The sequence below is a fragment of the Brienomyrus brachyistius genome, chromosome 2, assembly GCF_023856365.1.
Source record: "Brienomyrus brachyistius isolate T26 chromosome 2, BBRACH_0.4, whole genome shotgun sequence".
Lineage (NCBI taxonomy): Eukaryota > Metazoa > Chordata > Actinopteri > Osteoglossiformes > Mormyridae > Brienomyrus > Brienomyrus brachyistius.
In genome coordinates this window covers 26,483,400-26,627,578 of record NC_064534.1, presented here as the reverse complement: position 1 = coordinate 26,627,578, position 144,179 = coordinate 26,483,400, and the positions used below count along the sequence as shown (strand labels likewise).

At 40.4% G+C, this 144,179-nt stretch overlaps 5 protein-coding genes across 7 annotated transcripts; 1 reads left to right on the top strand and 4 right to left on the bottom strand.

The window, feature by feature from the left end:
- Positions 1-20,545: 20,545 nt before the first annotated feature.
- otpb (orthopedia homeobox b) lies at positions 20,546-24,579 on the top strand. Its single transcript, XM_048998909.1, has 3 exons — positions 20,546-20,582; positions 20,976-21,376; positions 23,144-24,579. Exons 1-3 carry the CDS (start codon positions 20,546-20,548, stop codon positions 23,666-23,668), a joined length of 963 nt encoding a protein of 320 aa, XP_048854866.1. The 3' UTR covers positions 23,669-24,579.
- An 18,636-nt stretch (positions 24,580-43,215) lies between these two features.
- On the bottom strand, positions 43,216-46,316 carry LOC125722837 (proteinase-activated receptor 2-like). Its single transcript, XM_048999025.1, has 2 exons — positions 46,131-46,316; positions 43,216-45,755 (listed from the first exon to the last, which is right to left on the bottom strand). Exons 1-2 carry the CDS (start codon positions 46,198-46,200, stop codon positions 44,659-44,661), a joined length of 1,167 nt encoding a protein of 388 aa, XP_048854982.1. The 5' UTR covers positions 46,201-46,316; the 3' UTR covers positions 43,216-44,658.
- A 434-nt stretch (positions 46,317-46,750) lies between these two features.
- Positions 46,751-49,395, bottom strand: f2r (coagulation factor II (thrombin) receptor). Its single transcript, XM_048999017.1, has 2 exons — positions 49,113-49,395; positions 46,751-48,636 (listed from the first exon to the last, which is right to left on the bottom strand). The coding sequence occupies exons 1-2, from the start codon at positions 49,186-49,188 to the stop codon at positions 47,480-47,482; spliced, it is 1,233 nt and encodes a 410-aa protein (XP_048854974.1). The 5' UTR covers positions 49,189-49,395; the 3' UTR covers positions 46,751-47,479.
- A 389-nt stretch (positions 49,396-49,784) lies between these two features.
- On the bottom strand, positions 49,785-100,511 carry iqgap2 (IQ motif containing GTPase activating protein 2). Its single transcript, XM_048998935.1, has 38 exons — positions 100,220-100,511; positions 92,519-92,618; positions 77,552-77,708; positions 76,519-76,596; positions 75,068-75,144; positions 73,043-73,110; positions 71,875-71,988; positions 71,482-71,660; positions 71,131-71,218; positions 70,454-70,617; positions 70,226-70,313; positions 69,442-69,605; positions 68,935-69,095; positions 68,381-68,505; positions 67,272-67,435; positions 66,563-66,653; positions 66,155-66,322; positions 65,754-65,896; positions 65,338-65,508; positions 64,596-64,679; positions 64,434-64,505; positions 64,236-64,305; positions 63,645-63,853; positions 62,057-62,209; positions 61,676-61,839; positions 61,085-61,309; positions 60,609-60,749; positions 59,532-59,616; positions 58,519-58,751; positions 57,059-57,191; positions 56,196-56,298; positions 55,774-55,915; positions 53,224-53,311; positions 52,636-52,848; positions 52,237-52,397; positions 51,842-51,985; positions 51,030-51,138; positions 49,785-50,595 (listed from the first exon to the last, which is right to left on the bottom strand). The coding sequence occupies exons 1-38, from the start codon at positions 100,263-100,265 to the stop codon at positions 50,482-50,484; spliced, it is 4,989 nt and encodes a 1,662-aa protein (XP_048854892.1). The 5' UTR covers positions 100,266-100,511; the 3' UTR covers positions 49,785-50,481.
- A 1,951-nt stretch (positions 100,512-102,462) lies between these two features.
- sv2ca (synaptic vesicle glycoprotein 2Ca) lies at positions 102,463-142,653 on the bottom strand. Of its 3 annotated transcripts, XM_048998947.1 has the most exons (13): positions 142,443-142,653; positions 133,649-134,325; positions 125,316-125,496; positions 122,885-123,036; positions 118,640-118,773; positions 118,283-118,372; positions 116,833-116,943; positions 116,538-116,626; positions 110,563-110,727; positions 109,680-109,813; positions 109,194-109,397; positions 106,708-106,867; positions 102,463-105,955 (listed from the first exon to the last, which is right to left on the bottom strand). In XM_048998947.1, exons 2-13 carry the CDS (start codon positions 134,232-134,234, stop codon positions 105,772-105,774), a joined length of 2,190 nt encoding a protein of 729 aa, XP_048854904.1. In that variant the 5' UTR covers positions 134,235-134,325; positions 142,443-142,653; the 3' UTR covers positions 102,463-105,771. The 3 variants fall into 3 exon arrangements, with proteins under 3 accessions (XP_048854904.1, XP_048854913.1, XP_048854921.1); XM_048998956.1 differs by lacking the exon at positions 142,443-142,653 and having other exon boundaries at positions 125,316-125,492; positions 133,649-134,078; XM_048998964.1 differs by lacking the exons at positions 122,885-123,036; positions 125,316-125,496; positions 133,649-134,325; positions 142,443-142,653 and having other exon boundaries at positions 116,833-116,963; positions 118,640-118,679.
- Between the last annotated feature and the right edge of the window lie 1,526 nt (positions 142,654-144,179).

Below are 144,179 nucleotides of genomic sequence, written 5' to 3'. Positions count from 1 at the left end.
ATTGAGTGACTCTATAAAACATCCTGGACACAATGGCATGATTGATGGGGGACAAAGCCGGAACACTACGACAGGGAGTCCTGGGAGAGGCTGCAATGTCACTACGAGAAACCATCTCAGACAACGAGCCAATCCTGCTGGAGTCTGCAGTCTATTTGTATGAATAATTAGCGCTCCCCTCCCTCGCGCCTTTCTCGCAGTCGTGTTTACTCACCGATTTTCTCAACAAGACAGCCATCGACACTGGATGGATGAGGCTAATCTGGAAAAGAAACCACTGGGTTTTGCAAAGGTTACAGGTCTTAAATGGAGACCCATACTGTGATACTCCACCTAATGAAATCTACCTGCAGACTTTCGATGCTATAAATATCAAATTTTTAAATCTATTTTGTCGTGTACATGCAGCTGGAAATAATTTAAGTAGCCTATATAATTCAATATGCTTTTTTTACACAAAGTTATCGGTAAAAATTATTCAGTACATCGGACTTTTATATATATAAAATGGGAAGAAAACCAAACTGTGTGCTTATTCCGAATCTTGAACTTTTACGTGTTCTAGATGCAGCCGCTCGGTGCTGCAATAATAATAATAATAATAATAATAATAATAATAATAATAATAATAAAAACCTACAGTCATCTTTTCTATAATCATAAGAAATAAAGAGATTCGGGACTGAAGTGGAACCAGTCGCTCCTCCTTCAGTAAGCGGGCAGGCGCCCCTTCTGCCGGTTGCAGTCGTGGCTTCCCTAGATCAGTTCCTTATAATATCTCACTAATTACCCTTCAGTGTTCATATACACATTTTCCCTAATTTTACATTTTCTATTCTAGTGGTGACCGAGGCACATCACAAAGAATACATCACACCGTTGTACGTGTAGCACAAAAAGCTTATGCTGTCCATCATCTTCTCTGTAAAGTTAATTTCTAGGTAAATTAGTAAATCCATGTGATAACCAGAACCCTAAATTCGGATTCACGCTGCACCCAGTACTTAATTAATATTTAATGAAATATCCGTCACATGATTTTACTGGGTCATATGTAGAATGTAAACGTGTTCGCGATATTTGTATTTTTCGAATTTATGCTTTTATAAGCCCTATAGCAAACAAATGACAGTCCAACCATCTAGACTTGCAGTTCATCGCTACAATTAGTCTTGAATTATTGCCGAACTCTGACAGACGTTGTTGTAACTCTTTTTCATTCTAAACAGCCCTAATCAGCAGTTCTCATTACAAACGCTGATTAAACTGCAAATTATCCAGCGGTGGCCCTGCTCTCCCGGACCATCCGCTCGTTCAATATCAATTAAGGGTAGCAGCATGTCTGCAGCCTCTCAGTGATTCCAAATGCCTGATACTGGTAGCCTACTTATTGGTTTGGAAAACTAGGAAAATACCAATAACCAAGGGTCAGAAAAAGGGGGGACATCGAACGATTTTTTAATTTTTGCCCATTCGCATACCATCCAGCCAGCCACCTATTCTACAACTTCACTGTGCGATGTTCAGAAAACTAAAGGGGTTCAGAAATCGTGGATTGTGAGGTGTGTCTATTCTTTATGTCAGAAGATCTTGCTGATCAATGTTGGTTTCAGACATCATATTACAATCTTGTAAAATGTAATAATTATGGCTTTACTCATGTTAATTGTAAGTAAGCATTTAAGTAATTGACATAATGAACACCAAAGTCAGACGTAACATTTGAACGTTTCCCAGAATAAGCCATGGGACATTCGTTTGAACATAGGTGTAGATATTTAATCATTTAAAAATATATTACGTCTACCAGTTAACAGTATAAATAAATAAATAGATAAATAGATAAATAGATAAATAAATAAATAAGTTAATTAAAAACGAAAAATTAAACGTCAGTGTAAAATTGTTGTGAGTAAACTTTGTGCTGTGCTTTTCATACTCTGCATTATATATATATATATATATATATATATATATATATATATACATATCAGTAGGTCTAATGTTTAATTTGGTGAACTGTATGGAGGTCTACAATAATAATTGCATGGCATTTAACATAAATATTTCATAAACTGACAAGAATTAAAAAAAAATGTATCATATACATACATTAACCATAAATCACTGAGAAATTTTAAGAAGCCACTGAAATGATTGTTTTCTTTTATAGATAATGGAATAAAGCACTTGCTAGTTTCTTCATTTGAAGCAGATAGTTTACAGCAATCCAAATGAACAATGGCCAGGATAATTTTGTGCAATGAAATTAGTTAATCTCCTTAATATTTATCAGAATTGAGGGTTTGTTATTCAGTGTTCAATTTCATTTTGATTATGGTGATGGAAAAGCAATTAATCAAATCAGCTGGAACCCTTTTGTACAATGCATTAGTGTTGCGTTTGCATTAGTCTGGACTGAAGTATTACTATTCTCATGCATGAAATATTAAACTAATTTTTAATTATGGGATTCATTTTATTCAGAAACTCTATGTTGTAATCAGTGGAAAGAGAGGGGTACCTACAGTATGATCATCTCTAATTATATTACTTAGTCATCATTATATTAATTGTGCTTATATTTCTGAAGATTGTTACAGTCTTGTGTATTTAGTATTACAGCTATTTATTCCCCTAATATAAAAATGATCACGCTTACCGTTTTAAACCTCGTTTCATGTCTCATAAACATAATTGCAATAAATAGCTATGAGAATTTTGTGGATTGGAAGCATTTCCAATATTACAAAGTGTTTAATGCTTTTTATATATTCAAAAAATCACAAGCAAAGGTTTTATTATTCAGTTATTTTTATGTATGTTTGTCTCTTTTATTTTTAATAGTGTTACCAACTATCACTAAGATGAAGTATCTAATGTTAATTACCATTAACTAGTTAATTCTGATGTAACTGGATTTGTTTTTGCACAATAGCAACGTTGAAATTAACGTTGCTTGGTTTACATACTGTACTATGTAATTAATACAATAATGTTTTGTTTTATAATAAATATTTCAAAGTATGCCTCATATACTGCTGATTACTAAAGTCCAATGGATCATCAGTACTAGAAAATCATATGTCAGGCATCAAAATAAAACCGGTGTAATTTCGTTATAGGTTCTTCAGAAAACTACATATAAGTACCTCTTGCCTAATACAGTAATTTGAGGGGCCCTGGAGTAATTCTTGAGAGCTGAGATTATCGAATGCAAAGGCACTCTGCTGCCACCAGACCATAGTGATTTAATTGCAAATGAAATAAAATCATCTGTGAATCTCTTCAGGATAAACGTTGAGCAGATGAGTCTCTTCAGAGTTTGCATTCAGACAGCTATCGCATGTGGTACCGTGGATATAGCATAATTCTTACGCTAAATTACAGCAGAAATCGATCTTGATTGTAAATAAATGCAAATCAAATAAAATAATTATGTATACGGCCCCATAGGCCTACCAGCCTTAGATGCATGTTCGGGGCTGTTTACACATGCATTTTCTGTTGGCATAGGCCTTGAAAAGGTCAGCTATTCCGACACACATTTCGTATCCTTTGGATAACATGGAAGACCAGTTAATGGCTTCAAGGTGGAAAGTGTTAGTTAATGGGTGAGCAATGTTTAAACAACCCATTTGATTTAGCAGGGTACATTTTCTTGTTTTCTGTAGGCGATGAAAGCTTTTTGAAAACCTGATTCATTTACAGTGAAATTTTGTGTAAAAACCATAATTTTCTTCAAAGCGAGTCAGTGTAATACGTGCCCATGCTTTGAATGAACTCAAATGACTGAAATAAGTTAAAATGCAAAAGGAGCCGTAAGATCTTTTGTAAGGAGCCACAGCAGTGTTGAAGAACCCAGACGCTTGGTGCATTTCCATTTGTCTTGTTTTAACAATATACACCAAGTAACTTCATACTAACCAAATGCCTGGTAATGGACTGGCAGCATACATCACGACTCTTCCCAGGCTCAGGATTTACTGCAGCCCTGTACTTGATAACTGATCATAGATGGATGAACATGATTAAACAACGTGGAAACAAGTAAAGAGCGACATAAAAAATTACGCAAAAAAAATTACGCCATCTGACGCTCAAAAAAGTTATTATATTTAAAGGAACATTTCCTTTGTTTTAGCATCTGTAAATACAGTGAAATTTTACCATGGTATATTTTAAAAAAATATGCATTGGCCTATCAACTTAATGATATTCTAAGCCTCGTGGTACGTGAAATCTTCTCTAGGATAAGCAGATAGCATTTTAAGTAGTGAAACACTGCAGCACTGGGGATGTACAGTATTATGCCGTTATGCAGTTAAATGATACTAGTTGGTGTGCCGGCCAAGAGCAGCTTCGGAACCGGGGGTCCAGCTGCGGAATAAGTGATCACCATCCCAGCGCGAAGTAAAACGAACCATTGTCGTCGTACGTCTGATTTCCTCAGAAAGTTGGAGATGCAGTGCGCAGCTCACTCGCCATTTTGCACTCCCCGGACTCGCGCCTGGCGGAGTAGATGCCCCGTAATAAGATGACAACAATAATTTAGTTTCCTCGTTCCAGCTGGCAACAGCTACAAGGCTCAAAACCACAATATTAAAGCAGCCCGAATGTGTGTCGTGTCTAATTATTTTTTTTCTCTTTTTTTTCCCAGGCAGCTGCTTTTCCATTAACGCTGGGAAAACACAGTGGCAGCCCATTTAAAATGTGCTGAGCTTGGCGATCCCTGTTGACACCACGGTCCAGAAGGAGAAAAAACTTGTTCCAGGCACATTTTTGTCTCACTGACTAGTCATTCTTACAAACTCTGCCACACTAAGAATCTTTTTTTCTCATTCCAGTAACAGATCAGACTATGAGCCATTTTCATGTGCAATAAATGTGAATATTTATACGTATACTTGTACCACTACTGTATTTATTACTATTCAGCTACACTTTAAATAGCTTGTAACTTTCTTTTTCCTAGAAGTGATTTTTTGTTTTAAACTACAGTGCTGTTCACAGGACCACGGTACCTAATTCCTTTCCCTAACATGCTACCCCCATATTCTCGGAATGAAAATAAACCATGTTGAATCTTTAGATAATCTTGAATTCTGTAATTCCAGCCCCTCTGCCCACCTCCCTTAAATGGCCCGTGTGCAAAATTCTAGACAGAATGCAGGTCCAAGGTGTGTATGCATAAACAGCTACAATTCACGTCGGTCCATTCAGTAACCCAGGCAAAGTGGTACCCTTTGCTGAGGGTCGGCCTTTAACAGAACTGATTAATGATGGAGGGCTAAAGTACATGTAGCTGACAAGCAAGCAATTCCAACAAGGGAAAAAGAAACCGTTAGCTAAAATCATTATCAGTAGTGATATTTTCAAACTCCATTATGGCAATCAGGCTGGAATTTATTCAATACATTTAGCTCATTTGGTAGTAATTGATAAATAATCTAAATTTATCAACGTACGTGAGCACATTTCACTAACAATCAAGTAAAAGTGGTCCATTTACCACCTGAGTTGGTCCAAATTAGACCTAAATTGATGATCAATTAATCTTAGTAGGAGTTGTGCTTGTATTTGGTGAGGAAGTACAAGTGGCAATGAAACAGAGCAAGGAGGGAGACGTTGGTGGAACCTGCAGAGATGTGCTCAACGGCTGCCTTTTGCAGGTAATGAGCAGTCGGCCAGCTTGCAAATTGACAGATTTATCGCATCAGGATGAAAGACGGAAGTCGGAAGTGTTAAGGGGCACAGCTGAAGCGTCCGTTTTGTCCTTTAAATGCCCAGAACAGGAGAGCAGGTAGGATTAGTTGACTAGCAGGAATTCAGGATCAGGCTGGCGTTCAGTCATTTAGGGATCTGTGAAGGTCACGTATGACAAAATCTTTTAAAACAATCTTGCGACAAAAGTCTACAATTTGAGCACGTCTCACCTGTACAATGAAACTGATCCTCCAAGCCATCATCAGCATGCATGCAGATAACGGTCTACGCCGCTATCCAAAGGTAGAGAATTCCTGTGAAACCTACTGTAAGCCGAAATGACATAAAGGGCAGAAGCAATTACCATTCCCAGACTGACGAAACAAACCTACCAAATCATACCAGATAACACGTAAAACCTGAAATAACACAATAAAAGACTGTATTATATGATAAATACACCTCCTATACATGGTGGGGCAGAATTTTCCAGATTCCTGCATAAATATGACTTAAAAAATCATCAGATCTTTGCACAAAAGTCCCAAAAGTAGGTGAAGAGAACACAGTTGAACAAATGAAACAAAGATATCAGACTTTATCATTTATTTATTGAGGAAAATGACCCAGTGTCACTGAGAGTGGCAAAAATATATGAATCAAGCAGGTAATTTGAAGGTGAGATTAGAGTCAGGTCTTGTCAATCAATGTCATGACAATCAGGTGTGAATGGGCATCTTGTTTATATTAGAAGAACAGGGTTCTGTCTTCATCTGTAAACACTTTTGTGCAATATCAGTGTATCACGCCACAGACAAAGGACATTTCAGAGGACCTCAGAACTGTTGATGCTCATCATGGTGGAATTGGCTAAAAACTGAACTACACCAGACAGATTGTGTTAAAAACGGAAGTTTAAGACTATTGCTACTCTCCCCAGGAGTGGTCGAATCACAAAGATCACTCCAAGGGCAAGGTGTGTGATTGTCCCCAAGGTCACAGAAGAACTAAGGGTAACTTCTAAACAACTGAAAGCCTCTCTCACACTGGTTAATGTTAATGTTCATGAGTCCACCATGAGTAGAACATTGTAGAACATAGTGCGCATGGTAGAGTTGCAAGGAGAAATCTACTGCTTTCCAAGAAAAACACTACTTCCCATCTAGAATTGGCTGAGTTTGTTGAGCAAACATTGCTTGCACTCCTGGGTGTTATGTTTGGAGAAAGGAAATCACTGCATTTCAGCACGAGACCTTCATCCCATCTGTGAACCATGATGGTGGCAGTGTCATTCTTTGAGCCTGTTTTGCTGCATCTGGGCCAGGACAGCTTGCCATTGTGGACAGGACAATGAATTCTGAATTATACCAGCAAATTCTAAAGGAATATATCAGGACATCTGTCTGTGGACTACATCTCAAGAGAAACTGGATCATTCAGCAAGACAATGACTGGAGGCTTACAAGTTGATCTATGAAAGACTGGTTGAAAAGGAATAAAATAAAGGTTTTGGAACGGCCAAGTCAAAGTCCTGACCTTAACCCAATATAATTGTTGTGGAAGGATAGCTTGTAGTTCATTTGAGAAAACTGAGGAATATCCCTGAGTTGAGTCAATTCTGCATGGAGGAATGAACTAAAATTCCTCCAAGCTAATCTGCAGGACTGATCAAGACTTACCGGAAACACCAGTTTAGTTGTAGTTATTGCTGCAAAAGGGAGTCACACCAAATACTAAAAGTAAATGTTCACATACTTTTGCCACTCACATATTTTTGACATTGGATCATTGTAACACTACTTACAGGCAAACACAGCTATCCAAGTGAACAATTGTGATGTCCATTAACAAACCGTTCTTTTGAACCAATATTTGTCAGTGAATCAGTTTCCCCAGTTTTCAGATCTAAAAGAATCAAACTTTTTGTACATCCATGAATTGCACAGGTCAAAGTCTTAAATTCTTAAAATCTAAAAATATTTGAGAAATTAACCTACAACACCGAAAAAGTTGTGATGCTGTGTAGGGACAATCATCATATATGCAGTCTGTCGTTGACCAAACGTCGCTTTATGTAAAGAAAAACAGAATGCAATGAGTGGCGAATCATATAAACCCATTTTTAATAGAAAATTAAACATAGACAACATATCAAATGTTGAAAATTAAAAATGTAATTGTTTTATTACTAATGTATGTTCAATTTGAATTTGATGCCAGCAACATGATTTAAAAAATTTGGGACAGGAGCATGTTGACCACTGTGTTACATCACCTCTTCTTTTAAAAACACTCTGTAAACGTTTGGGAACGGTTGAAAGTGAAATGTTGTTTCATTTTTGGCTGATAAAGCATTTCAACTGCCAAACACTTCAGGGTCACCTTTGTTGTGTTTTTGTTTCATGGTGCACCAAATGTTTTCAATGGGTGACAGGTCTGGACTGCAGACAGGTCAGTCTACCACCCAGCCTCTTCTACTACGAAGCCATGCTGTGGTAGTACATGCAGAATATGCTTTGGCGTTGTCTTGCTAAAATATACAAGGTACCATGTAAAGACCCTAAAATAAATCTCCGTCTCTCAGGACACATGCGTTCAATAAGTCAATCAAATGTGTGTTTCATTTTCTTTAATTGACAAGGTGATTATGACACATGTTGAATAGATATCAGAGTTTAATGTTTAAGGTTTATGAAATTATAATAGAAAAGTGAACAAGTCATTTTGAAAGGGACAGATTCAGAATGCTGAGTAGCTGGAAGGACCAGCAAATGATAACTTGCTCTTCCCAGTTCCTCTTGTGTAAAAAACCAGAATGCATGGTTAAAACACAGGTGAGTTTCCTGTAGTCTCCAGTTTGAAAGTACATCAGTTCTGTTTTGGAAATATCTCAGAAATTCCTGTCTGCTTTTTTACTTTTCCATTTCCAACCCACCTAAAGCCCAGGTGGCCCCTCCCACTGTATCCACTAGGGTGCTTCCTCTTTCACTTGGTTTTCTCCACCTGCTGGCCTGATGGATGTCTCAGTCTCACCCCATTGACTGTGGGCACTGTAATGATTTGTGTACTGGTGTAAAGTCCCAGAAGAGACTGCGCCATGGAATCCTTTAGACCAAAAACACTGAAAAATAACCACTAAGGAAAAATTTCAGTCGATATTCTTTGTCTGTAAATGACTTAGAATAAACGCCGGTGTTATGAGAACGTGTATGAACTCAGTCTTTCATTTGCAATTATTTGAATTTGCCTAACGATGTGTTTTGGACTTCAGATGGAAATCCACTTCAGGGGCAGGACACAACCCAACCAAGAAGGCATGGGGCAGTGGGGCTACCCATTGAACCTCCACATTACCCACTTGCAAAACTTCTCTTCTTTTATCGATAGTAGGAAGTGTCTTAGAGTATTTGGATTTTTATGTTATTATACCACTGTAAGTTATAATTTTCAATAAAAATACTGAGCATAATTCTTCTAAGAATAGAAGAATTTTCCTTGATTTGAGTGATTATCACTAGACTGACAGTGAATCCCCAGTTTTAAGGGTAGGGCACTGGAGCAGTGATGGAGTAATGCGGGGATGCTGGGTGTAGCTGCCAAAGTGTCTGTAAGGTACACATACTGCTTAGGCCAATAGTATGAACTTTATGAATAGTATGTAAGTGTTTATTAAGATATAGAACATCTTAAAAAAACATATTTCATTCCAGTAGATGCTCTTTAGACTTACCTGTAAAGATTAACTTGGGAAACAGGAAAAAGTGAAGAATATCACAGGACACATAATTGGCCCATCAGATATTTAATTAACCATTTCAAATGAGGTTAATTTAAAAGAAAAACCTTTCTTCAAGGGTTAGTTTTAACGTTGTGTTACCTTGGCTACAGGTTGCTGGAGAAGTTATTGTCAATTTGCCATTAATATGATTTTCATGAACCTGCTCTACCCAATGCCACTGCCCTTGTGCCCTTAGAATTAAGGCTTTATTCAATTCCACAGAGATGTGTTTTTCTCTGTGTCTCAGTAGAGAATGTCAGGACAAAATCTTCCCACACAAGGTCCAGAGTATTTAAAGAAATCTTGTGACTCAAAAATTATTTTCCTGGGGCTGTGTGTGTGATAAGATGTCAAGATAGAGAAATTTTACTTGATTTTATTTTAAGTTTCTCTTAACTCACTAAAGGTTAAAACATTTGACAATACAGCATCATAAATTACATTCATTATAGCAACTGGTTGAAGTTTTACCTGAGAGCAGAAGACACAAGTTGCCAAGGAATTTTTTTTACCGTCAGTCTGCCACAGGCACATTTTCTCCACAACTAATAAACCACATGAGCTAAAGGTAAGGATCTGCAGCACTGGGCCCAGCACTGCAATAGCAAGTAAAGCACAAGGTCAACAAATTCAATCATACTCGCTTTTCAATATGCGGGTCATTAAATTACATTGTGTAATTGCAGAAGAGTTTTCTAATTAACAGCACATGTTGCCAATTTAGTGCCACTCAGAGTCATCGCTGACCCAAGTCCTCCTGTCTGCTGAGTTGTCAGTCTCCCTCCCTCCTGAATGAATGACGTGCGGGGGAGGGGGAGGTTGAGCTGTCTCTGCCCTTCGCCTTTGCGTGTCACCTCCCTGCTAACATCTCATTTCATTCTTTTCCCTTCTTCTCTGACAAAAATGATAATTCAAGAACATTCACATGGAGGCACAAAATGTCTCTGTCAAGGAACTAATAAGGACCCTTCCTTTGTCTACAGAACAACATCAATCCTTCTTGGGTGAATCTTCAAGAAGAAAAGTTTCCAGTTCTGTGAGGGATGAAACGGGTGGATATCTTCTTGAAGGTTTAATAATTTTGGGTCTAGTCACTGGGGAGTCTGTGGCAGGTGTTTGATTTCATCCTGGTGTTCATTCATGAATTCTTGAATTTGTCAATGTTTACAGTTGCTTCTTGGAACATAGGAACATTATAAGAGAACAGTGTTTGTGCCAGAAAGTGATGTAAAACATTCCTTTATCAATATATAGCCATGCCAGCATTGGACTTAAAGACTACCATAAGAAGGCCATCCATACTAAGAGCATTTTCACACCTATAGTTCAGTTTCTCTGGTCTGAATCAGTTGATTAGTTTGTAAACTTGTAGTTTTTTCCCCTCTTTTGGTTTCACAGAGAAAAATCCAAGCGAAGCAACAGTGCACCACTACAAACCATGTGAGGACATTTATTATGCTTATTGGTGAGATTTGCCAGTGGCTGGAGCAACAAAGTAAATACAGGAAGAAGGTTCTGTGTCCAGGGTTATGCAGTAAATACAGGAAGAAGGTCCGACGTCATGGGCTATGCAGTAAATACAGGAAGAAGGTCCAGTGCCCTGGGCTATGCAGTAAATACAGGAAGAAGGTCCTGTGTCCTGGACTATGCAGTAAATACAGGAAGAAGGTCCTGTGTCCTGGGCTATGCAGTAAATACAGGAAGAAGGTCCGGCGTCATGGGTTATGCAGTAAATACAGGAAGAAGGTCCAGTGCCCTTGCTATGCAGTAAATACAGGAAGAAGGTTTGGCGTCATGGGCTATGCAGTAAGTACAGGAAGAAGGTCCTGTGTCCTGGGCTATGCAGTAAATACAGGAAGAAGGTCCGGCGTCATGGGTTATGCAGTAAATACAGGAAGAAGGTCCAGTGCCCTTGCTATGCAGTAAATACAGGAAGAAGTTCCTGTGTCCTGGGCTATGCAGTAAATACAGGAAGAAGGTCCTGTGTCCTGGGCTATGTAGTAAAGACAGGAAGAAGGTCCTGTGTCCTGAGCTATGCAGTAAATATAGGAAGAAGGTCCAGTGCCCTTGCTACGCAATAAATACAGGAAGAAGGTTCTGTGTACTGGGCTATGCAGTAAATACAGGAAGAAGGTCCTGTGTCCTGGGCTATGCAGTAAATACAGGAAGAAGGTTCGGCGTCATGGGCTATGCAGTAAGTACAGGAAGAAGGTCCTGTGTCCTGGGCTATGCAGTAAATACAGGAAGAAGGTCCGGCGTCATGGGTTATGCCGTAAATACAGGAAGAAGGTCCAGTGCCCTTGCTATGCAGTAAATACAGGAAGAAGTTCCTGTGTCCTGGGCTGTGCAGTAAATACAGGAAGAAGGTCCTGTGTCCTGGGCTATGTAGTAAAGACAGGGAGAAGGTCCTGTGTCCTGAGCTATGCAGTAAATATAGGAAGAAGGTCCAGTGCCCTTGCTACGCAATAAATACAGGAAGAAGGTTCTGTGTACTGGGCTATGCAGTAAATACAGGAAGAAGGTCCTGTGTCCTGGGCTATGCAGTAAATACAGGAAGAAGGTCCAGTGTCCTGGGCTATGTATTTGAACATCCATCACTTTGTGTATTGTTGCCTCAGTTTTTTTATTTTCACATGGCACTGTTCATTTGACCGGTCAAATCCTCTCTCCTTCAACCTTTGACTGAACATTTTTAAAACTTCAGCGTTTTCATGGGTTGTTTTTAGAAGCTGACAGATGTAGTCATCTGCCCAGATTTCAAGAAGACAATGTACCTCACTGCTAGACCAAGTAAGACCTTGGTTCATTGCTCCTTCTCCGCCTAGCTGCCACTACTGGTTTATGTGCTCTGCCTTTTCCCAGAATGCAAAGCATGCCTAGCTACGGGAGCCATTTAGCTTAAACTTGTGAAGTACACCTGGAAGTTGGGTTCGGATTGGGTCACTGTTTCTATTTGCTGTAAGACTTGTCACCAGTGTTCCTCTTTGCTGATGCAGATTATCCATGTTTGGAATGTCATGACTGGTATATGCTTTTTACTATGAGTTTTGAAACTGTTTCTCTTGACACATGCATTTTTTTTTCAGTTTTATACAGTAAATGATGCACCTGACGTTCAGGCACAAACTTAAATTGCCTCCAGTTGTTTTGAAAAAATCAAATATCACCATGCTGGTGAAAAAAGGCTTAGATAGCAAAATATAAAGCAGAAATATCACCATAATATTACTCACATCTGATTATTGACAGCATAGCATTCTTTTGTTTCACGTTAAAAAAGCTGGAGCTTCATATCATATCATATCATAAGGACTAAATATAAGTAAATGAAGAGTCTATTTAAATATCATATCATATCATATCATATCATATCGAAACAGCTACATATGTAGAACTTGATGCATTGTTATAATCCCAATGAGGTGTAGAAGCCCACTGATATGGTTTATAATGGATGATCCTTTCATGGCTGCAAGCTCATATGATCACACAATGATGCCTCATGCTGTAATTAAAACTATATCATTTTCTGTTTCCGAAATAACAATTGTATTTTCTCAAAGGAACACTTTTTCATTTATGATTGGCTTGACTTATAAAATTGCATTCGGTTATTGTTGTCTGCTTAAATTACAAATTGCAAAACTGAAAAAAATCAATCATATTATTAATTCATCCACTTTCCTTAACTGCCAACTCAGTACAGATATGTAATGCGAGGCAGGGGAAACCTGGGGGTCACAGCAGGGCACACACTCGTGCAATCACACTTTGTGGGCACTAATTCCCTAACACTTCTGCACTCTGACAGTGAAGTAACATGCAAAGACTACACACACAGAGCCGGAAGCGAGATCAAAACCCTCAGCCCAGCCTGCACGACCACAGTGCTCTTATTAAATATTTTTATAATTTAAAAAAAAAGATAAACATATTCTGTTCATCAGACTAACAGCATATTATTATTATTATTATTATTATTATTATTAGTAGTAGTAGTAGTAGTAGTAGTAGTGATTGAAGTAGAAGTATTAGCTTTGTTATTTATGCTAATAAAAAGTATAGGATAGTTTCATTTTAAAACATTTACTGCTTTATGTTTGACCATTAGAAGAAACATGATCAGAGATTTAACGATTTAATTAATAGTTAAATCGAGACTAATCATTCAAAAATTAAAGCCAAAGTCGATATCTCCTGTAGACTGAAAATCCATTAGATTTTTTTGCATTTGTCTCATTGCAGCTACAGTAGATATATCATGTGGACCTGCAAGCAGAGGGTTTACAGACTGTAGGTACGTCACAAAGCCACTACCCAGCCAATTTTGGAAGCTGGAACTGAAGTTAACAATAGTTTAGTTCCGTTTATCATGAATAATGGGAACAACGGTTCAATGAGAGCAATAGTGTAAACTCAGTCATAAAGATGACTAAACAATGCCTGTGATGTCTTTCTCAGTTCTGCATTAATGAGAGTCATGGCACAGTTGACTGCTGCTCATTTTATTTTGCTCTGCATTTTTCCTTAATGGTTTCCTCCTTGTAAAACTGGATTTGCTTTTCCAGTTAGCTTCAGAGATGGCAATGAATGAAGACATGTGCACAACATAGGTAATGCACGGAGAGATGAAACATATTTAGGTGGTAACAGCTGCTCCGGGTTTCAGGATACGAGCAGATGGACAGTCTGTCAAGGCGAGATACGTGTGTGTCAGTGTATCAGGTGAGAAAGTTGTCCCACTCCAGGGCACTAAAAATGGAACCAAACAGAACAATGTTACTACATCACAATGATCAGACAAATGTGCACAACCCAGTACATGCAAGAAACCTTTATAATCAGTCTCTAGCCATAAGCCAGTATCATTGTTGCCCTTCCTGAACATTCATTATCTGCATGTGGAAGGTTCTGGAGGTCTAGTATCCGCTTTTCAGCACCTTTAAATCTCTTTATATCTATTGCCCATCGGCTCCTTAAAGTGTGACATAAAAACAGACTGAGCATTTTTTTTGCAATTTTTTTGCAATTTATTCAACGTTTTCCTTTATTTTGAATAAATATTGTAAAGATGCAGATGAGAAAGGTAAATGCTAATATGACCATGTAACAGCAACATCAGTTGCATGGTGTTTAATAGCATATTTTTATTGCTAATGGGCTATAATTATATGTAAAGAGTGGTTTTTAAAAATAAAAGCCAAGAAAGAAACTCTTCTTCGAGCATGAGAGAAAGATCAAAAGTATGACGTGGATTTTTGTGATTTGAACCCTGCACAATTCTCGTTCTGTGAAATGTTGCATCACTAATGTTGCCTAACTGGTCCTTTTCACCTATTTAACCAACTGCGATGCAGCATAAAATTGATACAATGAGGAGTATTCAGTAAATGGTAACCATCGGTTTAATGGAAAGTGTTGGAATCACATTCAGTTATATTGGTCTTTCCGTTCTGGGGTTCTGAAATGGAACTGTGTTAGTAAGAATAAGTCATTTTACGTAAGATTTTCCCTACGTGAAAAGAAAAACACCTTAAATAAAATGCATCATCTGCAGTGCAGCCAAATATTGTGCAATGACAATGACATGTATGTTAACTGCAATGAGTTGCATCATTGCAACTCAGTAGCTGAATCATCACGGTGTAGCTCAGCCTGTGACTCGGAATCTGGTCCAAACTGTTTGCACAGGTTTCACACTTTTCCGTTGTCACATTTCTTTGATTGTAGTCTCCTCCCACAATGAAAGGGACTAACCATTGGCTGATAACTCACTTTCCTTTGTGTTGTTGGGGGAAGAGGCCTGGAGCCTATTCTGGTACATCTAGTGTTGTACCACATCCTTCCCCGGATCTCCATGCATCGCTGCAACCCTGAGTGGATATTTGGCTGCTAAAGACAGATGGCTATACATCACTGTCTGTTCCCTGGGGAAAAAATGACTCCAGTTTAGCTAAATTCAGAAAAAAAAATCCATCCATCCATTTATCTTCTAACTGCTTACCCTGGTTAGGTTTGAGGAATTTTTAAATAATAATAAGAAAATAAATCAGTATATGTGTCAGGAAACATAAAACATAGCAAAGGTAATAAAGCGTTATCACAGGGACAAAAGTCCAACTGTCAATTATAAACTTTCAAGAATATACAGTTCACTTTCCATGCCATGTAGATTGTAACATATTTTGATACGTTTGTTTCATGCAATTATACAGCTTTAACCCTGTGTATACATCTAAAAGCAGCTATTGGTCCTTGTTACCTTTAGTTAGGCTGTCATACCTGGTCTACGTCACAGATTATCTGGCGTCTCCACAGCCACACCCACCTCCAGATGATAAATATCCTCCCAGTTATCATGCACACAAGCAGGTAATCTAGCAATATATTAATTCATTTAAGTTCACTTCTAGGCAGTCCGATGACTTAGGGTAGAGTTTTCAACACCTTTTGCTTTCCTGGACTGGTTTAGCTTAGTGATATAAATGGGTTTTATTTGTTATGGTTTTGGCTTGCGGATCCTCATTTGGTATGTTGCCTAGCTTTGTATCCTGAGCTGGTTTACTGCTCACCTGCCCCTGTTTTAATTTGCTGTCTTGATCGTGGTGATTTTCCTTCGACCCAGTTCAGCCCAACAATCTCTTTTGCAGCCAGCGGCCCCAATTCTGTCAGTATTGAGCAGTCGGATGTTGACTTGTCAGAGGGAAAAGCCTCACCTGCAGAGAGCCTGCATATTCTAATTATTATTATTATTTGTTGTTGTTGTTTTTGTTATCGTTTGTTTATTTGTTTGCTTATTTGTTTATTTATTCAAACTGTTTGGTTTGTGTCCATTTCCATCATTGAGATTATTATAGTTATGAACTGTAACATAGTTCAGTATTTTAGTAATTCTGTCCAATGACTTTGAGAGGCATTAGCATCTCTTTAACGTTACTACCAAAAATTTGCCAAACAGCAAATTACTGGGAAACTCAAGTTGAAAATCACTTCTGTTTTAGCTGCTAAAGTGTAGAATAAGCTAATTAAAGATTTAAAAGCCTAATTAGGTTAGTATGCTTTTTTTGTGGTAATATATTAGAATAACCAAGATTTTTTGTCCCATCAAAGGAAAAAACACTGTAAAGTGCATCTAATGTTGATGACGTGCAAAAGAATCAAACCTCGTCAATATTAATTCTGATTTAGTGGTTTTCAGGTTGGGGAGCAGAATATTATTTCTCTCTGTTATTAATGATGCTCATATAAAATAAGCCATTGGCTAAATTATTTTACAGTGTAGATGCCCAGAGCACATATAAATATTATTTGCTCAGTGTACTGTGTTGCTCTCACCTTTTACTGATGCAGTTCTTTACAGTAATTTCTTGCTTTCCTGGAAATATAAAAATAGATCATTTTTAATTGCCAAAGAATCACCTAAATCACATGATGTGGCAGAAAACAAAATGTTGACTATTGTCTACAGAAACACAATGCAAGGTGAAGAGAGACCACTAAAGATCATCGCCGTCACCCCCTCCCAAGGGAGCAGCGTATACAAACTGTGATGCTTCGTTTTCTTCCTGGCAGCACCTATGATGAAAAATGAACGCGTGCCATGTGGCAGTATATGTGTTAGCCGCTTAAGTACTGCCCAAAGACATATGTAGGGCTTGAAACTATAGAGGGGAAGAAGTTCGTGGTTAATACGGTGAGCGCGTGCATGATTTTAATAGGCCTAATGCTTTAAGCGTATATTCACATTTATCTCAGCTTTTGTCGTAAAACGACGCTCAAAAAAACATGTTTTCATTTAGTTTTCGGTTCTTCCATTCTGTACGTCGGCCCAAGACTTGTATTTATGTCCTATATGCAAGTTACTTTGTACAAAGTTGTTTAATTTACGCTTAATTCCATAATGGGAGATTAATCATTTTTATATTAAACCTTGACATTTATGCCTCATCATCCATATCCACTAAAATAACTACAGATGTAAACTTAGATATATAATTGATTTATTATCAACGTTTCTTGCCACGGTCAGTGTTGTAAAGGCAGTGAATAATTTATTGGCCTATGTAAATACTATTTATTCTAAAAGTAAACGTTAAACACTTTCGAAAATATTTTTGTGCATAATTTGCAAGCTCTGTACGTTAAAAAAATCGTACAGGTGATAGTAATTTGTTTTATAACAATATCCAAATGAAATACCTGTGAAGGTGATCGACGCATTTACAGATTAAATCAACAGACAACAAATAAACAGGAAAACACTTTCGCATGAACTTAACATTGCCTAGGCTTCACCCTACGGATTTCAGTAACTGTGGAGTTCACCCCTAAAGTCTCATTACTACAACCCGTATTCTCCGTGACATTCATCCACTCCATCTCATTAAGAAAATCGCTCTTCAATGCTGATTATTTTATTTGGAAGCATAATTATATTTCTTTCGGATATATCACGGTTTAATCGAGTCCGCATGGAGGGCAGCTGCAATAATTAAAGGACCAGATGCGGCAGCCGACGCTACCTGGATTTCCAGCCGAAGGAGGGCACACCTGACAGCGCTTCGGCTTGACACGCTGAGCCACTTTCCTTCCATCTCCGGAGCTCAGACGCAACAACTTGTTATTCGTAATTCCCCAACTGTCACTGAATCGCTTGCACGAAAAAAAGCAATTTATTGCAATTACATTTTTGCTAATAGAAAGTGGATTTTATATTTAGATTGCTGTTGCTAGGTGAATATGCATACGCCCAAATAACATTTATTTTATTTATTTATTTTTGCGGAAAAAATAGTGTGTTACCACAATGTGAGTTTTGACTCCTATGTAAAGATTGCACAGAGTATTTGCCTGTCACGTTCCTCAGTTTTGTCTTTTTTTAAAAGCGGCATTATTATTTTAGGATATAATCAGACCCCTAAACTAAAGCAGTTGCAAATGGGAAATGCATGATGTCTGAGACACATCTTCTTGTGATTAATGCGAACGTTTTTCCTTCCTGTACAAGTATCACTGAAATATGTGCCTTTAGATTAGCTTAGGAAAATTAAAGGTTTCTTTCTATGTTTGCCCGATATGACTTTGTGCAGCGCGTGACCAAGATAGGCGGTTCGGCATATTTCTCTTGAACTCTGCAACGACAACAACAACAACAAATAAACTAACTTAACAACTTTTTTGTTTTATTAAAAATTATAATTCAGTGCAATAGTGGTATATTGCAATTTCTAAAATACAAAGGCTGTGTGGTCTATTTAAAATGAGTGAAGATCAGTTTAAAATCATGGCTTCTAATGAATTACTTACAGCTTCAAAATAATGCTTCAGTTTGACCAGGGGAATCAGATATATAAACAGACATGATAATTGGATCATTATACAGATATTATTATAATTATTTATTATTATTAGTAGTAGTAGTATTATTGTTGTTATTATTATTAAGAAGAAGAATGAGAATTGCGCGTTGATTTCAGAACGGCAAGATTCAGCTTTCTAGTAAAGTAATCATCAATAATAGAAAAACATGGTATGTTATACCATAAATAAATAGAATAGCACTATTTAGTTAAATCAGCCAAGATATAAATAGTGCAATAATTTCGAAATGCACATTTCTAAAAGGTCGAATATCACATACCTTTACCCATCACAGTCACATAACATCAGTATCATTTCATTCCACCCACGTAGAAATCCACAAACTGTAGTTCGGTGGCCTCTTAGCCGTTTTTCAACGAATTCTTCAATCGCGCAGGTCCTCCACCCTTATAAAACCAAGGTGAAAATTTGGGAAGAGGTGAACATAGGATAACTTACTCCAGCGCGTCCGCGGTAATCGAATTTAACTCTGCAGGGTGATGCGAGTGGTGCTGGTATTACCAGACTGGCGAAATATAAAAGATGAGCGGAACCAGCGTAACCTAGGAAAGAAGGATAAAGGACTCGAAGCCGCTGAGGTTCTCGCTCGGCTGAATCTTTTGTGTGGTACTTAAAAGACTATCCACCATTTAATTGAGGCGGTTCATACTGATATCTGACAAAAGCCAATCTGTTCTAAATCCTGTTCGCCTCTATGACTATATGTGGGTCTTGTTGTATATTGTCATAGACCGAAACTTGCCGTTTTAGGCCTAATCACGTGGCATGATTTGTAGGACCACATTTCTTTTGTCACATTTCACTTACTTGAGAATCATCGAGCTTGATATACTATGACTTCAGATGGGCAGTTTTTAAAATATATGGGTGTTTGTGTTGGCATATATACAACAGGAATTTATTGTTCTTCAAAAAACCAATACAACTCAGATATACAGGCATGTATTTAGACGGATGTATCTGCAAAAGAAATTTGCTGAGATTTTAAATGCCAAATAAACGCGCAGAGGTGTTTGCAGCCTATATTTGTGGAAATTATGATTTACAACATCCAAACATTGAAGTTAAAAGCAGACAAGGAAACGAGGTCCTCAGGAAAACATGAGCGGTTATACGTCAAAGTAGGAAAAATGTTTGTATTTCGCATAAATATATAAAATCCTTGAAAATGAACACTATATTTTGTGTTTAAATGAATGTACTCCGAGTTGCAATAGCTTATTTGGAATCGCATTTTGAAGAGGGTCCGTTTTTGAACATTGACGCTTTAATGGTGATTAAATACAGATATTAAAGGTGTGCCACGTTTATTATGTTTGGTTTAAAGTAGTTACAGAAATTAGATTAGGTAATTTCCCAGGATATAATTTTACATTGAAAGCTAATTAATCGAATTTTTGAATGGCTAGGAATAGGCTGGTGTTTGTCTAGTGAACGTGAGTGGCTGGCGACTGTCGCTAGAGGAGCAAGGCTTTGCTTCTGATTGGTTCATATTTGGAGAATCTCATGGGTTACTTCAACTATTAGGCGCCACCCCATCGCCAACGAAGGACATTATAATGCTAGGGGCCTCCTTTATAAACACAAACCGAATTTTCCTTCATTTAGGATATATATACTTTTTCAGTAGGTTAAGTCGTATATTTATTTGGGAATTTTTGTGTCCTAGAGCGGCGCGTTATGCTATCACACGCCGAGCTTCTGGATGCTCGCCTCGGTGAGTTATCATCACCAAACTCCGGTCTTCAACTCTACTGTAAGCAGGTGTAATTTCTAATCTCACACTTTAACGATCAAAAGTTTTTTTTCCCTTGAATTCATTGAATTAGATTTTTGTGAAATTATTTGATATGCTTCAGGATGAATGTGAATATGCAGAACTTGATGGTATATACAGTATAACGTAATAGATTTGCCAAAATTATACAAATAATGGTTAGGTGGGCAATGCTTCTGTAGCGCTGAAATTCTGTTACATCCTGTGCGGAAAACTTTATTTGGGAAATTTTTGTGTTAATTTGTAACTGTCGTTAAGGCCTAAATGTACTGCTTCATATATCTAAGGTGCTATAGGCTAAGAAATACAAATAATTTCTGTTATATCCTTCAGGGATGAAAGATGCCGCTGCAGAGCTTCTGGGACACAGGGAACCACTTAAATGTATTTTGGGGGCAGGTGGACCGGATCCCGGGCATCCTGGTGATCTAGCCGCCGGTCCCGACGTTGTTGAAGGGGCGACTCTTCTTCCCGGAGACGATATCAGCACCACTGGATCAAACACATCTAGTATGCAGGTTAATTCAAAAGACCAGGAGAAACAACAACAACATCAGAACCCAAACCAGTCTGGTGGACAACCGAACCAGCAAAAACAAAAGAGGCACCGGACCCGATTCACTCCGGCCCAATTAAACGAACTGGAGAGAAGCTTCGCGAAGACCCATTACCCAGATATTTTCATGAGAGAAGAGTTGGCGCTAAGAATCGGTCTGACGGAGTCACGTGTGCAGGTAAGTAAATACTTGAATACTGTACTATAAATGTGGGTTGAGAATTTACTAACTGTATTTGAGGGTTATTGAGGAAATTAAAACAAATTGTTAAAATGTTATAGATGACGAGAATTATCTTTTTATGTAAAAAAAATAGACTTCGCACTTATTCTGTGACTGTTCGCTGTGAAATTTTTCAGAATAAAGGGAAATAACTGGAATTTATATCATTTACTTTTGTAATAACGTAGCAGGTAAAAAGGGAGTAATAAAATATATTCTATGTACTATTGATTTTTATTCACCATTAGTTGTTGTGAAATTATGAGCAATTAAATGTAGTAAATATATAGGCCTAGTGTTTTCACAGTTAACGTTGTTTGTTGTTTGCTAATAAATATTATATATTTATTTATAAATTGTAATCGTGAGTCTAAATTTATTTTCGTGAAATAAAACGGAAAATCCCTTATATGTATTTTTGAGATTATGTTACAGATAAATGAGTTTTATATGTGAAAAATCTTATAATTATTAATGGTACCAAGTGTAGTTTTACGGGTGTGTAATTGAGTAATAATCTGCCAAAAAAAAATGCACGCAGTATTGCTCGGATTTGCTTTAATACTGAATGAATTAATAACAAACAGCAGTGATATTATTACAAAATACAGACAATTATTATTTGCAAGTAAACTGGGAAACTTTCGTAGGAGAAACTACGTAATACAATTTATTTTGTTCCGACTGTAGCTAAAATTGTGCACTAATGATAAAACTTATGATGAGCAAGATTTGAACTTTTGGAATTATATTATTATTGAACAGTTATTTTCACTTAAATATAAAAACTGTACAAGAAAATGTTTGTTATTGTATTCTCAGTATTCTGCGAAAATATAGTCATACAAACGTACTTTCGCTGATAAAATAGTTTTGGCAGCGAAATCACGTTAGAATTTCTTAATTTAACTATATATAGGCTAATATAGATTTAAAATATGAAAACTGATGAAGCTACGTATCACGTTCTAAGGCGGCTGCTTACTAGTGCCCACAGACATGCGGGACAATAATTACGGTTACGTTTCCGCTTATTCATAATTGGAAATCAATTTTCATTTTAATAAAAAATATACGTTTTTTTAGTGTAATAATTAAATTTGCAATTCCGTTATTATTTTGTTTTCAATTTCGTTTACCGAAAAGGCGGTGTTTTGACTCATATTTTACTCTTGCAAGTACCGCCCGAGTGACCGCCTGAGTCAGCTATGTTCTCTTTAAGACGATCTATGGACTGTCACGTCTTAATAGAGAACAAGGTGATAGTATATAGTTTTTTAATGGAATGAGAAATTGTATTTTCTTTGCTTCCAAGTGTAATGAATTTGGTTCTGAATTTCACGGCTGGTTGCACGGAATGATCCCAAGATCCCGAGATCAAGGCGCAGTCGCCAGTTCCAGGCTAAATTCTCACATTAATCATCGACTGCCGTTCTTTGTGATCTTCATAAACTTCCACGGTCGCCATTGAATTAGAAAGTTACACAGTGATGGGCTCGATTTTAGTTATTTATATTTCACTGTTATTTTTTCAATCATACACGTAAAAGAACTATTAAAAAGAACGTGTAGGACGACTTACTACCACTAATACCACGAGGATTGCTAACTACTACTACTATATAATAATAATAATAATAATAATAATAATAATAATAATAATAATAATGATGATGATGTTTCTGTCAGTGAGACTTTTTGTTATTTTCTTTCCCACTGAAGGTCTGGTTTCAGAATAGACGTGCCAAGTGGAAGAAACGCAAGAAGACCACTAACGTTTTCCGTGCCCCCGGCACGTTGCTTCCCACTCACGGCCTGCCGCAGTTCCCTTCTGCAGCGGCTGCCGCGGCGGCTGCCATGGGCGATAGTCTGTGCTCATTTCACGCCAACGATACGCGCTGGGCCACGGCCGGGATGCCCGGTGTTTCTCAGCTGCAGCTGCCACCTGCGCTGGGCAGGCAGCAAGCGATGGCCCAGTCCCTGTCCCAGTGTAGCCTCGGACCTGGGCCTTCTCCCAACAGCATGGGTTTGTCCAACAGCCTGGCGTCTAATGGAACCAGTCTACAGTCTCACCTCTATCAACCCACGTTTCCTGGTATGGTACCGGGATCCCTAACCGGGCCAAATAATGTAAACGGCTCATCCCAGCTTTGCAGCTCTCCGGACAATGACGTCTGGAGGGGAACCAGCATCGCCTCCCTTCGCCGCAAAGCACTTGAACACACAGTCTCTATGAGTTTCACTTAATTCTAACCACTAGAGTGGCCATATTTACTTATTTAGCCATGTATTTAATTGGATATTTATTTATTTAGTTTTTTATTTACGTCTTTTCTTTAAACCCCTGTTATCTCGTAAAGTGAAGTACCTCGTAGATGCTTACAGTTATCATTGGTTATATATTGAGAGAATTAAAATAAAAGGTACATTTCTTAAAAATGGAGCTATAAAATGTTAACAGTCAAACAGTGTGGAAACTGGAAAAATTCCATATTAATTTAACTTCTGTATTTTAATTAAATACATTTGTTTTGCTATCGTCATTTAATTTAATATTTATGGTTGCATTTCTTTATTTATTAAATCGGACCCTATTCCACATAAACCATGTCATGTGTCTATTGTAGCTCAGAATGTTATCCAAGTACTAAACAAAAGAATAATTATCTTTCCCTTGTCAGATGTAATTTTCATTGAATCATGGCCTTAATTTATGAATTATGTTATTAATATTTTATTGACATGTTTAGGCGATGTTCAGTACGTTATCGCAGTATGTATATGTCACCTGTGCTCCGTGCATTTGCAGCTAAAGGCATATAAGCAGTTGGTACTTATAACACTGGAAATGGTAGACTACAGTTAGAAAAGAAACAGCCCACTTTAATACTGCATAAAGTAATGAAAAAACAGGGACGTGCATAAGTTCATTTTATAATTACTTATCAGTGGGATAAGTTTGCACTTGCTGGCCAAAAACAAAAATTAGATATATTAATACAAATACAATGAGAATATAAGCCCTGGGGAAGGAGTTATTTTTTCGGCTTTTTGTGTAGATGAAGTGTCCCCTTTACCTTCTGCTCGATTTGTGATCTGTTTAAGGTCTGTTTGTGCTTTGTTATTGATACCGGGTTTCTAAGATGTTCAGTCTAACACCAAACACAATTTTGTTTCCTGGAAGGTTTATATCACTTTAATGTAAATTGATAAATAAAATAATTTTCAGTATTTCATATTGTTATGGCTTTTTGTCTTCACTGGTTCTTGTTTGCACACCACAAAAATGCATACATGCGCTACCAGAACTGACGTGGCAAAAGAATCAACCATAAAATGATATTAAATCATTATTTCTTGCAATGTAACCTGATCCATGGTGGGAATTTAAAAAAAAAGTGACCAGTGTCTCAAACTCATAATGTTTTATTGCTTCGCAGCTTTGGAAGCTAAATATAATCACCTTCTATTCAGTCTAGGAAACATCAATGATTTTTTAAAAAAACGAACCCTTTTCTCAAGTTGTCATAGTTTTAAAAGATACTTCAGCCCAATGATATGGATATACTTACAAGGCGTGCTCACAAATAACATCGATTTCATATTTCATTGACAAAATAATTTATTAAAAAGAGCATCTCCTCATATTAATACAAGTTATTGTTCAAATGACCTTTATTCGTAACAGATTTTATTCTTTAGCAAAAGCTACGCAACACAAAAGAATATCAGTTCATCTCCGGTTTAACCTTTCAGGGCTTTTATAAAATGCTTCGACGATGCACTTGTATTCTTAAGCAAAGCATTTAACCACCATAGATAAAACGCTTCTGGGAAGAAAGAAATAATGCAATTATAAAGAACTCATTCTAGGAATATGGATATATTAAGACATTTAAATTAAGGGGAAGCAAATGTTTTGGTGTTCTAATTACATCAGAAAAGCTTTTTAAATAAATGTGAAACTGTATTGTATGGAAATGAAAAGTGGTGCATTTTTCTTGTGGACATTCTGTATCCCGTCCATGGCTCAGTGGGTAATTTTCTCAGGTGTACATGTTGACCTCCTGCAGCTGTAACTGGCAGCACCTGTAGATTATCACCATGGCAACAGTGCTATCTTACCTTCAGTTTGTAAGAATTAACTATTACTATGAAATGAGTCAAAAAGCACCAGTCCATTTGGGAGTGTTTAGCACGTACCATCACTCGCATGCAGATTGCCTGGAGAATCAGCTGAAAATTGTTTATTTGCCTGCATCACCTTGACAGCATTCATTGCGCAGCATCAGTTGGGTAACAATTGATTTCTGGTGCATATGTTGCCTGAGTAAAGACAATTTGAGCTGGATTTTTTTTCCATGAAACAAGCTAAAAATGGAGAAGACCAATTAGCAACAAATTACAATTACACTTTTTCATTAGCACCCTTTATTCTATTGAGTAAGTCACGCAGGTTGCCCCTGGAGAGGCCATACACCCAGCAGGTACCTGCTTTGTCGCCATTGTCTGATTTTTGTTGGTGCGCGTGAATGGAATAAGCAGTCATAGAGAATAAACAGACATGCAGTGCCTTAGGTGCAGCCGTCCGCTGCCTGAGAATGTCATTTTCTCACTCAATTAAATCTGTGTTAAGGATGAAGAATGCTCCAATTAAACTGAGGGATTTAGACGGCCTGGAAAACATAGCAAATGAATTTAGCACATTATCTGTCGTATCTGGAGCACGTGCCATGTCACATTATGACAAAAGAGGCTGGTTTATCACTCTCATCAGAGTCAATCAAGCAGTTGTTCGTCTCAGAAGAGCCTATTACGCAAACTGTGCATGGCTTTGGTGAGCTGAGGCAGATCTGGATGTGGGTACCCCTAGTAAATTAACGGGAGGTAATCTGATAGACAGTGTGGTCCTGACAGAAGCACAATGAACCAAAGATATAGGTTGGATAGAACACAACTTCTTTGCCTTTCGCTGCAATTTAGATTCTAGCTTTCAAGGGACAACAGTGCCTCCTGTGGTGATATTTCAGTCTAGTGTTGCGATGCCAGTCGGGGGAGAGTAATTTGACCGTAATGAACCTTAAAAGTGGGAAATTGTTTTGCTTCTTTATTAGCATCAATTTGTGACGTACTGCTGATAATGGTTATTGCATATTTACGGTGACCACCCTCAGGGTTGATTCACACCTGGAGGAATCTGTATTGGCACCATTAAAGAGAAACCGTATATTAGTGGAATTTGAACTTAATGTTTTCAGGTCGTATTTTCTTGAAAACAACAACAACAACAACAAAAAAAACTCCCAGATTCATCTTGTTTTCCTTTAGTACTGAATAAATATATTTCGTTATAAACCAAAACAAGGAATTACAACTATCTATTTCACATTTTTGTTTGAGAGGTGGATAATTAAAAAACATCCATCCATCCATCCATCCATCCATCCATCCATTTTCCAAACTGCTTATCTTACTGGGTTGCGGGGGGTCCGGAGCCTATCCCGGAATCAATGGGCACGAGGCAGGGAACAACCCAGGATGGGGGGCCAGCCCATCGCAGGGCACACTCACACACCATTCACTCACACATGCACACCTACGGGCAATTTAGCAACTCCAATTAGCCTCAGCATGTTTTTGGACTGTGGGGGGAAACCGGAGTACCCGGAGGAAACCCCACGATGACATGGGGAGAACATGCAAACTCCACACACATGTGACCTAGGCAGAGACTCAAACCCGGGTCCCAGAGGTGTGAGGCAACAGTGCTAACCACTGCACCACCATGCGCCCCTTAATTAAAAAACAAAAACATTAAATTAGTAGTACCAGAAGACTCTTTTAAAATTTAATGGTTAAATGCATTTAGATGAAATTATGGCTAATAAATCCCATACAGATGCCAACACAACAGTTTTATACAGGCTTCACTTAGAGGATGATTATTGCACACATATTTAGGGAAAATGGCATAAAAATCAATCGAATGTTATTGTGGATAAAAAGATCTGCTAAATAAATAAATGTAAATGTCAGTATAAATCGTGTCTGGGTACACAATTCATAAACAGATGTATTCTATAGGGAAACTGCCTACTGGCTATTTCCACTGAAGATAACCCATAAAACTCTGGGTGCTGATAGGCCATATTTATATTTTATATTATATATTATATTCTTATAGTGTAAAATGAAACATTTTAAAGAGAAATGGTAACACTTTACTTGATGAGGCACAAATAACATAGTATTATGTTATTACTTATGTTTGCTCTGGTTAGACCATTTGAGGGGGCAAAAATTATTTATTAAGTCATGTACTACTCAAGAAAAAAATCATAAACTAATATAGGTTTCCCCATGAAATACATGAACTGTCATGATTTATTAATGATGAATGACCAGGGGATCAGTAGTTAAATGCTTAGTTACTGGTTAATTAATGCATTAAGTAAGTGTGTACTGCCACATTATGTCTTCTCAAGTAAAGTGTTACCCAATATTATATTAAAGTAAAATGTGTTGATAACAATAAATACTAAATCCTCATATATTATTACACAAGTTAGTTATTTATTATACACAAATCTTTGTACACACAAATACTTGAAACCTGAAGCCCCCATGAAAGCATATCATATTGGCCCCCATAGTCCAGACCAATTCAGTTATTTTCCAAATCTTTTAGGGTCCCTGTTATTCTGGGGCACTGGAAATCACACTAACCCCCCCTTACAGCACCCCTGTATATATCACATGCAACAGTGTAATATGCTCTTACATAACGCTGCATAGTCCAAAAGAATATTAGTCTAATATACTCTTAAATGTGTAAAAGCACGTCACACATATAGCGTATTCCTGTATTTAACTACCAGTATTGGGAAAACACTTGGCAAACTACATTGTTACTTAAATTGATTGCCCTTCCAGAGGGTGGGACTGGACTGTGTGTCCGCCTGGGGGTTTGTCAACCAGGATCTTGAGATATTTCGTGTGTGGTGGGCGTGGCACTGCGCTGTACCACTACATGCTCCCCAACCTAACCTAACCTAACCTGATCTAATGAATTTTAGATTTTCACTTTTATTTTTCATATAGCACTATGCATTTTTATGATTTTGAGTTTGTTCCTCTATTACAAATAAATGAAACCCATCCATCCATCCATTTTCCAAACCGCTTATCCTATTGGGTCGCGGGGGGTCCGGAGCCTATCCCGGAATCAATGGGCACGAGGCAGGGAACAACCCAGGATGGGGGGCCAGCCCATCGCAGGGCACACTCACACACCATTCACTCACACATGCACACCTATGGGCAATTCAGCCACTCCAATTAGCCTCAGCATGTTTTTGGACTGTGGGGGGAAACCGGAGTACCCGGAGGAAACCCCACGACAACACGGGGAGAACATGCAAACTCCGCACACATGTGACCCAGGCGGAGACTCGAACCCGGGTCCCAGAGGTGTGAGGCGACAGTGCTAACCACTGCACCACCATGCCGCCCCATAAATGAAACCATAAAGCTCATTTCATTCCTGTTAAGTTCTGTAATAGTATCTCTCAAAGATTAGACAAAAAAAAATCAACACTGCATGGCTGGCTGCGTACCCTCTCACCCCTATAGAGATGCAGATCTCTTACTCCAGAATATACATCAGGTAATATCTGACATCGGCCTGCACATGCGATCACTAAAACAAGGCTATCATTTGTTTCGGCTGACAGATATCGGCCGGTGGTTACGGTTCCTTTCAAGTCTGTCTGTGATTAAAGATTACATTCTAAAACTTCATTAGTTATTTCTGAGTAGACTTTGGTAGACGAACGCTTGTCAGCGCTGCCTTCACTCCACCCAGACAAGGGTGCCTGACAACACCCATGAGGTCCACGTCATTCAATCCATCTCAGTTACATTCACTCTAAATAAAGATGTCTGCTTTTCACCATTATTTTTCATTAGGCCATCTTCTCGTAAGATTTGAAAGATGCATAGAAAACAATAAACATCGGCTTAAGCTGGAAAGGGTTTTTTTTTGTCACTAGCTTTTAAAAATCAGTTTGTTTTGTTTTATATACCTTTTCTATTTTGTTATGTGTATCGAGATGTGTAACTCGCGCCAGTTACACAAATGGTGGAGTTATGAATGATGGCATGTATGGTGATACATACAGTGATACGTAGCAGTGTGGTAACAGATCTGAGTGGCTGGAAATAAGTCATGCAGCTGGACCTTGTCACAGTCTTTGGTTCCTCACTCTTTTCCTGATGTTGTACTGTTGGTGATGGCAGATATACAGTTAGCATATGCAGCTTTTACAGGAATGTGAATACGCAGCTATTACAGGGAAGCTATTACTGAAGCAATTGAAAAATTTTGAATTAATAGTCACACCCACAGAGAAACTAGACATGTTGTGCTATGAAATAAAAGCAAGAATGGCACCCACTGACAGTGCCAGTGGACGCCCATGGATACCCTTGTCGGATCCCTCCCACGTTAATGGAAAGGGCAAGATGGACAGTTGCCCAGGGTGCTGAATTAGGCAATTGGGCACTGAGGGCACTTAGTACCCGCCCACTCGCACAGAAATGTGTTACTTTCACTAAATGTTTTCAAGGAAATTTAGAGCAAAGCTTTATTTAACACTCACCATACATGGTGGGGCTTATACTGCTTAGAAACTCTTACACCCTTAAAAATGAAATGCCAGATGTATTCAGGACATCGGGTCAAATGGATCAGCTCAATTTTGCTTTATATGAAGGTTGGATTTTATGTTCTCAACATTCTTATTGGAAGCAAAGAAACACTGGATGTGAGTCGATTTTGAAAAGGTTATGATTGATGCTCAAAATTTTGTGCACAACTTTTCGTTTAGTTGTAAAGTATAGATCTTAATGTGCCCCATTGTATATAAACCAGGAACATTGTAAGGAAAAAGTCTGAGGCAAAAGGTCAAATCATCTCCGTTTTATTGCACTCATGACTTTGCCGAATACTTTTCCAGTTGATAAACTGGTATCGTCTCCATAGATGTTAAAGATTTTTTTCTTTTATCTTGCATACATCCTCTATCTGTAGCATCATCATAAGTATCATGGTGATTTAAGGAGATACGTACGGCCTGACGGTGGCTGGTTCATGTCCTGAGGGGAGGCCCTGCCTATCTGTCCTTTGCCAAACTCTCTCTTCACCTCCGCCTTGGTGGAAGCTGTTCACTTCTCGCTCTCTCTTCTCACTCTGCCTTAGTTAAAAGGTCACCCTTGACAGCTGTCTTTCACTTATTCTTTTTAGAACGTGGAAATCACCTTGCAAACCTGACAGATGCAGCAATGTGACAGCAGGTGAAAGAGATCCGCCTCCCAGTCCCAAGGGACCAATGGGGTGTGATCCCCACCTGTCTACACATTGTCTACGTGTAACATAAGTGTTTGGGGATTACCCTGGCAATCAGCTCTCTCATCTTAAACACTCATAATTACCACCAGAAAAAAAACAATACTTTCAAACAGCTGAAAACATTATTTCCAATAGTGCCACTATGGAATTTTTTTATTGGACAAACCTGTCACTTTTTGCTGTGATTACCGATCATTACATTTATTCATTGTTTCATGATTGTAAATAATACCTGAGTTTCAATGCTCAATTTCCCACCACCATTTGTTCATACCATGTGGCCATACGCAGCTCTTCAGTACCACCTAGTGGTAATATTTAGTAGGTTTAGTACCTGTAGGTTTAAGTCAGTTAAGCATACTAGAATAGGTTTTTAGGACTTTACCGATCCCTGCAGGGGGCGGCATGGTGGTGCAGTGGTTAGCACTGTTGCCTCACACCTCTGGGACCCGGGTTCGAGTCTTCGCCTGGGTCACATGTGTCTGGAGTTTGCATGTTCTCCCCATGTCGTCGTGGGGTTTCCTCTGGGTACTCTGGTTTCCCCCCACAGTCCAAAAACATGATGAGCCTAGTTGGAGTTACTAAATTGCCTGTAGGTGTGCATGTGTGAGTGACTGGTGTGTGAGTGTGCCCTGCGATGGGCTGGCCCCCCATCCGGGGTTGTTCCCTGCCTCGTGCCCATTGCTTCTGGGATAGGCTCCGGACCCCCCGCGACCCAGTAGGATAAGCAGTTTGGGAAATGGATGGATGGATGATCCCTGCATTACAGCAACAGAGAAAAGTTCCAAATGTAATAAGTATGTGCATAGGTACAAGTTCTGTTTGTGATATATTATGTGATATATACGTATATACCCATACACACAGTACATATATACAAATACATACATATAAACACATACATATGTAGACTACAACTCAAACGTTTGTATGTTTGCATGTTACTCACATAACATTCACTAAAAATACACTCAATATTCTTTGCCTTTTGGGAGCAGTGGGTGGCTCAGTGGACTAAGCCTCTCCCTGCGATTGGAAGGTTGCTGGTTCAAGCCGGGTCTTGGCACTTCCGTTGCTCCTTAACCGAGGTCTGTAACCCTCCCCCAGCTGCCTGGCTGGCTGCCCTTCATGGCCAGCTTACTTTCACCTACAGAGAGCAAGATGGGGGAGGGGTAAAGAGAATTCCCCCATGGGGATCAATAAAGGTATATATTATTGAGTATCTTTATTAGCAAGAAAATGTCTTATCTTTCCTTCATCCTCTAGCAGTCATGATAGAAGAGAAAATTCAAGACATTCTTTCTACAAGGGGTGCACACAATGTAACAAATTCCTGTTATTTTGACATTGTGGGGACCATTTTCAGGTCCCCAGAAAGATCTGTGAATGCAATAAAAATAAGAATACCAAATGTCTTGTATTTTGTTTGGTAACGTATGACTAAGGTTAGGGCTGGGTAGGGGTTAAGGTTGTCATGTTGAGTTTTCCCCATAGAAATGAATGTAGGGGCGTCATGGTGGTGCAGTGGTTAGCACTGTTGCTTCACACCTCTGGGACCCGGGTTCGAGTCTCTGCCTGGGTCACATGTGTGTGGAGTTTGCATGTTCTCCCCATGTCAACATGGGGTTCCCTCTGGGTGTTCCAATCCAAAAACATGCTGAGGCTGATTAGACTTGCTTAATTGCCCATAGGAGTGCATGTGTGAGTGGATGGTGTGTGAGTGTGCCCTGCGATGGGCTGCCCCCCATCCTGGGTTGTTCCCTGCCTCCTGCCCATCGCTTCCGGGATAGGCTCCGGACCCCCCATGACCCAGTAGGATAAGCGGTTTGGAAAATGGATGGATGAAAATGAATGGAAAGTCCCTACAAAGGTACAATTACAAACCTGGGTGTGTGTATTACTAAATATTACAGAAATATTAAGAACAGCGTGATACTGTATGACTTGTACACATAGTGCTAGATAGATAAATAGATGCTGCCACACAGGCAATTCTGCACTGGGTCAATGTAGTGTTTACTGAAATTTACTGCACCTCAGTGATAAGGTGGAACAATATTGCTATATTGTAGACAGAACCAGTGTTACACAACAGTGAAAGTCAGAGGAATAGTGCTTCAGCTCAATGTACAAAACGCACACGCCATCCAGCATGTTATATTTTCACAATTTAACACTACTACACTCTTATACTTTACATAAACAATACATATTAAAATAAAAAAAACATATAGTGTAACTCTTCCCTCAACTCCAAGTCACGTTAGATAAAAGCATTAGATAAATGAAAGGCATGATTAATGTACTATTTGTGGACTGCCAATGAAAAGAGGCCAAACAAAACACATTACCTAAACAATAATGGGAACAAAATGCATTAACTAAGCTGTGAAAGTGTAAGCAATGTCTACTGTAGCAATCAAAGGACCACATTACATAAAATACCATTCATCTCTATTCTCACTATATATACATGGGCTGCATTCCGATGAAACATCTTGGGCTGTTTCCTCTCTCAGTGGCCACACATCAAATTTCCCATACAAGGAATATTCAGTTACTGTGCTGGAGGGAACATTTATCCAAATAATGGTGTCCAGAATTCAAGTTCTTTTCACTATTAGAACTCATAAAAGGAGTGAAATTGATACTGGAAAGACGGGTAATGGGTACTGGGTGGACCAGTGCTCACCTGAAACAAACCTTGATTTGAGCAGTTCTGTCTTCTGTATAGACTTTCTCTTTATCCAATGTCCCTTACGCACCATGTGACAGGGCTGTCTGTTGGCTCCACTATACAGAGATTTTCTCAATCAGTAATATTAAAAAGTAGGTCAATTTATCAAAAAATATGTGGTTTTGCACAAGTGTATAACTTACATTTATCATGCACTATATGCAGCAGTACAAGGGCAATGGGGCATGTATGAGAAGTGCTTGCAGAACGTGTTTGTCAGGCTAGCATCTTCCCCGAAGTCAGAAAGCTGTGAGAACGAGAGCCAGCTCTGTCTATTGATCGCTGATCAATAGGAAGACATGGGGCAGCTGGTTCTGCTCAGCCAATCCCGGATGAGGATACCGACTGGAGGGGGGAAATGGAACCAACAAAACCCTGTGTGATTTTCAAGGGTTGTTTTCCCGTTTTAACTGAGAAAAACAAGGAGGCTGCAGTGATTAAAAAATGTTTGATTTTCTGAATACTCTGCTGGTAACAGCTGAGCAGGATTTCCCCAGGAGAAACAAATTGCTGTGAAGAAAGGGGACAAGATGAAGAGTAACCCCCCGCCACCCCCATTCTGCCCCAGGACACTGACCAGATCAAGGTGTGTCATATCGTGGGGTTTTTGCCTTGACCTCCTCTTCTGACCTCCCTCAGTTTTCTGTGATGGTGACCCAGAGATGACCTCCATGGGCTATATTAGCTATGTTCCTCTTCTTCGTCTTGCTCTGTATATACTACCATCCAACCACTTGGTCTTCACACTTAGTCATCCCCCAGTTATCCCTGTCCTCTTAACTGCTAGTAATTCAGTGATGTCATCGCATTTGGCTCCCTATGTGTCACGATCTAAGCCGGACGGAACGGCGATCGTGCGGACAGGTGTGCACAGACTAGGCAGACAGGCAGGTATCGGGGTAAACTAAAGGTTTTAATAAGGGAACGGAGAACAGGAGACATGAAGCACATCTAACCACAATAAACTACAATGACGGACAGGGGGGACAAGCAAGACCAGGACTTAAATGCACAGGACTGATCAAAGTAACTAGACACAGCTGGGTACAATCGGGGAAGCACACGTGGGTAAGCAGGGGGCGTGGCACACACGAGGAGCGGACGAGCCGGGCATGACACTATGCATTGATGATTTTTTTTCCAGGTCAACTTGATGTTCCTTTACATCTCACAGGACCTGATTAAATGGCACTGAAGTGCTCCCACTCATTCTGGACCAAATATGAATTGAATTATGGCAGATGAACTCCCAGTAGGTCCTGTGTATTGGGGCAGAGGAGGAGCAGTACTGCATTCAGCAAACTTTTCCTTCTACAAAACATCCGTTTCCTGTACTCTTAGATTAGAGATTTTGCATGCAAGCAAAACTTTATCCTTTAATGTGTTTGTAGTTGTTCTGTAGTTGTGTTCCATCTAAAAGGGTCTCGACTCCATTTCATGCCGACTCTTTGAGCCATCCTTGTCTAGAACGAGTGTTCAATGCACAGAACAGATCTTCATCTGCCATCCTGCCACATAATTTTCATTAACAGATATACATCCATCCATCCATCCATTTTCCAAACCGCTTATCCTATTGGGTCGCGGGGGGTCCGGAGCCTATCCCGGAATCAATGGGCACGAGGCAGGGAACAACCCAGGATGGGGGGCCAGCCCATCGCAGGGCACACTCACACACCATTCACTCACACATGCACACCTACGGGCAATTCAGCAACTCCAATTAGCCTCAGCATGTTTTTGGACTGTGGGGGGAAACCGGAGTACCCGGAGGAAACCCCACGACGACACGGGGAGAACATGCAAACTCCGCACACATGTGACCCAGGCGGAGACTCGAACCCGGGTCCCAGAGGTGTGAGGCGACAGTGCTAACCACTGCACCACCATGCCGCCCCATAGTAATGGTTAATTATTATTAATAATTATTCTTAAAAGAATCATTAGCAATTATTATTAAAATAATTATTTTAAAAATCAGACATTAAGAAGAGCATCATGAACAATAAAAGAAACATGTATGTTTAAAACAAAGCTAACACAATAACTTGAAATTCCATACAATGGTGAGCCTGTGACTACACAAAGAAGAGGAATACATGCCTAAATACAACAGGCACAACAGTCCAGAATCAAAATTCAACATAAAAACCTCCTTTGAAAAACTCCCCAAGAATCTCATTAACAAAAAAGTATAAAATCCATCGCTCCTCATTATAGCGACTTGAATTATAAGTAATCAAAGTACGAGCATGGGGGGGGGGGGAATCCATGGTGTGTCACAAACAATATTTCTCTGTCTATACAATCAAAAACTGGGAGGGACAGCTAATTACCACCTCTGGTAAGATTAATGATCCTTTCAGTTGATTCAACTTAAATTCCCTACAATGGAGGTCATTCTGAGTGGAGTTTAAGCAGGAGCTGCAGTGTAGTTAGTATTATTGCATAGTCTGAAGGGCATGCATTTCCACTGCAGCTCCACATGCCAGCAGCTGTAGTAATGTGACTGTAGTACAATTATACACTTATTAAGACAGGTCACGGTTAGCGTCAGTGTTAACAGTGCGTTCCAAGCACATCAAGCATTCTGTCTGGTTTCAATTAACATCATTGTTCAATTGAAAATGTTATTCAAATGTTCTAGAATAAAAGTTTTAACTAGCAAAGTTGACCTTGCGGGAGGCTATCCTGTTCAAGTTGGAAAAGTGGCAGTTCATTTTAAACATTTATCCGTTTGTGGAGTTTGCATGTTTTCTCTTGTTCTTGTCTGGGTTTCATTCCATGGAGGAGAAGAAACTGGCGGCAGTGTGTGAACGTGTCCTATAGGGCCTGCTGCCCCATGCTGGATGTCCCCTATCTGAAGCCTGGAGCTTCCTGAGTGTCACTGTGACCCCTCTGCTGCATAAGCGCTTATGAGAAATGGGCGGACGAACAAGTCCTGTAGATATCAGATACAGCAGAATTGAACTCCTACTTGAAGTAACATTAAATCAAAAGAATGACAGGGTGACTCAGCAGGTAACACTGAAGTCTTGCACCCCCCAAGGCTGAGGGTTCGATTTCCACCCCCAACTCTGTATGAGGAGTTTTAAACATTCTCCCCATATTCACCTGTGTTTCCTCTAGGTAATCTTATTTTTTTTGTTTGGGTGAATTGAGGCGTCTAAACTTGCCTTTATATTTGGTGATTGTGTCCTTTGATGATCTGGCATCCATCTGAGATGCCCTGTGCTACTTGAAAATGGCTCCAGGCTAATCATGACTCTAAATAAGATTAGGGCCAACAAGGGCTAAGGAATTCTTATTACACATGCAAGCCAACACAATAATGCAATGTTAAAAGACTGAATGAAATGGAATTCAACTCAACTGTCAGACCAGAGTCCTTAATATGTAACTTTAAAACTATCAAATCCTTACAATGACAATTATCTTATCCTCCTATAATCCAATTGTTTTTCTTGGTTAATGTGCAGGTTGGGGTCGAGCTGGAGTTCACCTTAGCTGGGATGCCAGTCTTTCATATGGTACACACACACATTTAATTATACCATTCAAACAATTGAGTGATGCTGGTTTGTGGACTGTGAAGGAACTGAAGGATCCTGGTACAGGGATCTGAATCCTTACAAAGGCATCACTGAGCCGCTTTCATTTTTCAGGAGAATAGGTAATTGATTACAAATAATAATTTAGTATTTAAGGGGGAAAAAAATCACAATTTAGTCATTTAAATTTTAAAAAATAGGGTCTGGATGTGTCATTATAAAAAAATTATCTCTGATTCACATGTGAGATATTTATGATTTTTTTACTGAAATATATGATCAATGGAAAAAGAAGCAGTTGAAATCCAAAATATGGTCCGAAATATCTGGATCCAAATGATCCTTCTGTGGGGTTTATAGATGATTTCTCATGAGAAAAAAAAGCTGCATGAATACCAGTTGGTGCAGCACTTTTCACCTTTGTGCTGTAGTTATCATCTTGAGGGCAGCAGAATAGAAACCCAGTACATATTTCTGTACAGATTTTCCTTCCCTCCATGATAGCTTTATATAAGTGGAAGATGGGACACTTCAAGTACACATCTGCTCTCCACAACCCTTTATAACCTTTCTGATTGGCAGTAGCGATGGACAAAATGATGAACATTTTACTGTATTTTTTGACTCCACTAGATGGAGCTCTCTGTACGAGAAAGGGCACAAAGCCAAGGAAGAGCACCATCTAGTGGGGTCAAGAAATACTGCGAGTGGTTCATGAAGGATCATTTTGCCCATCAGTAACCTGTCATTGTTTGTCAAATATATTGGTACAAACTAAATCTAGGCCTCACTAAAATTAGCAATAGAACAGAGGTATGGTAACTGAAATATTTTACTAATTACCCAAAGTTAAATAAAGGTATGACAGGATTATGTTAACTTAATTTTATTTTAATAGAAGTGGCTTTAATTAGTGTCCCTGTGAAATTTTTAAAGGCTCTTAATAAATGTGATATCTGCAGCAGTCTGCGTTTCTAATACTTCATTAGACATACTAAAAACAAAAGATTTTCAGCATTCAGTGGCCAAAAGGAAAACAAGATTTGTTAGTTTCAGAATCACAGAAATGGTCTATTTCTGGATAATTGCAAAGTTAGGCACATGCACTTGAAATAGATTAGTGGTTGGCAGATGGATAGATAGATAGATGCATGTTACATCAAAACAGAATTAAATTTGCTCTAGTAGACTGTGCTGTCTCTAAATGTGCCTTATACCTAAAAAAAATAGTTTTTGACATAGTTGCATAACATAAAGGCGAACTTATTGCAACTGACTTCAGTCCTTTATAACACTATATTTAATTTTGGCTTTATATCTATAGACAGTGTATACTGTACACAGCACCTGATATGACTGGTTCCAATTTCTTATTCAATTAGAGAAGAGTACTTGTACTTATTTGGGTTTATTAATGTGTTGTTCTACCTTTTAATGTAAGAAAGCCAATTACACTGCTCAACAGATTTTTGATTTTTTTTTGTTGAATTAATCAAAACAGGTGACTCTTACAGTATATTTTGTGCTGAATTGAAATATCTACTTTGAATTTCTCTATGAGAGTTTCCACCCAGGTTCCATGTGGAGGTTCCCGGTTCTCCCCGTGTCGTCGTAGGGTTTCATCCCGGTGCCCTGGTTTCCCCTCACAGTTGAAAAACCTCTGAGGCTAATTGGAGTTACCAGATTGCCCGTAGGTGTGAGTGTGTGAGTGAATGGTGTGTGAGTGAATGGTGTGTGAGTGCCCCATGCGATGGGTTGATGCCCCATCCTGGGTTGTTCCCTGCTTTGCACCCAAAGCCTCTGGGATAGGACCCCCCATGACCCTGAATAGGACAAATGGTTACAGAAAACGGATGGATGGATGGATGGATGGATGGATGGATGGATGGATATCTCTATTACATAAGGATTTTGAATAACACACAAACCTTACGCTATATGTATATTTATATTAAAGGTACATGGTGGAAGTGATTCATCTAAAGGGTAGAAGTGTATGACTTTCTGTTGCCCTCAGGAACATCCCTTGAAGGTTCAGCAGAAGTTGGCAGGCATAAAGGGACTCCACTCGCCTTCATATTGTTCTTTCATATTGGCGAGAGAGCAGGATCCTTTCTCAGCATGTCCAAATGTGTTACAGAGTTTAAGCTCTGACAACAGACTTAAAATACATTGTGCCCTCCTGTAAAGTCTTAAAAATGTTCATAAATGGAATAAAATAATTTTTCAGAAATTGAAGTTTATTATGTCCATACATTCTTAATAAGGAATTATATTCCATGTATATAGGTTCAAATGATATCACTCAAAAAACTATGGGCGATAGCAAAATCCTAAGTGCATTTTTAAACCAGCATTAAAAAGTACACGTAAGAACACAAACAGTTGTTTACTAATAACGTTTGAATTGACAAAATCTAAATATTTTACGGATTTAAACAGTAATTATCGCACAAAAAATAATATAGGGGATGGAATTTAGTCTAATTCAATGCATGTATGAGATTGTTCAGTAATGCTGATATGTGTTAGCTGTAAATCAATTCTTTGCTCGAATAAACCTGCGCATATTTTGGATGAACAACAAGCTGCTGTTTACCCCCAGCAGGTGTCGCTGTATAATAGTAAATGACGGAACTTGATTTCGTATATATGCCGATTTGCTAAACAAACATGTAAAATGAGTAATTCAAAAAATAATATTTTAACGATTTGGAAATTTTCGGGCATATCGCTAAATCAACAGACTGTACACTGTTATAAATCGCCAAACAAATTCAGGACTAATTGACATCTGATTCTGGTTTGGGTTACCCGCTAAACGATATCCACTATTTTCAGTTCGAGAAACTCCAGTTTCATTGGGTTTAAAAGATTTTGACAGCAAGTGAAGATAAAACATACAGTAAGAACATCTTTCAAAGTGGTGAGATTAGTAAGTAATTTACAGTAATTTATGTTTTCCAGTCGTCAGAGCCACCTTACGCTGTGTTGCAGCATCTATACAGTACGTGGCCTATCATCAGCAACAACAGAAGGATATAAAGGGTGTACGGAACTACGCAGAATCAAACTAATGGCAGAAACCCGTAAACCTGCAATATAAATAAATCTTATTGCAAGTAATTTATTTTGCCATGTGAAATTCTTACCTGTTCCTTATCGGACAGTTAATTGTAATTATAACAGGAATATACCTTAATGCCTTAAAGTAAAAATATTAAATATTAATAAACCAATTTATTACATTATGTATTACTTCCTAAATTATGAAGCAATAAAGAACACTGAACATAAGAATAAAACAAAGGAAATACCTTCCTTCCCTCCATCTTTTCTGGTGCTTTGTATTTTGTTTCTTACTATAACAAAAATCGTTAAGTATGCAGGTTACATTTCTAGTTGAACTTTTATTTGTAGCTTTGTAAACTTGATTTCAAGTGCTAGACTCACATTGTAGAGCCCTCAGTGTCTGCTGCACCTTGAAAACAATGAAAATATGTGGTCAACCATCACCCAAACAGATTGGATTATACAGTATGTATGTCCTTGTCAGTTTCAAATTAAGAAATGCATGCAGGACAATGCACATGTAAAACAAATCTACTTTATTTTATAAAAGAATTACACACACCAAAAATAACCATCACTCTCTCTCCCTTAATAAGAGCACATGCAAGTGTCTCCCATCAGCAAAAATGCTTTAGGAGAGAGAAGTCAACAAGCATGACTTTAGATAATAAACTGCAAATTTGATTACTGAGCAACAAAACTATGAGATGATGACAATCAAATAGCAAATTGCCTCTCTGTGAAAATCCATTCCCTTGGATATCCAACATTTCCCCGCACTCTGTATTCCCATCTCATCTCTACACCTTTTTGTTCTAACAGGATTTCCAGTTAATTTTACTTAACCTGCCTCCTTACTGATCTACCTGTGTTCATTTTTCGTTTGCCCTGTCCATACTGTATGACATCATTGATTTGTGTCATATAACCTATTAGATACCGTGTATTGTTGCAATACTACAACTCATTATGCTATTATTATAATGCTGTTGTTACAGCACAGCATGACAGAAGTATGATCTAAGGTGTGGCTTCTGCAGACGTATGGAACTTTTGTTATAAACTGCACTAAAAGACTTGGGGGGGAAAAAGGACCATAAGGGGTCATTCGAAGTAGGAGGGGAAAAGAAAAACTAATGATGGTTAAACTAAACACGAGGGAAAAAACCACCACAAAACAAATAAGAGGAAAAAAACTAAGGAACAAAACACAAGACAGCACATACAATGCCCAGCTGAGGTACGGGGCTAGGGCAGCTAAATACAGCACCAGTCAAAATTTGGACACACATACACATAGAAATACTAATAAATCTTGTTCTCTACATTTTAGAATAATTATAAAGGCATCAAAACTATAAAATATCATATTAAAGACAAGAATCATTACTGAAACAATTAACATGGGGAAATACAGTTTTGAGGCAGAAAACAAAATGTCCAACTACAACTGAGGCTGGTCTCCGGCACTGTATAAATTGACTCAATGCTCCCTGAAAGGTTGAGTATTGTTGTGGCAGAAGGACTAAATGTAAACAATCTTGCCTTGTTTAATGAAGGTAGACAAGTAGCGTACAAGCAAAATACAACATCAGACCAGCAGGTGTCTTGTTTCTTCATAGGAGATAAAGCACTTCCAGAAATTAGAGAGGAATTGTGGAAGGACTAACTACACACTGACTGTTACAGCACTCTTTTAAATGTGATATGTTTTAGATGTATTGATTAGTTACTTATCAGTCTGATCGACTAATTCTGGTTTTGTTCCTCCGTTTTATCAGCGTCATTGAACAAGCACATTGTTTGCTCGTCATGACGACAGAACCAGTCAGACCAGTTATGCTTGTTATGTAGACTGCTAGACTGTTCTCAGAATTTTTTTCCCCATTTTTTTCCCACACAAACTCCGAATTAAATTAAATGTGAATTGAAAAATAGTTCATTACCAGAACACATTAATTATCCTGGAGATACCTGCTTAGAAAGTATGTTCACTCCTAAGCTTTGAGTTTAACTCTATACGCTTTATAAATGTTTGTGGTCCCAAGAATGGTGCTCAATCATGCCCCCAGGACTACATGCAGAGGCTTCAAAGGCCAATGATCTGGTTTACACTGGTTGGGCTTTTGTCCTTCATAAAGAGTGCCGTTCCATTTTTCATTCAGACTGTATAGAGTATAGGGGAATTGTAATGAGCCAAACGGCCGTCTTCTGCGATGTGCCTGGGAAAAAAATTGAAAAAAGGAACAAGCCACTGGGAAGCACTGACCCCAATCCTCACGTGCAACACATTAAACTGCCACACAAGTCCTGCAGCATATTGATATAGTTACAGTTTATTCTTTTATAAAACCTGCTCCTCGGTAAGCATTTAGTTCTTGAGATATTTTTTTTGTATTTATGTGAATTGCATTTTACTATGAACTTGAATTACGACTAGTGCAATAATGAAGTACTATCCATCCATCCATCCATTTTATATACCTGCTTGTCCTATGCAGGGCCACGTGGGTCTACTGGCAGGGAATAACCCAGGACTGGGCACCAGTACATCACAGGGCATGCACAGCATTCACACACACACACACACACACACACACACACACACTCCTACGGACAATTTGACAACTAGGAAATACTAATAATATATATAAAAAAACACACACACACAAAGAAAGTAATACAAAATACTGAAGATGTAAAAATAATGAATATGTAAGAATAAATGGGGCCATGTTTACTTTGTAATGTCAGCTGGAAAAAAAGGGATTTACAATCAGGTTGTGCAATGAGTTTCCGGAGCGACAAGCCCAGGCCCCCACTCTGTTTGCATTGGTTTCATCAAGTCCAAAAATGCTGTTTGGCTGCAACTTGGTGACTATAAATTGTCAACAATGTTTGCACAAACCTGTAAGCTGTAACGGATGACATGCAAATTGCACCGTTTCTCCCAGGCAATGTTCTGGATCTCCCTGGACACTCATGTTACTCATCCACAAACACAAACAGTGAAGAATGAACAAGCGGCTGATGATTAGTTTTTATTTTACAAATTTATGATGAGCAGTGGTCAGTATGATCATGGACAACTGCTGGAAATGGACACGTTATTTTAAAAAAGAATGAATAAAAGATTAAAACATGCTCAAGAAATAAGTAAAACATATTATAAAGCTAAATATATCTGGACACTCCTATTAATTGGAAGGATCGGCAAATTAATTCACACCCATTGCTGACAAAGGTGCATAATTAAGAACACAGTCATGCAATACACTGCAACAAATAGTAGCAGCATAATGAGTAATTGTACAGAATAGGTTAGTGACTTTCAATCTGGCACCATCATAGGACACCATCTTTCCAACAGGTCACTTTATCATATTTCTCCCTTACTGGAGCTGTAACACTGCTGTAAGCTGTAAGCCAAACACTCCCATTACCGGCTTATATAGCAGGACCCATTCAGTTGCATGGTTCCAACTATGGAAGTTGCTAAGGTAGTCAGCAACTATGCTTTTGGAAAACGCACTCTGGGTCAACCGAAAGTGAAATGACTGTGAAGCAGAAACGCCTGACAGCAGGTTCAGTCAAGCGTTTGGCCACACAAACTCACAGCAAAGGACTTGAACACCCAGCACCAATATCCAACCCGAATGGCAGCAAATCCCACCAGCAATGTTCCCACATCTAATGGAAAGCTTTCATAAAGAGTAGAGGCCACTGTATCAACAATGAGGTGAGCAACTTCATATTACGCAACACCCTCAGTTTCTGAAAGAGATGCTGGGCAAGGTGGTGTGCACAGTTTTGGCTATATACAGTGTATGTATAAATATAATTCTTTGGACATGAAAAGTGTGTGCTAAATACCATAAAGTACTGCCATAAAGTATAGGCAAAATTCTATCTGTGGCTTTTGTGTTTGTGTGTGTATGTATGTATATATAATTAGATAATGGTCCTATTGTGGGGATATGGCAGTAACAGAGAAGTGGAAAAAAAACACGACAATGTTTAGGACAGAATTTAACTGCTGAAAGCTTACATCAACAGAAATTATGTGTAGTTGGGTATACAATATTTAAATCCATTTCTACTTATTATATGGTCAAAGGAATGACTTGCATTTTTAAACAGAATACAAACATACAGCATATCAACTATTTATTTACACATCACTAGCACAGATTTAGATGTCAAGTTTAAAATTACTAAAAAAAAAAAAAAAATTCTCATTGAAATGACTTTATACACTTAAAAGCTAAGGAATAAAAATGTATCAAAAAAGCAAGGCATCACATCGATTTCACAGTTTAAAAAATAAAAACAGGCAAAATATTCGCCCCTTCAAAATTAAATGATTGCTTTTACATGGAGCTACACACACTGTACAAACATAATACATACTTTACATTAGATAGGTAGTATACATACTGTCATCAAGTTTATCTCCATCCCCAAATGATTAGCAATTACTTGTCTGGGTGTTACTGTTGTCAGAGGTATAAGTGTTAGTCCTCTTTGAATACTTCAGGGAGTTGAAGGAGACTTTCATCCTGTCCACCGTTCGATTGCTCCTGCAGAGTAGCGTGTTCCTGACATTGTCCCGAAAGTCCTCAGAAACGAAGTAATAAATGAAAGGATCCAGGCAACTGTTAAGGCTGGACAGGCAAAGTGTGGTGATATAGAAGCCATAGCCATTATTGGAGATGCCGTTCTTCAGGAGGGAGTAGTGGATGAGAAGCATGATGTTACTCGGGATGAAGCATATCAGGAAGGTCACAAGGACAGTAATAATCAACACCACCGCTTTGTTCCTGCTTTTTCCCACAGAATTATCACCCATGGAACCTGCGAGGGTTTTAAGGAGGCAGGTGTATGCTACTATGCTTATCAAGGTTGGAACGACGAACACGAAGCCTCCCATAAACATGAAGTAGAAGAATGCATGCTTAACGTCAGGAAACGGGTCCTCAATGTCGTGGATGATGTTGACGTCATGGCAGGTAGTGATATTCAGGTTACTGATGTAGGCCGTCTGATTGTACATGTACAGTGGTGTTGTACTCAACCAGATAAAGATCCATATGGCTATACAAACCCCTGTGGCTATCTGATTGTTTTTTCTCTGCTCAGATAAAGGGTGGGCTATTACCCAGTAACGCTGCACGCTAAGGCAAGTGATGAAAAGAATGGAACAGTACATATTTCCATAGAAAAAGCCCACCAACACCTTACAGAGTCCCTCTCCATAGGTCCAGTTGTTCTCCTTGAAATGGTATGTAATCTTCAATGGGATCCAAATAACAAACAGGATGTCAGAAAGAGCCAGATTAGCCATATAAATAGCTGCAGGGTGTTTCTTCTTTGTCCGGAAGATAAATACCCAAATGGCCATCACGTTTGTGGGCAATCCAACAGCAAAAACGATTATGTAAATTATTGGGAGGAAGACTGTAGTCAACTTGCTTTTGAGTGTTTCCGCTGTTAAGGCATCCACTGTGACACTTCCTTTGTGTTCATGTCCAACAAACCCCCGAGATTGTGGTCTATTGACCAAACCTGTATGGAGATTATCACACATAAGCATAAACACTTCGAAGACAGGCACAATTTAAATAGACTTGTCTTAATGCATTAGTATATCAAACTTAACATGTATTTAAGCATACTAATCCCGCTCACGCATGTTGATCGTCATTATATTCCAACGTAACGTTCACTCATACCGCAACCTGCCCGTCGTACGCTTGTAGCGCACACAAAAACAACACTACAGAAGCAATTATGTTATTAACCATATCAGTAATAGCACGCATTTATCATTCCTTAACACGAGGAATATATGGCCTTTTCAAAATACGGCCAGACATAAAGACCCAGTATCTGTCCTTCCGCAAACCATGTGACGCCGAAACGTTTATGGTCTGGGCTTACCTGTCTGGGCAGCCGTTCCTGCCGCCAAAGACAGCAAAACGACCAATCTCAGAAGTCCAGCGAAGACCATGGCGAGCAAACAGAGAAGGCTTTACCAGACGGTAGACCAGCGATAGAGACGTACTGCTTGTTGCGTGGTAAAGGCGAATACTTTACTGATTTCCGCTACGCCAGTGTCTTCTCAGTAACCTATCCTACCTTCACCATATAAGGGCAAAGACAGAACTACCTGTGCATGGACACGCCCACACCTGCATAGTTTCGACCAATAAAAACGGGATCCGAATATGAGCGGTGACGTTATGTCAGGTATGGGTACTTGTGATTCATATTTTTTGTTTATTGTTGTAAATGATCACTAACTGCTCTTTTGGCAGTTTATTATTAAATGAATGACATTTACCACATTTTATTCAGGGAGAAGTGGGGATTCAGGTTTTGGCCGAAGTGTTGTTTATGTAAACGGTTACGTATGAAAGACTGCAGACAGGAAAAGTTCAGTGTTGTGCTTATACAATATATTAAAGTATTAATTTACTTTCTTAGCGATAACGGTTGAAACAGTGAAAGTGAAAATGGTTATCACACCGAGAAGTAAATAAAGTTAAAATGCAAAACCATTTAGTGAAATAAATCCTGTGATTTATAAATGAGTAACAGAATTTATGTCACATTACATTACGGCTTAATTATATACGAACACAGAGGCACAAACATAGTACATTTTTTCAGTGCATACTGTGTGTGTTCCAGTATAACACCAAGGCAAGGGCTGCTACACGTTAAACAGACAGACACATAATACTCCGAATAAGTATTATAAAAAATACTGTAGTATAAATTGGAACATGTTAACTGCAGGAGATATACTGACAGAATACTGGACAAAAAAGTATATTTAACACTAAAGGTTCTTGAAGGTCCTTGCATTGTTATGGTTAAAAATGTCCTTCCCTTAGTAGCCATGATAGTAACCAGGTTATACAGTAACTAGGTGCATGAAGGAAATTCTTCAATGACATCAATGACAATTTATAAGAAATGTGACCGTTCACTTTTGGCAGATGGTACTGCCACACAATTCAAACCAGAACATATATTTCATATAATATCAAAGGTAATTAATATAAAAAACATAATATTATTAATTAAAAAAAGATTGTCTATTAAAACAATACCTACATGTTATTTCTATACTCAGACTGGATATTTGTATACCAGTGATCTTAACACTTCTAATACCTATAAAGTGTAGCATTAATTTGATGAAAAAGTGCTTTTAACACAGTAATTTTTTTCTCAGAGGGTCATAAAGTAAACAGTTAGTAGAAGTCCATCTGATGGCACAATCAGGGGTCCAGCTTCTTGTACTGCTTTTCGTCATTGCTCCAGAAGGTCGCCATCTTGCTCGACCTGGTGCTGCTGGCATGAAGCTCCTTGTCCGACTCCTTCGAGGCTGAGCGGGGCAGGATGGCGGCTACTTGTTTCCGGCACTGCGATGACCCGAAGTAATAGATTAATGGGTCCAGGCAGCAACTGACGCTGCCGATGCATGTGGCCAGGAGGTAGGCTGCATAGGAGGTGTGGCTGCTTCGGGTCAGCTGCACATAGTGCACCATCAAGATGATATTCGTGGGTGTGAAGCAGACCACAAAGACCACTAACACGGCGGCTGCCATGAACACCGCCCGGCGCTTTTTGGGCATAGAGGCAGAGTCGCCGGCAGCGTGAAGAGCCTGAATGATGCGCGCGTAACAGACTACAGTGAAGGCGAGAGGCACAAAAAAGAACATCGAACAGAAGATGGGGAAGAAGTAGAGATAGTAGCTCCGCAGCTGTTGGATATCCATCACATCGTGGCAGGTGGTGATGTCCAGCTCTTCGAGGTGGGTGGTCTGCTTGGACAGCAGAATGGGCACCACGCCGGCGATTGCCAATAACCACATAACGCCGCAGACCACCATCGCATTCTGTCGACTGCGCCAGGCCAGAGATTCGATGGGGTAGACTACCGCCAGGAAGCGGTCTACGCTAATGCACATCATAAGCAGGATGGAGCAGTACATGTTGCAGTAGAAAGCGGCCGTGATGAGGCTGCACGTGGGTGACCCGTATGTCCAGTTGTTGCCGTTGAAATGGTAAGACATCTTGAAGGGAAGCAACAGCACAAAGAGCAGGTCAGAAACTGCCAGGTTCAGCATGAAGATCACTGCTGGCTTCTTGGACTGTACCCTACTCGCAAACATGAAGACGGCAAGCAGGTTCAGGGGAACACTGACGATGAAGACAAGGATGTACACCCAGGGGATGACGACAGTCATCACAGGTCCAGTGAGGAACTCTGCTACTTTTTGGGTGACATGGTAGCCTTTCTTCACAACTGCAGGTTTATGTTCTTCTGCGTGATTGGAGCTGAACCCAGATCCGCTTTCTTCTTGCACATCTAGGTAATCAATGGGCTCATCCAGAGCATTCAAGAAGCCAGGAAAAGCTCTGGCGGTGTTACCTGGAATTACAGGAGTAAAATTTAACGTTAAATTTAAAATTCAGAATAGAACTTGTTTTATTTAATGATACCATAATTAGAGTATGAATTCCTAAACAGTCAATACAATGCAGTAGCGACAGTGGAGGGACATAACTAATGTAAAGGTCTGTTTTCGAGCGAATAAAAGACGGCAAATTAAAAACTGGGTGTACATATATATTTGGGTGGAAAGATGGCGTGTGTGTATCTAAGAATGCCAAAAAAAGACGCGCATAGATTCTGAGTTTTGATATCAGCAGCCTAATAACGAATTTAGTTTCGTTTCCTGATTACAGTTGTTCTAAACGGCAAGTTCATCTCTGCCACAAATAAAAACGAAAAGCGTGAAAGAGCATTGACTCCTTTTTTAATGAAAAAACATCCATTTACAAAGTAATGTTTAGCTAATTCCTGGTACTTAGTCAATTCCTGCGAAATTAACTAAAAATACTTACCAGTGAAGTGATTCGATATGTTTGCGCCGCTGCACAGCGTAAAGAGAGCAAAAACGACAGCTGCTTTGAAAAGCATCTTAATCGAAGGTGCAAAACTGCACTGCGTTCTATAAATTCTTTAAGTGTTTGCTCGATTTATAAACTAATATTTTTAAAATAAAAGAAGTAAAGAAAAAACGAAGTTGAATGTGAAGCGCCTTCCCATTGGCAGTCTCAGCGCCCGCGAGCCGCAGCCCCCATCATCTCCCGGACTTCGGGGATGGTCCCGGGAGTCTCTGCCTGCTCATTCAATGACGTCATGCACATTTTTTGACTCCCACCATGCACAGACGACGGTTTTTTAGCGTAGGAGTTTTTTGGGAGATTTAATAAAATAACGTAGCATGAATTAATTCGTATTAATTCTTATGGCCTTAAGTGTCATATGTGTAACATGACAAATACCAGGTATTTAAGGTATGCTTCAAGGCAGTTAAAAACAATTATTATTATTGCCCAATATTATATTATTATTATGTAAACTTGAATAACACGAAGCATGGCCGTAATCCAAACAGAAAACAATATGACAACGGACGACATTACACTCGATTAGTGAACATAATTATTTCCCTTGACTAATTTTCTACTGAGGGCTGGCATCTTAAAACAGAAAGCAAGCAAGCAAGCAAATACAATAATGTTCCGTATTTATTAATCCAGTTTTAAACTTTGAAATTACTTTAAATTACAAACTCACTGTATATTTGTAAAACAAAAACACAACATAGAAATACGCACTATTTTTTTAAAAAAGAAGCAAAAGCTTCCCAGTGCTCAAAGGTTAAATGTTAAAAGGCACAAGTTAGCAGTGTACATTACCCAACAGCCCGAACTGTCCCAAAGTAATGGTATATCGTATCACTTCCAGTATAATGAGGCAGTAGTGCATTTAACAGTTCCTTTCTTTAACAGAAGTGGTAACAAAGCATTTGGTAACATAGCATCTAAATATAAAACATTTGTATAATTTCAAAATATTTAATATACAATCACCCTGTGATAAATCAGAAATTTTAACATTTATAATCAAAGCACTTACTTAATGGTATACAATTTTTATGTATTAAAATTTAGATTTTCATTCTAATGTCCAAACTACTGTTGACATTGATCAAACACACAACATTCTGGTTCATTAAAATAACTACCATAGTCTTAATTCTGAAAAGCAGGGTTCTCTTTCTGAAATCAACAGAAGACACCATCCATTTTAAACACTCCATTCAGTTTGCCAGCATTTGGAAACTGAAGCACCCAAAAGCCAAAATGGGGGAGCATAAAAATCCAGGATGGAACAGGAACTGTATTCCGCGTCCGATAAAATGCATCACTTTCCATAGAACTTCTTGTTGAGCAGGAAAATGAGCAGATTGACATTCACTTTGGCCTTGTCGAACATTTTCATGACAGCCACCCCATCGTACTGCAGCTGCAGAAGGTCCTGAGAAAGGGGAGAATGAAACATCCTTTCACCAATCAATGACAAGCATTACCAATTACGTCATCAGAATCATTTTGTGAATCATAAATAAAGTCAGTCAAATTAAATAGGGAACCGGTTGTCTTGATATTGTTACCATTTTCTGCTGCGAATACTGATAATTTTGTTGCGGTCAGATGTTCGTCAGTAGCTTCAGCAGAAAATGTTAACTGGTCACCAGGGACCAGGTATATTTTTGGGTGGGTCTCGGCACACCGTATCTATTCTATGGTTCCACTTAGAAAATAAAATAATGCAGATTTAATTTTTGTCATTTTGATGTGGGATGGCAATAGAGGTGGCCACGGATTTTGAGACATTTGACTCATGTTTTTGAGACAGTGGAGTTCTCTGCTTTAAGAGGTGTCAGTCTAAGAGGTGTGTGTTTGCTTTACCTGAATATGGACCTGCACCTTTTCCATTTCCACTCCCATGAACTTGGCTTTTATTTCAAATTCTCCTACTTCCTCGCTAGGTGAGATGTCAAACATTACGTTTTTAAACCTGCCGAAATAAACAAACAAGCAAAAAAACAAATAAAATTAAGCACGGTACAAGGCTATATTACAAAAAAAAAAATCCCTCGTAAAGCACGTAAAGTCAAAATAGGGCAGAGTCCCCCCACCCGTTAGCAGCACTATGGACAGAAGTCATGCCCTCAGTTTATGGTTAAAATAGTTTTAGGTCATTTTAAATGTAGTTCAATTTTAAATGTGAACTGGATTACTATCTAAAAGGTGAAACTCTCAAGAAGAGACGTCGGTGTTATACCACACTAAGCAAACTGTCTCAATAATATCTGGTCACATAAAAAGACATCTGAGTGAGATTTCCTCATATAGTTTTATACATACATAGACAGTTGGGAAATCATATTTTAGACTAGGAAAATTTATCATAACTAAACAGAAACATTCTCTGCTTTCTTTGCTGCCCTGGGTCTCACTGAATACATTTTTTACAAACAGGTCACATAAGCATTACAAGAAGTCTACATTGCAGTGTTTTTTCACTGCTTTGACTGGAACACAAAAGGGACAAAACAGGAAGCGAACTGTGCATCCACAAAGACCACAGCAGCTGGAGAACTGGCATATCAGTGCCGTCTAACTGAGCTCGCTTCCTTCCAGGATCAAAGGTCAGAGACAGCATGTCACAGGTCTGTCGCATCGGCTGCCTGCTCACGCATGGGTGTGGCAGCACTCACTGATTTGTCTGCAGTCCCTCGATCTCGAGGATGACTCCCTTCTCATGCAGCCTGGCTGCAGTGTATTTGAGCGACTGCTGTTTTGATTTCCGGCTGCTTCTCTCCTCCCCTTTTCTGTCCGATTTGATGGACCTCCTGGAATTCCTGAAGACACATTTATAATCTGAGACAGGCATAATCGAACTGTTTGAAGTTAAGAAAAAAAACTCAGCGATGACATATACAGTTGTGTGTGTGTGTATTTTTTCTGTTATACTCTACCAGGTCACACATTTTCAAAACAAAATTCTATTTTTAAACTTAATTGTGAGGTGGTACTTGAGATGAAAAAAATGTTTGCCAACAATATATGCTTATCAATTAGTTACAGAAAGAGCCGCCTGACGACAGCTTACTTCCGGTTCAAATTGTCGAGGCAGGTCTTAATGTACGTGTCGTAGTAGTTGATCTGGTCCTGGTAAAAAACAGTCTTGGAGTTTAGCGCACTGAGAGTCTGCTGGAGCTTTATCAGCTCGGCTTTCCTCCGCTGCCTGTACCGTCTTTGGAACCGGATGTCCTGCGAGTCATACAGAAACAAGGAATGACCTCTCAGCCTGCTCCTGGAACAAACCAAGTCACTTATGCATACATATGGGAAATGCGGTCTTTAAATACATGCACTGTGCAAGCAATTCAAGTGCATATGTCTAGACCTATCCTCAAATTTCTTCATTTTGACTCTAAACCTTGGCCTGGATTTGTACTTTCTGGATCTGAACATACCACCTCTACTCAATATTTATGAGGCTTATTACCTTAGATATATCGTTGATTATTTCCTGGTACTTATTCTCAGAAGACACAAGGCCGGCTTGCTCCAAAGAGCGCAAATTCCTCAAAATCTTCCTCTTCTTCTGCTCCAGAGGGAGCTGCCTATCTTCCAGCATAGATGGACTGCTTTTCATCCCATCTGGCACCTGGGCATCCTGAACCGCACGCTTCTCGATCACCTTTGCATGCTCAGACTCCTGTAGGTCATAGACAGACTTATGTTAGAATTGATTTTATTTGCCATTGCAAATACCCTATGACAAAACAGATAAACAGCCAAAGTTGGCAGAGCTTAAAGAAAACCATACAGGCTTAATAACGTATAACAGGGGAAAAAAAACGAGTTTTCTTTAGTGTTTAGATTTGAAATAACAGAGTAAGTATTATATTGTGTTGCCAATACACAGCCAATAGCATGTCCTTCAATTTTTCATTAATACTATTCATGCCTCTTTCTTGAGAATGTCTTGCAGAAAAGTTTTACTAGCACTCTGCCAGTTTAATGGATAAATTTCAATGCAGGAAGAATGAGAAGTGACCAAAATGAAGGTAGACGAGGAGAAGGCACACACCTGAAGCGATGAGGCTGGAGTTTCCAACATCTCCACCAGCGTGTCTCCTGGTTGAATCCGCACTACATCCACAATCAGCTTCTTAGTCCTGTGGGACAGGAATGGTTTATAAAATATAACTTCAAACCAAGAGGGAACTAAAACTATTTCAAATTCAACATTAAGAATTGTGCTATAACAGTTTTGGGCTAAAAATACATTTACATACATTTTGTCCAGCGTAACATACAAGTGACAAAACATGACAAATAAACAAACATCATAAATAAATTATCTGTGGAAGCTAGTGACTACTTTGATTTTGTTAATGTTTTTCCACAGCTACACTGCTATTTCAAATGTATAATACCATCTTTATATACAGACCAAGAAAACTATTATTTAGCTAGTGAAGAGGTGTTAAAGATAAAACTTAATATACAACAGTTTAAAAAAGTGCTTCCACGTGTGAATATATTACTCAATGACCATATTCTTGAGTCACCATAGACGCAGGAAAAAATTTTCCCATCCATCCATCCATTTTCCAAACCGCTTATCCTACTGTGTAGCGGGGGGTCCGGAGCCTATCCCGGAAGCAATGGGCACAAGGCAGGGAACAACCCAGGATGGGGGGCCAGCCCATCGCAGGGCACACTCACACACTAGTCACTCACACACGAATTCCTATGGGCAATTTAGCAAGACCAATTAGCCTCAGCATGTTTTTGGACTGTGGGGGGAAACCGGAGTACCCGGAGGAAACCCCACGACGACATGGGGAGAACATGCAAACTCCACACACGTGTGACCCAGGCGGAGACTCGAATCCGGGTCCCAGAGGTGTGAGGCAACAGTGCTAACCACTGCACCACCATGCCGCTCTAGTAGTCCATGTCTTTGCAAAAAAAACAAAAAACAGCGATTCAAATTCATGTAAACTCCTCGCTATATTAAATCAGGTTGGCATATGTATTCAAACAGAAAGTTGCATTTAATATATTGAGTGAAAATGGATAAAGGATTTAACTGAACCATATAACCTCATTATGCAGTAAGTTATTCTTATTTCTAACCTATACCCAAATAATTTATCACTTTCGAACCCCATTTCACTGAAATTAAAAATATCCACAATGCTCAAAATTCTGCTTTGGTCTGCTTTTTCAAAGAGGAAACCAGGCTGTGTGAAGATTCAGACAATATCAGGCACCAGGGAAACTGAGTTTCATGGAACCTAGTGGAATGTTGCCATTGTTGAGTCACAGTTTCCTATTTCCTGCTGTAAGCCGCTTTTCCACAATACGCCCTGTTTGCGTGTTGGGTACTGAGAACACAGACAAAATGATATTTTTTTCTTGAAGCACAAAAAAAGGCCAAAACACTATGTTCAAGAGGGGAAAAACTGTAGCGCTGAAAGTTTTGTCCCCTCCTCCAATCTTTTAAGACTAGCTTACTTATAACTTTTCTGGTTAATATGTCACTAGAATAATTGTAACCTAGGAATGTGAACAAGAATGATGTACTTCTCCAATTCAGAGAATCTCCAAAAGATTGGCAACGGCTACAGTTAATCAGAAGCTTCTGAAATCTGTTCATGCCAAAACAGCCTAGATGGATATGTATTTCCACTATGGACAATTATAAACACATGTACGTCACTTCCTTGCCCATAAAACCTTTTTACTGCCACTATATATTTCCCTTTCAAACACAATCAATTATTTTAAGAGCAGAAACAGATAAACCAAATAAAACAGGATTTAATTTTTCTATTCTTTCACTGATCCCATGCAATTATTGATGAGTAATATTGCATAGCAGAACATATTTTAAGGCTTTCTGTAACCTGTATGGGTTAAACCTGGTGACTCAGTCAGCCAGAACAGTCAAGCTGTGATTATAATTTGACTCATGTGTAAGCCATGTTGAAGGCGAAACTCTCAGGCAGCCTAGTCATGTGACAGACACAGACATACCCCGCGGGCAGTTCTCCAAATCTGTGCTCGGCGACAAAGCTACTCGGCAGAATATTAATTTTTCTACACTGATCATGACTGTAATCTCTGTTATGCACAGTTGAAAGATGTTTTCCCACTATTGGTCCCAGCTGAGGTTTTCATTTATTTGATATGTTATTCATTTTCATTTGCTTGGTTGCTCACTTACTGATGTTTCTTTGTCAGATGGCTTAGACAGCAGAACAAGTAAAGGCATTTAAACGTTTTATATGTGAATGCTGCATTTAGGGAATTCTGATAGAATCTTATATATAAAAAGCAAAAACTAGAAATCATACGCTCATCCGTTTTTGTGCATGTATCTGTTCATTTATAATGAACTCCCAATTACCGCATTAATTTAAAAAAAAAAAAAGCAAAATACGAACAAGCAAGGGATGATTATACACAGGGAAGTGTATCTTCAAAACTGAGGTACGTAGGAAAGCAGGCATACATATAGTTAAAAAGGGAGTAGTCGACATTCTTGGAGCATCGAGAGTTTGTCTGTCGTTCCTGTAACTAGTGCTGCATGACTGCCAATAAATGGAAGTAAAGGACAAGAGCTCACTTCATCATCAGACCCTTTATATCCTGATCATCTCCGTCCAGCAACTCGAACTTGCTGGTCAGGGTTAGGGAGATTTCCGTCTTGGCCAGCTGACTGAGGATGATTTCCTTGTTAGGGTCATTGGGGTCCATGGTTCCTTCTCCTGAACAAACAGAGCCCGACAGCAAATGCCTCAGCAACAGCAATGAAGGCCATAATCACTATTAGCATGTGACTATGTGAGGAGAACAGACTTTGTTGTTTTCAGCCTTTAATAAGACAATCAGATCAGTACTAGTTAACAGCTCCATTATGCCCAGGTAATAATAAAGTCTTTTTAGAACAATGCAGCGTACAGTGCAGGTCCTTAGGAATAGAATCACTTAGTATGTCAACTAAATAAAAGCGACTGAAGAAGGAAAGCGGGTGAAGGTAAGCTCTACCCAGAAGAGATTCAACATCTGGGACATCTCCCAGGTCCTCCAGCAGCTCGTGCAGCACGTCGTTGCGATCTGGAGAAATGGCATCTTGGTGCTGCAAAACCAACTGGGGACGGAAAGAGAGAGAGAGCCCAGGCCGGCCCGGTTGACTCAGTCACCTCTTGCTGCTGCCCCCAGTCTTTCCTGGCAGCCGGTTTTCATCCCTGTTTTGCTGCATTTTCTACCCTTTCACCAGATAACCTGATTAGCGCGTTTTCCATGTGTGTGCAGTGTGAAAGAATGAGGGAAGGTCAGCCTTTTCAAATGCGTAGCACCTACATCAGTACTAAGGCATATCAGATATATCCAGGCACTTTAAATATAGTGCTTTTTCCTTATAGAATTAACAGAGAACTAAGCACCAACTACACTCACTCCTCCGCTCCAACAAGCAGGTTCTTATGCAAAATGTTCGCTAAGTGAAAACTACTGTAGCTCAGGCGTGATAACTTTACTTCAGCCGTTTAATTTTCATTTCTTTTATTCTTCACAAAGTGACCATTTTAAAAAACATTTCGTATATTCCACTCCAAAGATCTCTCTTACTCCGACATGGCGTACAAAATTTGCCGTGACCGCGCACCTTGGTAGGAAAATGAATTTTTTACTACCTCCGTATTTGTGAATGGTCACTAACTAAGGTAGTGGCTAAATGAGTAGTGGTGCTATTCAGCTGTATTCCATTACCCAGGCCTGCATTATACAGGGCTGTAGAAAACATAAAATTTGCGTTCATGAAACCATAATCCTGCAAGACCCCCATGTCCTCTATATTACAGTCCGAAGAACATCGTGCATTCATAACATATCGAGATTCCCGGTCTTACCGAGTGAGTGTTGATGACCTCTTCTATGGAGATGTAGATGACAGGCTTGCTCAGAGTTACCATATCAGAGTATTCATCCACATTGAACTTCTCCTCAGGCTCAGGCACATCACACGCTGCCTGGAAGAAAGCCCTACAGGGAGAACATCAACACACAAAAAGAGACAATTCAAGTTACATTGTAAACTTAAAATATTTGACACTACAACCACTCAGTGCCTTATGCTTAATTGCCGATAATACCGCAATACCAAATACACCCAACCAAACAAACTAGTCCTACAAAGCAAGAAAATGGCCCAAGGTGTAATGTAGACATTTTCAAATCACAATCAAATGTAACTGACTCACAAGGGAGACAGAATATCTTACACTTAGTGTCCATAGCATAAAAAGTTCATTGGTGTTTAGAATTTTAAAATTTACAAATACTATTAAAAACACTTATTAATTCAAAAAATTATTCAAAATTTCCACCCAGATAATAATTCTTAGACTAGTGTGACTAGTGTGAGTCGGGTTCTCAGAAGGCTTCTCCAGACAATTGCTCTTCCAGCTCTTGTTTGATGTCAGCATGAAACTTAAACATGTTTTCCATTAACGGATTCCTGTGTCATTATACCATGAGGGTGGAAATTTGGGAAGGTTATGTAGTCCGTAAGGAATGGGTGTTACTATAAGGCACATCCTAACCCACATGTCCTCGTAGTCCTGCCACAGTCTTATATATCAGTTGCACATGTTGATATAATCCTTAGCCAATACGAATGAGATTTGCAATGTGCTGCCATTTTGCCCGTAATCCTGTTATTTGCACAGGAAATCTTTTAGGGAAGAAGCACAGTAAAATACAGCATGACAAATGTAGCTTCTGATGGAGATCAAACTGATCAGTTTAATCAAGAGGCAGGGGAATGTGTGCTGCCCTGCCCCACAAGCTGCTAGGAATCCGAAACCGTTCATACCCACATCAGCTGCTCATTGTGCAAACAATGACTCTTAAAATGTAAGTCGTAAAGAACTCAAACCTCATATCCCTACATCACTAGACTAGAGATAAGCAGTGAGGTAAAATTTGACAAATGCTTTCTAAATTGTTTATAAATAACACAAGAAGAGGGAAAAGAGACTTTGAAAAAAATTGTTTTATACAATTTCTATAATGTAATTTATACACTCACGCAGACAAACCACCTTTTGCTACCACAAATCAAACATATGTGTTTCGACTGTATTTGGATTAAGCCACTGTTTCCCAACCCAGTCCTCGGGGACCCCGAACAGTCCACGTTTTTGCTCCCTCCCAGCTCCCAGCCAATCAGGAACATCGGATACCTGGTACACATGCGCTAGGAGCTGAGAGGAAGCAAAAATATGGACTGTCTGGGGTCTCGGAGGACTGGGTTGGGAAACACTGGATTAAGCCTAACAAGCTTTGTTTTTGAACTGGGAGGTCGCACCTGAACTTCTGGTATGTCTGAGAGATGTAGGTGTTCATGGAGGTCATGTGCATGTTCTCTCCCTCAAACAGTTTGTTGGCAGCAGCGTGCTGCAGCATTTTGGCCACGGAGCCCAAGTTCCTGCGCTGGTCCGAGTGCAGCTGCCCCCCCGCCGTCATGTCGATGATGTCGAACCCATCCGGAGCCACGATGGCTGGGTTCATATAGCGGTAGTACAGCAGGTTCCCCACGATCTGTCGGAACACAGAGGCCATTTTAACGGTACTGCATTGGACAACAATAAGGCTGAGTGGTAACCATATCAGCTGGATGCGTGCGTGTTTCTCCCATCAAAAAATGGATGTATATTTCCCATTATGAAACAGGACCAGTCCCTTATCCAAAAGGTGGAAAAAACAAACACATTCTGGTTCGGCCTGACAGTGGGGAGAAGCAGCAGACACTGTGAGCCGTTGTTTCTCGAAATCAGAAAGTGCTAGACTGAGCTCAAACCACTGCGCCGCAATCTTTCCAAACCCTCCCTGATTCGAGCAAAAAACTAGTGAGGGGATGGGGGGACCCCCACATGCCGGTCGGCAAAATATACTGCTGCGACTCGTCAGCCCCCCAGATTACTGACTTAGTGTAAAAAAAAATGTGGAAGCCACTGGTTTAAACCACCATCCACCCGCAGAATACCCATCTTCAAATGACTTATCCAGTACTAGATGTGGTGATCCTGGACACTAACCCTGAATACAAATAAGGAGAAACCGTGGATGGGATGCCAGTCATGGTAGGACACATACTCATATAACAGGCAATTTAGAGATACCAGTTAGTATGAGTACATGCTTTTTGGACTACAAGGTGCAGAGAAGAAGATGGGGGCGAGATTCAAATCTCCAACCCACCACACCACCCCTGGCTGAGGAATATGGCATGGACCAATGAAAGCTCAAACTCGCATGGCATGTTAATTTATATAATAAATGATAGAGTTCTAAAGAGGTGTGCATGCGTAGAGGGAGTACCTTCAGAAGCTCATCTTCAGTAGCGTCTGGGAACTTTTCATGCAGTGAGCTCCGCAGAACCTTGGCCATGTATCTCATGCCGTAACTGCACAAGCACACACACAAACACAATATGAAAGAGTGAGCGATGATGTTCCGACCGTGGTGTTAACATAACGAATACTGTTCACTGTGAACTGATCCGGGATAAACAAACGGAAAAGGGAAGGACTTTATAAGTATGCGTGTATCACCAGAAAATCATATTGCACTGCACTGCATTCTATTAACCTTTAAGTACATAATGAATAAACAGAATTATCAATATAAACATACAAGTTTAGCTATCGAAAATATATGCAGCATTGCTTTAAAATCCACCATACACAGTTTTAATTTCTAAATTAAAATATTTTAGAATTTATTTAAAAGGATCCCTGAAATGTTGCTTACATTCCATTCGCGTTTCAGGCCTATCTTTAAGTCATCTGTTGCGATTAGTGCACCTAGAAACAACCAGACCCATGGGTGCAGCCACAGCACCACCTGCTGTATGTAAGCAGTATTTATGCAACGGGCTGCCGCCCAGCTCTGTAACAATGATATACATACTGTCCACTATTAGGTGCACATAGATAGAATTGAGTACGTCCAACTTTTGCTGAATTTCTTAAAGGCTGTGCATCCCGAAATGCAGTTCCGCACACAACTGCTTATCTGATCTATTATTTTACTATGTTTGTTCTTGCAGTTTGCTTGAAGTGGACTGGCAGTTCCGCACCAACATGTCATTAACACAGTGTTGTCGCAATCAGAAGGGCCATCCATCCATCCATTTTCCAAACCGCTTATCCTACTGGGTCGCGGGGGGTCCGGAGCCTATCCCGGAAGCAATGGGCACGAGGCAGGGAACAACCCAGGATGGGGGGCCAGCCCATCATCAGAAGGGTCACTGACTGCCTATTTTATGCTTTTGTACTTAATAAAGTGGTTGTATGCTCCTATTATATAACAAGCCTAGAAAACATTTCTCTAAGCTCAGTAGTTTCAAAAGCATGTTAACTCAATAGGGTCAGGGTCAGTCACTGCAGTGCTTACGGGATGTTATCCAGTGAGGACACAATGGAGCTGAGCACTTTGTCAGTGGCCATGCGCAGGCTCTGATTGGACGCCTCCAGCTTAGTCCTCACCTCCTCATGCGTCAATGCCTGGTCTGGGGTGACCTCATACGGGAGTTTACTGAAACCACCCAGCAAAGCAACATAAACACAGAGAGGCAATCAGACAGTTGTTCTATTTGAAACCTTTTTGCTGAGTACATATCAAAAACGCTGCCAAAAGTACTTCTTTTAAACAAAAACACAAACTAATAACTTAAGTACTGTGACTACAGTGATATCTACATATGAGTCTGAAAATGATTTGTAGAATAGTAAGTACTAAAGGTATATCAAGGTGCAGGGAAAATATTTCATGAACACAAAAATATAAATATTTGTAACACTGCTCTAAGAATTTCTGAGCAGATTTATGACTCCTCTTTCATTACAGTTTTCTTACAATCCATGAGTCACCTGGCTTCTCCAGTGGCTGTTTCCAGTTGGTTGACCCAGGCCTTATAGATGTCCACAGGATTGGTGTTGATTCCCAGCGATTTGTCTTCTATGATCTCCTTCACCACTGGAGCCAGCAGCTGCCGCAGGGCGTTCTGCCCACGAGCGCCGCGGTTGAAGCTCACCACCATCTTGATGACAGTGGGGTTTCCAGTCACTATGTCCTGTAACTGGTCGACCTTCGACCTACAGAAATAGGGGCACCGGCCGCAATACATTTGACAGTCAACATTATAATACTTTATAACCATGGGTGTAAATTATATGGTGGGATGGGGGGAGGTGCTTGTAAACCCCCCCCCCCCCCAGTAATCAAAACCAGCCAATACAACCCCCGGGACGCCTTTAAATTGCTGGAGACCTCAATCCCCCCAATTGTAAACCCAAAGTTGTGCCCTTGCTTATAACCATATTAGTGTGTTCTTCATACCATATGTTCAATCATTAGAAATTGCCTGTGAGGTTTGCACATGCAGAGAGACACACTATAGCGTGTGTGTGTGTGTGTGTGACACAAATCTCAGTCCTGTAATGACTTATGTAGGAACCCACTTGATTTCCTCCTCAAGTGCAGTCTTGAAGAGCTTCAGCAGAAGATATTCCTCCCGCTGGTTTGATGCATAGTTATACAGCGTGAAGATGACCGTGTCCATGAACTTGGTGGACTTGTTCTGGGGCATCTGGAAGATCAGCTTAGCCAGGTATGAAGGGTTTGTCTGGGTGCCAAACAGAGCGAAGATCTAAGAATGCCAGCTTGGCATATCACTCCTTCCTTCTGGCTCCCCAGCCATGCAAAGCACAGGTTATAGATCTATGGTCCAAAAACCTCGTGCAATGACAGCTGAATAGCTTGCTAGCTCGAGAACAAGTTGTCTTTCTAATGGTGGTGGTGATGACAGCCTACCTGGAAAGGTGGAGAACGTGGAAACTTACCTGAAGGAGGTAGAAGAGGTGCTGATAGGCTTCTAGCTTCTTCCGCTTGTCTTTGCTCAGGCCCTTGATGCCCTGCTTGCCTCCCGTGGTCAGTTCATCTTTGCCCAGCTTGTTTTTCTTATTAGTCAGCTTTTTGTTGTGCGACACAACATCCTGCAACAGCACGACCATATCACGGCGGGTGAGGAGTTTCAACCAACCATGACAAAATGTATCCTCATTATGAATTCCCAAGAATGAAAACCTTGGGTACCACTTTACATTACGGCTACCCTTTGCCACGTGTAAATGCTAGTAACTCATTAATAAGAAGAAAACTGTGGTATAACTTGTTATAATTGTCTAGTAATGATTTACAAAGTGTTGCAAAGTGTTGCAAGTGGTTTATAACCTGCTTATAAACCATTCATAATCCCGTTATAAGGGTAGCCTTATTGTAAAGTGGCACCAAACCTTGATATTTTTTATTGGAATGTGACATCACGTGAATTAAAAACCTGTTTCAAAAATATCTCGAACTCAGTTTGGAATGTCTCCATCTAGGACTGGCCGATATCACAGCGATATTATATCGCGCATGCTCAATAATCAGCAGGGCTTCAGATGACAGGCAAAACGTTTGGCCAAACGCCAGCTTTTCGGTATTATACGGACATTTATTTACGCCCACAATTTAAGCAGATTAATAGTATGACTAAAATATTAATTAAGCATTTTATGACGCCCAAAAGTTAGCAAATTCGGCATATCCTTATGTTTAATAAACGTGCCAGACTTTCAACTGCAAAAAGTACCACCAGATCACCAACATCTTTAGACTTTGTTTATCCACAAGATCTCCTGTTTTAAAAAAAAATATTGTGGCTGCTGAGGTGTTCCTTTCTTCACTGACACTTCAGTGCAAATCGCACCAAGGTATACCAAACATAGTATACCAAACATAGTATACCAAACATAGTATACCAAAATAGCCTGATGTGGCGTGCTCCGTTAACCAAATTTAATAAAGATTACTAAGTTGTGGCTGTCACAAAACGCATATTTTAACTTTACTACTAATCTTCTTACCAAATATTGGGCGTAAATAAATGCCTGTATAGTATCGAAAAGCTGGCGTCCGGTCAAATGCTTCACATTTGATCTGTAGCCCTGGTGATTATTGTGCATGCGGCATATAATATCGATATGATATCGCCCAGCCCTACCTACCTACCTACATCCATCCATCCATCCATCCATCCATCCATCCATCCATCCATCGTTTGCCCAGGGTTGCAGGAGGGCCTGAAACCTACCAGGCAGGGTACACCCTGGATAGGATGGCACTTACTGCCAACACTCACTTTCAGATCACTTCTGTTTATTCCCTAAACCAGGAGTAGGGAACCTGATCCATGGAGAGCCGGTGTGAGTGCAGGTTTTTGGGATGGCCTCTCAGTCAGCCAATAACAGTTGATTCCAAGGACTGGACTTGAGAATCGCTGCTTTATTATTGGCTGACTGAGAGGTCATCCCAAAAACCCGCACCGGCTCTCCATGGATCAGGTTCCCTAAACCCACAGGGAAGCAGAGTGAGGAGCATGTGTACCTGCAGCGTGATCCTGTTCTTCACCAGCAGACCGATCTTGATGTCCATCAGGTTAAGGTCCTTCTCCATTTGCTGGTTGGAGCGGATCTTGGTGACTACCTCCTCCCTCAGCTGTGTCATGTCCACCTCCTCCTGCAGGTCCAGGGGGCTCTGCTCCAGCAGGTGAACAAACTTACGCACAACAGACAGGGGGGGGTTCTCTGCTCCCGCTGTAGACACACACACAGACACACGCACACACACACATCTTTCAGCAAGCTGTAATTTGTAAAACATTACAAATCGACCACAGAGACCCTTCAAAATTATGTCTTTGAATGCCAGTCAGTTTCTATGGTAACCAACATTTAATACCCTTGTTTACCATCTGCTTCTATACAGACTTTCTGTACCTTTGTCCTATTATTTTTGTAAAATGTACTAGATAAATCCTTTTAATGCTTAACGTATACAACTGAAAAAGAGGTCAATTGCATTTTTGAAAGCTCTTTCCTGAATCAGGCTTTGAACCATTTGTGTGTGATCCAATGTCAGGCCGTCTGACCCCCGGAAATCTCGCTACCACTCAAGCAGCCAGAGGGTCTCACTCACTCAGTGTCTGGTAATTATCTCGTGCTTTATTGGCCTTCAGAAAAGCTTGAATCTTCACTATTTCCTTCTCCTGAGCACAAAAAAAACACACACACACAAAAGGAAGCCATACAAGTTAACAAAAGCATCCAGCAAAATTCCATGAATCTGACAGTGTATGTACAGGAAAATTTCATAGCTGGATACAGAACCACTTACATGATCTTTGAAATACTTTAGCCTCTGGGAATATTTACTTCTAGCCTTCCACATCTTCACCCATGACTGAATCTGAAGGGAAGAACATGGTCTCAGTACCTATGAAGACCAAACATGGCGTCTTTATGATCACCTGCATTCCCATATTTACATATTGTTTACCTTCACAATAGCAGCTGCATTATCCTGAAGGACCCGCAGTCTGTCCTTGTACGACTTCCGCTGTTTGTATCCCTTCCAGGAAGCCTATTGAAATCCAAAGAAGCCATCAATATGTTACAGTTTTGAATGTAAAATGCAACTGAGTGCAGGGAGTCAGGGCCACATGTTGTAAGATAATTTACTGCATTGTTAATGAGGACAGTAAACGTTTTAGAAGGAAAACATAGAGTAAGAAGATCAATCGATGCTTTAGGCATTTTAGAAAATAAACAAACATATGCGGGTATATTGCTGTAGGAGAGGAATTCACAGTGAGAATTAATTACATCACCTCAATATCGATCAAAAAGTGGATCAAACAAACTTAAAAAATGAAAAACTTAAATTCTAAAAATGACACTGGTCAGGTTTCTTCATGTTCTTCCCCACTGCTATATTTAGGTATATTTCTGTAATGCAATTTCTATACCACAAGCCAGTCTATTACACAAAGAAATTAGCATGCTTTAATTTCTATGATGAGTAGAGGTCAGATTCTCAATGTAAACAGATAGAACAAACTGAAAGTTTACTATCTACATGGCATTTTGAGAAGCATGGTTGACCTAAGAGACTTTGGAACCTACATGAGGCAGTTATTGTGGAGAGAGGTCTACAAATAACATTGGGGATCTTCCAATCAGTTCATGTTCAGGTTTAATAATTCTTTAGCATAGATTGATAACAAATGTGAGAGATATACCTGCAGCTGGATCACACTAGCTTCCTGCTGGTTCAGGTATTCCATCCTCTCAGTGTAAGCCTTCTTTACCTGGTACCCTCGAACCCGCGCCTGTAGCTGCACGATCAACGGCTCATGGGCTAGCCACAGCTGCTCACGGTTGTACTCCGCAGTCACGCTTCCCACAATATCCTGGGAAGCAGCCACATTCAATAGCACCAGAAAGGTGGTACACGTCGGTCACCAAGCCTCCATCAAATAAGTGAGAGATAAGGAGGCTTGGATGTAATGAAAAAGAATGGGAGTCGAATGCTCAAAGATGATATAGTGAAGCACAAAGGGATGGAGGTTAAGGGAGAATATTGCAAAAGCAACAAGGTTAACACTGTCACACTTGATTCCTAAATGAGGGCCAGCAATTAGAGTGTATTTCCCACCTGGATCTCCTCCCGCGTCATCTGACTGCCATCATGCACAAAGCCCTCAGGTCCCTCCCACGTCCCCTGCTCACTAGACAGGTTGTAGAAGTAGTCATACGTGTCCCTGATCCTGTGTTTCACCCATGTACTGCTGCTGGGGCCTTTGAAAAGAAACAAAAGCTTACATCATGTCCGTTCACCATTGTGGGGTTTTGTATGTAATGACACTGTCAATTACATTATTCATGTGTAACGAATTTTTATGACTTTCCATGTCTGACATACAATATACACAGAAACAATACAGCTTCTCTACACATGCCATGACAAAAACTTATCTGCTTACTAGAAGCTTTTGATTTAATTTCACTCAACTGTAACATTTCTACAAAAAGGCTAGACTTCAAGTTAGACGGTACCTTCTGTAGTGTTGAGTGCCTGCCTCTGGGCAAGGTTGGAGTGGTATGTGTCTGCACACTCCACCAGCACCCCCCTCAGGCCCGCGCTGGGACACTGAAGAGCTTGTAGGCAGCCCTGGGCGTCGCCTTCGGATGCCTCCCGGTTGATGACCGCGACTGCCTTCGCCACTGCGGCAAAGAAACGAGAGGCAGGGCATGAGACGATCCCTCACTTCAAGTCTCAGCTGCAGGCTACACCTCTCCACATTTAGCATGTCAGGCCTTCAAGCCTCCGGGGCTGAGTGCAGCAAAGGGAGAACAAAGTTGATTTGAAGCAGACATGAAAGATTGTAACCCATCTTTCCTAGATGGAAAGAGCTAGTTTCCCCCTTCTGAGATGATCTCCCCCATATTTAGCCAGCAACCTACATCTCAAGGCCTCCTCCTCATCCTTGTTCGCAGTCACGATTCCATCCTGGATCTGGTCCAGCCACAGGACGGCTGACTCATCTCCGGAACTCTGCAGGGACACACAGCAACAGAGATGTCTGCTGCCCACACAAACCCATAGCACTAGTGGGCTGAGACAATAACAACAACCCTAACCCTAATTTCCGACTGCAATCTGTGGGACTGCATTAAACAGCGCATGCTATCTGACGCTCTTATTCAGTATTTAGCAACATATGACTCCTCTGGGTGGTGAGTGTGCTGTCCAAACACACACAACTTCCTGGAACGTGTTTATAAGCAATGCTGATTCACAACAATTTGTGGTAAAGTACCTAACCAGCTTCACAGACTCTAGAAAGCTTCTCAGCTCCTAAGTATAATTTTATTATTATATTTATTGACTAGTTTTTATTTATATAGTTTATGCCCAATAAATCAACCAAATTGTGGAAAAATTTTATTAAGATTTTATTAAGCTTAATTAAGCAATGAGCAGACCCTTTGTGTCCAACTTTGGGGACAGAGATCAGTGTGTGTCAGTATCCCTGGAGGAGTTGGGGTTAAAGGTCTTGATGTTAAAGCCAAATGATGTGATTAGTCCACAGGATTGAACCTATGACCTTCCAAAGACAGACCTAGCACTGTAACCAGCAGGGCTATACATCTGGCCCCGGTAAGAGCCTACCTTGCATATTTGTTTTTTGGCATGCTGAAGAACATCATGATAGTGTTTGGCAAGGGAAGGATTGACCCCATGCAGCTTAGCAGTGGGTAACAGTAGTGCAGACAGAGTCTGTTCTGGATCTCCAGCATCCAGGGCTTCATTGATCTGAGTTATTGCAATGATTCCTAAAGCAGAGAAAAAGAAAAAAATTGAGATATCCTGCTGAGGCAAAAAGAAGAACTCTACCAAATTGTTTACCTCACATAAGGTGTATATACTCAGCAGGCAGATAATTAAGTACACCTGTTAGTTAGAAAGAAAGACAGCCCGATTTTCCAAAAAGTGAGTCGTGTGGCCGAGATGGAATAGATACAGCACACAAACCAGATCAAGAGGATGACTTACTGACGGCTAAACATCAGAATGACTAAGATGCATAACGTAAGTGATTTTGAAAGTGGTGACACTGCTGGTGGAAGGCGTGCTGGTTCCAGTATCTCAGAAACAGCCACCGTCTTAGAATTCTCATACACTGTAGTGTCTAGAGTTTACGTTACAATACAAAGAAAGAGGTCAGAGCAGAGTGGCCAGAGCCTTTAGAACTAATGGAAAGGCCACGAGCTTAAAAACAGCAGTTCTGTGGGCAATACTGGGTGCTACACGCTGCCAGCTAGTGTATATTCATTCATAATTTAGATTAGGAGCACGCTACAGAACAATGCTTCATCTCTATGTATGGTAACAAATACCTATGACAATGGCACGAGGTCATATTCTGTAAATGAACTATCAACTTTCATGCTATTAAATGTCAATCGTGTACATTTGGCAAGACCATCAAGGAGTACGTGAAACTAACACTAATGGCCGAAAGCAGAAGCTGTGGAAGCTAATAGCCCTTTTTCAGCTCATAACATCTATTAACTGGAATGTTGTTGTGGATGCAGCCCAGCCTTATGCGCTGTGCTGCCTGTGACAGGCTCCAGTAACCCCACTACCCCAACCCTGACCAGGATAAGCGGTTGGAAGCATACATTTTGGCAGGGAAATGATGAGGACATATACACACTTTACAGGGAACAGCAGGCTCTTGAAAACCACCGTCCAAATAATGGTGCCTGAATACTCACGCTTGTGCTCGTCCTCAACCTGCATGTTGACCATATCGATGCCGCCCTGCATGTCATTCCAGGTGAGAAATTCCTGCCCCTTCGCTGCGGCATCAGACTTCATGGTGATCAAGTGGTCCGAGTACCTGATGCCAGAAAAGCCATCTAATAATTTAGCATTTCTTTATAGAAAGCAGTGACAGAGCACCCCCTGCTGGGGGCACAGACTGTGCCAGGCGTCAAAGCCGAAAGTGCTTTTTGCTGCTCAGTTGGAGGCAGGTCAGTAAATACCTTAAGAAATTAACACAATATATCATAGTCTGCTCCTATTACTGTGCAACCTTTCTCAATGTCACATGGTAATTCATATCCTATTTGTTCAGTTAATGTAAAATCTTTTTAAAAGACTAATGGAAAAGCAGGACAAAAGCACCTTTTAGGTCTTGGACTCGAGCAAAAATTAATTGAAAACTAGAAGAGGGTGGCCACTCTTTCTGCACCTAAGGGGGGCATTGTTGTGCCTCCTGAAACTCCGTCTGGCTACTACTTCACACTTGAGAGCCCTTATCCTTCACCTCTGAAGGTTGTCGTGGTCCAGCTTGCTGAAGCCCAGAGGCAAGTCGCTTAGCTGCTCGATCACGGCCTGCTGGTCCTTGGTGTCAAGGACCTCGTTCAGCACGGCCACCGCTGACAGCATCTCCACAGCGACAGACAACTCGTCATATCCCAGGTTTACCTGCACACATGGGAGTAATGGTAGGAAACCATTCCATACCAGTGTCTGGGCTAGCCCAGTGGGCGAGAGTCCCTAAGAAGTAGCCAAATAATTGGGAGGGGTCATGACATGATTTTATGAAAGTGATCATCCATCCACCAACCTGTCTGTCTGTCCTTAGTAATATTTATCTGGAATTGTATTTTATCAAGATGGTTGTGATACTTCACTAGTAGTTTTTTTTTTTAGGGTCTCCAGGCAAAACGTTTGAGAACCACTGTGCTAAAGGGAGGGATTTAGAAAGTGGGGATGAGCATGATGGTGGTGAATGTAAAGGGGGGGGGGTGACACCGGCAAGAAGGGGTACCTGTGGGTTCTGCCTCTGCAGGGTGAAGAGCTCAGACTGGTACAGGCTGGCGGCAGACGGGTACACGGCAGGCATCTGGGCCTCGGGCTTCTGCAGCTCCTCCATGGTTTCGGCAGAACTTCCCCGCCGGATCGCAGCATTGATGGCGTCGACAGCTATTTGTTCTGTGTGACGACAAACCAGCCACTCATCCGTCACTCCTCCTCGGCCACAGAACAGCTTCTCAAATGCTGGATGCATCTTTACTATTGTTTGCTGGTACTAATGTAAGTCATTGATATTGATAACAAACGTATTAAATACAGGGCAACCAAACAGAATCCTAAAAATCCTAAAAATGACAGCTTCCATACATACGCACATACACAGTTAAAACTTAGCAAGTTAGCATTCTTGCTAGCTTGCCACCTGTACCTCGGTTATTCTTCCTTTTAGTTTCAATACATGTTCTCTATATGAGCAGAAAGTACAAAGGAATGTACAGTACGATGAATAATAAAGGCGGAGCTGAATCTTGCAGAGTGCAAAAATTACACAAAGTTATTTTAGGGAACAGCATAAATACACCAGAAACCACCAAATGGGAAACATCCAGCATAATGTAGAAACCCTGACCATTTGGACAAATGAATAAAGTGCATAATAAAGTTTTAGGTGTGTGTTTGCATGTGTGGGCGTGTCTATGTGTGTGTGTGTGTGTGTGTATGTGTGTGCTTGTTTTACCATTTGTGGTGCACAAATCAGTGACTACTGAAAGCATAAAAGGAAAAAGAAAGAATCTTACTTTGTTTCTCAGCCTCCGCAGCGTCATTACAGGAGCTCACCACCTGCTGGATCTCCTCCCTCGTCAGCTGTATCGGCCTGCCAGAGTCCTGCCGGAAACAGAGACACAGACCGATCCTCACACACAAACACCGTCACCAGCATCAGCAACAGCGTCAAAGGTGAGGGCACGGGGTAAACAGACACATACAAGGGTACAACCCTGCCTCGAGCTTTCGCTGCCCCTTACCTGGACCTTGTGATCCCTGAAGGAGATAAAGTGCTTCAGATAACAGTTGGAGTTGGCATCCACTACTCCCAGAAGGCCCAGTCCTGGTGCCCTGAGACTGGCTAGTATGGCCGCCTCGTCCCTGGCAGCAATGGCCTCATTAACTTTTCGCACTGCAACCTGAGCTGAGGTGAGCAAGGCAACAGAGTCCATTAAGAACTGAACTGAGTTCATCTATCCTAATCTATTCTAAACTGTCTTCTATTTTTCATTTACTACCATTAACTTGTGCCGAACTGCACTGACTATAGAGCGGAACAATTCAGCTTGAGGGATGCAGTGCAGCAGTTTTCCAGCTAAAGCAGCTTAGGGTCCTTGCACACGAGGGCAGATTTAACCAAACCAATGAATGCCTGGGCGGAAATAACATGGAAACTGGGTCAGCCATTACGGCAAAGATCAGGGCTGTTACATAGTGTTACACATTTCATTTACTTAAACAGTACTTGGTGCAAAACTGCAGAATTATTAGCTACTCAGAACAACACCCTTCTAGCGCACAGTGTAAGAGTAGAATCTGGGCGGAGCAGTAAGTGGCAGCCACTGTGCTGTAGTCTGTCTACACTCAACTCAAGCTAAGAGTCTGAGTTTTATTGAGGTACAAACTGCGGGTACCAGTTTTCTGGGGCAGTACTTACTGTTCACTAAGTTAACGTTGCTCTGGATCTCCGAATGCGTCAGTAATTCTTCATAAACATCTCTCTCCTCAGTTGCCAAAGAATTCCTCTAAAGAAAGACCAAAAATCATTTTATTTTTAGGTTAATAAAGTGACCAATCATTGCATAAATACTATCTCTCTCTCTCTCTCTCTATATATATATATACACACACACACACACACACACACACACACACACACACACACACACACACACACACACACACACACACACTATTAGCATGTGGAGTAAACACAGCATAAGGAAGGACTAAGATCATGAAGAGACTAGAGAACTTCGGCCATTTCTGCAGCAAAGTCTATAATTACCGTTCCTGAGGACTGGTTCTCCTTGCTTCTCTTGGCCTGGCCCAGTATGTCCTGGTACTCCTGACACAAGGCATCCTGCGTCTGCAGCAGCCTGGCGTTGGGGTTAGCCAGAGCCTTGAACGTGGCCTCAGCCTGGCCCCTGTCTATGGCCTCGTTGATGGCGATGACGGCGGCGTGCCCTAACGAGACAGGAATCGGGATTAGAGGGATTCCTTTCAAGCCAAATTGGAAGCAGTCTGGGTACAGCTCACATAGCAAAACCTGGCATCCAGGCTCAACTTTTTCCATATATTATTAAAAGCAACCATGTCTCCAAAATCAGTCAAATGATAATGAAGTAGCGTAAGGCCTCCTTCAGGGAAAATGCTCAGTAAAGAGAAGAGGTTTGTTTACATGCAGCTTCGTCCACAGAAAGCTCATTGGCCAGAATCCCGCCGATCTTGTTGAAGGCTGGCATGTGGAGGCCGTACTTCTCCAGCTCCCTGCGCATGTTGCTAATCTCCTCCTCTGTGGCAATAAGGAAATTACACAAGAAGCGATTAAATGATTCCAGTGATGCCTCATGAGTCAAACCCTATAATAGCCGCAGCACACCATGGATAATGTTGCTAGGCGAGGGTTTTATAAAAGTTCACATAAATAAGGATAAAGTTACATAAATGTTAGTTGGGAAGTGATTTTTAAGGAACAAAGAGCATATACAGTGGCACAATAAATAGATTGCCTGCATTCACGTCCAAAAACATCAACACTCAACAGTCGACGATAAAGTATAAATACCTTAAGTGTGAATAACAAAATCTTATATAATCAGGAAATCATGAAATACAAGACGGAGGACACCCTCCGAAACATAAACTCCAAACCTGAGGCCATTCATCTGTTGCACCCTCACAAGTTTTGTGCCTCTACCATGGTATCAGCTATTAATGTGCATTTTTGAAACAACAAGTAATTACTTGCCAGAAAGCAGGTAATTAGCTGTTATTACCCCCTACTGGGATCATTAATCATGCACACAAAAACACACACACTATATAAAGAGGAGTCTGTTATTATAATACCAAAAAGCAAAATGTCCCCTGAGGGTCCGTCAGTCTTGGATTACTGTTCATTCTCTAAACAGCCATGTCATTATGTCACCTGCTTAGTGATGAATCCCTCTCAGTATTTAATAATAAGGCTGCACATATTCTGCTACACGGCTTTCTCTGTAGAGCACTTTCTGCTACAGTGTCTGCATATATCAATAGTGAATTGGAATTAAAAAAATGGAGTAGTGATACTTTATTAATCCCCATGGGGAAACCGTGTCTTTGCCTATCCCATCTCTCTCTCCATGTGTCACAGACACATTTACACTTGAGAGGAAGCTTGGGGATCACAGTGAGGGACAGCCAGAGTCCAGCACACCTGGAGAAACTGGGGTTAAGGGCTCTGGCCAAGGGCCCAACGGCAACATCAGTCTGCTAGCCCCAGGATTCAAACTGGCAACCTTCCAATCGCAAGCAGAGAGTCCACATTCCATCCCACAACAGAAAAATTTTTGTCGACCTCTTACCTGTGAAGTCTACTTTGCCTAAAAGGTTTTGGATCTGCGGAGCGATTCCCAGTTTGTGAAGATATAAACTGAAATGGCAAAAAAGCACCTTGTTTTATAATCATACTGTAAAAGACTGCGATTGATATAGCAAATTCTTTTTACAGCAAATGTTCTATAGTACATTAAAACATTTAAATCAAGAGTGATCACATTTCAAATGCTGGTCATAACAAAATGCCACTGGACACAGCAGAGAATTATCATCATTAGATCATAAAGTGAAAGACAGAGGGCTGGTAAAAATGACAGGACCTCTTTGCATTTGTAGCACAACTTTCCAGAAGGGGGCAGTGTTCAGAAAGCACTACTCACCCTGTCTAAAACACAAAAAGTTTATCCATTCTAAGTAGTTTCCATGCACTTCTACAAACAGTACTGTAAACTGCGTTAAAATTTAATGCCCGTGCTGGTATTCTGTAAATGCAAATTAATTATTTAGAAGCTAGCAGGTTATTTTTTAAGGTTTGAATGCATGACAAAACATAAGCCATGATGCCTGCATAATACCTTTGAACCCTGCGGATGGAAGCAAAAAAACAGATCAATAGTGCTGAAGTTTACCATCAGATCTGGCTTCACTGCAGGCCAGTTGTGTAACTGCTTACTCTACAGAGAGGGATCTGGGCCACATGTGGCCGAAACTCGCACTGCAAAGGGCTTCAGTGAGAATTTTGTCTAATCTGACTTCACTGAAAAATACCCCAGACACACACGGCACAAAACCTTGCAACTGCCGTGAAAACATTTTCTTTTAATTTGGGCTCCTGTTTTCCCTCCGCTATCCTCCCATGTAGTGTGGGAGATAACGGACATTATTGCCACCATGGGGTTAATTAACAAATGAGCTACTTAAACTGTACCCCACTTACTGCCAGGCCTAGCTTCATCCGGCACACCTACGCACACCTACGCGTAACCCAAACCGCACATTAAACTTGGTTACAGCTCCAGTGACGGGCCTCCGTCCGCTTTTCAAACAGCCACCAGGTGGTGGAGTGCTTTCGTCTTTGTCACCAGACTGCGGACCTGGATCTTTTCCCACGTCTCAAAACGTGTCGAACGTTCACAATGTGCAGCACGCATTGGTCTGCGGATCCTCCGCTATTTTCAGTGACAACGGAAACCGTGAGATTCAGACTGCATGTTTCCAGCTAGTTACACGGAGGGAGGTGAGGCAACTCAGCTCTGTGCCTGATAAACACCAAGAGGAAGACGGGGCCATTCGGCAGGAAGTGACAATAAACGCAAAAGGAAGAATGGCTTCCATTTCAAGGGCAGCCACATGTTCTTCTATCTGATGAGACTAATGTTAACGTTAAAACCCTTGAAGTAAATGACTGCAATTCAGGTCATCAAAGAATTCAGACCAAAATACTACAGTGAAATATCCAGCACCATAAATGATTGAAATCTCATCAATAAAACAGGTAGCCTAGGGAAAAAAGTGAAGTACTGATTTTTAACGTATATACTTTAGGTACATAACTATATTTTGTTGAACGGATTTAATAAAGATTCATAACAACAGAGGGTGGACAAAATAACAGAAACACCATATTAATATCAAGGAGCTAATAAGGGGAGGGGAGGGGAGGGGGGGGGGGGGACCCACCCTAGTCTTTAGCATGTGCTGCTGTGGCTTTTCTGACTGTTCCCGACACATTAAATAATCACTAAATTTGTGACACATACATCTGACCTCTTTGAAATTCAAATTACCTCATCTTGCATTTAAAATACAAATATGAAAGGGGAGACATTTATATTTTTTTCATCTTTTATATGTGACACATAAGGCTAACTGACATTTTAATTGATACGACTCATGTCTAATTGTGATTTGGTTCAAAATTAAAGTTTTCTTTCACGTCAGATATTCTCTCCACATTCTGTAGGTCTAAACCAGCCACCTGTAATCTATGTAGCCATCAGCCGGCGAGGGCACAGTCAGAACGCAAACGTTAAATGCCGTCCTTCTCTTACCTTAAAGCATGTATACAGTATATCACCTTAGGCATGTTTTTCCGGTCATACACATCTGTTGTTTCAGGATAGAATATCTGCAAGGGAAACACCCACCAGTCATTAATCAGTTATGAACCATCAAACTGCAGCTGGACATGTTCTCATCATCACTGAATGAGGTAACTGCGTTTCATTTTTCACATTCTGCAAAAACAGAAATATTTCCATAAAGAGCAGCAGGCCAACAGTTCTCCTTTCATGGGCGGAGCTTCAACGATTATGCCGCTTTTCCACGGCCACCAAGAACCGAAGCCGTGCCTGAGCCGCACCACAAACTGGCAGTTTTCAATCGTAAAGTATGCAAGTTGTACCTGAGCGTGACCTAACTGAGCTGGTTGCATCACCACCATCAAACTGGTCAGAATGCACAAAGAAACTGGTGTTCTGTGCATGGATTATCCAAAGGACAAAGCATATATTCTATATATTATTCATTATTAGCAGTATCACACATCGCGATGCATTAGCGAATGCTAATTCCACTAGTGTCTGATGGTAATATAACAACAATTGTCACAGATGTGCTAGAAAATTAGGTAATTAGCACACGCAATAAATCATGATGTACATTGTGTGAACAGGAAATATTCGCTTCTTCGGTTTTACATCACTGTCACTCTCCAAACCTGGCAACACTTTTATCGACCCTCCTGCAGTGGAAAACCGAAGCTGTAACTATACTCTCTCCTTGCGGTACGGGATGGGTGCGGGTCAGTTCCGATATGCCAGTGGAAAAGCACCATTAGTCAGATACTTATCAGCAGTTCTACTCTGTTCATTTTAAATACCCATTATAAAAACTTCTATGATAAGAGGACTGACATACGGTGCAAAACTATCATTTCCAACCTGATAGCTATCCAGCCCCCCAGCCGCTTTCCCAGCTGTTTTCTCCCAGTACAATCCCAGGCCAGATCGGCCGTTCCCACTGTGAGCCTGCCAGCTAATGCCAACTAATCTAGTCAGTGTCCACATATGGATGAAACAGCTGTGGTAAGACTTGCAAAGGTGTGTTTACAATGAAAACAAAGAATGGAGTTCACACACACATCTGGGACTAAGAAGGGGTTCGAGTCTGTGCTCATGACCAGGTTACCAGTTAAAATCCTGTGGATGGCAAGATTATGTGACCATTGCATCCTTGAGCAAAGCCCACGTCCAGTCGCCCCGGAGATGCTGGACACTGGCAGACTGTGCTGTGATGCCCCAAACTAGCTCTCACCTACATGTCAGTGTTTCTCATGGAGAGCAAAACAAGGCAGGTGAAAACTACCCAATTTCCCCACGGGGATGGATAAAGTATCACTCTTTGAAATGCATAACTGATTCTGTACTGCAGTTCTCCTGTCTGCTATCTGCCTCTCAGGGCTTAGATTCAGTAGTATAGCATGACACACGGGTGTCCCTACCTTGGGTAGCCCCACTGTTTCCATGGCGTTCAACCACTGCACTGTGTTGTCCGTGTGCCGGAAGTGAAGGCCGGAGCGCTGGGGGGAAAACACAGAGCATGCCTGACTGGGAGGCCGTGCACCACTCACATGGGCCAGTAGGGGGAGAACAGATGGCAAACCAAAAACAAACAAACAGCGACAGAAGAACCACCAACCTAACTGTAGTGTCTTTGCAACCCACAACTACTAAACCAGTGGTATCAGTTTTCTGGCAAGCAACTAGTACATCTTTTGGTTAGTTTTGTACTACATTCAGCATTAGTAACAAATAAGCTCTAATCTTAATTGCCGACTTATTTTAAAAAATAAGCCACATTATGTCGATTATGATAACAATGCTTATTGTACAGCTGCAGAGGCCAGCTCTCGGAGGGTGTGTGGGTGCGTAAGTCAATGTTTGCGGGGGGGGGGGCGGTGGATTTCATTTAGCAACCGCTGTGTCAGCCTAGCTCTAGCAGCTGGAAACCATACAGAAGGAGCCGTCTGCAGGAAGTGGGATATCAAGTGAAGGAGAAGAGGGAGATTATTGCCGAGGCTTCCTGACTACAACTGGCCCACAGAGCCCACACCAGAGGCCTGCTGGCTGGTGTGACCCCGTCAGGGCACACCCAGCGGCGTGCTACACAGAAACCGTGTGTAGCACTTCACTTCCCATTAATCCTGCTTCTCAGCCGAACAGGGGGCCTTCAAAATATGTAGTTATTGCCAAAGTATCTTCACACACTGATTGCAGCTTTTATTACGGGTCGGGCACTTGGATGTGCAGGATGCATATTATAGTCTGTTATTAACCTAATTGTATTTGCAGTGTGATAACCAGACTGATCTCTGTTTCTTTTTTCTTAATGGCCCCTTTCTGCTGTTTGGACCGTCTGGTTCATGTTGTTGTGAGCTCATCATGTTACAGAATCGCACTGATGAAACAATATGACTTAAGTCAGGAATGAGGTCATAATGTGTTTTTTTCGCCCCCCCCATTCAGGCTTCGTACCTTGTAACGCGACTGGTCCCTGTCATAGATCTTCTTTTCAGATACATTCTTGGGGGCAAAGAACTTGGCCAGCTTGCTGAGATAGACGCCATTGCGCAACCCTTCCTCCAGCTCCGTGGTGGGGGGCAGCTCCTCTTCCACGCAGGCCTCCATCCACCTGAGGTAACAAACAGACAATGGGGACATTCTGCTGCCAATCCCTCCCCCCTTTTTACTGGCAGCTCTGAGAACAGATCTGAGTAGCTGAGCACCAAAACAGTGACTTCATACTGTGTATCATTACAGAGGAGTCAGACGCGTGTTGTTCTGAGACCACTGCATAGGATGGAAGGAACGTCCATCTAGATGAAATAGCTTCATCAACGCCATATCTGATCTGTCCTATATCTGATTTATTTGCAGTGAAATAACAGATGCTCAAATGCTTTCAAATTTCAAAACAATTCAGACTTGTACTAAAGGCAACAGAAGGTGATGGAGTTAACTATCTGCGCTTCTCCTTACTCTCATTGTTAAACAAGCCAGAGGAACCTCTGCAAGTCTGACCTCAGATATCAAGATGGCTGCACCCTTCATCAACAAAAGTAAAAGATACAGATATAGTTATATACTGTTTATTAGCACGTATGTGTTATTTGTGTCAAATTGAATTGGTCGTAAATACACTACTGTCCAACCGCTATCTATGGACTTGTTGCTACGGTAATGCGTTATCAACAACACATATTGCTAACAATGAACCTGGCTAGAACTGGCATTGCTAAATGGCTTTCTGACTTCTTGAACACGGTTATCTCGGTTATTCCCAGCATCGACCTCTGAGGTAAGTGGAACTCAGCCATAGCACCCTTTGCAAAAACATGGGAATGGTCGTACCAACACCGAAGTGAGGACACAGTGCCTCTGCCGAGATCTCTAGCGGCAACAACACGACAGGCTAAACTTGATGTTAGCCTGCCCTGCTGACTTCTAGTGGAAGTCATAGCGGCTTGAAATGGCATCATCCTACTAATGAGATGTAGCCACTAGGAGGCCAAAGAAGGTCATGTGAAGCTCATTGCTCCATGCTGTGAAATCATTTAGGCTAATCGCTAATTGAGGTCATTGATCCTGCCCACTACTGGTGAGAAAGCTGACCAACACAGTGACAGTCAAAGAGCCATTCGATTACAGTGAAATGCTTCCCCATGCCGTAAGCTAATAACACCAATAATATTGCCACCCTCCAGCCAGGCCCCCATTCAGCCACTCAACTAGGTGAAAGGAAATCCCCCAGTTACAAAAAAAAAACAGTGATGTAAAGCAGGTGCAGAATCAATGAAAATAAAACTGGATTCACAATCCAACCACTTCTCAGCCAGTCTTAGCAACAGCTCATACTGATTTTCCACATGAACTACTGAACAACTTGGCAGAAATATGTTCAGCCTATTAAACATTAACAAAGCATGTCAGTTTCAGTGGAGTAATGTATTAACCAACAGGCCTAGCATAAGTAGTCACGACTGCACTAGTTTATTTCCCTTTAACAGATATCAGCCGTGTGTTTACGCGTTGCTACATCCCACCAGTGACGCATGGCATCAAAGTATCAGCTACTACCTAAACATTTACCATTTGGTGACTCAGCCAGTTTATCAAAGCCTTTTACAGAAAGTGCTGTGTGGAATGGGGGAGATGGCCACTCGACTGTCTTACAAGGTGTCACAGAAAACAATTCGTACTCATTAACACAGCAGAATATTTCTCATGAAGACCTATTATTAAACATAGCAAGTGAAAGTTGTCCATGTTCACGTAGCCTTTTCTAGGTTCCCTTTATTCTGACTGTCTGTTGCAGTGCAGTAGGAAACACAAGCAAGAAATATTATGATAGCCATCTGTCAAAATGTGGTTTGATGGAATGTGCAAAGCATAAGAAACTGCTTAAGCATGGAAGGCACTAATAAATTGGTAACTTGACCACAGAAGTGGTAAATTTCACTGCAAGGCAGAGGACTTCATCCTAAGGTGGAGGGCTGTGGATCTACAGCCACCTGAGATTCATGCATGCATGTCGTACTGAGGAAGTGAAAGCTGAGTTGGTAGTGTGACTTCCAATAAACATGGCTGCGTGGTCGGAGGGAGCTTTGTGGACTGGTGTGGAGTGAAGAGCATATAGAAACAAGATCTTCCACTCATTATTATATTCTGAAATTGGCAATGACTTTTGTAAGCCAGCCATATAACAGGGGGCAACTGTTGTATTTAGGTACTATTTGGGAGATTGACAACAAATTGCATGGCAAGCTAATTAGATATATTATTTGAAAATATATTATATATAAAGAAAGCGAAAAACACCACAGTACCTGAGCATACTGCCACATACCTGGGCCCCTAAATAGGACAGCCCTCTGCGTCTGGACAAAAGCTCGGGTTCCAGCCCGAGAAAGATTCACTCCTTTCATTGAGGGCGGGGGTCAGACAGATTCAGAGGGTTCTTGAAAACCCAAACACGAAGCCACTGTGGTGAGCTTCGCCATGCTGGGACAACAGGGCATTGTTGTGGCACCTACACTGGGACAGCTCTTCAAATGCCAGTATTTGGGCGGGCAGTTTGCAAGGCTGCCTTACTGCGCTTGGCTAATTTGAGCAGTTATGCTAACAAACAACATTATTTTTTTCCCCAACGTCAATAAGTACACCCATGAGGCAGCTGGTGGTGCAGCTGCTAAAGAAATAAGAATAATTAATAGGTATAAAGAGCAAGGCATTTAGCCAGACATGCTTCATTACATTGCCAGCTGAGTAAATTACTTTAAGTTGTAAGCTGTATTCAAGCAATTTGCATAGAGATGTTTGTCAGGCAAACAATCACCAAAAAACAAGGTATGAAAGTTCATTTTAAAAAAAGAGGTAATCATGTAGGACAGGGGTATTCAACAAAAAATTTAAAGAGGTCCGATTCGAGAGAATTTCTTGAAGCAAAGGTTCAAAAGATCATAATGTCTAACTATTGAGTGTGATATATATTGAAGTAACCTATTAGTCGTATCAACATTGTATGTAATCAATACCTGACTGTCAAATCAATTCAAAAACTTTTTGACAATATTTATTGTAACGGGACATAGATCTTCGGCCAGCTGGCTGGAATGAGGTTTTCTGTTCTAGATGTCTGCACATATATGTGACAGTTCTTACCTTGTAAATAGTCTGCTATTGTATTTAACTGTGTGAATACACTTTTGACGTAGCTAATTTTAGGGTTTATAATGGAATAATATAGATTTGTAAGATTTCCTGGAAGATTTCCTGCGTGAGTCTGAAAGCGTGATGCCAGATGCATGAGATTTGGATTTGGATGACGTTCATCGGCGTGCGAAACGGCGGTTCTAATGCTAAACTGCTACCGAAAAGACTACAAACGCTACGCCAGTTGACATAGAAGCTCCCCGTCAGCTTTTAAATCGCAACTTTCTGTTTTGGCTATCGACCCGGGTCCGTATGGGACAGCTTCTGGATCCAGACCCAGACCGTGGTCTGCCTGTTACTGACCTCTGGATGTAGGTGATACATCACTAACCGGGGAAAACGTAACACCATCTGAAGATGATCAGACTATCAAATACTCAGGCAAGCTCAATTTCTGGAAAGTTGCCTTTTATGTCATTGTAAATGCCATCGCAACTTAAAGACTAGGGCAGAAAGGCATCCAGCAATCATAACTGTTGTTGGCGGAAAAAAATATGTATAACAATCAAATGATAAAAAGACAGGAAGAGGCCAAAAATCGTCCTGAAGCCGAGGAGATGAGAGCAAAGAGTGAGCGGCTCAGTAATATGTCACACATTACAGGAAGTCCAAAAGTGTGATACATCATTTATCATAACTTGAGGATAAGCACTGAAGCTTTACGCCTCTCTGTAGTGTAACACAGACATAGGTTTTTCATGTGGAGAAGAGCCACAAGACAATCTGATCTAATAACCAGGCAAAATCAAATACTGCTGAAATGTGCCAAACAATTAACTAAAAGCAGACTTGAAATTCTGGAGGGTAAACTTGCACTCCCTGCACTGACCAGTGCACCTGCACAGCTAAGAAGTCTAAAACTCTGATCGTGAAGAGAACACGCAGAGAAGGTCTAGCTGCAGTTACTGCCTGTAGTATGAAATGCAGTGTTTCTAGGGAGTAGCAGTACCCTGTGTGAATTTATCTTTACTTCTACATAATAAACCCCAATGCCACTTGACCTCAGTGTTCTCATTTTAAATAAAAGACTTGACAATGGTTTTGACCGAAGGACAAATCAACTACGCTGCATGTTCTAGACTTGAATGACCATCCAATCCTTAACAGTTTTCCAAAGTTGAGCCCTTTACATCCCAACAGATGGGGCTGCCATACAATGGCCCTGAAATGCAAAACGAATCAATAAAATGTACAAATATTAATACAAAAACATTAAATATACAGAGGGCAGCATGGTGGCGTAGTGGTTAGCACTGTGGACTAACACCGCTTGGAGCAGCGTGTGAGTCTCCACTGTGGCTTCATGTGTGTGGAGTTTGCACGTTCTTCCCGTGTCGACTCTGGGTTTCTTCTGGGTACTCCAGCTTCCCCCCACAATCCAAAAATATGATGAGATTAACTGGAATCATCAAACCGTCCGTAGGTGTGAATGGTGTGTGAATGTGCCCTGCGATGGGTTGGTGCCCCATCCTGGGTTGTTCTCTGCCTTGCGCCCATAGCCTCTGGGATAAGCTCCTTTCTGTGTAAAATATACAAAAAATATACACTCCAACCTGGCCCTTCTCTGTTTCTCAGTGATTCCTCTTGCTTTATGGAACTTCAGTCCTGCTTCTAGGAGCCTGACACGAACTGTGCACTTCACACCTGCACTTAATCTTTCCCGTTCTCTTTGAAGTTCACTTGATGTCACCCTATGATTCATGAGGTGCTGCCGGATAAGTTGAGGGTCATCTCTGACATCAGAAAGAAGCTTCTGCCCTCTACTAGGCTAGTTTTTCGTCATTCCCAGTGTCTCCTGCTTCACATTGTTCTTGTGTACTGCTGTCTTAGAAATGTTGAGCCTGAAAGCAGGTTACCGCTTAGTGTATCATTCTGCCAGCAGAACCACGATTAAACCAGGATTTAAAAATGCAAATTCATAAAAAATATGAAGTCGCCTTTCCAGAGCTGTACATGAAGTTAAGGAATTTAGCTGTTTTTTCAACTATCAATTTTATTTATTTGTTGCTACCACCAATCATACTTATATTAAGTCTATTTCATCAACACATCAAGAGCTGCTGCTCAGCCTAATTAAGGATTTTGCAATTAAGTGGGTGAGTTTCATGAACGTTCAGGGTCTATACCAACAAGGCCAGTGACAGACAACAGATCAAAATCCCACAATGCCAGAGAGAATGACTTGATTGTTTTTTTTTTGTGCATTCTTAATGTTTTTTTGTCTTCTTAATGTCTATTTTGCACTTCCGGGCCACCGTATTGGCAGAACCCCTGTTCACTCAGTGTACAGGTTTTACCTAATGAACTCCATAAGGATATACAAAAGTAATGCATTCACTTACAATTAGCTGACATCCCACATTGTTGGTACAAATGAAATAACGGTCTCTGGAATGTCAAAGCTCTGGGGAGATGGAGCAGATCTTTGTCACATGATGCTTGGAAAATAGCAGGTAATATAACTCTGTGGTCTGAATAGGAGTGGGGTAACTCCTGCACACTGGTCTGTCCACCTGCACTTTATTTGTTCGTTAGTTATTTTGGTTTATAAAAAACACGTGTGTCGTTCACATGCGTGTTTCATGTAGAGCAAGACCGGATAGACAAAACTGTCTACTGTCTCACCTTTGGGATGGAATCCAGCTGTGTGTGCATGTATGTGGGTGCATATGTGTACGTGTGTGTGTGTGTGTGTGTGTGTGCATATGTGTACATGTGTGTGCATACTGTATGTGTGTGCGTGTGCATGTGTGTGTGTGCATATGTGTGTGTGAGGGTGCGTGTGTGTGTGTGTGCGTGTGTGTGTGTGTGTGCGTGTGTGCATGTGTGTGTGTGTGAGGGTGCGTGTGTGTGTGTGTGTGCGTGTGTGTGTGTGCACGTGTGTGTGCGTATATTGCATGCAAGTTTCCTCCCATAGTCCGCAAACACTAATGTTTCTAAACGGCCCTTTGTACGCGATCGGATGCATGACTTTGTTTTCTGCAGTCGGCTGGAATATCCTGAGATCCACACTCACAGAGACCTCATGCAGGATAAGCAGCATAAAAAATATATATATATGGTTGGATGGATACATGTTATTTCCATTCCGATAACTATCCTTAGCGTTTTCTAATCAAGTTTGGCAAAACAAAAATAAATGGAATTAAAACATGTGGGGAAACAAATTTAAATCAAAAGCAAATGCTTTCAAAAACTAGACAACCTTCCTGAAATCAAACAGCACTGTATGTGGGACAACCTTCCACAAAAGGTTTTCATTGCAAAGCTATGCAGCTCGGAGTCCCAGACCCTCAGATGGACCTGGGGTCGTCCATCTCTGAGCAGCCTGGAAAATTTAAACATGGATGGTGCCATTTATATATCTGTGCTATGCCTTTTAACAAGCATTTTAAAGGTTAATGATTTATCACTTGCTTTTGGCCAGTAATCCAAAGAGTCCCAGACTGCAGTCGGACTTCCCAGGACACGCGCTCACTGACGGGGAATGCGGGGTTTAGAGGACACTCCGGGAATGTGCAGACATACCTGGCTTCCCCGGGAGTGGAAAAAAAAGAGACGTCCGCCAATGGGGTCTCCCGCAATCACAGGGGTCATAAATAAAATGACAGCACAACATCGCGATGTCGCGATGACGGATATTTTAAAGAAAGACTGAAAAAGAAGGGCAGCAAATTCACGGTTCAGGTTCTTTCAGATGGTTTAAAACCGAGAAGCTAGAACCATCAGAACCACAGAGACCCAGTTGGAGAGGAGTCCTCATAACGGTGGTATCTTCAGCAGCTGGGGATGCTATATGTCAGTGATAGAGCCAAAACACTGATCTAATTAAAATCTCCAGTGGAAAAACACCCCACAGCAGAAACTCACGGCAAACTAAACATGCATCAGCAGACTGACGCACGTGGTAATTTGAGCAAACTCCTTGGTCAGTCCCTTCTTCCAGTTCTTTCAGCTAATTTGCTTTATTGGTTAGCATACACTAATTAAACCGCAGACAGCACTGCTGCTTAAGATCCCTGCTGTGGCTGTAATGAATTCTGAGTAACCCCTTCTGTTTAACAAACACACACTCGCAAGGTGGCAGACGACTGAAGATGACAAAACGTTTTCTGTTACCTGTAGGTGTCACGACAAAACAAACCATCAAACGGCTCTGAGTCGACGATTAGCACTGCAGAGCTTTTAAAGTCAAATCAGACAGATTTAAATTTAACACTTGCAAACTATCACTCTGTTCCAAAGCTACCAAAGCACTTAACGCTGAGGTGTTAAGCAAAGGTCAGATTACTCTGAAATTACTCTGAAAGTGAAAATACAACATATTCATTATCAGTGCAATGCTGTTTTGATTAAATTATGAAAAATGTCCAGAAACACACATTACTACAAAACAAGTGTTAGAGGTATTTCTGTATTTAAAGTCTGAGAATGTACACAGTATAGACAAACTGTAGTGACCTGAAAAGTAGATATCGTATAAATTTAAATATGACTAGATAGTTACTTTGGTGAATGTCACTGCACTTTCTGTGTTGATACGTTGTGCAGTGAACGTCTTACGCCCTGCACCCTCTTGCCTCTCCTACTGTTGAACGAACTGCACTGGAATGAATCCAAATTCCACGAGACCGTTTGTGTGGAAATAAATGGATTGTCAAATCCCTAGTATTAAGGTATCTTGATATCAGCGATTGCTTAAGGAATGGTAGGAATGCAAATCAATTCATGCTGGTTATCGAGCAGACAACAGTGCTTTGTTAGGGGGCACCATTTTCTCCCCTAGAGATATGGACATTTTCCTAAGCTCATGTTGTCTCTGTTTGCTTTGTGATTGTTTATCGTGAGGACCCACGTGATCTGGAGCCTGACCTAACCAAGCCTGTCCGCTGTGGTGTTTAAGCTGGTCCATTTCCCATCATTCAGCACATGGCAGTGGACATACAGGTACTGAAACTGCAAACTGAAATACTGACTACCTTCAAAACTTGGAATTCCCCTCGTGCTTAAAATAATTTACTAATTATTTCTTCACAACGCTGACCTTCAGTTCAAACTTTTTTGTCGTTCCACATCCTGAGTGACATAACCCCACCCATGTCACACTGACAGGTTTCATGGGTGGTTGAGAATTCAAGTAGAGGTTTCTTAACAGGAAAAATCTCTGTTTCAGTTCGTTAAGCTAATTGGGCTTTATTGTCATACTATCCACATACAAACAGCAAGCGACAAGGGAAGGGTTTCACTGTAGTTGAAAAGTACAAAAACACAGGACATGGCGAAACAAGGGGGCTGGACTGGAACGCTGTATAACAGTCATTAATGTTTGTAAACAATGACAAAAAATATTGTATCGGTATTTACATAATTACCTCCATCTATTCCTGAACTAGCATACTACAGTTAAATGCCTTTTCCTCATAATTAATGCTCTTAATTTATCAATATATCAACACATAAAAACAAGTAAAATGAAAGCTTTTATATCTTGAAATCATTTAAAGCTGAAGAAGGGTTCTGTGAACTTCTGCAATAGTTTATGCTATATCACTGAGATGATCGTGTTCAGGGTAACATTTCCGGCAGGGTAGCACGCACCAAGAAGCACATGTTGCTCTACACACTGTCATTATGACGCGTAACGCAGTGAGACTCAACAGCTACACATGGGGAAGGCGGCAACCACAGACATGACTACCTCCCTTCCTCTTCAACCACCAACACCACCCTATGGGGGCGGGGCTGCTAACAGCAGGCATGGCACGTACCACGCAGAGAAAACGGCGGGGGAAATCATTCAGGCTGTGGATTATACTAGTTGACCTACTTTTTCGTATAAAAAATAAACGAGGTTGATAAGGAATTTAACATTCACACATTTACACATTTAACTTAAAATGTGTCAAATCAGCTTGATGGTCAGTCACGACCGATGCTAAAGTCCTTCTTGTAATGGTGATTCGGCATGCAGCTAAGAGTAAGATTAAAATTAACTTTATTGATCCCAGGGTAAATCAATAACAAGAATAAACATACTCTCTGATGTGCTAATGTATGTGCAATTACAATCAGCTCATCTTTCTTTTACGTTTATGCACACACAATGCGAGCTAACTAGCTTTCCACCTTTCTTTGGAAAGGGAGCAGAGGATTGTAACTAACATCCCCAGGTATAGTAAAGGCAGAAAAGGTTTCAGAACACAATGTGGTTACATAACATTTCATTTAATTTCATTAAATTAACATTTTATTGGGATATAGTCTAGCTCAGTAAATGTTAAGTATTGTCTGTAAATGATCACAAAGGGTATATTTAATCTTAAGATATTTTGCTCTGTGGAGTATTTCAAACACCTACAGCCTGCAGTAAAGCCAAATGTCGTACACAATGCCAGTTTATGAAAACAAATCAAAATATACTTTATTCCTATTTTAGGAACAAAAACATCCCAATACGAATTGCAAGAAATATACATGCATATATTTTTAAACGAATGGTACCGTGTGGAACCATTACTGAAATAAACATGCACGTTTGTGTCACTAGTGTTCTTTCAAAATGTGTCACAGTTCTCAGCAGTGGTAGTCGTTATGGCAACATCTGCAAAAGCAAAACAAAAAAAAGAAAAAGTACAGCCAATTACTTCATATTTGACAGGGCCGATCATGCACTGAAGATTATATCTCTAACTTTGATCAAAGTCATTTTAGAATTCAAAGAGTTCTGGGTGTTTTTACACAACCGTTGCTTCCATGCTGTGTATCTGAAACCGTCCATTTCATTTCAATCATCTCATTGTATGAGTGTATGATGTCATTTTCAAATAAAAGGATAAAGTACATCTCCAGGTGACGATTTCTGGCTTTTACTGTGACATCAGGTTAGAGAAACAACTTCTTTAGCTTTTCGACTTTATTACGTTGCGCATGTAATTTTCAAATATTTTACGTTTTTCACAAAAAGCTGAAAACATATGTTCATCAACACTAAATGGGGAATTGAGATTTATTTTCAAAGTAAAAGTTATCAAAAAATAAAACTTAGGGCTAATATTACTTTGCATAGGCAGGTTCCATGGCTAAACAGATTACGCTGATGAAATCAGTGTCCTTGCTCAGTCAATAAGGCAGGCATGCAGTGTTTGTCAGCTGTATCATTTTGGTAAGATTGACTAATACTGCAAATACACATATTCACCTTAAAAGCTTTCCTCTGCCCATCTTCCAACTGCCTGAACAAGGTTGTGGGGAGGGGGAACCATATGTCAGGCAACCTTATGGCATACGTCCGGGTACATCCTAGATGGGACGCCAGTCCATCACAGGGTACACTTACGCATATAATCAATTTAGTGATGCGAGTTTGCCTGGTTGCATGTCTTTGTACTGTTGGAGAAAACTGGAGTACGCCGATGAAACCCATGCAACATGCGAAGGACATGCAGGGCAGAAGGTGTGAACCCCAAGCCCAAGGGGTATCAGGTAACAGTGAATCACTGGGCCACCCATAACGCAAAATATCATCTAGTTTATTGGCTGAACTAGAAAGGACCTAGAGCTCTGCTCTAGGAAGCCCTTTCACCTTGTAAACTTTAATTACAGAATGCAAGCATCCTTTCCGACAGTCATTATAAGTAGCTAAAACCATGCAGCTGGGTGAACTGCCCGCAGTGTGATTGTGTGGCTGCCTTGCGATGAACTGGCATCCATCCAGGGTGTCCCCCTGCTCTACAACCCCAGTATGACCCCATACTAGATAAGTGGTTGGAAGACGGATGAACAGATTGATTTTTTTCCTTTTGTGCTCTCAATATATATGGTCTTTGAACTGAAAATACAGAAACAGACACAGAATGATTCAGAATGACAATGCAATCATAGAATTTTCTGAATGTTTATGACAGGCAATAAAACATGATCTGTGTGTCTTTTCATTCAAGCAATTCCCATATCTGTGTATTACAAAACCCATTGGCCCATTACTGATATTCTAAATTATTTTATTTTTTCACGCTGAATTTTTTCCAGACCTGCAGCCTGAGCTTATCACTAGATAACACTAGAATGAACAAATGGAGGAGGAAAGAAAACATTATTATGTAATTCACTCCTGCAATTCTGATCGGGATAAGAAGAAAGATTGATGGATGTAATTTATTCACATGACAAACACTGCGCCCATGTGAAAAGCAATGCTGAGTTAAGCTCAGTAAAATGTCCGTGGCACCTTTTGCGTGTGTGAGCGCGCCCCTTTGCGTGTGTGAGCGCGCCCCTTTGCGTGTGTGAGCGCGCCCCTTTGCGTGTGTGAGCGCGCCCCTTTGCGTGTGTGAGCGCGCCCCTTTGCGTGTGTGAGCGCGCCCCTGTGCGTGTGTGAGCGCGCCCCTGTGCGTGTGTGAGTGTGCCCTGCAATGGCACTCATCCCCCCTGCGACCCTGAACAACACAAGTGGTTACACAAAATAGATGGATAGGTATAACTAGGATGCATGATCTCAATGATCTTGAATGGGGAGGTCATTGTTGCTGTAGGATGTGAAGGTTCAAGCATCTCAGAATCAAGCACTTCTCTGGAAGTTGCACAATCTAGAGTTTACAGAGAATGGTGCAACAAACAAAAACACCCCGTTCACGAGAGAGGTCAGAGGACAATGGTCAGACCTGTTAAAGATAACAGGAAAGGCCAAAAGCACAGAAATAACAGATCAGTACCACAGTGGTGTGAACGAGGGCTTCTCTGAAGGTAATAACCTTGAATATGCATTTGTCTGGTAGATGATTTTATCCAAAAAACATGGATTCTTGAGAGAGCAGGGTCAGCCAGCTCATAGAACAACCAGGGGTTAAGGGTCTTGCTCAAAGTAATGATTCTGCCAGTCCAGGGATTTGAACTGGCTGCTTTCTGATCACAAGCACAGCGACCCAACACACGGAACCACACACCATCTGCACCTTAGCAAGCTACCCAGTACTCACTAGCTGTGCCACATTAAGGTGTACACCTCAATGCAAATATTTCTAATGGATAATTATCAGTCTGCCAATTCACTATGGAAATGCATCACTTGTTTTGCATATTGTAAAACACAAAGCAAGTTAACACACCAAACTATCCCATTTCAGGTCAACAGCCAAAAACCCAGATCATAAAAGTCCTTCCCATCATCACCTGATTCATCTGAAGTCCAGAGAACAAACACCCAGGAATAAATTAACATGTATATTATTAATCATACATACAAGTTACCATATAATGCCCAGGACACCCACATACTGAAGAAAATATTAAACAAACATAAAGTACACAGAAATAATTCAGTTAGACTGAAAGTAATTAAAACATGATTGGTCTGCAGAACGGAAATTATACAATTATAAAGTTTGTTAAAATGCCAGAATGCAAGTGGTATAACATTACAAAATTGCAAACCAACTTCAATTACCATCTTATAAGTTCTAGCAGTTTTTGTATTATTTTTCTTCCTTCAGATATCCATAAATAAAATCTTTGGTTAGAGCTGTCATTGCAGTACTATGACTGGAATAAACCTATTTAAAGGCTGTTCCTTAGCCCATCTACTTTATTGCATTGAACATTTGGATTTGTCACCCTACCAGAATTTACAGTGGCAAAAATCACTAAAAACATTGCCATTCTACTTCCCTTGTTAGAGAACATATATCCTCTTGGCTACACATGAATCTGTTCTGCTACAAAATATGTTTATTATGAAAGACAAAAAAAAAAAACATTTAAAATCTTTTTACTTTGAAACAAGTTGAATATTGCAACTGAAGAGGAACGGGAGAGGTGCATCCTGGGGACACATCTGCAAAAAAAGTGCGGCTTCCTGCCGTTTCGACAATGCTGCAGTGAAATTCACAGTGACCACAGCGACAGTAAGCGTTTGGAGCCCAGCACCTCTCCTTCCTGCCATTGTTTAACCCCGAAAATCACAGAAGCTCCTAACAGCATGTGTAAAATGATACTACATGAAACTGAATGTCCAAACTAAGGCCTACATGCACAGCTGGTATAAATAGATGGCAAGATGTTCTTCTACCACTGAAATGGAATTACCGCTTTGTAGAATGGTCAGAAGTCACTTCCTTTAGTGTGGGCACTATCGTTTACATCAATGTGGGGCTTCCTCTGTCTGTTAACAGCATTGTGTCAACAACCACCAGGATTTCTGGAGGAAATCTTGTAGTGGTTTTGATCTGTTCCAAACACAACACAAGACTTACTTCTCTATAACAGAGCTTGGTTCCAAAAGTAGTTAGAAGGATTCTCATCAGACACTCTTAACAGTGTTTCTTAACAGTGCCTGAAACTATTCCAGGAACATAATAAGAGTCTCTTTAAGAAATTTATCTTTTTCATGGATTTCATGTTGTTCTGGGTAAAACACTTTCCTAATTGCAGACCAGCACTCAGTCACATCAGTCTTTAGTGTAATTAATTACCAAAGCCTTAACAATTTAAGATTTCTCATCATTTAAGTCCAGGGTTAGCGAATTCCCCTTGTGTTGTGCAGGACAAACTATAATTCACAAATCTTAAGTGTTTTCTTTCAAAAGATGAGAATAAACAGGTGACACCACAGAAACACACAAAGTTTTCATTTACCGATAAACGGTTTTCCAGTAACTCACTGTACAAAAACAGGAAATGGATGTATTATAAACACTTGAAATTTACTCGTCAGAAGATACGGTGCTAGTGAAAGGTAGGAAAAATGCTGGCATATCTAGCAAGGCAGGTGTGTGCTCTCGCACTCATGTGTTTGTTCTGTTCTGCAAGTACAAAGTCTCCGTAAAGCACCGAGGAGGAAGAATATTACGGGGGAAGACTAACAGAGCCAGTCACAGATTCCTCCCTCCACCATCTTACACTGGTGTGAATAATTACACTCCTCCCAACCCCCCTAACTAAACTCAACTAAAGTCTCATTTACATGTCAGCGTAGAATCTACGCCATCGGTAGGGCTATGTGGTAGTCTGACACACACCTCCCCAGAAAGGAAGCTACACGTCACACTGGTGCAGGCCACAACTGTGTCTGGCAGGTGGCCACGCTGTGCCAATGGCACACATTCTACACAGAAGTATAAATCAGGCTTAAAATTTGACCATTAAAACCACAACAGACCTCACTGAAACAACTGAAAGAGGCGAGAGCGCGGGTCGCACTGGAAATCAGTCCTGACATATCGTTCTAAAGGATTCGACTTTTACACATCTAGGGGTGTGACTTCCTGATCCTTTCTGGCTCAGCCGGAAGTGAATCTTGGGGGCTGCTAATGAGCCGACTGTATAAAACTATTCATTATACAATAGCAGTATAAAATTCATAACACTAATCGCTAATGAAGAGTCTGTTTAAACAGTATTTGCATATTGAAGGCAGGGATTCACGTCTGTTCTACAGTTAAGAGACAGCTGCCTGAGAGATTGGGCGGTTGTTCATAGTCCAATACAAAATACAACCAAAACATCAGGCTGTACCTTTCATAATCTATGTTTCCTTGTGGAAAGCTCCTGAAGTTGCTTCTAAACGTTATTAGACCCTGGCAAATGCTGCTGCTAGAACAGCATTTATACAATATCAGATAACTGAACAAATTCATAAGACAAATCTTCCCTTATATTTCACTTAGGCTGACATAGATTCTGGACATTGGCATGAGGACAGAAAATTTATTTCCAACTTCCATCTTCCAATGTACTCACTGCTTGGCCTCCTCTAGGTGACACAAGTACTCGTATGCAATGTTCTGCCGTCGCCTCTCGTCCATCTCCTCCGCTGAGAGCCTCTCATCATCCACAATGGCTGAAAGACAGCAAAATAAGAAATATGCTTCTCAGATCACTTATATTTACTTCTTCCATTCGCGTTGGGTTTCTGGCCAGAATACTCGTCATAATGAGTTAACACAAGAAGCGCTTTAGAAAAACAAGTTTCTGAACAGTTTTCCTTGAACAGTTTCCAAACCGCAACATTAAATCAGGAAACTTCCATTCAGCTTTACTTATACCTGGCTCCATATTTTTCACGGCACATATAACAGTATCATATAACCTATAAGTAAATCAACGGAATCCACCCTATTCAAACAGGTCAGTAAAGCATTTTGTACATCTTTGTCCTGATATAATGAATGGGAACTCGATCTGTTGCTGTCGTCCCCACAGTATTTGCCCTAACCTTGTCTGTGTGCCAAAAAATAAAGGATGTAAATGACTGCTATCTACATATGCAGCATGGTTTACAAGTTGGGAAACGTGCAGGAAGAAGGGCCAGGACTTGGAGGACTGGGAGCAGGTCAAAAGACCAGTAAATTCAAATAAGCAACGTACACTGTGATTATATCAGTACTACGAGTGTAAGGGTACTTGTATTCATACAGAACATTCGCGGCACGAGTCTTTCGGTTCGGTACGCATATGCACCGAACTAATGCAGCAAATGTGGAACCACTGTGTGTTTGCGTGTTTCCCCCGAGCGACATTCGGAACACGCCGGATGAAGCTGCACCACTACGCATGCGCGTGTACCTCCTAATGTCAAGCTGGAAGCTGTTAATGTGAATACAAGCACAGCACAGGTATTCGTATATGCTACACCATAATGGATATTTATTTTCTTATGCTTTGCAGTTTTGAGACAATATTTGTGTTGCACAGTTCGAATATGAAGCTGAAAGCTGCTGATGTGAATCCAGTACAGATCAGGTACAGTTCATTTTCTAAATACACAACTTCATGGATATTAATTAAATTTTTATTTATTTTGATTTGCTTTAAAATTGCAGTATTGGTAGAGAAAAAAATAAAATAGGAGCTTTACCCATGAAATACAAATCAGGTTGTATAATTTGACTATTTTGATGCTTATTATATACAAAAAGGCAACAGAATAATATATAAGGTTGATACAAGCAGCTCAGATCAGACGTCTGAGACCAAAAAGGGACAATGTGACTATTGAAATGGTTAATTATATATGTAAGTAGTCATAGTTAAACTTCCTTCCCTACAGTCACATTAATCCAGCAATTTCCTTTTAATTTTGGATGGCAAGTCCTGGCTGGCTTCAAGAATGCAGTTTCACATTAGAATGAATAAAGTGTCACCCAAAATCATGGCAGGGTAGGTTCAATTATTATTATTTTTTTCTTTTTTGGGGGGGGGGGCAGATAAACTTTGAAAGGTAGCATTGCTGTCTTCCATAAAATTACAAAAGTTTAGAAAACAGTTTCCCCCGTTAGCTGGACATAGCGGCGGCCCAGGAAGAAACAGAAAATGACCTTCAAAGTGCTCTGTACACTTGAAGAGCGATTACGTTAATTTTTAATCCAAGTTACACACCCTAGAGTGACGAGCATTTTCTTGGCAGAAAATACCTGGGGAATAAAAGGACAAGCAGTTTTTAAAAAATGTCGGGATCCTGAATGAAGACCAAATGCACATGTCCACAATTACAAAAGAAGTGTTTATTTAAATACAATCACTGGAAGAAGGAAACATGTAATTATGCGTTAAGAGGCAACCTATCCAGATCAACTTCACAAACCACAGGAGTTACAGAATTGCTTCTTTCTGCCAGACAAGCATAACAGATTTAGGGGCTTCACCTGCACTTCCTTTTGAGCTCCTTGGCATCTTAAACCCCTAAGAGTGAAAACCACATTTAGTGCATTATGAAAACAGAATCAACCCAGCACTGATGTCACCGAGAAGAAAACGCCTCCCTAAAGACATCTCCAATTAAATGAAATTTCACACGAGTAGTGAGTCACACCACACAAATAGAAGTTTTCTGGGCAGGTGCTACAATGCATGACACTTTTATAAACTGTATACATATTGTATAGGAAAAAACTGGTTAACCAACCATTAATTTGGTGTTCTACCTTGAAAAGGAATTTTTTAATATCTATGTGAAAAATAAAGATATTACAGTTAAAGCTTTCATAGGATGTTTAAAATGGTACTTAATGATCTGACGGAATGGATAGTTTGATTAATAACATTAATAACTATGACACGACTCAATGTTCTCTTTGAAATATGGTAAGCAAAACTCAATAATAAAACTTCACTTCATAACATGTCTAGCAAAAGCTTTTACGCAGAAACTTTTTTAGCATTTACATAAGACAGGTAATATGCTTAAAGGTACAGTTGCTCATTTTTCAATCATTCTTTCAACAGCCCAGGTCACATTACTAGGGCTGACAGAGAATCTCTGTTAGACGCAGCAGAAATACTGCTATGGTGAGCTACTGAAATTAGTTTAAACAATCCAGACTCAGGTCTTCCCAAAACAGCTGCCAGAAAACCAGGAAACTCAATGTATGACTAACAGTGTGAGGAGCCGAGATCCAGAAAGAAAAGCAAATGCATGGTGTTGATTCAGTGACGACAAACACAACTAGACAATTTTTGCAATGGTTAAGCAAAATATGTCAGACCATTTACACTGTTTAAACCCCTGTGGGAAAAGGCGATTTTACGTGAATAACTTTTATAGTTACAGCCATCTACTACTTATTGCATCATTAGACCTAGACCTTCATGTCAGTAGTAGAGTACGGTACTTTGATTGGTGATTGCTACTAGCAAACCAAAGACGTATCAGTGGTTTTCTGTTTATTCATAGCCTTTATCTCTAAGTTTGCTCCAACTGCATTCTAGAAGTGTTTCTCCTTCTTTAAAATGTGCAGTAAATAACCATGGTTCAAAGCAACCAATGGCACATAGTGAACACAAAAGCTCCAAGAGCAACTACAACTATCTGGCATTTCGCATAAATAAGCCAGCAGGAGATAAACCGCAACTGACTGCAGTGTAGCTTCGGCATTTTCTCAGTCTGCAAGCAAATGTATTTTAAATGTATGCTGGAGTAAATGTAATGAACTGTGCAACATACATCGAAGCTCAAGAGAAATATATGAAACTACACGATCTGACCCATTTCAGGATGTCTTGACATCCACATAATTCATTTTAATTCATTTATTATACATTCGCTAAACACCACTACAGAACACTGAGAAAAGCAAAATAAAGCAATGCATGGGTAAAACACACATGACAACAGACTGTATACACAACACAGTAGTTCATAAGAACACAAGAGATGCATAATGCAGGAGCTGGGAGGAATGTAACCGATTGCTACAATCTACCTTCAATATATACAACAAAGGCTGGAGCCTATATCACTGATTCACAGCAGGAACTTCTGAGTATTTTACGACAGGCTCGTCTCAGAATGTAACCACACGGGACTAGTAGGTGTCTGTGATACCGTGATACGATTCTTTTTCCTGGCAGACACTGTCTTCTTCGGGGGTGGGGGGAGGAGGGGTGATGACATCTGTGGCTGGCTCTGTGAGCTGAACCTATCTTGGCTTCCAGGGACTGACTGCCATTTAAAGTCTTTAAAAACTTTCCTTCTCAAAAGGAAACAACAAGCTGTATAAGATCAGACCCTTCGCACTTTAGTTTACAGTACTTTGCCATTTCAGTTTTGTCCACTGTTGTCAAACATATTTTAAGTCACAAGATAAACTTCATGAGGGTCTGATGGATGGCTTGCCTCCTTATTCATAAGCTCGGCATTTTCAAAATGTGGAAAAGAGTCACTGTTTTTTTTATTTTTTTTACTGTGAGGACGTAATACTGATAAAATTTATCTAAGCAAATCAGTTCCAGCTAAAGGGCTTCAAACTGACAGAAAACCGAAAAAGCTACCTGTCAACGACAGGCATGAGACGTCCCCCACCTTAACGTACTCGGTAACAATTAAGCCTGACATCTAGTGCTGATCGTGATAAACAAGCTCACACTTACTAATGGAAACTCATACTGTGCTCTCAATCAACCTTATCAATGCCACCAACAGCATCAGCAGTACTTCCATGACCTGCCCATACAGAAGAAGCTTCACACAGGCCAATAAGATGCAGTCGGCCTTTTCACCTCCAAAGACCGACTGTGTTACATTAACACTATGTGCCTTTATAGTACCTTGCTCAAAAGAATAAGCATATAGCTACCACAGCTGTCTATCACGGCGGTCTGTCTCACTGTTTCGCAAGGGACACTTCATTAAAGCCATACTAACGTAATACTTCAGTTACTGTACCATTTCACTCCACTGTATATTTGACATTTGACACTCGTTTCTGTGCAAAGTAACATAAAAGTGGAGCAAGCATGCAGTCAGAGGGCAAGGTCAACCAGCACCACTGGAGCAGCTGAAGTAAGCCTTGCTGAAGGACCCAGTGGCAATGATTTGACTCTGCAGGTCACGTGATTCAAACCCACAACCTTCTGAATACTGACACAGACCTTTAACTTACTAAGCCATCCATCATCCATATCGATTACAGCAAGACCCCTTTAAAACGACAAATATAATGATACAACCTGTTAGCTTACCAATTTTTGTAATTTTCTGACGAGAATTGCTCAACAAACTTTATTGACTAGCAATTCTGACTGAAAGAGTGATCACATGACTAGGGGACTCTCTAATGGAGAGTATGGCTTATTTAAGAGGAATTCCCTGGATGGTAATGTGCATCCTAAGCATTTACCAGCAAAGTAAAGGTATCCCAGGACATAGCGACCCCTTTGGTCCTGGGTCTCTATGGGGCGGTCTACCATGATGCAGTAACAGTTCATTGCTTATCTTATAATGACCCCATGGTATTAAAATCTGTATGCTGAAGCACTTTTAAGCTCATCCAATAGAATTTAGGTTGATTAGCATGTCTTCTTAGATGAAGTCCCCACCTCTAGCAGCAGATATGTTAATTGTGGCCATATGCATTTACCTTGAGTCAAACAGATAGCATGGAATCCTTTGATGATCCCCCCCCCATAGCAACTCATACGCCAATCATTGGCAGACACGTCAATTCTACTAACCCGCCCTCTAAAAATAATGTCATTTGGTTCACCCTTGATTCTGGCAGGCTGCACTGATAACCACACAGCTGTACCCCAAGTCCCTGTTATCATCATTAACTTGAATGAAAACCATGAGTCTTCCCTTTTTTAATGAATTTGTCCTTTAGGAACACTCTTGGGGAAAGCCAAAACTGAAATACTGAATGCAAGGCAGGGAATTTTATAATTGTGACTAAATTATTGCAGCTAAGCTGCATAATATAGCTATACTTAAAATTATTATAGAGTTGTATTGAAATAAGAACATAATAGCTATTAAATGATTTCTTATTTAAAAAACTAAGTTTAATATTAATAATATTGAATTCTACATTGGGGTCTTACCATAAAATGTACAATGTCCGTCCATCCATCCATTTTCTAAACCGCTTATCCTATTGGGTCGCGGGGGGTACGGAGCCTATCCCGGAATCAAAGGGCACATGGCAGGGAACAACCCAGGATGGGGGGCCAGCCCATCGCAGGGCATGTACAATGTCATGGAATCTTTATACATTTGATTTTACAGCAAAATTTAAACCTGACTTCCTCCCAAATATTGGAAACTGAAAACAAATTTTACAAAAGTTTCACTCATTTGCTACCTGACAATTTCTAAAATCTTCATATTAACTGTGATGTTAATATCGGATTCATAATATTCATATTAGAGCGGCAAAGTGGTCAGCACTCACACCTCTGGGACCCGGGTTCGAGTCTCCGCTGCGGCTCCATGTGTGTGGAGTTTAGATGTTCTCTCTGTGTTGTCATGTGGTTTCCCCCCCACAGTCCAAAATCATGCTGAGGTTGATTGGAGTTACCACACTGCCCATATGTGTAAGTGAATGGAGAATGAGTTTGCTCTGGGATGGGCTGATGACCCATCCAGGGTTTGTTCCCTGCCTTGTGCCCGTAAGCTCAAGCAGGTCAGGCAGTTACAGAAAATGAATGGATGAATCCCATCTATGGGTGGCTGGCGGACTGTAGGTTGTATTCATTTATCGGAAAGAAAGGATCTTGTCAGTTTCTGCTCTGTCAGGTGTGTACTGAGCTGTTCACCACAGCAGAAGTGAAATACGTAGAAATTCCTGCAGAGCATTCCAGTAGAGCCCTATTGTACCTTAGCTCATTTTAACTGAGGTTTTGGACAGCTTTACTCAGCAGAAGATCTATTGATTTTGGTCAGAAATAATGGGGGTATTGTTTTAATACCTCAGTTCTTGAGTGACGCAGAGCCATTCTGCTGTCTAAAAAACTCATGCGAAACCCCACAAACACTGTAGAAGTAGCTACCTAACAACAGACACAGCCGTAATATTAAAGATGCTGCTATTATATGAAGCCAGCATCAGCACTTGATGTCACAGAAGTTATACTACAGTTATACGTTGATAGTATATACTTTACTGCAACCTGTTGTTCAATAGTTCAGGTGATTTCGATCAGGCAAATGCAATGTTGGGAAATCAATAACATGATGATATCTGGGTACTAATTTCAACGTTGAATTATGATCAGTGTTAAATTATCAACGTTGAAACTGAATAGATTTTTGGTCAGATTTTCAATATTGAAAAATTGGTGGCAAAACCTTGATTCAATGTTAATATCAAGTGGAAGACTGAAGATCAACGTTGCTTCAACCTTTTTGTCTGATATGGAATCAATGCCATTTCAACATATGTGTGCTGTCTATTTATTAAGCAGAGCGCAGTACCCAAAGCTTTAAGAGTTTTATGAAATGGCAACTTCCAGCAATGTCTACCGGCAGCTATGTCACTGACATGCAGGCGCTTCGCTCCTCGTGTTTCAGATGAAAGCGCCGTGACTAGTTCAGCTCCGACGTCGGAAGCCGCTTCTCCAGTTACAGCGACTCCGTAATATTCGGCAGACAGGGACCGTCATTCCGCCGAAAGCCGCCGACCGGCCGCTCTAACGGAGCCGCTTTAAACCCCCTAACTGCCCCCGTCGGTCCGTTACGTATTTAACCCGGTAACGACTTCGAAAGGCCGAAGCTGAAATGTTGTTAGTAAACTAATTACCTGAAGGCAAATAAGCCACTTCCTGTAAGAACAGTTATACCATCCCGCCAGAGGACAAGTGGAGCTCTTTCAAAGTAAACTAATCTGGCCAGGAAATGCCGCGTTATACTAACTAGTACGATATAAAGTTAAGCGATCACATGTGATCGGCGCTCCTAATGCAGCCCCTTTCATTAATGAAACAGGCATTACAGCCCTAATGCTGCCCGCATTACAGCCCGCCTCTCTTTCCATCTCTATTAGCCTCATATAGCGACCTGCTGAATAAAAACATTATTAGTCTGAGCTGTTTTAAATGCTGCAAACATGTCTTAAACAAAAAGTGAACTTTAAAAAAATAAAACTTGTACACATATGCACAACCGTCGCAGGTCACCTGAACGGGGTAAAATTAAAACTTATAAGAAAATACGAATAAATTACTCACATCCATAACGTGGTCTCTGCATGTTCGTGCCTTCTTCATGGTACATCCTGCTTCAGATCCTCCAGTTTTGCACACTTGAAATGTATGAGATCGGCTAGTGAGATTAACTGCCGAACTTTTTAACTGATGCTCAGGTAGCACGTTTCAAAGCAAAGTCTACCGAAACGTGCCTCCTATAACACGGATGTTCAGATCTTATTCCAGCACGTAACTAATCGAGAGTGTCCCTACGGTTACCTTCTAGCCCCTGCGCCACTATTCACCTTTGCCTCACTCATGACAAAGTCAATAGGCTGCATTACACCTCTCTCTCTCTCTCTCTCTCTCTCTCTCTCTCTCTCTCTTTCTAACAAACTCACTACTTTCTGCGCTTAGGTGAGCAGCCCCAGCTCCACCTGGCGGTCGTACGCCATAATTAATGGAACCCCCGAAAGTGCATTAAAAGGTAGGCCCACTCACTCACCCTCAGGTCTTTTCTTTTACAGTGATCTTTTACAGTTTCACTCTAGCAATGGAAGTAGGAGGCCTACTTTTGTTTCTCGATGTTTATTTGATTAAATGAATATAACATTGTTTTATAGCACTCAGGGGAGTTCTTGGCTGTGATTATCTATCTACAGTATCTATCTATCTATCTATCTATCTATCTATCTATCTATCTATCTATCTATCTATCTATCTATCTAATCAGTGCAAAATGCATTGGAATTTTTATATTTTTTTCAGGGTGATGGGTTAGAATCAGATTAAAGCAGCTATGAATCAAATAATTAGCAGACCCCCTGTATCTGACAACAACTGGCATCTGATATCCAGACACTGTGTTACATTGGGCAGGTTGTCCAGGGCAGTTTCCCCCTAAGGGAGGTCAGAGTTGTTTGAGGAGGGTGGAGAGCAGAGGGGATGCAGACGTCCAGCTGGGGGAGGTGGGCTGGGTGAAGAATGGTGAGAGATGAGACTGAATTCTGGGCGGAGCAGGTTTCATTATAAAAAGTTAGCAGGTAAACCGCGTACCGGATTCTGGATTATCTGTGTGATTTGGAATAAACTGAAATTGGTTCCACTCTCCCAGTGGAATTTTTTTTTACTGGATTTGCCACTTGGGTGTGATTATGTAGCTGTGTGCAAGGTGTGACATTTCAGTTGCCGGGAATGAATGACGTTAATGGCACACACACACACACACACACACACACACACACACACACACACACACATAAATTGGTCTTCATACCTAAATGGGGACCGTCCATTAATTTCTATGGGAAAAACCCTAATCCCAATCATGACACCCTTAACCCCCACCCATCCCTAATCTTAACCATAAGTAACCAGCCAAAATACAAGACTTTTGGCACTTTTACTTTCTTGTTTACATTCACAGATGTTTATAAAATTGAGGTTATCCAGATGGGGGCCTGAACACACACACACACATTTATACAGTATATATGCGTATTATAAGATAAGCAATATGGAAATTAAAGGTATATCATTGTAATACATATGTCTTAAAACTGTGAAAATACTACAAAATGCCAGTTTTGTTTCATTTGTGATCAGGGCCCCATAAAGGGCTGTTAAGTTGGGATGAAAATTTTCAACATAATTGAGTTGGTCTGAGTTGGGGGCCCAATATGATGTGCTTTCATGGGGCCCAAAATCTATAATGGCACTCCTCTTTGTGAAACTTATAAATGCAGCTTTTACTGCCATTTTAAAATATGGTGAATGATAAAGTTGTTTGTAATAACACTTATGCTACAGTAGCTCTCCTGTGGGATCAGACCAGATATGCTAACCTTCGCTCCCCAAGTGCATCATTGAGCCTTGGGCTTATCAACGGTTCACCGGTTGGCCTTCCTTGGACCACTTCTGGTAGGTACTGACCACTGCACACCAGGAACATTCCACAAGACCTCCTGTATTGAAGATGCTCTAACCTAGACGTCAAGCCGTGACAATCTGGCCCTTGTCAGGGTTGCTCAGATCCTTACACTTGCCCATTTTTTTCTGATTCCAACACATCAACTTCCAGAACTGACTGTTCACTTTCCTGATGTATGATGCCACCTTTGACAGGTGCCATTGTATCAATATAGTCAATGTTATTCTCTTCACCTGTCAGTAGTTTTAATATTATGACTGATAGGTGTATGTATGCATTGGGCTATCTGTCTTACTTGGATGTGTCTTAGGACAAACAAAATGTGTAAATGTAAAAGAAAAAATTACCGCATGAGCAATAGAGAATGCAACTTTATTTTTTACACACAACTGCTTTGAAATAATACCACGAAGAGTTTTTTGGCAATTAATTTTATACCTACTTCTAATACTTTATAGAACTGTTCTGTACATCATATACATCCCTTAGCTGGCATGCTCTCTCACAAACACACATTCTTTTCAACAAAGAACCAAGACAGAGAAGCTACCAGGAATGAATTATTCACATTTTATCAAATCAACATTTTTTTTCCACTGTTTGAAAGAGCAAGGAAACACATACACAGAACACCAACCAAAACAGGTAAACGCATGCGCAGAATCTGGGGAGAATGCCTTCAGTTATTTCAGTGTAAGTACAGATGAAGTTAAAGCCCTGTGAGGTCTGGAGTTCCACTAGTTACCCATAGCTTATAAATAAATGTGAGTACAATAAGTCAATAAACGAAACCCTTGAATAAAGCAGCTCCCAACTGAAATTATTGATGGCGTCTTATTTTTTGGTATAACACACAGTACCTTGCAGGCTTCATTCCTATGTAAACTAGGAGTACAGTACGGTCATGTCTGAGTTAGGATTTGAGTATAGTGGTGCTGCTGTAGCTGTGTAAACCAACGTTGATTGCAGCACTACAGCAGCAAACAAATATTTGATGTTACTTGGGTCAAAATACAACAGCTTTTTGGTCATTGCGTAGAAGTCTTATTATATTTAAATATGTTTAAATTATTTAAATGTGTTTAGTCAAGCAATCCGTTATTAAAGAAAGCACATGACTCATGCTCCATGTAGTTTTAATTCTTTAGCGAAAGGTACCTTATGTGGTGAACTACAATTTTTTATAGCTGGGGTATTATTCGCAAAGAGTCTGTAATCTAAGAGGCAGTATGTAGTCTGGTGGTTTGGGATGCTACTTTTAAGATGCAGTATAGTGAAGGAACAGTACCCCTGAACTTTTGTCTGTAAACAGCTGGTTAGACAGCTGTGTATTGTTCTAGTGCTGGAATATTGCAAGAGGGTTTCATCAGTGTTCTTCAAAGCAGTGTTAACCCACCCAGTCCTCAGGGAAGCCTGGACAGTCCACGTTTTTGCTTCCTCTCAGCTCCCAGCGTATACCAGGTATTCGGTATTCCTGATTGGCTGGGAGCTGAGAGGGAGCAAAAACATGGACTGTTTGGGGTTCCCCGAGGACTGGATTGGGAAATACTGCTTTAAAGCATATAAGGAAATTATATCTAACTGTAACCCTTATTGTGAGCTTCAGTTTAATAAAAAAATGAAATACACAAATGCTGACAGCTAAATGATATTGTACAAGTGCCATGTTAAGATGTATGTATAAGTATATCTCTTAGTGCAGCTTCTTACAGTAGATAGCAAATATCATTCAAATGGGCCTAACTGTATAAAAACAGAGCAGATGCAAAAAGGTATGTCCAGCGATTTGATTTAAAACGTTACTTTAAAAAAATGTCGCTATAAATTTTTCCTGTAAGACTTTTATTCATTCATGATCTACTTACTTGCTTGATGGTAACCCTTTACTTGAGGGGGTAACTTAGTAACTCAATTACTACTGAAGTACAATTCATAAACAAATATGATAACTGCATGAAAGAATTGTTATGATTGATTAATTATGATCCCACAGTTAGTTCCGACCAAGAAATCTGATTGGACAAGAGGCATTCTGTGAGTGCTGTTATCAGAGTATAACCGTACAACTGCACTCGGACATTTCATATCAGATGTTTCACACAGCTTTTCAGGTGTATGTAAAAACCATTACTTATTTATTTCAATTATGTAAAGTAGTTAGGCAGCAGGTGAGCTGTGTTGTGATGCAATGCTTATGTTGCTTGGCAACAATCAACAGTTGGCTGGTGGGAACAATTTTTTTCATTTGTGGAGGCCCATAAATGTTTAAATAAATAATCAAGCAAAATATTAGCTGTTGTGGCTTATAACTGTTACCTTAGAAATGAGACTCGATGAACTGTTGTATAAAAGTAATAACATACTCAAAGTTCTGTGGTCGTACACCAATATATCACGGCTGTGATTATCTTTGGCTTACAACCGAATCACAGCCGTGATATACTGAAGTACAACCGCACTCCCTCTCGTATATTATTGCTTAACCGAACATGGGATCAGTACATAACTAACACTTTCTGATTACTGAATACGTTAAGTACTACATTATTTCTGCCCCTTCAAGTGAAGTGTTACCTACTAATTTAGGTCAGCTTCCTTGCCTTTCAACAGGATATTTTTATGAACACTGTCAAAATCAGAGGAGAAAGAAATTTTACTGAAGGAGATACATGACAGTACCCCCCCTTTACGGCATGTTCCACTGGACAAAACTGAAGTCCTTTGTGTACAGCCTCAATTCATCAGGAAGAGAAACAAGAAAAGAAAAGGTATTGTTATTCCAAAATTGTTAACTGAATGCCAACAAAAACAGGAAATCTTCTTACAACACAGAAATATGTAACTCAACATTTCATTATGCATATACACATTAATAATACTTGAAATATAATATGCTTTTAATGTAAACTGGTTTTAATGGCTTAAAATACCTATCTTGCTATTGCTTAATGTAAAATGCTCAAAATGCTAGCACACATCAATAATGTGACATGGAACCAGTTCACATTCACATAGCTGTGATAACCCACATCACAGTCTTCCTCATTCAACCGAGCTGGTCTGCTTCTGCAGTCAGACACAAAGCCAAGAAGTAAAATAACAGATTTGAATCCCCCCCCCCATTCAGGCACCTAGCCAGGTAGTTAAAGATATGGAGTGTTGCCGGACCCCCCTACAAAATTTATTTCTACCTACGGGCTTATCTGCAGCAAATGCAAGTCTGATATTTTGTCAGATTCAGAAAAGGAAAGCGAGCTGCTTTCGATCAGGATAAATTATCGTAGCTTAAGCGGATAAACTGCAGCAGCTTCTATGACAATGCACAGGAGGCTGTGTGGACTGTTTTCAAGTTCTTTTCGGGCACTGCTGCTGTCCCAGCTGCTGAGTAGCCAATGCAGTCAGCAAGACACTAGCACATTTAAAGAAGGGGCAGGGAAATCGTGTCACAAGTATGGAATAGCTATGGATGCATCGGAACCACACTATGACGCACAGATCGCTAAGTGCTGCACTGGCTGTGTGGCAACAAAATGAAAACATCAATAAAGAGAAAATAAATAAGCACGTATTGAGCAACACGGATCCTGCCATGCTTCAGGTCATCCTGCCACTCCATGCCACCTCCGCTGCGGGGAGAGGGCCCGTCTTCACAACAGGCAGCAGGTTACATGAGGACGTTGGGCCTGGTGTCTGGCAGCCGCAGCCCCACCAAGCCCCCGCACACCAGCACGGAAGAGGCCAGTAGGATAGGGATGGCTTTGGTGATGCCCACCAGTGACCCGAAAATCAGGTTCCCAAGCACTGCTGCAAGCTTACACAGCGCATTACAGAATCCAAACCCAGTCCCCCTGCCACACAAAATGAGAGAAGGTGAGAGTCTTACCCAAGAAGAAAATGGCTTTTTATTTACAGGCAGCCCCCAGGATATGAAGAAGACCTGTTCCCTAAGTCTGTCTTTAAGTCAAATTTGTAGGTAAGTCGGAATCGGTCCATATGGTTCTGATTTAGCTTCATTTAGTCAAATGTTTGTTTTTGTGCGTATTTTACTTTTCAATGCATATAAAAAAGTTGAGAAACACTTGCAAATACATTAAAACATCTTAAACATAATAATACTGGACATAGTAATACTAATAATAATAATCATAATAACAACAATAATAATTATATAGTGATAATAGTCACTATATTAATATAATAATATAGTGATAATAAAAGTAACTACATATCATACTGTATTGTACCTCAAGTCCAGGAACCGCTGAAGTGTCACAAAGTACTGTGTGTGTTTGTTATTACAAACCATTGTGTTTAACTCATATTTTTTATTATAATAGGCTTTATGGCATTCCACTCCTAAATATGAGTAAGTCAGATGTAATTAACCTGGGCACTGCCTGTATATCAGGTATATCAGAGAGCTGTGAATCTCAAAAAACAGCTGTTGGATTTGGCAATATCATTTTTGGTTCTGATTCTCAGGTTTCTTGGATACTGTTAAATGTTACTTACATGTTATACAAAACCTGATTCTGGAAAAAAGAAAAATGAGACAATGTATGTGTTGCGTGTTGCATGGGTGCCAGTTGACAGGTCCCACCTCCTGTCTGTAGGGTACAGCTCCACGGTGATCACGTCCAATGAGTTCCAGGCAGAGATGCTTAGCCCATTGTAGAGGCATAACATGCCAATCATCATGGACTCACTGGTCCCGAACCAGAGGAAGAAGCAACTGATTCCTGACAGGATCATAGAGCCGCCTGTCGACAGCAAAGGAAAAGTCATTACAGAAATCAGGAACAGGAACGGAAACTGGGTTTTGACATTATAGTTCCTGCATTTGGTAAAAATTGAAGTTGAACCTGTTAATGTGTAAATGCCCATGTCATGTTATTCCTTGCTTCTGTTTTGTTTTTGGATTATTTTATTGCTCTGAAAGTCGTGCTGTAGGAAAGTTCTGTCATTTATGAGCCTCATTCTCAGTATAGCTCAGCCAATACATACAATAAGGCAGAAAACTGCTTCACAATCAAAAGGAGGTAACATGAAACTTAAAGCTGCCACGTACAGTATGACCATTCTGGAAAAGTGTCTTTAATCTTTGCCATCCAAGGGTGGGGGGTGATGCACAAGGGGAACAGCCGAGATGGAATGCTAGCCTATCGAAACATCACAGTCTTACTGGAAGTGACGGTAACACTGTGCTTAAGGCCATGTTTTTGCTCATTTATAAACACATCAATGACAAATAATAATCCTTTCATGAAGATTATAAACATGGCTGTAAATATTCATCAAAAGGCATTCACATTATAGCCATGTTTAGTATGCATTATGAATGCTCTATGAAGCTTTCATCTATAATGCAGTATAGTTACCGTTACAATGCATTATAATAGTCGGTATAAGCATTAAGGATGCATTTATAATGCATTATATATGAAAGCTTCATAAGGCAGTCATAATGCATAATAAACATGGCTATAATGTGTTATGCCTTTTAATAAATATTTGTAGCCATGGTTATAATGCTTTATGAATGTATTATAATGCATTATGAATGTGTTTAAAACTTACTACATGGCCTTAAGTAAAGTGTTGCAGTACCAAAGTGACTGTTGTAATTAGGCTTCCCCCATTTATTATGTCATATGTTAGAGATGGGTAAACTAAAACACTGCTATGAATGTTGTATTTATAGTGTAGAAAATGGACGGATGGATGGATGGATGGATGGATGGATTGATGGATGGATGGATGGATGGATGGATGGATGGGATGAATAAAGTAGATTTAGTGAGTTGAACTGTTTAGAATCATATAGGGAGATATGCTGCAGTGCTGTTTTCCACCACTCATACTACACATTTGCATAGGCCCCTAAGGTTTATTGGCCCCCATTCGGCTACAAACTGTCAGAACACTAAGGGATTCAGGGACCCAAAGTGACTTTTTCAGAGGGATTCCAGAAACAACATGTGTGGTGACACAATCACTACAGCCTGCTTAGGACATAACTGGATGTCCTTCCTTTGGGCAATAATACCTGGTTTTATTCTCAGTTTAATCTCCACCATCCATACTCCAGCACAGCAGATGGCGCTGTGCACCTTTTAAAAATGTCAAAACCATAAAGAAGAAGAAGAAGAAGAAGTGAAAACCTATTATCAGGAATGGATCATTTTTGGATCCAATTTTATCTGCATATGCAAGATTATTGTGTTTAAACACCTGTTAACGGAATCTGATGATTATATGAGCAGAAGTTCATTACCAGAATAATTCAGAGATAGTATCAAATTTTCATAAATGTTGTAACGTTTACCATAGCTGAGGCTAAGTATCCAATGCTCAGGGCAGCCTAGTGACTCAGCGGGTAGTAAACCTGGGCAGTCAAATCACACCTCTGCTGGAGCTTGCATGTTCCGCCTGTGATGTGCGGGTTCCCACCAGCTGCTCTGCTCTCCTCCCACATGTTCTTAGGCTAACCAGCATCTTTAAAATTCACACAGCGTACACCTGCATGTATGTGCCCTGAGAGTGAGCAGCATCAAACCAGCTTGTTTCTCAGCCTTTTTGCTCCCTGCCGCCTGAAAAGGACTCCAGGCTCCCTGCCAATTCTGACCAGGATAATTGTTTGGATGGATATACTAACCCCAGTGTACAGTCAACATGTCTGAAACATTTATCAGGTACAGAAAAAAGTAGAACAATGTAAGGAAATACTCTTGCAGCCGGTCGTGCGTTTAAATGCAACTGAAATTTCACTGATAAGCTTCTTCGTGCCATTGTCCTTTAGTTTTTAAAAGAAAAATATGTTTAAGTCAAGCAAAATATAAACGCCATATACATATAAACATAAACACATGCACTGCAACATTATAACAAATATTGGACATTCAGTATTGCGAGTCTCTCCATTTATCAATATAGAAGCTATAGACTTGAAAGCTTAAAGCCTGGTAAAGGGTAGTACACAAAAAGCCAAGCACAAATCAATATGTAGCTGCTTTTCTAACCTAATCACATTACAAGCAGCCAAGAGAGTCAAACACGCCCCCCACCTGCAGAGCTCATGAAGCTTACCTAACATGGTCAGGCGGCCTATTTTGTCCATAAGCAGTGCAGATACTATATTTCCTGGTAGAACAGCTAACGTTCCCAGAAAGTTGACAAAATAGACCCAGTAGGCACTGTAGTCGTCGTCAAATGTCATCTGACAGCCCGTCTTGTTGTGATGGAAGGTGCTGTTAATCACCTCTGTGTTAATCAGCTTGCTGTCATCAATATCTATAATGAAGCAGGAAAAAAGAGGAAATAGAGGAAATGACTCATAGGAGCATTATGTTATATTTGATCTGCACATTAGGGAAACAAAATGATGAATGAGCATGGAAATTACTCTCAGTGTTTGATGTGCAATAATGCCCTGTCAATCCATTCATGTGCAGAGTTTCATTGACAGCTGCTGTCAACACTCACAAGCAGTATAGTATAGCAATGGTTTTGTAGATAAATAGGAAAGCAGAATCTTAAAATGGCCGAGGACCAGCACTGAGCTGCCAGACTTGCCTGAGTTGTAGAAAAAGGCTTCGATAAAAGTGCAGTTCTTGAAGTAGGACCCCACAGATGTGACATCATCAAAGTAGCAGTTTCGGAAGGTGGAGTCAATGAACGTGACCGACTTGAACTTCATGCTGATAAATCTATGGGATGATATTAAGGGATTTAATACAGGCCAATACATTCACTGTTAGGGTGAGTCGGAAGAAACACAAAACAAATGGCAGAGTACAATCTGGACTGGATGCCAGCTCACAGTGTCTAATAATGGTCAGTTTGAATCACCAATAAAGAATAGTGGCATATTTTGGTTGTGAAAGGACATGGAATCACTTGACTCATTTGGAAAATTGCACAGGTAGAGCTAGGCATGAATTTACCGGCAACTCTCTGGAATAATAATGCAGCAGCATCATGCCACAATGATTAATGGTGGCATGAGTCATGGGAAGCATGTATTGATTAAAATTAACGTATCTTTATTCTAAACAATACGGGTGTATATATAGAGCAAACAATAGAGTGCTGTAGGGTATATATGTGTGTGTATGTATTTATATAAAACATAGCTTAAAAAACATAATATATATTAAATGATCACAAAATTATTATATGTTTCCAGAACCTTCTGCAGTATATCAGCCATTACGGTCTTATTTCTTTCTTTTTGTTCCTTTTTATTATTTTTATTTTGTATTATTTTATTGGATTATTTGCTTGCCCTGATGAATCATTTATTGACTTAATGCATACCGCCTACAGGACAATATAGGCTGCACGGCTGCAGCATGCTAATATGCTTTGCTGTCAGACCTTGTGGAGACCAGAGAAATGTGTCTATAGACGAATCAGACAAAATGTATATTTTAAGTTTGTGGCCTGCAGTTCCCACCTGTCATTGATGAAGATCCCATTGGTGTGAATCTGGTTCTCCAGGGTGAAGTTGAATGTGAAATCCTCTATGCGCTCATTGTTGTGGGTCTTCACTTTGGATGCATACTCATCTGCCTGCAGGTGCTTGATGACATCTGGAAACCAGACAGACAGGCCATAGAACCTAGAGCCCAAAATAAGAATAAAACAAGCACAGTCTTGGGTTAAATGGACAAAACCACTCAGATTGGCTTGATAATATCTGATAACAATAATAAACAACTTTGTTACTAGTTTATGTATTTACTATACTGTAATTTTTATTTTTATTTTAGATTGTACTTTCTATTTATAAGAAAGTTTATTATAGCCTAGGTGTGTAGCAGACTATACCATCTAGCTGTGTGTCAGTTCAATGTTCATACAACAACAAATCACCTAACAACACATTTCTCAGAAAGCAACCCTGCATTAAGTGGCACATGACTGTATACACTAAACTTATCTAAATGTGATGATTGTCATTTTCAAATCTATATAAATGCAAATGTGATTAAAGAAGAATAGCAGCAGGATAAAATTAAATTTTAGATGCTGCTCATTATTGAGTTGTGCTATTTTTAGAACAGGTCCGCGGGCGACTCATGTGGTCCTTGGGGGCATCCTGGTGCCCGTGGGCACCATGTTGGTGACCCCTGCTCTAGAGCAAAACAGCATCATGTACAAATGTATATGTGTGTGGTTCTGCAGGTTTGGCCTCTGTGCGTGTGATAGGAAAGTTGGTTGCTTGAATCCTGCAGTCAACAGAGTATTCATATTACCGCTCGGCCTGGCAGTAAGGCCCTTAACCCCCCCAAAATGCTGTAGGGGCACCAGATAAATGGCTAACCCTGTAGTCTGACCCTAAGTTTCATTCTTACCTCTATATATGTTTGTCTCAAAGGAGAGCAAAAGAAGATCAAATTTTTATATACTAGTACAAATTTTGAATAAAATATATCCATATCCAATACGGGTGTAAAAAACCAGACCAAGATTTTGTTTCAACTATCCAGTCAAGTACTCTGTAACTGTGACTCTTTATACTCAACTGACTGATTGAAACAAAATCAGTCAGAATTTTTACTTTCTGAACCTGAAATTTCTACTACTGGATTTAAGGTACCTCAGTTTAGATGGCCTTTATTTTCATTCACTTACATTTAGCCCAGATTACCTTAAATGCAACAAGTTACACTGTTAAGCAAGAAACCCTGCTTTCCAAAACAGGTAACAGTTCTAGCCAAGTTCCTTGTTAGACATTGTAAACAATACTAGTGGATAACAAGGCATTAAGCGGCATTTTACGCATACAAACACCCTAGCAACAAGTTGACAGGTAGCGTTTGGATGGTACTGTGTGTTCGGCTGATTTAATGACACACAAATGATACATGAGTGCAAATAATCAGTATATAGCTACAGCTTTCACTTCTGTTGATGAAGGGCCCAGCCATCTTGAATGTTGAGACTGGGGTTGCAGAGGTTCCTACGACTTTCTGAGTCAGAGTTCTGACTTCAGGGGTCGGTCCAGTTGAAATTTCTGGCATCTTTACAGCACAAATGTGCATCCACCACAGAACGACAAAGGCACCAGCTTTTAAGTTCCATCTACCGTCTTGCCATCAGAAGAGACATGATGAGATATTGAGCTCTGAGCCGCTCAATGTCAACATTAAAGCGTGTCTGATTAAAAGGTTCTGAAAGTTGCTTTTATTTACGGCATTGTCGTTTCCATCCATGACGAGGGGGCCTTTGATCTGCTGATGAAAACACGCCGACAGAAAGAGCAGGACAGCTCCCTTTCACTGCAGCCCACAGCAAGGTACACAGCATGTACAAGGGCTGATGACAGGAAACCCCTTTGGGCCACATGAGCAGGATCAAAACCGGGAATCTATTTCAACAGACTGCATTCATCTATTGAGCTGTAAGATCACATGTCCATGCTTCACATATTATTCGCTAATTAATGAAGTATACTTAAGATGGGTGCAAAGCCTATTTAACAGAGACTGACTGGGCTTTTCATTTAGTGGGATAGATAAAAACAATATCACATTATGCCCTCAATTTATCAATATCACCACCTTCAGCATGACCATCATCATCATCTTCATCATCATCACCATATTATTATTATTGTTGTTGTTGTTATTGTTGTTGATGTTAATAATAATAATAATAATGATAATAACACTAATTATAATGTTATTGTGATGCATTGATTCACATTCAGGTTTTCGCTGTGGTGTTTCACCTCTCTTCTGTTAATTTAGCCTCAACAGAGCTTGAGATGTGTAAAGCTCAGCACTGTTCATCTCCTGTGGCCCCAGGACAGCCCAGAGGCATCAGGTAAATCAAGATTGAATTCCATTCACCAGACAGTTGATATGATGGAAAATGTGCCTTAGGACAAATGCTGCAGAAAGTGTTTCTCTTGCTGATATTTAGGCATTTTCAGCAAATATGACCTGCTGACTGCTATCAATTTCAACTACAGTACATTCCATTCATTGCCAGCAAGGATGTGGTTTTGTAATAATACTAGTTGAAACGGAAAGCCATTTAAAGAATTTCAAGTGCAGAAATTTTTGTATGCTTTGCTCCAATTATACAAGGACAACAAAGGCATGCAAGCTTGTCGGCTTAACAACCAATTCCTGTAATAAACAGTCAGATGTAAAAATCATTTGTCTATCTTTCTGTCTTTTCTGGGGGAAGTAAAAAAGATTGCATGTGAGTACAATTACTGTAGGTTCTGTAATAAAATATTGTTTTAAGATGTAATTTTGAATGTAAGTAAAACTAAAAATCACCTTGTTCAATCAAATCATCACTATAATTAGGTTCTTACCAACTAGTAGCCAAGTGACTGTGATATCAGTCCTTCAGACAATCCATCTGTCCATTTTCCAAACCAGTTACCCTAAGCAGGGGGTCCAGAGCCTACCCCAGAAGCAATGGGCATGAGACAGGGAACAACCCAGGATGGGGTTCAATTAGCCTCAGCATGTTTTTGGACTGTGGGGGTAACCAGAGTACCTGGAGGAAACCCCATGACAACATGGGGAGAACATGCAAACTCCACACACATATGACCCAGGTGGAGACTCGAACCTGGGTCCCAGAGGTGTGAGGCAGCAGTGCTAACCACTGCACCACCATGCCACCCCTCAGATGATCCACACATTTGTTATTTGCCTGATTTTCATGGCATAATCAGAATCTGACCATCCACAGCATAAGTTCTGAGTCAGCAGCCCATTTGCCTGATCTGAATGCCCCAGTCTTCCCTCTGACCATTCAGTAAATTTACTTATACTACGGGACCGTTGAATGCTTGAATCTGATTGGCTGACTAACGTTCTGAGGTGTGCAATTATTTTCAGGGAAACGCACGGCAAACGTAGTTCCAGGCAGCTCTCTTGACCGCATTACAGTTCCATATCACTTCGCATAGTTAACTGTAATAACGGAAAATAGCATACAGTACCTATACAGCACACAGGACTAACAAAAACAACAACATGACAGACGATTTCCGAAAGTAAATTTTAATATTTACGGTGAATATGAAACTTTCAACAACTGGGCTGCAGCAGTATTAGTTAGCCTAGTGTACCAACTTAAAGGCTACACATGACATTTCTCACTAGCGAGGTAATAACAGCGCTGCATCTTAAAGCAGACTTACAGTTTAGAGACGGTGCTTCAGAGCACTGTTGAGGGACACACAGAGGTAGCCTAATTCATACAAGCTCTCTCTCTCTCTCTCTCGGTTTCTCTGTGTCTCTGTCTCTCTCGCTCTCTTTCTAATAACTTCATTATTAACTGCATTAGTCGGCTATCAACGGCTGAAGCCTCCATTGCCAGCTTTAAAATGACATTTTGGAACTAGCAAAAGAGTCGTTGGATGAGATGCGGAAGAAATAATCCTACTCACAATAGCGATTTAAGTAGAAAAACCGGACGAATCCCTTGAAATATATCATCTGATCGATGTCTTGAGGTGTGGCAACCGTAGTATAAGTGGAATAATTGACTCCGGACCGTTGAATTATTAGAAAAATAATCACCACCTCGGGTGTGCATTATTTTCTAATAATTTAACGGCCCGTCGTCAATTATTCCTTACTTCATGTACTGTACTCTGGTACTAGGAGCTACTGTCCAATATATATAAATATGCTAAATATATGCATGTGTTATTAATGGGATCATTCAGTTGTAATACAACAACACATACAGTGGATATACTGTAGGTATATACACCATTATTGAATTTGCAGGTGTTTGCATGTGTTCATGTCACTCGAGGGATGATTTCAGAAAGTCTTGTAATAGTTCAGCCAAAGCCCAGACCTCAGTCTGATAGAAAACCTGAAGAATGGCCTAAAGATGACGGGAGTTCCCCAGGCAATTTGCTGGAGCTTAAATTTTGCAAGGAAATGGGATAGAAAGTTTATGTGTGCTAAGAGGTTTTTATACAAAGACTTACTGCTGTAATAAAAGCAAAATATGATTAAACAAAGGATTCCTTGTGGAGGGGTAGGTTTTTTTAATGTCTTTGTCAGGGTCAGCTCCTGTCTTTTGTGTCCCTTCCCTGTTTGACCAGCAGGTGTCGCTGGCCATCCTGTCCCTCCCTCCCATCCTGTCTTTGTGTTTCCCCGAGCTCCCGATCAGCCGCATGGTTCAACATGTTGAGCATGCGGCTACCTACAAATCCCTTTGTCGCATGTTTGAATCCCACCTCCTCTGTCTTTGCATTTTGTTCCCTAGTGTTTCATTTGTATGAGTTTTTCTAGTTCCTGTGTCTTGTGATTTGTATTTGGTTTCATTGTTTGTGCCCATGCTTGTGTTTTTACCTGTCCGTTATTCCTCTATTGTAGATTCTGTTTCCTTGTTTCTGTCAGTGTCTTAGTTTTCCCCTCCCACTCACTGAGTTAATTATTAGTTCGACCTGTTGCCTGTTCTTGTGCCTGATCTTGTGTGTTTTCCTGATTGCTCCTTGTCCTGCATCCTCCCTGATTGTATAATTGTCTATGTCTCACTCCCGCTGCCTCACTACCCAGTTCAGTTTTCGTATTTAAGTTCCTGCCTGAGTTCAGCTCCCCAGTGGTTCATTGTTGTTTTGCTGTTTGCATGAAGTTTGGATGTTCTGTTATTTGTAGCCTGCCTGCCTGCCTACCTACCTATCCACCCTTTGTTGCCCTGACCCTATTGAAAATTAGTCTTTGCTTATCCCTTGTAGTTCTGACCCCTTGAGGTCTTTTTTTGTTTGCAGTTTTCTGTTTTGTTAAAGAAACCCCTTCTGTTCCGGTGAGCCGCTAGTGGGTCGTCCGCATTTCTGTTTGGCCTGCATCACGCCTTGCCATCACCCCAAATCCGCCCGGATCCTTCACAGTCCTAATATTTGTATTTTTTTCTATTTGTTTTCCTCATTATTTCTTTTAAATATGACTGACATGGTTTATCTTTTACATCATGAAAATTTCCGGGGTGTGTAGACTTGCATATGTTTGTGTAGCATGAATGGTGCTGGGATTTAATTATGGATAGTTTCAAAGGGTTTCCTGTATGATAGTTCCATTCATATGTCCCTCTTCTATAACTGCTTAACCAAGTACCAAGACACGGTAACCCTAATCATCACAACAGGACACTCCCGGCCCAGCAAAGAGACACCTAATCACTTAAATATGTTTTTTTGGGTCGTTGGAGGAAAAGTAGCCAAAATAAGGAGAGCACATACTAAGCTGCGTGAGCATATACCAAGCTCCCAGAAATATGAATGCCCAGTTCTACTCACTGCATCACCATACCAGTCTATACTATATATGTTTAGATATTATTCTTGAAATGAAAATGAGTTATATTATGTAACAGCCCATAACTGATGTAGCCACTGAAAATCAGATGTGTAATAATTCTCTTGCCTTTGACGAAGCTTACCCAAAAGACAGCGTGAACCATACAATAGCAAGCTTTATTGTGTTGTCTTTCACTGGGTAGTTGAAGCACCTCATGAAGGTTAACCAGATCTGTAAAGAAAAACAAAGCAGACACAGGGGACAGGATATTAGTATATCTACTGGCACAGCCTCAGCCTCAGTGGGTCCATAGCTCAATGAACCGACCAGATATCGGCAACAGACCAGAGGAAGACCTGCAGCCACAGCAACATTAAGAACTTAATGAAGATCAAGAAGCTGGTTCCGGTGCAACCATATACTCAACCGTGACTCACCCCTTGCAACTCAGCTTTAATCCTGAACAGGACCTTTGAGATGGGGTTTCCAGTCTCTGATTGCATCTCCACCAACTCATCAATCTGCTTCGGGATCTTGATTCTGTTCACCTGCATTGAAATGCACCTGTCTGCCATCGAAGCAAGCAAATGATCACCGTCCGATATTGAGTCTTTCTGGGTTCAAACTGAATACTTTGAGTTTTTATTCCACAAACCCCAAACTTTTATGACAGCAGCAAACCAGTATTCATCTGCTCCGTTTAATGTCGCGGAAAGAATATGACCTGATATAAGCCCAATATGATACAGCCCCAGGAATAAAGGTCCTTTTAATGGCCTAGACATTAGAAATTAGTGCACATGAGAGTCATCTTGGATTTTAAGATATTCAGTAAAGGCCAATGTAACAATATTTACAATGGTAGTCAGTTATTATTGTCCTTTGCTTCCCTGTTATGTCACAAATACTTCAGGAGATGTTTACTTTTGTATAGCCAAGTTTAGCTCGTGGAAGTTTTACTTAAAAGCATTCTGAGGGCAAAGTGAAAAGTGATTGGTTCAGAGAGACAACCAATCAGGCTATATAGGAGGTGGGTACAAGTGACTAAAGATGGTCGAACCAAATCATCTGATTGGTTGGTCCTGCCTCCTCTAGTTGTTTGGACCCACCACCTCTACAATGTGATTGGTTATCTCTCTGAACCAATCATCAGGTGGCATGGGTCAAACAGAGGCTTTACTACCTCATCATCTGCAGACCAACTTCTATCGGTCAACAACAGAGAGCCTCCTGACTGGTGCAGAGTGTGGTTCACCAGCTGTATGGAGGAGAACAGGAAGGACCTACAACGGGTGGTGAGGGCGGCAGAGCCTGCCATCTGCACTACACCTCCCTCCCTCAGAGACATTTACACCGGCCGACTTCAAAAGAAAGCCAGTTGCATTTCAAAGAATCCTACCCACCCTGGGCATCACCTGTTCTCTACACTGCCCTCTAGAAAAAGATAGAGAACAATTAGCACCAAAACCAACAGGTTAAAAAACAGCTTCTTTCCACAGGCAGTCAACTGCAGAACCCCTCCTCCACCTCCCTGACTGAGATGTAATGACCCCCCACCCCAAGAACTGGAAGTTCATTAACTCCCTGTCACTCTTATTTTTGTTCATATTTATGCTTACATTTCTTATGCCATTTTCTATGCTGACAATCCTAGAGCTACTAAATGGTATTTTGTTGTTTTCTAAAAACAATGACAATAAAGATCTATTCTATTCTGTTCGATTCTAATTTTCGTTCTGCCATCAGAACTCCTTTTGCGTAAGTAAAACTCCCACGAGCCCTGCTTTTAAAGAGTGAGTGAGATCTCGTTGAGTCCCTGGGCCCTTTGAGCTGTAATGATAGTCGAGCTACTCGACTTCTGCTAGGAGGAAATTAGTGGGGACTCACTGTAAAAACCTTTTCCGGCTCCCCACGTGCCCTCATGTTAGTGTCATGGATCTGCTTGAGGATCATCCAGGCCTCATCATGCTTCCCCACCTAAAATATGTTTGGAGGGAGGGGGAGACATACAGTAAGGTATATCATTGATTCCCTGTTACACTCAAACGAGATGAGATGATAAAAAGACTGAGTTATGAGAGTCAATCCCCAGCAGCTAGCTAGCTGTAGCTATCCTCGGGGATTTGTCATAGCCAATGGCACATATTTTTTTTATCTGCAGCTTGTTTGCATAAAACCAAAAGAACTTTTCTTGTAGCAAAAAACAAAATGACATTTCATACCCCATCCTCGCTTAATTTTTACCTCAAGATAGAACCTGGGGCTCTCAGGCATGAAGGTGAGGGCGACAACTGCACAGACGCAGGGCAGGGCGCAGACGACCACGAACACCCTCCAGCTGTGGAACTGGTAGGCCGAGCCCATGCTAAAGCTCCACCCTGTGGGATGAAGCAAGGGCGAAAAGGTACTGGCAAGGTTGGGCATTGTAGAACAAAAGTATTTTGTCACAACACGTCATAGAAAACACACTTAAATCGTACGGCACAACCAAATATCTGGCTATGCACTGCACCTGAGTAAAGAGAGCAAGGATGGGCGATGCACACAGGCTGAGCATTAATTTCACATGGCACATGGAACAGACACCGGCATCATGTCTAGTCAGTTCTGAGCACTAGAGTGTCTGCAGCAAAGAGAGCTCAGTGGCTTTGAACAGGACTATGAACGCAGGTTTGGTTTTGCCAGACACCTTGGCAAGGTAGCAGGAGGAAATCGCCAACACACTGAGAGGACTTGCTGTGAAGGTGATTCTGGCTTAGAATGAAATGTTCAGATCTAAAATTAAAAATGCACAGGAGCCTGTAGTAAAGAAGCACAAGGAATGAGTGCTGGCCACTGTAAATTGAGAAAAGCCACAGGTGGGCGGCATGGTGGTGCAGTGGTTAGCACTGTCGCCTCTGGGACCCGGGTTCGAGTCTCCGCCTGGGTTACATGTGTGCGGAGTTTGCATGTTCTCCCCATGTCATCGTGGGGTTTCCTTCGGGTACTCCGGTTTCCCCCCACAGTCCAAAGACATGCGGAGACTAATTGGAGTTGCTAAATTGCCCATAGGGATAGGCTCCGGACCCCCAGTGACCCAGTAGGATAAGCGGTTTGGAAAATGGATGGATGGGTGTATACACAGGGTGCTCAAAGTTTGTGGGTCTGGAACTTCTAAACTTTTCTCAAAACCTTAGCAAGCCTTCAAATGGTGCTGTGTGACCATCTCTAGATGTCATGACGTATGATAAAAAATAACGTTTGTGAAGGCTTTGCTTTTAGGCAGGATTGATTGGTTTGTAATGTTTTAGTGTTTAGCACTTATTTAAGAATAATGTAGCAGTATTGCATTATTGTGGTAAAAGAGGCTTTTATTTTGCAAAAGGCTTTTATTTTCAAACATCTCAAACCTAAATGTATTTTATGTATCCATCAGCATTTGGTACAATCTTCAAGCTTCCTGCATTATCCAGTATTTTGACATTATTGTTATTAGGGTTCCTGTCCCCATGGTTGCAGGTAAATGGGGTAACATAGACAAGATGACTTAGACTTGCTGAAGACTTTCATTCAAAATGATGTCACGCTTGTCTGTGGATACTGTTCTGTTCGAAAACACATTAAATTAAAGTGTCCCCCCTATCTTGCTCCAGGCCTGTGATAGGGTAATTAATTTCCCCAGTGAGAAAATGGAAGAGTGGCCATGGATGAATATAATGGCCTTACTGCTGCAGCAGGACCCCTGCAATGCTCTGTGACACAACTCATGTGCAAAATCTCTGATTTAACAATTAACAATGAAATTTACCACCTCTAGAATTTGCCCAATTAAAACCGCCTAAAATCAGGATCAGGTTTGCCCAAGCAGCTGAAAAAGGTTACAGCATCATTAGAGAGTAACTGAGCCTGTGTCGGTCTTCGCCAGGAATGTGGCAGAAATCACGCCAAGATCAAAGGAACATCCCAAATCCCTTAAAGAGAAAGAAAATGGCTGTAAAATGAATTTTCTTTGCTGTTTGCTGAATCAAATCACCTTTATTTAACAGTAATGTTGAAATGATAAAGTGTTACTGTGTCCAAAAATGTGAAATAAGAGAATATGTTCCTTTTACTTTAAACAGTATTTTAGTTATCATTAAAGATCCAAAACTGCTACGGTTCTTCAATTGGATTGTCATTTCTTGTCATTTTTTATCAGGTCTACATGGATTTTTATATCTGCACTGCAATGACATTTAACAGAACACACCCTCAAACAATGTTACGCCATTGTCCATATGAAATGTATTCAAGCTAGCAATATGTTTTGGTGCAATTACATGTAGTGTAACTCTTATAGTTATTCCAACCAACACAGGACACTTCCTATACCACAGTGATCATTGTCTCCTGTTGCTGAACCAAATCCAATCCACACCTGTTTGTATGGCAATAGAACATCTTGAGTTTTGTATCATTTCGACATTGTACACAGCCGAATGGATCACAGCTGTAAATCAGTTTATATACACTGACTAGCAGCTTCTAAAACCTTTAGTGTATTAAGATGTATTACAGCGTCTTGTCAAAGGCTTGGACTTTTTCTGCTCATTCTATGTGTCTGTGGTAATGGGTGCTCTACACTTTGAGGAGGCTGAACCATTTAATCCTTGTTCATATAAGAGAGTCTTGTTCCTCCAATAAAGAGACAATAATCCAGGAAAGAACCAATGGTAATTATGGAAAAATCATTTACTTAGCATGTCCTACACTTGCAATGAAGTATCGTGGTGATACGTCTGGCAGTAAGTGTGTATTCTTCTTCTTGAACTGTACTTGAACAATGGTTGATGGGAAAGATGAGGGTCATTAGGTTTGTATTGAGAGGATCAGTGTATGTTGTGTTTGTGTCAGAGTGTGTATGTGTCTCTAGGTATGTGTGTGTGGGTGTGAAGATCCATGTGGGTGGATTTGTACTGAGAGTGTTGATGGTTAGTGGTAGGTAGCACGCCGCTGGTGCTGGTCTAGGGTCTTGTGTAATCACCCATAGAATGGGATTTGCTGATAGTCCACGTGTAGATCCAGAGAATCTCCGCTTTAATTGCCTTTTTCCATGAAATGTAATGGAGAGCCCCCAAGGGCAACTGCTTAAACCATGCTGTCGAAAATCACATTATGCGGATTAATGTACACACGCGAATGAGTGCGTGGAGGACAGAGAGAGCCAGCTGAGATTTATGGACCTGCAATGCACCAATACAGTCCTTGATCACGACCCTGTGAATCAAGCCCCCAGCAACCGCATGGAATACAAAAAGCACCATTGAAAAAAACACAGTTGTACGCTATGTGCTTTGGCAGCACAAAAAAATAATTTGGTGCCTCAGACAGTTTCGGGGACGCAGCCAGCAAATTTATCCATTGAGTTTTTTAGAGAGCTGTTAAACCTCATCGATCAACCTCAATTACAAACCAAGGCTCTCAATAGCAGAGAGAGGGAAAAAAAACACAGGTAGGTTTTTATTTCTTTTGCTAAATTTGAATTGTATCATAAGAGTGTCATTCACGGGCCAAATCTCCTCCATATGAAGCTGTAAAAGATTATAATAGGAAGCGAGAGTAAAGAGTCCCAGAATGGTGTTGAATATTTGCTGAAAAGTTTACTGAGCATTCAAAAGAATTGGGGCTTTGTTTTATTGTGATTTTTAAAGAAATGAGCACATCTCATCTTCTTTGAGGCCTTTGATAAATTACAGCACTATGTCATCTGGTCGATTCTTGGTGGGAAGCCATTGTACTGTAAATATCCTGATGCCTGGCCAATAAGCAATGAGCACCGCCTCTTCAGGTTGGCAGTCTTTTAGGGAAATGACAGCACTCAGGACATCAAACGTAATTCAATGCAACATCTGTTACTGTTCCACATGAATTTCACTTCAGTTCCTTAATCTGTATAGCAGCCGTGCTGACAAATTTTTTTTTCATCATTCCTTGTTACTGTTTTTCTGTAATTCATTATTTCTTGCATATACATTTTATCCCATTGGTTAGATTATTTACAAGAGAATTGCATTATTGCATTGCTAAGTTATTATACCAACACCAAAAAACGAATGATATTATCATATTATCAAGTAATGGTGTAGAGCAGGGGTCACCAACATGGTGCCTGCGGACACCAGGACGCCCCCAAGGACCACATGAGTCGCCCGTGGACCTGTTCTAAAAATCTCACCAGTGAGCAGCGTCAAAAGTTTCATTTTATCCTGTTGCTATTCTTCTTTAATCACATTTACATTTATATAGTACCAATAATCATTAATAATAATATATAACTAAATACACACTAACTGCTTTTTGTTTATTTATTTGCTTGCAACAAACAATAATAACTAATAGGAAAGAATAAAGTGATAGTATGGTAATAGTAAATCATCTGTAAACACTACTGACCACTTGGTTAATATTATAAACTAGTTACAATACTCATGGTGTCATTGGGAGCGATGGGTTTTAGGCAGGACCACTGACCGTAGTGTGGGATGATGGCCCAGGCCATGGCGGAGGCGTAGATGCCCCCGATCATCCAGAACATGCAAAGCCAGCTCAGATGCTCGCCCCGCTTCTCCCGCGCCAGCACCTCCGCAAAGAAGGAGAAGACTATGGGAACCGCCCCTCCGATCCTGCAGGAGACACAGAGCAGGGCACAAACATCGTCAGCCCAAATATGCCAACGCTGTCCTAGCACCCATCTGAACACTTCAGTGATTGTGTACAGAGATCAGGGCAGCAGAGCCTCAAGCACAGAAAAACAGAATAGAAATAAAGAAATACTGATGGCCTGTGCAAGAACTGAGTATTTTGTATTTCAGTTATATGAATGTTTATAAAATGTAAACATAACCATAGTTCAACACACCAAGCATGCAGGCCAGTGGCTGTCACTAAACAAATTGCTCAGTACATCTGAAATTAAGCGAATGAAATAGGTATTGAAATAAAAAACGAATATATTTTCAAGATTCACGATTCAAGATTCAAAGCGTTTATTGTCATACGTACAGTATAAAAGTGCATCAGTAAAATTCTTACTTTGCTGTCCACACAAAATGCCGAGATACAATATAATAGAAATAATAGAAAATAAATACTTTGAAATGTAATGTGGAAAAGAGCTACATGTGCAAAAATTGCAGTATGAGGTAGTATGGTAGTACGGTATAGTATGGTAGTATGATGTCCATTGATCATACTCCTGTCGGCTGTTAAGGAGTCTGATGGCAGTGGGGAAGAAGGAGTTGTTAAGTCAGGAGGTTCTACACACTTCTGTACCTCTGTCCTGAGGGCAGAAGTGTGAACAGTCCGTGTTGGGGGTGTGTGGGGTCTTTGAGGATGTTGGTATATTATCAAAGGATTTTTTATCAAATAGAAAGATTCAGTATCTTGGGTCCCATGCCTGCCCATGCATACCTCTAATTTGGTGAGCTAGCTAACTTTGTCAAGCAAGTTATACCAAAGCTGAATCTCCTGAAAATTAATTAAAAAGGAAATGCATGTTTTACTTCTTAGTTAAGGGCCACTGGAAATATCAGTATGGGTCAGTCAAAGGGGGTAATAACTGAAACTCAGATAAGCATATTAACAAACTGCATATTTCTTCTGATAAATAGTTTGTTTGTCCCTGTTGTTGATCATTTGTTGCAGTCAAGGCTAATTTCCATTATTGCTAAAAGAATTGTTGCATGAGTCCATTAGCAAATGACATAAATACAAAAGTAAGAAACAACAAAATCAGACAAATGTATATTGCTCATTGTTAAAGACAAGCAACAAGGCCATTAGTCTGCATACATTAAGCCATCCAGCCAGCTTAGATTAAATCTGAGATGATAAAGCCTCCAGATAGAGAGGAAACCAGAAATGGATCCAATCAACTGCCTGCAAGCTTCAAATGTGTCACTGAACACAAACTCTTTGAAATTGTATGGTTTTGGTGCTTCCTAAAATTCACTTAGTTTGTAAAAAAAAATAAAAAAGTGCCGAAATGGAATATCTGGCTTATCTGATGTTCATTAGGAACTTGGATGATTGGCAAATCCTATCAATTACTCTCCCACCTGCAGGAGTGATCTGTTCATGCTCTCCCTGGCCGTTGTGGTGGAAGCTGATTCTGGGGCAGCTTCAGGCCAGTGCAATCATAAGCATAAATATTAGCCATCTGTGCACTTTCTACGGTCTTTTCTCATTTTTAACGGTCTTCTTTTGCCAGAACAAGTTTATGATTTTTGGAAGCATAGAATTAATCAGATGAAGTGCTGTTGATTAAAAGCACTAACCACCGTTTATGGATGCAAGCATCATGACAGATGTACCCTCTATGCTGCAACAGTGGTTTCCCATTACAGCTTAGCCAACAAAGGTTTAGCTGAGGTTTAGTTGGGGATTGTAAATGGCAGGATTTAGCATAAATGTAGATATGCATTAGCTCTGCGATGGACGGTGGAGCTCTGGCAAGTCCCCTGTTATCACTCTTCATTTTCACTCTGATTTAATGAACTTTGAAGACTTGATGGTTTTCCTTGGAGAGAGCTGCCTGCAGATCAATAGCCATTATCTTTATTCAAGCAGCGTGATACATTTGTGAATTACGATGTTAAATTAGAACTATTCTTCATTCTGAGCAAACAGGAAGATACAGAAGCTGAGTTTGTTGAATTTTTAGTAATTGAACTATAAAGCATTTATCTTGCATTCAGAAGATAAAATATGGTGTCTGTTATTTATGGAAAAGCTAAACACATTCAGTATAAATGTGTGTGTATAAGTATATGTATGTATGTATGTATGTATGTATCTATGTATGTGGAAATTGCTATGCGATAATGAGCTGAGCTGATGTGCTTGCTGAGTGCCAAAAGTAAAAGGCTTTGCGACACATTCATGCGACTTTACAGTAACTCACCCAAACCCCGCAAGCAGGCGGCAGAAGAGGAAAAGGCCATAGCCCTGAACGAAGGAGGACAAAAAGGCGAAGAAGCCATTGATAGACAGGCAAATGAGGAGGCACTGGCGGCGACCCGCTTTGTCCGACAGGCCCCCCCAGAAGAAGGCTCCTAACATCATGCCCAGGTACACCACACTGCCTGGGAAAGGGAAGCAAGGGAGGAAAGTCACAGGGGTCAGGAAGCATAAGAAAAAGGATCAATGGCCATATGAGTATTTCATACACGGTAATATCAAACAGTCCACATTCATTTTATATAGTGCAATTTTGCAACAGTGCGGGGATTTTTGAAGGTAGATCCGCAAAACAGGAAGAGCAACCATGAGAAAATATGATCAGAAATCCAGATATCTGAAGCTGTGATACAGTAACTCCTGAAAGGCGATGATTTCACTGTAAGAAAGAAGCTGCATAAGACACACACAGGGACTGCATGGAAATGCCCTTCAGTTACTGAGCAATCCAGACAGAGAAAGCAGCAGCAGCACCATGCCAGTCTGGGAAGACTTTGGAGAGTCTGCAACAAAGTCAGGCGTAGTTACAGAAGTCACACGCCACCCCGCTCCGCCGGCCAGGAGGTCACAAAGCTACAGGAGTGTAATCCATGACATCAATTAATACTCTCTGGTGTTTCACCACTCCATCCATCCATCCATCCACTTATCCTCATACCAGCACTGGGCACAGGCGTGGGATACACCCTGGATGGGATAGTGGTCCATTGGAGTGCACACACACTCCATAGTCATACATTGTAACCTTTTAAGAAACACAAGTTAACCTAAGTGTGCTTTCCATGGGCTGGGGAAGGAAACCTATAAAATTCAACATCCATCCACAAGTAAAGATCAGCTTGCTGGAGAGCAGAAATGAACAGGGCACTTCCTGAAATGGATCCCTACATATGCAGCCCAAAAGCACTGCCACTACTCATGTTCCTAAACTGAGACACGGCAAAAAGAGACAACTAAATTGGAGGGAATGTGGATTAGAGACGGGCTTCACATGTTGGTTCATTGTAGGGATGCAAAAAGTCATTGATTCTAATTTATACATCAGTTCTTAAGGCCACAATATGATTTATTCGACTCAATTAACAAATATCTTTTCATATCATGACGATATGCCAAAACACAGGCGGAAAAAATAAATTGTGAAACAGTCGCTCACACAAAGCAATCCAAGACTCACCTTAGTAGACTGTAGATACCAGTATGTTGCAGTATATTTAATGTGGTTTAGTATGTTTCTATGATATTATAGAGTATGCTATACAGAATTTTTTTGTTGTTAAAGTACACATACATGACAATATTTCTTATGCAATCATTTATTTATGTGTTTTGTTGCATATTGTCTTTTTTCAATATATTCTTGTTGTTAATATGAAAAATGAAACATTTATTGTTAAGTGTCTTTGAATTCTAACAAATTCTACTAAAATCAGGGTATGTTTCCGTATATTGAGAATATTAATCATGTATAACTGAATCGAACCAAATCGTATCGTATAACATCAACATTTCAAATATCGCCAGGAATCGAATCGTTGCCTTGCAAAATCAAAACTGAATCTTTTCCTGGTGAAGCTTAGGATTTACATCCCTAGCTCTCTGTCCATGTTTGTTTCTTGCAGGAACCTAGCTAAGTCTTTGCCTGATGCCTCATCTGAGCCTGATCAGCTTTGGTTACGGTTGCTGCTGAGGGGAGGACGTTTGATGCCATGAAGACTCATAAGGTCTGAAGATTCCTGAGCACGTGACTGCTGACGTGTCCCAAAACCCCCCTGGAAAACGCAGTTCCTTGTCAATGAAGTGCTGCAACCGCACCGAGCTGAGGCAGCTCTTGCAGGCTCTGCAATTCATTATCCATGACATGTGCAGTGGTAGGAGCTCAGTGCGGCAGCAAGACCCGGCCAGCCGAGAAGCAGTTTTGCCGCTTAATTGCTCTCGAATTCTGATGTTGTTAAGACTGTAGAAATGCAGTAAAAGCCATATTTTCCCCAACTGGCAAACCCATTTGATAAATGCCAATAATAATAACAATAATAAACCACAGAAAGGGAAGCTGACTATTTTTTTATGTTATTAATTTTCTGAAAGTTCAAAAAGTTCACTGGAAATTCAAATTACAAAACACATAGGTTGACATTTGAACTAAGGCTGTAATTGATCTTTTGTTTATAATGAATTCACAGACGCAAGAAAAGCTATCGGCCTTCTTGTTACCACTATAAAACCTGAAACGCATTTTTTTTCAAAAGTTGAATGCGACATTCCCTCAGACTATCATCTCGACATACAGCTATTGTAGAACAACATACTATCCTCTCCTTGCAAAAATTAAGTGTTGAATTTTTAACCCCATGAACTTCAGGCTTTAGATTATCCGCAAAAGCACCCTAAACATTATTCAGAAAGAGATCATGGCTAAAGTAGCTCCCTGTCAGATGGAGGTGACTCTAATCCTGTAATAAGAGTTTTAAAAAGGGAAACCCCATAATCTGAATGATATTTTAAATATTGTACATGCTTATTCTGATATTGCACAAATACTGCATACTGAATGCAAACCACTTTTACCTTAATTTATCTTTACAATCACCTGCTACACCCCATTTTATTAAACGTTGCCTAGCAACCTGCCAAAAGCCAGGATATCCAGGTGATGCCACAAGATGGAGGAAATTGTTCATTTGTTCAATGCTGATTTAATGCAGTCCTAGCTATCTTGGGTATGAAACTAAAACATACTGCTGGCAGCCTGCTGCAGAGCTTTTCGCAAACAGGACGCGATTTATGTTTCCTGTGACGAATAGTTAAGAGTCTATTCTTTCTTCTAAAAAGGAAGTCTCTGCAGAAAACTCCCACAGAAATGAACAGGACCAGCAGGTGATTAATTACACCAGCCTGATATCATAGAATTATAATGCACTCATTTTTATACTGAATACTTGTCTACTAATGAGTGCACATATCATCGTTTGCCATCGATATACAGTGTAAACTTGTTGTTCTCTATTTATAAAGATATTCATAACTGCATTATTTACAAATGAACAATAATTTGTTCAATTGGGAACAAAGCTTGGAAAAATAATGGGGGGGGGAGAAGCTAAAAGTGACTACAGTAGGAAAACAGAACCTCTATGTTTCTCACTGGAATAAAAAACTGATAGGGTGCAAATTGTTCTTTATGTAAGGAATGGAAATTGGGAAAACTGGCATGAGTAGGACAATGTACTGCAATCAAAATGGATAAAGAAAGTGACCGATGCCGCTGGTCATAGATTGATAGATTGGCAGGAAAGGCCACTAAAACATTCTATAAAGTAAAGCTGCACGACATTGGATCATTTTAAATATCATGATGTGAATTTGTGATATGTTTCAGTCAAAAAAAGGCAAAAATGTAACCAAAATAAATTATTGTCAAATGGAACCTGTTATTATCTAACAATAGAGTGTGTAAAATAAGTTGGTGATGTTGCGACAAGCTGTACCAACAGACCCCAAGCTGTGCTGACAGATCACTTGCTTTTGCTCAATAAGATCTTTGGAATCCAGAATTTTTCCCTACCGCACATAGCAAGTGTCTTTTGGTGACCAGCTCTTGTTTGCTTTGTTTCTCCTCGGCTTGTTAAATTTCTCACAAATGCACCACATTCTATAAGAGAGTCTAAATGCAAGGAGGACAATGATTATGACTGGTTCAGAGAAAGCATCCAGATATCATGCAAAAACGGTGGTAGCAAACTTTACACTGATTTTTACCATGTACTAGATTATAGTGAAAAGGAACAATCATTAAAATAGTTTCACTATGACAGAATAAACCTGTTTTAACTTACTGATGGTCTCAACTAGGCTTCAGCAGTATGACAGAGAGGGATGGGGTTACATTTTGTTGCCAAGAATAGGGTTTCTTTTGAATGTACGTTTAAAAAACCATGTCATCTATGCGTGGCACGAAAACTTAGATCCTCGCCTAATCTGGGTCCAGCTGACTATCACAGTCATTGTGAGGTGACATTTGAATGTGCAGATCAAGGTCCGCAGGTCTGCTTTAGAGGTTATGGGGAACTGATCACTATCACTTGGTCTGCTGCAGTGCTTAAGGACATATGCTTTTAAGACTAGAAGCATGTGTGTGTGTGTTTGTTCAGATATAACTGCTAAATATACCTGATGTTGTGAAAAGTGAAAAAAATAGTAATATACTTAGCAGTCTTCTCATGCAGCAGCTATAAGCAGCGACTTCCCAAAAGCTGACTTCGTGTGTAATTTGCATTGTAAAATCTGGCCATTGAAAGTAATGCCATGGATGGGGATCCTTACAGATGAGGAGCAGCATTTATTATTGAAAGCTTACATCAGCCAGAGAGATTGAGCTGGACAGAGTGCAGATGATAAAGCCAAGCGAGGGGGAGGGAGATGCCGAATGAGGGAGAGAGTAAAAGGGAAAGATGCCCTGGGGGTGTGCCGTGTCTGATCCAATGAAAGCTCCCCAGATACCAGAAGTAATTCAGCTGCACCATGGACTCCATTTAATTTGACTTCTTTTTCGCTTTGATGTGTTTTCCCCTGGAAGGGAAGGTTGGGCACGTCAGCTGCAATTACACCAGCTCTTCTTTATTTACGTCACCTGGGCCCACAGTTATAATGCAGAAATGTAAAAATGCACAATCACCTGTTTTGTGATGTGGAGTCATTTTCTGTAGTGGGGTTCCTTTCAGTTGGGTTGCCATATAATTAGATTTGATCTTTTTTATGTCCCATCTCCACACTCTGTTCACAAACAAACTTTATTACAAAGTGTACTGCAGCCCAGAAATGTATTTTTTAAGTGCATAATTAAACTATTAACTTTTTTACCTTAGCCATTCCCAAAACATAATAGATTTTCCACTGAAGATACAGCCAAAGAAAGCTGAAAGTGATTTAAACATAGGGTCTAAAACGATCTGTAACATGCATCAGCTGAGGCTGGAATTATTACTTTTGCTTGCCCTTGCGTTATCTGGTGCAGTAATTGGGCTGTAATCTCTGTGAGTGTGATTGGGTTGCAGTTTACCCATGGTTAGCTCCTCTGAGCCATCCAAATCGTATCTACAAGATGCCTTCAAGCAGAGTGGATTAAAAGTAGAATATAGCAGATATCTGAAGCAGCATCTGCTGACAAAGAAGTGACCATGTCTGGGCCTGCTTCCCATTACAGGATGTGTGAAGCCATCCTGTGGTCAGCTTGACCAGACATGGAAATATACTCCTATAACTCAACCATATTTTTCCATCTTCATGTTCCACTAGTGTCATCAGTGCAAAGCAACGCAGAATTCAGAAGTGAAGCACTTCTTGGAGAACAGGCTGTTGCACTGTGGAGTTTACCGTATTAAGTTAACATGGTTGTAAAATACAATGCAGTGAGGATCTGAAAAAAAAAAATCAAAACCAATGAGTGGCCAGCAAAGTTCTTTTTGTAACATATTTTCAGTTTAGCTACCTTTGAATTGTCCATAGCACAGACAATGCCAGTTATCAAAATGAAAAAAATTCCAATACAGTGCTCCAAAGGATGATATTCTGTGCTTCTCATTTTGTCACTTGTAGCAACATCGAACAACTTTGGATTATAGTACAGATAGAGTATAGATAGAGTACAACCCATTACACAGTAGTTTTTAAAGTTACTACTTTCTGCAGAACGCATAATAGTCGCATCTGAGACTTCTACAATAGTCAAGCTTGCTTTTGTATAATTTCCTACAACCAATCTGCCCTTCCAAATACCTGGAAATCAATATGAAAGAATATTTCAAAACACCTCAACCAAGGTTGGTTCTTTTAAGGCAACTGTACCCAGAAACACTGTGGCAGTGAAACATGCCTGGCATTGTTGGGAGTTATTATACAAATCCCGAAGCAGCTCTCTATTACTCATCCTAGTTTCCAACAAGCTTGAAAAATGATGCTTGTGAATTGTTGCATATTTTTCTGTGTAATTCATGATAGTCTTAAAATAAGTAGTAAATCCAGTTGTAGTAATAATTCTCAGTCAGTATATCCCTTCTAGGGGGAATTGTAGTTCTGTGGGGTGTGCTGTTGCCTTACAACTCTATAGTTGTGGGTTCCACCTCTGCTCTGTCTGTATGGAGATACCCCAGTGAGTTACCCCAGCGTTTGGTGGGTGTCCTCCTGCTGTCCAGTGATGTGCAGTTAGGTTAACTGCTGTCACTAAATTGACTACACAGCTCTGGAAAAAAATAAGAGACAACTCAATATTTTTTAAATATCTGCATCCATAAATCCTGGTTCAATTCTGGTTACACTGGCAGAAGGCTACACTGCAAGGCAGGCTGCTTCCAGGTTAAAAAAAATATGAAGAGAGCAGTGCCCAAGAGCAAGGAGAAGCATTTAGCGAGAACTGATAACCAGCCAGGCAGAGGGTAGAAGCAACTTTCTAATGGCAGAGATGGCCGTCAACTCATCCAGCATAAATTGGAGGATGACCTCAAGTAACCTTCAAAAAGAACTGGAAACATTAAGTGGTGTGAAGTGCACTGCTAGGACAGTTGGCATCTGGCTCCTTGAAGCAGGACTGAAGACCGATAAAGCAAAGAAGAAGCCCTTCATTAATGAGGATATATGGGTGCAGAAGGGCTGTGAATTTGATTAGCATCCCACCCAGGACATTCCCCAGCTTTATGCCCTATTCTGTCTTTGTAAAAATCAGATGCAAATACAATGTGTCATATAATATGGGATATGTGATCCACTTGCTACCAGTATTTGTGGTCTTATGGTTTAATAGCATGTTTTACCTTTAGCCAAAGTAAGAAGGAGCACATTTTATAAATAAAAATCTTGTAACATTCTTATTTCATGATTAGACTATATTTTCTCCTGATTCTGCATCCTTACCTATAAAAATATATAGAATTGTCATACTTGAATATTAAGAATGGGTACATAATTTTTTTTTCCTCTTGCAAACTAGCTTGGCTTTTCAGTATTTCTATTCATTTACTATAACCACTAATCTAATGCAGTCATAGTGAGTCTGGAGCCAATTGAAGGAAGTGTAGAGCACAAACAGCCAGGTATCTCCAGGATGTCCCTCACTGAAGACACTGTGCAGGTATCATCTTCAGCCACCTCAGTCAGAAGGGTAACCATTATAATCAACATCTAGAATATGTCTATAAATGATGCAGTTCTGCAAGATGGGGAAAGTACACAGTGCTATTTTTAACAAACTCAATCCATTCATGGTGAGAAAATCTACCGTCAAGTGAGCAAAGTTATCAATATAACATAAAAAAGGCAATAACAGTTTATTTCTAATAAAGTGATTATCAGTATTTTTTCCCCAGTCAGTTCTGTTACAATGCAATGAATGTATTCCTGAAAAATCTCACTTTCACTAAAATCTGGTGCATGGCTGGAGACACCATAGGAAATGCCAACGTTCATGTATTGTCACTGCTGGCTACAAGTTAACTTTAGGACTAATTGCATCATCATTAAATAATCAAATTGAACAAACCAAACAGGACATCCGGCTACCTATTTGTTAACCTTGCAGTGATGCATTTTGTACTGTAACTAAATAGAACATCGTTAGCACATTGGGACAGTGACTCAGTGGTTGGCACTGCAGGGTCAGTTTTGGGTTTCCACCTGCAGCCTCAAAACACCTGCTTAGGTGACTTTGTATTTATAAATTGCTTACCCAGGCTGCAGGCTCACAGCAAAATGGTACTTAATGGCACATATTGAAGTTGGATGGATGGGTATTACCACACTTGAAGAATACTGTTGCTCATCACAATCTTCTCTGTCAATAAAGTGAATTTTAGTAACCGGTGCCCTTCTTATAAGCTCACTACAGCAAACCTGTCGCTACCTTGTCTGTAAAGTATATAACTATACTGCGTTACTGTATATTTATAAGGCAAACTGTGAAGTCCAGGAATACTTAATGTGGTATAATCTATGTTTATATGCTGTTTAAGTTATAAAATATTCAGATCTGACAAACATAATATTATTTGAAACAACATAACTCAGTTTATACTTTATCTCACGGCATCTAAAAATATGGCTACACCATAAAAAATAATGTTTAATATAATACATAGGAGCTTGGGTTGTTTAAGAGATCAGAAAGTTTGCTCTTATATAATAAATGACAATCACTGACTGCTTTGTGCTGGACGTTATTGCAATGAATGTGTTCCTCTGTGGTGTCGTGAGCGAATGACGATGTGAGGAGGCAGAAGAGGGTCTTACCCAGCCAGCCGGCCCCTGAGTTGGGCACACACATGTCTGTCTCGGCGCTGGGCAGCACAAAGCCGACCACGAAGACCTCCACGCCGTCCGACATGAGCGCTATCCCCAGCACGAAGAAGAGCTGCCACTGGAAGCTGCCGTGGCCGCACTCCTGGATGATGAGCTCGTACTGCTGCGCCAGCTCCTCCTCGTCGGCCCGGCGCTCTGACTCCAGCTCGCCACGGTCCTTCGCGCTGTCCGACACTGGCTGCCCCATGGCCATCTGCTTCTCCTGGGCCTGACATCCCTCTGGGATCCCCTGGTATTCCCCCTCATACATCTCGTCGTCCTCATCGTGGCCCTCAGTGGCGTCACTGGAGCCCTCTTCCTCATTACCTCCCTGCTCATCCTCCGGCCTATAATAGTAATATTTGTCATCCTCCTCTTCCTCTTCATCCTGGAAGCGGCTATAGGAACGCTGAGAGTACTCGTCTGAGGCTCGGTCCACAACCTGGGTCACCTTCTTTACTGCATGCCGCTTGGCCTCCTTTGCAATGTCCTTAGCACCTTTGACTAGTGACGTCTTCTCCCTGTGGGCATTGTCCATTTTGCCAAGGGCGGTGAGCCAACCTAATAATTACTGGGCAGTGCTGAGGGCTTTGCTGAAGGGCTCAGGGCACAGGATGGTCTGCTCACATCTGAGGGAGATGGAACAGAAATGCCGTAACTTCATAGCAAAGTCCTACATGCACTACTCACCGTTAGTAAAGATAAAAAACCTTAAAGTAAAGCTAACTGCAAACAATGACAGTGACCTTCTAACATTTCACAGGCTGCCAATTTTCCTAAAAATATGTTTATGAAATAGATCAAGAGCACGGAATCTGTCATACCTATGAGATCTTCACCTCTACCACTGATCCTTTGGTCTCATGTTTGACACCACAATGACATAGTATCAAATATGTTCTCAGGATTGTGATAAAGACAATGATTCCTAATGTATGTCACACAACATAAAAGCATTAGTTAACAGACAAACAAAATAGAATTATAGAATATTTAGATCTGGTTCCTTTAATTCGTTTGTTTCTGATGTCTGTAGGCAAATATTCAATTTAGATTAAATATTTAGTTTAGATTAAATATTTAATTGTGATTATTTTCTTTTTGAGCATGTCACTTTGAATCAGGAAATGGACAAAGATGCATATGCATTACTTGTAATCCAACAATGTCTGAATGCAAGTTACTGTATACTGTAGAGCAGGGATTCTCAACCTTTCCAGCCGCAAGGCCTGGCTGTTGAATTGACCATTAGTAGTTGGCAGGACCCCCACTATACTTTTCACAACTGGGGTGTTTCTCCTCAATACATTTCACCGACATTGCTTGAGAAACCCAGTTGAATGGCACCTAATGAAGAGCGATACTAATGCCTGGGGATGGAGGGATTTATGGGAGGAGAAATGCATAAAATGTAAAAAACTGCTTCCCTGATTTCCAGATTTTTCCTCCAAACCACGTTTAGCCTACTTTGGATGGTGCCTCCTAACATAACAGGCTACATGTTCTAAAATATGTGGAATATCTCCATGGAAAACCTGGAACTTTGTGTTGGCAAACAGAGCCTCAGGACATGGCAGTTGGCGGGCTGATTTATTGGTGGCCTGGGGACAAAACGGACAGGTGAACTGAGCAACATACAAAACAACCATTTTGTTTCCCAACTTACAGTATAAAGCCGTGAGGCCTGGGCCATCAGTTCCGGTCACTCTCCTCTCAGCCAACTCATGTTTTACTCTTAACAGTGTTACTTCATGGTTGGCAGTGCTGAACCTCACCCCACCCCTGAAACATCCATTTCCTTCCCTCTGTTGTAGATTTAAAAACATTACTTAATATGATTCATGGAAAATAGCAATTTTCTCAATATTATTATTATTATTATTAATATTGCTGTTGCTTTTGTTGTCATCGCAGAAATAACAAAACTGTGTGAAATTATGCAATGAGCAGGCCCTTACCTTATCAGGTAATTGCAATATGCTCGTACCCCAATATTAAAAAAATGCCTTTCGTACAAAACAAATTGGGTAATTTAAACACAGCAGAAGGGCTACTGAAGCTGAAATGACTGCAAAAGCTGTTATGAGAGAATCTAAGCGAAAAGAATTGAAATGAGAATCATGTGACCCCAGAATCAGGCGCAGACTGTAGGCTCTAACCACCCCCACGATGGCTACAGCCCCACGATGGCTACAGCCCCACGATGGCTACAGCCCACGATGGCTACAGCCGCACGATGGCTACAGCCCCACGATGGCTACAGCCCCACGATGGCTACAGCCGCACAATGGCTACAGCCCACGATGGCTACAGCCCCACGATGGCTACAGCCACACGATGGCTACAGCCCACGATGGCTACAGCCCCATGATGGCTACAGCCGCACGATGGCTACAGCCGCACGATGGCTACAGCCCACGATGGCTACAGCCCCACGATAGCTACAGCCCATGTCACAAAGAGGGCTGGATCTAAGGTGGTCTACAGCCAGAAATGAATCTTGGTGTGGTATCCACACCTATGCCGAGATCTGGCCCTCCACCAGCAATCCTGAAAAACATGCTCTGCCACACTTCTTTCCAGGCTGTTCCATGCTATACTATTCTTAAATTCTTAATTGCAAACCATCACCTCATTTTAAAATGTCTTAAAAACATCCAGGGACTGACATTAACTAGTACTCAAATAAACATTCACACAGTGCGAATGCATACGTATTTTATGTGCATTTGTGCTGCTATGGTGAGAAATGACTGTGCATTTCAACATTTATAAAGCACATTGTTTTATACAGCAAATGCAAACTTTGATTATACTGTCCAAACCCACACGAGACTGGATATCCTTCATTAACATTTTTTAGCTTGTCCAACTTTCCAGAAATCACTGATAATCCTTTTATACTTTGGGTTAATATCTTGTATATACAGTAGGATTGCATGCCACACGTCTTTGATCATTGTGAACTTTCCAATGGCTCCTTATATTATTCAGATTACAGAAGAGTTATCTTCTCCGTATCACATCAAGGTGATCTACCTGTGTGTCTTGCAGCAATGTTTCAACACCTTGCTTTTTTTATTATTCTTATAGCTAACTATGTATAATACTGGCAGCACTTCTACTAGTCAATGATCAGGTATTGTTAGTATTACATTATTCTGAGGTGTTAGCTTGTATCAGATGGTTTAGCAAGGGCAATAGTGACAATGATGAAGACCCTGTAAGTTTAAAGACCAAAACTTGAAAAATATTGTAAGTAACACTTATAAATTGAACCGAGATTTGGATCCCAACACAGCAGATGAGGACTGTAATCAGTTACAGTTAAGTATCAGCAGGATTGCTTTGTAGCATTTAAAAAACGTAACGACAGACTGTCAGACTCTTAGTGTCTAAAAATGACTGCAGTTCCTCAAATATGATGCCCTTGTACGAATAGAATTCAGTAAAATGATGTAGAAACGTTACGTAAAATGTGTAACGTTTTAATGTACTCCTGCCTAGACCCACATTCTTTTTTGAAGCTTGTTTGAAGAGCTATGATGAACACTAAAGTACAGTCAAGTATTATTAGACAAACTCATGCCTGCGAAATGACAATTTGCAATTTTATTGTAGGATCGAGACTGGTCAAATAATAGGATTATTTAAAATATGACAAAGGGGGCAAAAAGACAAAAGTGATATTAAAGTGTTACTGTGATCCATATAGAGTATATGCAAATAGTATATCTATTTTATGTACTCCTTTAAAAATGACCTGCTTATATTACATACCTGGCATATTTTTTGTTTTGCTGTGTTGGCTTAGGAGCGTGTCTGAAGCATGTGTACGTCACGCAGGTAACGATTTGGTTCTGTGGGTCTGAATGGGTACAATGAGGCACTGTCCTGCTCACAAACTGCCTCTTTTCCTCTCTGCTGACTAGAGGTTATCCATCTGTCTGTCAGTGTGCAAGCCAAGCATGGCTGATACCCCCTGCTGTCAAAAGTGGTGAGCTTCACTTAGACGAATTGCTCAGAGAATGGATAGGGTCAGCATGCCTGTCTGGGACAGGGTGGGTCGGAGGGGGGAGGGCAAAATACGCAGACCTTCAAAACTGGAGAAAAAAGTAATTTAAGGAAAACAAACTTCTTTTTTGAATCACAAAAGACAGTAGATTCCAAAGCTGTTCTAGAATAACTTCTCAGAAAAGATATTATACGCCTTAGAAAATTACAGAACAATAAGATCCTTCCGCAACTACTATTACCACTATTGTTTGTTTGTTTATTTTTTTTATTTATACCTACCAGGGGGTGTTCCACGAAGCAGGATTTCTAGCTTAGTCGTATAATTTAAGGTCGTCTGAGCTAATGTATGTGAAGGAAGATAAAGTCCATCTAGCCCAGACTGCCTTAAATCCAACAAGTTATTCGGCTCAGCAGGTAATCCTGCTTCGTGGAACACTCCCCAGGTTACATGCCTCTGCTCTGTGTATGTGGAGCATGCAGTTCGTGTAGCAGGTGCCCTGACTGATTGACTGGCATTTGTTCCAGGTTGCTCCCCTGCCTTGTGCCTTATGCTACTGGATATAGACTCCAGTCCCACCAGGAACTCTATCCAGGATAAGCACTTGCAAGATGGATGGATGGATGGATGTGTACACTACACTTGAGGGAAAAAAACACTGGAAAACGTGTGTAACTGCAGCTGCAATTTTGAGTATATGGTTGTTTGTGTCCTCCAGTATTTGCATTTGGATTCATAGTTTTTATCCTGATTATGATTATGCACCACAAGTTTTTAATGACACATCTGTTCCTTAACCTCAAACGTCTTTCTAACTTCCTAACTTTAAGCTTCTTTAAGCTTGTGTTTTTATTCAATTGTGCTTTATTACTGCGACAAAATGTTGCACATTAATAAACAGCACAACAGCAGCTACCCTGCTGAGATTTTGTCCTCTAAATCACTGAGCCCAGATTCAATGCTACAGCCACTTCGCTTCCTGCTGCTTTTGGCAGTCAGGGGCTAGTGCAAGTGCCGAACCACTCCAGGCAAAGGCCATCCTCCGGCAGTAGGGGAGTAGGAGGTGAATTCTTTCACCAGATGGCCATTTGAGTCCCTGTCATGGCCCGTTGGTTCTCCTGGAATTTGCCTGAGCTGTTGTCGGCCGTGGGTGGGTTGCACGCGAGTGACCGCATGCCTGTGCAGTCACCGTGTTCACTGGACGAATGCCTGAGCACCCCCTGATGAAAAGGCATACGGCTGGTGGCCGTGGAGCACTGAGAGGTCAGCCGGGGCACGGGCACTTGTGAATCCGTGATCACTGACCAGCGAAAGCCGCTCCCTCGCATGACTTTGCTGACTGGAGACTGTCAATTGCAATTAATGTTCCTTCCGTTTCTATTGCAGGGAAAGGAATTAAGAATTTAAGAATTTAATTTACCCCAAGTCTTGTCTGTAAGTGAAGGGTGTGATGCAGATTAGACAAAGCACTTGAAATATGCATATGGAAACGGTGAAAGGGAAGCAGAAAATGCACGTTTATACTACGTAAACGTTCTGATTGAGGTTGAACTGAAAATAGTTCAGACATGCAGGCATAGACCATGGTAAAAAGCATTTCGGAATTACCCAATTGTTTTCTCACCAAAATAATATGAATTTATTTAACAATTACAACCAGGTAGTTGGCAAAGAACATAAATCAATGGGATATGAATATAAAAGTATTGCATTGCTGCCCTTTTGCCATTCAGGCATTGCCAGAATGTCCAATCAGATGGATTATCTGCAGTTATGGCCCCTGCACCTAAATGACATCATCTGTGAAGGGAGGAGGGAATCTTTTTATCAATATTTTATCAGTTGCTGATGCAATTAGCAAGACAGGACTCAGTGGTGGCTGGGAATTGAAGCTCAGAAGCACAGGAATGTCTTATTAAATCTTTACTCTGATCTGCTCTGCTTACCAGTTGGAAGAAGCATCACTTGATTTCGGTATTTAAAGAAATATACAAGTGACATATAGCTGTTTAATCCAATGAAAATGTTATGGAGTTTCTATAATCACTGTATTAATGATGATGAATCACTATTTTCATAATAATGCCATCAAACGTGTGAGACACTGCAGCACAACCTATTCTGAGTACTGTTTTCCGAGCTTTTGTTAGATTGGCAGTCTTCAGCTCAAATTTTAATTCTGATGGGGACATGAGACGAAATGAACAACTGTATATGTGCACAGTTAACCATAGTACACCATTTGTGGGCAAAACGTACGTCTTATTTTTATTATTTATACAATATATGCCCAATACACCATTCACTGAAGGTGAACCGAGACTCTGAATAACAGGTCAGATTTACTACAATAGTGCTTAAGAGCCAGTTTCCCACTAATCAAGTAATGCATTTAAGTTGAGTGCCTGATTTACTTCTGGGACATCAATCTAAATGTCTTACTATCCAATTAATGAACTCACTAGCGTGTTTTTTTAATGCATTGTACACAAATATATAGAAGTTTAATGCTGCTTTCCGTCCTATAAGGTGATGCAGTGAATTATAAAATGAGTACCAGATGCAGTGAACTATAAAATGAGTACCAGTTTTCTTATTAGCATATACAGCATATTACAGTGTGCTACAATACTACACATAATAACAGCTTGTGTTGAGAGAGAGAGTTGATGCAACAGCTTTGTACCTCCAGCATTCACAGACATTGGGACAGAATCCATCTGGGACACCTGTGCTTTCGCGTGCCAGTAATTAAATAAGCAAGGACTGAAAAAAACTAAATTACAGCATGAGCACATCTAGCATGAGCAGCTTCCGGAATCAAGCACACAAAGGGAGCAGGTCCGGTCTAAGCAGTGCACATATGTTCATTCAAATATGTCAGCTTTTACTGCAGCAGAACAAGAGAACACTGGGGCAAACCTGCACCATTTTCACATGTTCTTTGTTTGCTTGGATTTTTTATCTTTCTTTTTTTTGAGACAAAAATATGACTGATCAAAAATTACAGATAAATTCTGGAAAGAAACAGCACAAATTATCTGTGACTAAAAATATATTTGCAGTTTTGTGACGCAAAGCTTTGCAGCCACCACATTAAATAAAATTGCTAACCCTTTACTCACAAAATTGCAAATTTGCTTATTCACATTTTAAACCCAATGGTGTTCAGTACTTTTATAGAAACAGGATTGTGCTTAAAATGTCATTTGCATCAGTCCGAGACGCAGTAAAAGCAATGAAAAATCAGGTCCCATCCAATGATCCTTACTTCAAAGGCGGTAGGTACCTTGCAGATTTTCCCTGGTCCATTTTTATATACACCATTGTTTGCCAAACTAAAGTTGAGTAAATGCAGCAAAAATACACGAGGCAGTCATATGCAACACCAGGAGGAGCTGCTTCAAAACGGGGGAAAGATCTGAAACGTACGCGCATGGACCCCAACTTGGCAGCCACTGGACTGCTTCACGAGGTCCCTGTACAATAATACAATTAAATAAGCTATAGGCTTATTTCGCAATACGGGTTTTACAGTACTACCTATGTCATAGAATGCAAAGTCGGACAAATGTGAACGTTTAAAGAGCGGCATTTAGAATAGAATAGAATAGAATAGAATAGAATAGAATAGAATAGAATTACCTGTATATGTTTCTATAACATACACAGCGCGGCAGCAAATGTGTGACAAAAGCAAGCATCAATAGTTTTGGTAGAAAGTAATTTTATCGTGTAATCAAGTATTATTTTACGTAGAACACGCACTTCGCGAAAAATACCGATTAAAATTAAATAAACGAAGACTATCGCCTTATGTAATTAAATAAGAATTGTATTTTTAGTAATTGCTGTATAATTCGCAATTTTGTATTCTGCCACCGAATAAAGTTAGGGAAATCCCTCGTGGATCCTTGCAGAATTACCTTGGCGTTAACAGGAGAGTGTGATTTGACGCAAACGGGACTTGGCTGTCTAGCACGCTGACACTATGATTCACCCAAGTCTGGCCAACCCTATAGCTGTATTACGGAGGCGTGAGTTTATACCCATATAGTCTTGTGCTCGGATCTTTGACACAATGCTGAGTGCTTTATTTGCCTTAGGCTTTATCGCGTTTGGTATATGTGATGCCAAATCCGCAGCTCCTTATGCTATATGCGGTACTGATCACGCTCTCTTCAGCGGTCGACAGTAAGATTTGACATAAAAATAAATTATAATTTAGGATCAGTACAAGTTGCATGAGATGGAGTTTTCGGTAGGAAACTGTCTCTTTTGTTTAAATATTTGGAATACAATTCCAGTAGATAAAGCTGAGGTCCAAATATGATTTGGTACTACTTAAAATAAAACTATTGGATTATGTCAATCATAACTTTTATATAGATTTGAATCATCCCGCCGTAAGCTTTCTGGTTGTTTATTTAGTTCAAAGGAATTTGTTAGTATGTAGTTGTAAATATATATAGCCTAATGATGTCTCAATATCGCAGGATAATTAAGAAGTGCCTCGTGTTCGGTGTAGAAGCTTTCGAGCCGTCCTTTTATAAGTTAATTTTTGTTTCACTTTCATCTTAATTCGTCGATGGTCAGTGTTTTCTCTCCAATGTTGAATCCAGTAATACAGTATTCAGAGGTAAAACAATGTTAAGGATCAACGTGCTAAGCATGAAATATCTGCAGAGAAACTGAATACTTCCATTTTAGTTTAACAAAATAAGCACTTACCTACTAGTAGAACGACGCTGGGAAATTATAGGAATATGCTCTCATAGCAAGAATTAATATTTGTATTTATGGAAGAGGTTTGTATCCTATAGGAAAATATTTGATGGTATCCAACTGGAGTGATAAAAGAACTGATACAGTGACTGAAGATTTTTACGTTGCTGTTGTGGCTCTGCAGTACTTCAGGGAAAAATGCAATGAATACCAGCAAGCGAGAAAGAGAGGGAGAAAGTGAGAGTTACGCTGTATGGAGAAGAGTGGGTATTCCCGTCTGATAGGGCAACGTACGTGGGCTAATGCTGGCGCGGTTGCAATTCCTACAATAAACGAAAAAATTACAAAATGGTTCACATGCATGGAAGGATCAGTTTTATTGGCGATTGGAATGGATTCGATGTATCTGACACGAACTGGTTAGGTACAGATAGTATTTTATAACAGAGTACAGTGATATCATGCACGCTCCAGTAGCTCGATCGCCTAACGGGATATTATTGTCTGGGATTGCAGTGAGATCCTGTGGTGCAGAAAAGAACCGCAGAATCCTGTCTACATCATTTATATGGAACTTGCTGGTTCCACACGGGCACTTAGTTACCCGCAAAATTGATAGAACTAAGCTTCATTACCATGGGTATAGACATATTTGTGTATTTGCCTAGAATTTCCCCGTGAACATGAAAAAGATGAGCGTAATGGATGGGTGGATGGATGGATGGATGGATGGATGGATGGATGAATGGATGGATGAATATTTTTGGAATACAAAACTATATTTGAATATGTGGTGAAAGAAACTGATATAATAGGGGAAATATGTGGATATAATACTTAAACCTATCATTTATGATTAAAAATTAACTTTTAAAATGATGAAAAATTAGTATGTTAATATGATCTGTTATTGTGATTGTTAGTTTGGTGCCGTGTGCCGTGTTTTCGGCGTGGATCATAATCGAAATGCCATATGTAGGAATATTGCCCTGATAATTATTTCGATTGACGGTAACGTTAAGGGATTGGGGATGGAGACTAGGCCACGCCCATTCGTAATAAAGGCGCAGCAGTGAATTATTTCAGAATTGAAAATCACACCTAAAGACAAGCAGGAACACAGTGCATATCTTATCGCAATTCACTGTTACAAACGTACGTCTATTTTTAATTTACATTTTAACTGTAAACTATAATGCTAAGAAAACAACTATACCCGTATGTTACATGAATCATTTTCTCCTGCGTTGTTCCTTGTATTTCCGTAGAAGGGCATATAGTCTGACGTTGGCATGAATATTGTTCAGTTGTTATGTTATCATTAAACCCAAAGTATTTCTACTTTACAATCACTACCTCATAATATATAACTTTGGTCAGCGCTCTTTGATATTAATACGCTTTTCATGATGGTGTTAGAGTAGTAGGCTATAGCATGACGGACCATGTTTTAGGTCTTGCTTCAATATGTCATTGTAAGAAATACAAATTTTATGTGCAAGTAAATATTTATTTTAGCATATTTGCCTTTAATTACTTTTCAACTGATAGCATGCACATTATGGAACTGAACGCGACAAAACCGAAGAACTCATTATCATTTTTAGAAGGCACTGTGAGGCAGAGCCGGTCCTGGGCGTTTTGGCGCCCTAGGCGAGATTCTGCCCCCAAACACAACAAAATAAATAAGCCCACACATATTCCACCTATGCAACACAAGATTCTTCTCAACCTGTTTATTTA

Coding starts and splice junctions, on each gene's coding strand:
- otpb (XM_048998909.1), top strand. CDS start 20,546: ATGCTATCACACGCCGAGCTTCTGGATGCTCGCCTCG. Junction 20,583..20,975: donor GCTTCTGGATGCTCGCCTCG/GTGAGTTATCAT, acceptor TATATCCTTCAG/GGATGAAAGATGCCGCTGCA. Junction 21,377..23,143: donor TGACGGAGTCACGTGTGCAG/GTAAGTAAATAC, acceptor TTCCCACTGAAG/GTCTGGTTTCAGAATAGACG.
- LOC125722837 (XM_048999025.1), bottom strand. CDS start 46,200: ATGGTCTTCGCTGGACTTCTGAGATTGGTCGTTTTGCTGTCTTTGGCG. Junction 45,756..46,130: donor AGGAACGGCTGCCCAGACAG/GTAAGCCCAGAC, acceptor ATCTCCATACAG/GTTTGGTCAATAGACCACAA.
- f2r (XM_048999017.1), bottom strand. CDS start 49,188: ATGCTTTTCAAAGCAGCTGTCGTTTTTGCTCTCTTTACGCTGTGCAGC. Junction 48,637..49,112: donor CATATCGAATCACTTCACTG/GTAAGTATTTTT, acceptor CTGTAATTCCAG/GTAACACCGCCAGAGCTTTT.
- iqgap2 (XM_048998935.1), bottom strand. CDS start 100,265: ATGTACCATGAAGAAGGCACGAACATGCAGAGACCACGTTATGGAT. Junction 61,310..61,675: donor GCACTTGAGGAGGAAATCAA/GTGGGTTCCTAC, acceptor CTATTTCTGTAG/GTCGAAGGTCGACCAGTTAC. Junction 52,849..53,223: donor CTCCAGCCTCATCGCTTCAG/GTGTGTGCCTTC, acceptor TATGACCTACAG/GAGTCTGAGCATGCAAAGGT.
- sv2ca (XM_048998947.1), bottom strand. CDS start 134,234: ATGGACAATGCCCACAGGGAGAAGACGTCACTAGTCAAAGGTGCTAAG. Junction 116,944..118,282: donor AGCCGGAAAAGGTTTTTACA/GTGAGTCCCCAC, acceptor ATTTCAATGCAG/GTGAACAGAATCAAGATCCC. Junction 106,868..109,193: donor AGGCCGCCTGACCATGTTAG/GTAAGCTTCATG, acceptor TGCTGTCGACAG/GCGGCTCTATGATCCTGTCA.